The sequence below is a fragment of the Muntiacus reevesi genome, chromosome 15 (genome assembly GCF_963930625.1).
Source record: "Muntiacus reevesi chromosome 15, mMunRee1.1, whole genome shotgun sequence".
Lineage (NCBI taxonomy): Eukaryota > Metazoa > Chordata > Mammalia > Artiodactyla > Cervidae > Muntiacus > Muntiacus reevesi.
In genome coordinates this window covers 60,324,642-60,465,600 of record NC_089263.1, presented here as the reverse complement: position 1 = coordinate 60,465,600, position 140,959 = coordinate 60,324,642, and the positions used below count along the sequence as shown (strand labels likewise).

Genomic DNA, 140,959 nt, shown 5'->3' with positions numbered 1-140,959 from the left:
TTGTATCTGGTTTCATGAGATTCATCCTCTTGTTGCATATTTCAATGGTTCCTTTATCAATATTTGCTCATTGATCTGTCGTTTCTGTTGTATGACCATACTAAGATTTATTTATCCTTTCTGCCACTGATAGACGTTTGGGTTGTTTATCAGGGGGAAAGCGTTTACTCTTTCATCATGATGTATGATGTTGTTGTTGTTTAGTTCCTAAGTCATGCCTGATTCTTTTGTGACCCCATGGATTGTCGCCCATAGATTCTTTACCACTGAGCCACCAGGAAAGTCCAAGTATGATGTTAGCTATAGTTTTCTTTTTTTTTTTTTGTAGATACCCTTTTGCAGGATGAGGCAATTTCCTTCTATTTGCTGAGTTTTTAATCAAGAATGAGTGCTGAAATTTTTCAAATGCTTTCTGTGCATCAATTTAGATAATTATGTCAGTTTTTTCTTTATTCTATTAATATGGTAACTTACACTGATTGATTTTCAAATCTTAAATTGTTTCATTTCTAGAATAAACTCTAATTGGTTATGATGTATTATCATTTTTATATATTGCTAGAATTGATTGCTAATATTTATCAAGGATTTTGTGTATTTTTGTAAGGGATTTGGTTTAAAACTTCCTTTTCTTTTTTTAACAGTTTAGTTAGTTCATTTATTTTTGGCTGTGCTGGGTCTTCGTTGCTGCGAGGGGGCTTGCTCTAGAGAAAGAGAGGGGGCCGCGCTCTAGCTGTGGGGTGCCGGCTTCTCACGGCGGTGGTTTCTCTTGTTGCAGAACATCTGTTCTAGGGCAAGCGGGCTTCAAATGCCCTACATGTGGACTCACAGTGGCTCCTGGGCTCTAGAGCGCAGGCTCTAGAGTTGGGGCGCACGTGTATTAACAGTTGGGGTGCACGGGTTTAGTTGCTCCTTCCCTGATCAGGGATCGAACCCATGTCTCCTGCATTGGCAGGTGGATTCTTTGCTCCTGAGCCTCCAGCGGCGGCTTTCCTTTCTCTAGTCCTATCAGTTTTTGTTTTCTATTTTGAAGCCCCAATTTTGAACGCACACATGTTCATAATTTTTACATCTTTCTGCTTGATTGATTCTTTTATCATTATGAATTTCACTTCAGTACGGCTTCTTTTCGTAAGGCCTATTTTGTATAATAATAATAGAGCCACTCCAAATTTCTTGTGCTCACTATATGCATGGTACCTTTTACGCCATGACTTTACTTTCAAACTATCTTTGCACTTAAAGTACATATATTGCAGACAGCATTTAGCTGGATTTTGCATTTTGATCTAGTCTGACAATCTTTGACTTTTGATTTTAGTGTGTGACTCATTTTTAAAAAAAACTGATTACTGATTTGGTAGGGGTTAGGTCTATGATTTTGATATTTGTTTTCTGTGTATTTCTTCTTTGTTGTTGTTCTGTTTCTCTCTTTCTGTGTTAACCAAATTTTCTTATGTTTTATTTAAATTCATCTTTATAGCTATATATATTAACATTGTTTTTAATGGTTGTCCTAGAGATTACATTAGGCATCTTTATCTGCTTAGGATTTGTATTTCTATACAAATTTCAGGTAAAGTAGAAGAACCTTGGGACAATGGTTTCCTTTAATGCTATCACATATATTACATCTGTATTCATTATAAACTTAATAATACAGTGTTGTTGTCTTGCTTTAAGCAATTATATGCCTTTTAAAGACATTAAGACAAGAAATAAATGCATCCTAAAATTTACCCACATGATGGCTTTTTCTGGTGCATTTTATTCTTTATTTTTTCCTATAGATATAAATTATCATCTGGTGTCATTTCCCTTCAGGTTCCTTTAGCATTTCCCTTCAGGTTCATTTAGCATTAGTAATGTTGAACTCTTTCTTTCTCTTTTTTTGACTTCTTTGCTTTCATTAAAAAAATATACACATATATTTACATATGTTTTTGGTTACGTCAGGTCTTAGCTGCAGCATGCGAATCTTTAGTTGTAGCGGTGAACTCTTAGTTGCTACATGTGGGGTCTAGTTCCCCGACTGGGAATGGAACCCAGGCCCCCAGCATTGGCAGTGCGGAGTCTTAGCCCCTGGACCACCAGGGAAGTCCTTGCTTTCATTCTGAAAGAGCAGTTTTTTTTTTAGTTGGTAGTTTTATTTTTCTTTGTGTACTTTGAAAATGTAATTTTAATACATTCTGATCATCACTGCTTCTGATAAAAAGGCATTATTTAATCGTATTCTTTTTCCTTTCTATGTAAGTTATCATTTTTCTTGACAGCTTTCAATAATTTCTGTCTTGACTTTTAGCCTTTTCATTATGAGGTTCTTGGGTGTCATTTTCTTTGTATTTATCCTGCTTAGAGTTTGTTTAGCTTCTCTCTTTGTAACTTAACATTTTCCACCAAATATAGGAAATTTTAGACCATTCAGTTCAGCTCAGTTGCTCAGTCGTGTCAGACTCTTTGTGACCCCGTGAACCGCAGCACGCCAGGCCTCCCTGTCCATCACCAACTCCCGGAGTCCACCCAAACCCATGTCCATTGAGTCGATGACGCCATCCAACCATCTCATCCTCTGTCGTCCCCTTTTCCTCCTGCCCTCAATCTTTCCCAGCATCAGGGTCTTTTCAAATGAGTCAGCTCTTCGTGTCAGGTGGCCAAAGCATTGGAGTTTCAGCTTCAACATCAGTCCCTCCAGTGAACACCCAGGACTGATCCCTTTAGGATGGACTGGTTGGATCTCGTTGCAGTCCAAGGGACTTTCAAGAGTCTTCTCCAACACCACAGTTCAAAAGCATCAATTCTTCGGTGCTCAGCTTTCTTTATAGTCCAACTCTCACATCCATACATGACCACTGGAAAAACCATAGCCTTGACTAGACAGACCTTTGTTGACAAAGTAATGTTTCTGCTTTTTAATATGCTGTCTAGATTGGTCATAACTTTCCTTCCAAGGAGTAAGCGTATTTTAATTTCATGGCTACAATCACCATCTGCAGTAAATTTGGAGCCCCCCAAAATATAGTCAGCCACTGTTTCCACTGTTTCCCAGTCTATTTGCCATGAAGTGATGGGACCAGATGCCATGATCTTAGTTTTCTGAATGTTGAGCTTTAAACTAACTTTTTCACTCTCCTCTTTCATTTTCATCAAGAGGTGCTTTAGTTCCTCTTCACTTTCTGCCATAAGGGTGGTGTCATCTGCATATCTGAGGTTACTGATATTTCTCCCAGCAATCTTGATTCCAGCTTGTGCTTCATCCAGCCCAGCGTTTCTCATGATGTACTCTGCATACAAGTTAAGGTGAGTCTCACAGCCCTACAAATTAGAGAACAACTGTTTTAAAATAGGAGTGGAGGTTATAATGAGAAACTGACTAGGAATGCTAAAACACCAGGAATTACAAATTTTCTGGAAGGGAGGGGAGACAGAGAGAGGAGGGAGCAGGTATTTTTTTCTGTTACCTTAACTTTCTTGGTTCCCTTTGCATCTTCCCAAGTTGTTCCCCAAACTGTGCTAGAAATCAGGCATTCTTAGATCTTCCTTTGCCCTCCAGTCATGCCTACGAGGAGAAGCAGTGAGTACACTCGAGAGACTATTTGGGGAGGTTTGGCTCATAGTCCTGGGATTGTGATTGGATCTTGGTGAGTTCTGGGGGCTGCTTGAGAATTTATTTCCACTTCACCTTGGTAGCTAAGGAGAGCTAAGTCGCAGACATTTCTTCTGGGGCCAACAGTGCCCTCACTCCTCGTGGAGGTGGGAATAGACTCATCAAAGTCAGGTTTAGGCAGCAGCACTGGAGAGCAAGCTCCAGGGACAGGATGTGTGTGTGTGTGTGTGTGTGTGCGCGCGCGCGCGCGCGCGTGCTTGCTCAGTAGCTCAGTTGTGTCCGACTCTTTGCGACCCCATGGACTGTGGCCTGCCAGGCTCCACCGTCTGTGGGATTCTCCAGGCAAGAGTACTGGAGTGAGTTGCCATTTCCTCCTCCAGGGGGCTCTTCCCGACCCAGGGATTGAAACTGCATCTCTTGCACTGGCAGGAGGGTTCTTTACTGAGCCACCTGGGAAGTCCGGTGGAATGTGGAGGATGCTTCCATTAACGTTTGCATTCAGGTGTTAAACTTGAGGCCACATGAACGCTGTGCTCAAGCCCAACTTCACATTCATTTCCCCCCCACTAATTCACTCAACAAATATATGTTGAGCACCACTCTGGGCAAATGATTTATTTAAACGTTTATTGTTAAAATTCTGTGGCAACCCCTGTTCTAGTTGCTGGAGACACAGCAGAGAACAAAGCAGATCCCACTTCCTGCCCTTATGAGCTTATTTTCTGGCAGGTGAAGACAGACAACAAACAAAATTAGTAAAATACACTACACTGATATATGCTGATATCTGCTACAGAAGAAAATAAAGCACAGGAAGGAGATGGAAAGTGTCAAGAATGGTATTCAATTTACTACATTGAGTAATTATTTAACAAAATTTAAGATGTACGGTCCATGGGGTTGCTGAGTCGGACACGGCTGTGCAGTTGAATAACAACAACGAAGATGTACAGAAAGATTGTAAGAACAGTACAAGTAATTTTCAGATACTATTCATCCAAACTCCTCAAATGCTAATATTTTGCTACATTTACATTTCTCTGTCCCTCTCTTTCTCTCTCCTGAATTATTCAACAGTAAGATGTAGATATGATGGTTCTTTATCTCTAAATATTTCAGAGTCTGTACTTCCTAAAAATAAGAATTTCTCATACATACATATATATATATACAGATACATATCAATATATTTATATATCTATATCTATCTATCCATCTATACATATGTATATGTCTCCATGGTCCAGTCATCAAAATCAGGAAATGAATATTGGTGCAAAACTATTATCTAAATCTTTGTTTAGATTTCACCATTTCACAAATTGTCCCTATAATGTCCTTTATTCTAGAAGGAAACCCAAGGTCATCTACTGGACAAATTTATCATGCCTCTTCATTCAGTCTCCTGTTTTATGGCACTGATACTTTCAAAAAGCACAGGCCACTTATATTTTAAAATGGCTTTTATTCTATGCATTTATTCTACTGATAGAATGGGTTGTTATTATTATTACTACTACCAAATAGTGATTTTCTAATGATGTCATTCTTTCTACCTTTATTAGTTGACTTTCTGCTGTAAGGGATTCCTTCTTTTCATTTATTTATGAATCATATGGCCTCAGAGTCTTACTTTATTCTATAGGCTATAATCACTTGTTGTCATTATTTATTTGATGTTTGAATTGTCCCAGACTGGCCTAGTGGAAGCCCCTTTGGTCTGGTTCTTGTACTTTTGATATGCCTCCATCATGTTTTTGAACATTTTCTTACTTTTTTGCTATAAGTTGTTCATCTGTGCTTCTCCTGCACCAGTGGAATCAGCCAGTGATTCCTTTGAGTGGAGAATATTATTTATAAAACAAGATCTCATCTTTGTGTATGCTCGTTGCTACTCAGCTCTGTTATCAACAGATCTGGGAAATTTTTACACACACACACATACATACATGTCCACATGCCTTTATGCTTATTTCTGTATTTAGCTATCTACACATATATTAAAAACTATGAGTTCACACTAACGACTCCAATTTCCAACAGTATCTCATATTCATGTTCTTTCCCTCTTTGCATATTTGTATTTTTAAGATATTTATATTTTTAATTAATTTCTCTGTTTGACTTCACTGGGTCTTAGTTGCCACATGCAGGATTTTGATCTCTGTTGTGGCATGCAGGATCTTCAGCTGCAGCATGCAAACTCTTAGCTGTGGCCTGTGGGATCTAATTCCCTGACCTGGGATTAAACCTGAGCAGCCTGCTTAGGGAGCCCGGAGTCTTAGCCACTGGGCCACCAAGGAAGTTCCCCTCCCTCTTTCCGTATTTGTAACTCCCTTCTCAACAGTGGAAAGCCTGGCTCCTGTTATCAATAATCTACTCACTTATTTGTCCCATCCTAGAATGTGCAGAGAGTAGTTTCAAAATTGCTAACCCACCCTGAATTCTAACTAGTAAGCTTCCTTTCTGCAGAAGTGGTTGTTGTTGTTGTTCAGTTGCTAAGATGTGTCCGACTCTTTGTGACCCCACGGGCAGCTGCAGTCCACGGGGTCACAACGAGCTGGATACGACTCAGCAGCGGAACAACTGCAACCACCTCTGCAAAAAAAGGAGCTTGCTAATTAGAATTCCATATTTGCTTCAAATTCTTTTTTTTTTTTTATTGTCTGTGGGCATGTAATGCAAATACTGTGTCCAAAAGTTACTCAGTTCTCTCCATTCACTGTAGTTATTTGTTTTAAATACAGCTCTTGTTTTATTTCTATTCTAATTTAGGTCTCTCCCTCCATCCTCGTTGATTTTCTTCTTTTTTGAGAATGTGAAACATTAATATGGTCAGGATTATATAAAATACTATATTCAGAGAAGGGTTTCCCGGTAGCTCAGATGGTAAAGAATCTGCCTGCAATGTAGGAGACCCAGGTTCCATCCCTGGGTGGGGAAGGTCCCCTGGAGAAAGAAATGGATATCCAGCCCAGTATTCATGCCTGGAGAATTCCATGGGCAGAGGAGCCTGGTGGGCTACAGTCCCTGGATTTGCAAAGAGTCAGACATGACTGAGTGACTAACACACACACATACTCAGAAATGTCATTCTGCCATCTGCCATTCCCTCCATCCTTCCCACCCCATTCTAACCCAAGCCCTGTAGGTAACTGTTACAGACTGAACTGCAAAACTTACAAGTCCTATGTTAAAGTCCTAACCCTCAGTACCTCAGAATGTGGCTGTATTCAGAGATAGAGCCTTTAGAGACGTAACTACGCTAAAATGAGGTCAGATAGATGGGCCCCTAATCCAGTAGGACTAGTGCCCTTCTCAAAGAGGAGATTAAAGCACAGACGTACCTCCGAGGGAAGGTGGCCACCTACAAGGCAAGGAGAGAGGCTTCAGAAGAATCCAGCCCTGCTGACACCTTGATCTTGGACTGCATCCCCCAGATTGGTGAGGAAATCAATGTCAATAGTTTGAGCCCCTCAGTCTGTGGTACTTTGTGATGACAGTCCTAGAAAGCTAGTACAGTAATCAGTGTTACTGGTCCCTGGTTTATCTTTCCTGTTCCTTTTTGTGCAGAGGAGCAGATGAATGTATATTTTTTTATTTTTCACTTTCTTTTACGCCAAATGCAATATACTATGGATACTCTTTTACTCTGTCACCCTCTACTATATGCTGGAGATCATTCCACATCAGTACATCAACCGCTGAAGAAGAAGGCAAGTATACTTTACTAGAATAAATTCCACTTGGTCATGGTGTATTTTCCTTTGAATACATTGTGATATTAAGTTTTCTAGTAATTTGTTTAGGATTTTCACCTCTGTGTTCATGAGGGATAAATGACTGTCATTTTTTTCTTATAATATCTTCATCAGGTATAATTATGAGCATTATCTGTCCTATCACTTCTTGGCCTTTTGTCTAAGATCAAGTGTATCATTGTATTTGTCCTTATCAAATGAGTTAGGACATGTTCCCTCTTTCTCTGTTTCCTGGAAGAGTTTGTGTAAAATTGGTATCATTTTTTCCTTAAATGTTGGGGAAAATCCACCAGTGAATTCTTCTGGACCTAAAGGTTTGTTTTTGTTTTTGCTTGGGGTGGGGAGAGACAGGGGAAGAGGCAGGAGGGGAGGAAGGTTTTAAGGTACAGATTTAATCTTTAATAGACACAACTGCTGAGATTTTTCTGCTTGCTTTTATGTCAATTTCAGTTGCTGTGTTTTTAAAGAAATTAGTTCATTTCATCGAAGTTATCTGTGTTTTAATGTAAAAAGAGGCTGGGGGTGGGGAGGAGCAGGGCTCACGGAGCGGAGGCAGTACGTCATGCAGATATTGGGGAGGGGGGCGGGTACAGCAGAGAGAGGAAGCAGGAGGTGCAAAGGCCCTGAGGCCTGCGTGTCCCCGGTAAATTGAAAACAAAAGTGCAGGCCAGTGGAGAGCAAGAGAGATGAAGAGTGATGGAGGTGAGGTCAGAAAGTTAATGGAGTCCAGACCACCTGTGAGCATCCAGGCCATTGCAGGGTCTTTGGCTTTTACTCTGAGTGGCTGAGGGCTTTGAGCAGAATATAACTGAGATCTCACTTATGTTTCAAACAGTCAGACTGGCTATTGGGAGCAGACTCAAGGGTAGACAGGAAAGCCTCGATGGAAGGCTCTCGGTCCAGGGAGGTTACAGAGGAGGTGGTGATAACTGGTTGTGTCTGCAATGACTTTAAAGGTAGATCTGATAGGATGGACTGACGGAGTGGATGTCAGGTGTGGGAGAAAGGTCAGGATGGACTCTGGACTTTAGCCTGAGCTATAACCGTTTGCTCGGTGAGGGGACAGGTTTGGGGAGGACGTTCGGGACGTGGTTTTGGAGAGCTTAAGAGTCAGGTGCCTGTTAGGGACCCCGTGAGGAGATCAAGCAGGTGTTTGGGTAGATGGAGTCAGAGTGCACGGGATGGTGATATAAATTTGGGAGTCAGTGTCATGTAGCTTTGAAAGGACTTGTAAAGTTGATGTCACCAAATGGGTGAGTGTAAATTGAGAAGAGGTCCAAGACATGAACCCTGGGGTTGTTCTATGTCCAGAGGTGGAGAGATGGGGAGTGACCAGAAAAAAGATTGCTGACTAGTGCAAAGGGTTTAAAAAAACTTTGGCCCCGTGGCCTCCTGGAAGCCCACTGAAGAATGGGGAGTGGTTGGCTGAACTGTAGGCTGCTGAGGGGCCTGGTACCATGCGGACCGAGTGTGACCATTTGATTTAGCAGCATGGAGGGCAATGGTGACCTTGTCAAGAGCAGCTAGCTGGAGCTGACTGAGCCAAAGCTGATGGAATGGCTTCTGGAGGGGGTGGGAGGCAGCAATTCAACTGAGTAAGAGTAGATCACTTCTTTCAAGAATCTGCATTCCTTGGAGAAATGGGGTGGTCCCTTGGGAGAGGTGTGGGGAAATCACAGCATGTTTTAATTATAACCCCCAATATAGGAGCTGTTTACTCCACAACTAGGATGTATCATTCACATGCAACTCTGGGGACTCAGAGGTAAGGCGACACCATCTCTGACCCCCATACATTTTAGCAGCAGCGATGGACCTACAGAGATTTATACCCCAAGGCAGGTTGGAGTGTGAGGGAAGAAGCCCCAGGGGCTGGTGGAAGCCCTGTAGAGGGGCCTGACCCAGCTGAGTAGGCACAGAAGTCTTCCTGGAGGAAGTGGCACTGTGCTGAGTCTTGAAAGGGAGGCAAGGAGCCCCCACCTCCAGGAAGCCTTCCCTGATCTGCCTGGTCAGAGTTATCTTGCCTTTGTTTTTGCACAACATCCCACATCTTCATCGCCTTGGAACTTGCTTCATTCTGCTTGGTACTGGTTATTTATCTGGATCCCATTTATGTGTTCAGAACCTGCCGTATCCAGATGCTTAGTACTTTCACCTGTTTTAGCTCAGTGAGGCCGCAGGGGCTCTGAGGTCTGGTTAGGACTCCCACTTTACAGATGAGCAAAGTGAGATGCTGGAGCTGAAGCACCTTGTCCGAGGTCACCCTGCCAGGCCATATCAGGGCTCTGATTTGAATTCGTTTTGGTCCTATCTAGCAACCTTTGTACTTCACTTCAGAAGCCTTCATACATAGCAGGGGCTCAGGAAATGGCTTTTTTTTTTTTTTTTTTTTTTTGAGATGACACAAAAACGAAGCGAGGCTTTTTTTTTCAGAGGCCAGAGGAGGAGACTGTCTCCTGGACGCAGAGCTCGGAGGAGGTTTGCATCCCTGGTAACCCTTCACAGGACCTGCTGCCGGGAGCTGACTGCTTTATACCTGGTTGCCTGGGCCAAGAGGTGAGCCTTGGGGAAAACAATCTAACTCCAGGGGGCCCTGTGTGGCCTCTCCCTATCCCTCCCCTCTCCCCTCTCCTCCATCCCCTCCTTTCTTTTCTTAAAAAAAAATTGTTTATTTTTATTTGCCTGCACTGGGTCTTTGTTGCGGCACGCGTGATCTCTGGCCTTTGCTGTGGTCTGTAAGACCTCTACTTGCGGCATGCGAACTCTTAGTTGTGGCGCGTGGGATCTGGTTCCCTGACCAGGGGTTGAACCTGGGTCCCCTGCATTGGGAGCTTGGAGTCTTAGCCACTGGACCAGGGGAGAAGTTCCCTCCCTTCCTTCCTTCTTTCCTCTTTTTTCCCCTTCTTTCTGCCTTTAAATCTCGCTCTCCCTTTTTTCTTTTTCTTTCTTTTCCTTGTATTAAAAATGACCGAGAAGATTTCCTTTCGTTCGCCTCTTCTCCTTAGCTGCGATCGCGCGGGGTGTTGGGCGCTGTGTTTGGCGAGGGAGCCGACCGCCTCCTCCTCCTCCAGGCGGGCAGCCCCGCGCTGAGTCACTCCGGTCCGGCCCCGCATCCCGCCCCGGCCCCGCTGGCGTGTCGGAGCCCCGCGTCCTCGCCTCCACCTGCCGCCGCTCCCGTCGCGGCTCCCTTCATTAATCCCCGGGGCCTCCTTGGGAGGAAGGCTGGCCACACACAGGCGAGTGAGCCCTGGTCTCTGCCCGCAGTATTCAGGGCCGAGGGAAAATTCTTGAAGCCTGGGACGGGGTGGGAGTGGCAGCCCCCGGAGCAGGGCTAGGCGGTCTGGAGGCAGGAGGATGGAGCCAGACCCTGAGGAGGGGTGGTGAGGGGGACGGGCTTCCGGGGTGCAGCCTGTTATGTGGGCAGGAGCAGGGCCGGAGCCCCCTGCCTCCGCCCAGGGAGAGGGAAGGGGCGCTTGGTTTGCAGGGAGGGGTGGCCCGGCTGGGGATGCGGCTTCAGTGGGCCTCAGTTTCCCCATCTGTCACCAACTGGGGCTCAGCCACTCGTCCCGGGATTCCTTCAGCTCTCGGGTGTCCATTCCGACCCGTCAGGATGGCGAGTCCGGGGCAGGCTGGGGGTTCCGTTTCCCACTCGGAGGGATGCTGGGCCTCCTGACCCACAGGGTCGTGGCAGAGTGGTGAGGCTCGCCTCTGGGTGGCCTGCGTGCCAAGGCAAGACCCCTGCCCCGACCGGGATCTCAGCAGGGCTCGGTGCGGGCCGTGTGGCCTGGACGGTGCCCCACCCCACGCCCTTCTCCCTCCTGAGTCGGTTCTTGCTTCTTTAGGACCTGGTGGCCTCCCTGAAGGCAATGCCTTGCTCAGGTGAGGGCTGCCCGTCTGACCTCGGGCAGGGCATAAATGGCACCCAGGGGCGGATGCGGGGAGACGAGGAGCAGATGACGCGCGGGGAGGGAGGCCCTGTGTGGAGCTGCCCCTTCCTTCCCCTGACGATGGAAGGTTCCCATCACACCCGCCGTTCTCCTGTCACCCATTGTCATCCGAGGTGGCTGAGGTTTGTGAGCTTTTCTAAGCCGTTGTCAGGCTTATGGGAGGCACAGTCCTGTGGCTTCTTAACTGATCATTTCTCATGTGTTGGCTGACAGGTGGAAAGGGGACTTGGGGCCTCTGGGGCTGCGGCCACAGCCTGGGAGCCAGGGGCAGGGGGGCACCCCCCAGGGCTTGGGGTCTCCCTCTGGGGGTGAGCCCCTCCCCAGCCTCAGATTCCCTCTGAGGTAGGTGGACTGCATCATCTCTTGGCTCCTCCCAGTTGAAAAGTTCTCTGATCTAAATCCATCCATCAAACACTATTTTGAGGGTTTTGAAGTGAAGCCTGGGTGTTTTACATCAACCTACACACCTACCCTGAATATTCATCGGAAGGACTGATGCTGAAGCTGAAACTCCAATCCTTTGGCCACTTGATGCGAAGAACTGACTCATTGGAAAAGACCCTGGTGCTGGGAAAGATTGAAGGCAGGAGGAGAAGGGGGCGGCAGAGGACGAGGTGGTTAGATAACATCACCGACTCAGTGGACGTGAATCTGAACAAACTTTGGGAGGTACTGGAGGACAGAGGAGCCTGGCGTGCTGTGGTCCATGGGGCTGCAGAGTCTTACGTGACTTACAGACTGAACAGCGACAACAACACAGTTATGTCGCAGCTCCCAGAGTTTGAAAGTCTCTTCTGACAAGCATCTCAGGTGAACACATTTCCGGACCAGAGGGGCTCTGTCCCGTGAGCCTCTTTTTCTGAGGAGCTGACTACTCCCCTCTACATCCTGTAGGTTTGTTTGCTCCCTGTGGGAAGTTGCACAAAGATGAAGGTCTCTGTGTCACTCTGAAGGCCCTCATGTCTTCAGTGTGATGGGGGCAAGCTCAGTGAGAGATGGATTAAAAAAAAAAAAAAAAAACAGCACCATCAGTAAATATCAGAGGATGGGGCAGGGGGAAGAGCTCAGAATAAGAATCCTAAGTGCAGTTATGTAACAAATCAGGCATGCTATTATTCTCATGGAGCCATACTTCTGCTTCCCACATTGACTGGTGGAGGTATTTCCAGTTAAGGTCCATTTGCCCTTCTGTTCAAGCTCATGCTGTTTCTGGTTATGGTGACTGACAGGCACAGCCCTCCAGCATTCCAGATGCTGGTTCACGTTTCCCAGCCCCCTTTGAGGTTATGTTGGGTCGCATGACTAGCTCTGACCAATGGGCTGTGAGTAAAAGTGACATGTGTACCTTCCCGGTTGTGGCACGTAGGAGCCAAGGGGACTTTTTGATATCACTCTTCTCTTGGAGGCCACCAGTAGTGGCTTGGAGAGACAGGAGGGCCGCCGACGTGCAAAGTATAGAACATCAGGGAATCTGCCTTTCTTGTGTCAAACTCTCACCATTAGAGATTATTTTGTTTCTGCAGCACAGCCTGTCTGAGGCTGACTAATGTGAGGATGTAGAAGTGAATGGTACCCACATCACCGGACTGGGAGTTCTAACTCTGAAGCTCCTGCCTGGGAGCACTGGGCTGGCTGTGGGACTTGGTTTCCCCTCCGGGAAACTAACTGATATCCAACTGGTGAGGAGGGACGTTGGAAGGGTAGATGTCAACAGTCCAGCCCAGGCTTGGCGCGTAGTAGGGGCCCAGACTGTGTCTGTTCTGGTCTGGAATCCCATCCCCGTGTTTCCACTCCTTCGCAGCCTAACAGGAAGGCAGTCCTGTTACATCCACGTCATTCATGCCTGCGTTTGGTCAAAGCTGCAGACGCCTGTGTCTGGGCGTGGACCCAGCACTTCTCAGAAGTGTGAAGCCTCCAATCAGCTCCCCTACAGCTGCACACACAGGCTGGAGGGTGACAGAGCCATCCGGAGTCAGTCCTGCCCAGGCTTCAGCTTTCTTAAGAGGGGTCCATGGGAGGTGGGGTGGAGAGGAGGGGGTGAAGAAAAGAATTTTCTTTCCCATCTGGCACGTGTAGGAGCTGGGCTGGTTTTGTTGGCGTGGATGATTCACTAGTGTGAGGGGTGGTGGAGGAGGCGAGGCCAGTGGGTCTTCTGTTTCACCCCAAATACTTTTCAGGAAAACTCCAGAGACCCAACTCCTATCCAACCCCATATCCCTAGCCCTGAGTGGTCGTCAGCTACACTGCAAAGTGGTTAATTCTCTGTTGTCTCAGACTTTTTGAAATTCTTCGTTTATTAAACCCCAAAATGAAAATGAAACCTGACCACACGCCAAGCTAACACCTCAAGCGGCTGAAGGATTTCAGAGGCACAGGCTCGTGTTTTAGAGTCAGCCTTGTGGAGATGCTGGGTGTGAGTTTACTTGGGGGGAGGTGTGATCTGAGGGCTGATGGGAAGGCCCTTCTGTACCCTTAGAATTTCCCCCACTGACTTTCTGCTCTTCCCCAAGTTGTGCCTTTATAATAGGAGTCTGAAGTTCGTGCAAGTGCCAAGCGGGAACAAGAGGCCAGCAGAGGTGCACACTTGGAGGTCCAGGGTGGAAGGAGGAACCCAGCATCCATCACCTCAGCTTCTGCTTTCTTCTCTGTGCCTCGATCCCGGCTTGGCACATGACCGGAGCATGTACCAGCTTCCGAGGGCCACCGTGACAAAAGCATCACAGGCTGGGGGACTTACAACAGCAGATGTTTACTGTCTCACTGTTCTGGCGGGGGGGGGGGGGCAGAAGTCGGAAATCAAGATGTCAGCAGGGCCATACCCCTGCCGAAGGTCTAGAGGACGATGCTTCCTTGCCGCTCTCATTTCAGATGGCTGCTGGACTGATCTTTGTCTCCATGGACATCCTGCCTTCTTCTCTGTGTTTCTCTCTGTGCGTCTTCTCCTTTTCTTATAAGGACTCAAGTCATATTGGATTAAGGGTTCACCCTAATCCAGTGTAAGGTTGCCTTAACAAGTGATATCTATAAAGACTCTTCCCAAATAAGGTTACACACCCAGGTACAGGTGTTAGGATTTCAACCTATTTGGGGGTGGGGGGAGGACACAATTCAATCCATAACAGGGCACAGCCCATATTTACCAAGTGAATGATCAGACACCAGGGGAGCAGAGAGGGCTCTGGAAAATGAGGGGCAGCTAACTCTAGACGGGGGGGCTCTGCAACTAAGAATCTCAGATACGTCCAAACATCGAATGGGCTCGGATGCCTGAGAAAGGCTGGCCTTCACCCAGTTCACCACTTTGAGGCCCAGGATTCTTCCCTTCCGAGAGCCACTGGCGTCCTTTACTAGGCCTTTCTATTCATTAAGTGACTATAGAGAGACCAGACCCCAAGCCGAGTTTTGATGAGATGGAGAAGCAAAAGATACAGTTTCGACTCCCAAGGAGCTCCCAGCCAAGCAGGGAAGATGGCTGGGATGGTAGTTTTGATACCACAGGCTGTAGATGTAGGTCTCTAATTCGAAGTGGAATTGCGGGAAGATGTGGCAGAGCAGGGTTTTTTAAAAACTGTGGTTTAAAAATATTTTATTTTATCCAAGTCAGGCCCCCTTACCCTGATCTGAAGAATACTTGACCTCACAATCTCTGGGGAAAATCTGGGTGGCCTGACTAGGATCCGGATTTTCTCTGCAAATACCAGGGCGTGGGTACTGCTGACAGAAGCTCTTCTGAACGACGGCTCGGGGCTGGAAGCAAAAGCGTCTCAAACACTGGTTGTGAAGTTTCCAGGGGAGACTGTCCTCTGCAGGAGGACAAGAGCCACCCTGTAGCCTTCCCTGTTCCAGAAAGATCCGCAGTGAATACATAATTAGGCCCTCTGTAATTACCAGTTTGAATCTGCCTAGGACACTAGGGCTCCCACCCCCTAATTTACCTTATAAATTTATTCTGCTAAAAAAGTCGAAAATGTCAGTCTTCTGTGAAAGCTGCATAAATGAATTATCTCCCCGGATGACAGAAGGTGGGAAGGAGGGGGAAGCTTCGAGAGGACATTCTTTATTGTGTGCGTCTAAGAGTACCCCCCAACTTAGCACCAACCCTGCGCAGAGCCCAGCCAGGCAGCGGACGCCGATGGGAAGGGGACAACCGCAGCTTCTTAGCATCCCTGGCAGGTGGGGAGAAGCGCTTTTAACACCTGCCCCTTTGGACTTCAGAGAATCCGGCATGCAGCACCAGGCAACGGAGGCCCCCAAGCAGAAGGGAAAGAAGCGGGGAAAGGCAGCTTTTTAAAAAGGGTCCCACCAAGCCTCTTCCCTCAGTGGCCCCTGTCCCTCGGATGGTACCCCGCCAGGACAGTGTTCACTGCATCTCAAAGCCAGGTGCATCCCTGCCCCCCACACCACAGAGCTCTTCAGAGTCCAGCCACTGCTCCCCTGATTCTTTTAAGAAAAATGTAAGGTAGATCTTCTATGACATTTTAGAAGATTTGAAATAATAAGTTCTTAATAAAGCACTGCTGGTCACTCAGTAGTGTCCAAATCTTTGTGACCCTCATGGACTGTAGCCCACCAGGCTCCTCTGTCCAAGGAATTCTTCAGGTAAGAATACTGGAGTGGGTTGCTCTTCTCTTCTCCAGGGGATCTTCCCAACCCAGGGAATGAACCCAGGGTCCTGAATTGTAGGCTGATTCCTTACCTTCTGAGCTACTGGAAGTGAAGAGAAGTGAAGTGAAGTCACTCAGTCGTGTCCGACTCTTTGTGACCCCATGGACTGTAGCCTCTCAGGCTCCTCTGTCCCTGGGATTTTCTAGACAAGAGTACTGGAGGGGGTTGCCATTTCCTTCTCCATCTGAGCTACCAGGAAGCCCTTTTTAAAGCCCTGCTAACCCCATCATCCTAACACAATAAGTTGTTGTCATTTCTGTCTCTCTTTCCAGTCTTTTTCATAGGTGGTCAGGTTTTCTCCCCTCCTGCTCCCTAACACAAAGTATATAGGAGCTTCAACTTTAAATTTTTAATTTCTTGTGGCTGCTTATAAAAACGTAAATGTCGGCTATAGGGAATTTGGAGATTAACAGAAGGAAATGAACGGTGAGCCCCCATCTCCGAGATGATGCCTGCAAATTTCTCAGTCGTAGTTTTGTGCGCTTGGCTTTTTCAAGGTCCCCATGCAGGTGTATTTAGGTCTTATGTTGAGGTCTTGCTGCCTCGTTGATTCAAACCTACTATGTGTCTGTCACTGTCCCAGGAGAGAAGGTAGACCCTGCTGTCCGCTTTGAGGAGCTCAGAGCCCAGTGATTTGCTATATAGCCTGAATGCTGATAAAGACAGCACATAGCAGGTGTGTCACCAACATAAATGTGTTCAGGAATGAAGTCTAGGGAAAATTATTCTTTTCACTCCTGAAACTAAAGACTCAAGTGTATACCACAGGTTGGGTTGGATGTGAATTTCCTCTTGACATCAGCATAAGGCTCCATGATAATAATATCTCTAATTTGCTACATTTCTACTATGGGCCAGGTCCCATGCTCCAGGCTTTCAGACAGATTATCTGATGTAATCCTTGCTGAGAGTCTTGGGGGACTGGGATAGGAGGACCTGCGACTCTGGAAAGGGAAGCAGCTTGCTTGAGGTCTCCCAGCAAACAGCAGGGGCAGTGGGGACCTGACCCCTGTGCCTCTTGGAGGTGTGGATCAAGAAGCTTGTGCATCTTGCAAAGTTGTTGGAAGGACAAACCCAGGTCAGGGAAGGGACCGGGCTCTGCACTCTGTAACCATCTGTGCCAGGATTAGTGATTTGTCTGATCTAAACTTTAACCAGCAGACCCCCCATCCACCCCTGTTCTCTCGTCCTGCGCGTCAAGCCCCTTTCCTCTGCTGAGTCCTTTATGATAGTTGGCATCTCCAGACCTTCTTTATTTTTGCTCCTTCATCCCATTTCTAGATGATTTGGTTTCAGAGCTGTGGTCATGTTTTCTGAATTTTGCTGTTTCTCCAGGGTGTGTGTGTGGAGGATTCCTCTATTAACCTCATCTTTGGTTCTCTTTATATCTCCTCTTTTTCCCTGGGTCCCAGTCCTGCCTGCACTCACTTTCCTGTGCTGACTTAGTTCCATACCCAGTGGGGCCTCCAGGGGCCGCCTTGCAGGGTGGCTGGGAATCCAGTCTGGCTGGAGGCTGGTGGCATGTTTGTACCAGACACCAACCCAGCAGTGATTCTTGCTCTGCCTCTTCGAGACTGGCCTTGACTTCCTGGGGATGAAGGTCCCTCTCTTCCCAGGATCAGATAAGATAAACTTCTTGAGTTTCTGACTTAGCAGGCCTTGAGGGTCTGGGAAGAACTCTGTACTCGGTGTTTAGGATCCCCGCCTCCTCCCCTGGATTACTCCCATGGCACTGGGGAGGCACAGCCATGAGAACCTTCGGTGGTTTGTGACGCGGCCCCTGTGGTCCTATCCTCTGTCTGCTTCACCACACAGTCCTTGGAGCGGGGGTGGAGGGCAAATTCAGGTCTGTCTGGACGAGGAACCATACGACCGTCTTGGTGCCCCGTACATGCTTGGTGCATGGCGAACCCCCCATCCACCCCATCCATGTGTGATGTTGATGTGTGAGTCACAGCGATGCTGTGGGCTGACTGCTGGGTGCTAGCGACCGGGCCTGTGCTCACCTCTGCTCAGGCAGAGGTGCCCTGGAGCCCCATCAGACCAGCCCACAGGTGTTCTGGAGCCCCATCGGACCAGGGAGGTCACTGAGCTGGGAAGGAAGGTCCTCTCCCCTCTCTCTGGACCAGCTGGCCAGCGGGCGCCTGGCACACAACCCGAGACCCCAGGTCTGCGCCCCCAGCTGCACGCAGCGGCAGGATCATGCAGGACGGAGGGAGAAACTCGAGTTGGAGGTGGCAAACAGCTCTCCTGGGCACCGCCAAGAGTCTGGCCTTCTCTCCTGGCAGGCAGCGTTTAGGGGGCTGGTGACTCATCCAGAACCAGCCTCCATTTTTCGTGTGGAGGAAAGCCTTGATGGGCGCTGGAGGCTAATTGCACTGTGCTGGGAGTAATGCAGCTGCTGTAATCCCTGTCACCTCTAACGACGACGCAGTGGGAGCTTCCGGCGGATGACGCCGGGCGTTTGGGGGCTGTCTGCATTTTTGGTGAGTGTCACCGTCAGAGGTCAGGCAGGGCACCAGGGACAGCCAGGGAAGCGGCGCCTTCTGGCCACGTCTTTAATTAAAGGAGGCCCTCTCGTGACCACTGCTCAGCCTAATAAGTTGTCTTCAGTCGCAGAGAAAGTTGCTATTAGACCTGATAGGAAGCAGCAACTCAGAACAGCTTAGCTCGTCTCAGGACGAGACCGTGTTTCCTAACAGTTTCCGGGAATGACATCGCCACGTGGCCTGGATATTCCAGCTTTCAGGGTCGGGGGGTCTCCCTGTGGCCCTCTCCTGGGAACCTGGGGAATGGCCTGCATTCACCCCTTACTTGGGAAGTGTAACCCTTAGAGATGGGAAGAAACCTGGGAATAAGACAATTCAATAAAGTCACAATGAAACATCCAAAGCCTTTCATACTTTTTCACTTTCTTTAACTCAATTTATTTTTCATTTTGTGGACAGAGATTTAGTCTGGGTATTAGTTTATGATTCTTTTTTTTTGCTGAAGGAATTACTCAACACACACACATATAAAAAGGAAATATTATTTTTATCATTTATTTTGTGCCATGTATACCATAGGAGAAAAAAAATGGAGCGAAATCACTTCAGTACCGCTGTGTTTTTCATTACAAAGTTATTACATATAGAAATTACTCCAAATTATCTGAAATGAATGGAAATTATGAGGTTTAAATTCCCCAGGTTACAGCAGGCACAGCTCTGGAAATTTATTTTGTCATCTTGCTGAACATAATTGCTACAACAAAATTTCTTCCATTTTACAACTGCAGCATAACTTATTTATACCGGTGTAGCTGTAATTTTACATCAATAAGTTGCATGGGAAGGAATACACAGGTGGTAATTGAAAACAATAATTTGTGCTGAAGTCCAGGTGGAACGGTTGGCTGAGGAAAAGACTTCAGTTACCGTCGGCAACGGCGCCCATCACTGTGGCCTCCTCCCGCCGTGGGTCGGACACCCGTCAAACCGTCCAAACGCCCTCCGGCTTGTCCCCTGTGGCCGTGGCGGGGAGAGCCAGGGCTGGTCTGACTTGGCACCATGGCCCGTGCATCCTAGTCCTAAAACTGAGGCCACGGGACCCTGGGGGAAGTCAGGGAGACCCCGGTACCCCCCCACCCCCCCACACGGCTTCTGCCTTTGTCTCCTCCTGCTATCTGACTTATTTCTGGGTTGGGGGCCTTTAGGTGTGTGCGTGCTAGGTTGCTTCAGGCATGTCCGACTCTTTTTGACCCTATGGACCGTAGCCCACCTGCTTCCTCTGTCCATGGTATTCTGGAATTCCACGGCAAGAGTACTGGAGTGGGTTGCCATTTCCTCCTCAGGGGGATCTTCCCCACCCAGGGATCGAACCCACATCTCTTCCATCTCCTGCATTAGCAGGCAGATTCTTTACCACTAGCGCCACTGGAGCTAATTAAGGTGTTTGATAGATATCAGTTGGAGTATGAGTTCTTGCCAGAAACAACGACAATTCGATTCCCGGAACACGACGCAGAGCGTTAAATCCACTAATGCTTTCTACATTACTGTGTTCCTACCCAGCTGGAATGTGTGGTCTGGGTACAATACCGAAACGGTCCCCAAACAGGCGTCCTCACTCCTCAGTTCTCTAATTGTTCCTGTTAAGCAGATACAAATAATGAAACTGCAGATGCCTGTGCTAAATCCTAGCAGCTGATGAATCTACGCGTTGGAATCTGGAGGTTCAAATTCAGATGTGGCAAAAAATCGACCATAAATCTGCCGTGTGTAGATGGTAGACCATCGGAGACAGGTCAGAGATCGGTGTCTTTGCTCCCGTGCGGGGTTCCATTTCAGGACACGTGGGAGGGAGAGAGAGAGAGAGAAAGATGGGCAGAGGGAGAAGCAGAGTGGCTTTGTCGCAAGTTCAAATGGGAAACGTTACTGCCACATCCATATTTTAAAAGCCATTCTTGTTTCAATGATTCCAAAGGCTTAGAATCACACCGAAATCATTTTTTTTTTTTTTAAAGGACCCAGTTTAAACTAATACCAGAATGCACAGCAATCCAGCATCTGTTTTCCCTGGGCAGCATTAATTACCTTTTGTTGTTGCGAATTGTCTGCCTTGTAAATCGAGGCTTTGTAAATTGTGTGTCTTCAAGCAGAGGCAGTGTTTTAGAATGCACACAATGGAAGAACTTTGACAACTTCCACCTTCTGTAGACATATTATTCCATCTCCACTAATGCGCCTGCAGTTCTAACTTTGAGTTGCAGAGGCTTGTTTATTTGTCAACTTGCAACCTGCACCCTCCTCTAGTGGGTGGAGGGAATGGCCCTTAAATGTTTTCTAGGATACAAGCTACCTTTGTTGAATTCACTCGAAAGCATACATGGCTGTTTCTAAAACTATGAAACCTCAGATGAGGTCTCCCAGATCCCCCTGTCTTTTTCAGCTCTGGAAGGCAGAGCCGAAGAGAGGTGTCGGCCGGTTTTTAGTTTTATTTTTTGGTAAGCGCCCCCTTGCAGCATCCTCATTAGCAGTGCCTTTGCCTGACTCATGCCTCTCTCCTCTGTTCCTGCCTAAGCGAGTGCTTCCCCCTCACTTCCCTTTTTCACCACTTCCTTTGTAGAGCATCACAGCGCAGACAGGAGTGTTCAGAGCCTGCGTTCAGATTGGGGGGGGGGGGGAGCTCACAACTGACTCAGACGCGTCTACAACTCCAGCTTAGCATTTACTGAAACTTCCTCTTTCTCAAACTGCTTAAGGATACAAACTAATTAATCCTCACGGCCTCATAAAAGCCTTGTTAAGAAGGTGATCATTATTGCCTCCTTCGCCGCCCCTCCCCATTTCCTATCAGCAGACACCTCACTGTAGCTCCAGTTCCGACGACAGCCTCTGACAGCCAAAGCCGGGTCTGAAAATGCTCTTCTGAATCCCAGTTCTTTCCCCAAATGAGCCATTTTAACTCTCTTTCTCTTCCTTGTCTGTGCTCTAAAGAGGGGAGACTGATGGTCACTAAACCACTGACTTCAAGCTGGTGTCTGGGGCGGGGGGAGGGGGTGTGTGTGTGTGTTTTGCATTTTCAGATATGCAATTTGGAGAGTTGACGACAAGACAGAAAGCAGAGGACAGATCCTTTCTGTGCAACACACACACACACACACACACACACACACACACACACACACTCACACACTTGCCACAGCCATGCTGATCTCTGGACGTGGTGGGTTGACCATCCTTGTGAACAGTATTCCCACCAAAACGACCAACTGGGTGATGCCAATCCCGACCAAATTTGAATTGATGACTCAACTAAAGAATTAAAATTAGCAAGGCAAGAAAATTCCAAATGAGGTGAGAAAGCTGTAGAAATAGTTCCAGATCCCCTAGTACTGAGCCATTCAATATCATTTCTGATGACAGGGACAGAGCTAGGAACATTCGATGTGGGTGTAAGTCTTTTTCATATACGGAGAGCTGGGTAAGTATTTTTTTTAAGGAAAATAATACATGAATCAGGAACAGCGACTTCGGTTTAACCCCTCATAGGCTGCAGCTATGAAAACAGCAGGCAGGGAAGCCTCACAGATTTCCAAGAGCTTCCATCCTTTCGGAGTCAGAAATCTACCACTGTATCAAGCCCAGGTATTACTGCAGACATGAAGAAGGTGTGAATGATGTCATGCTTTAAGAAAAGCAATGCTGCTACATTCAGTGGATGGAAAGAATCAAACCAACACTTGTTGGAAGGCAAGTTTTGTGGTTCAGCTTCTGCAATAAGGTGACAATGCAAAAAAACCAAAAACAAAACAAAACTCCAAATCTAGCAAAGCTTTCATTGAAAGCTATTGGGTCCTAGAAATTTGCTGTAATATTCAGAAATGACATAAAGTAATTCTAGAAGATATGCCAGGAAGCTTAAGATGCCTTTTTTGTCTTTTGGAACTGAAAGCTCCTAGAGATTCGGGAACAGTGAGAACGGAGATAAGGACCATCTTGGGAGCCTTATTAATATGTACGTAAATATGATTTGCTTAGGACTTCCATTGCGGTTTCATAAAAAGTTTAAAACAAGTCAATCCACTGATCAGATGGATGCATTTTATTTATCCTCACCATCACAATCAATAGCATTTACAGATGCTGAGAAATAGAAATCACTAGACACAGTTTGCTTCTGAGTTTGCCCAACTGTGAATACGAAAGGATTTGCCTTCTCTTTGCCGGGATTTTTTGTTTGTTTGTTTTTTAAGCACCAGAAATAAAGCCCAGGATAATTTGATAAGACAGGTTTTTGAGTTTTTATGTTGCCTCAAGTTATCTGACTACATTTTAGAGGGTGGAGCCTTGTGTAAAAAAACAAATGAAACATCCATTTTCTTTCCGGAGAAATTTTGAGAATTCCCATTTTTACTGACACTACACATCTTGATTGGTTCCAGTTTTTGGTAAAGACGTAATACAAAATATAACAGCTCAGAAGGCAAAGACAACATTGCAGAATCTCAAATAGCGCTAAGAGTTAAGTACTGAGAATTGTTCAAAGAATTTTAAAAAAGCCTGGCTTGGGGGGAGGGTGCCCTGTGACAGTTTAATCTGCCCCCACTGCATGGCACACTGGGAACCAGAGCCCCACACAAGGTTAATAAAAATGTAGTTTAATTTGACAAAAGGATTTATCAATCTCGAACTATTCCTCAATAAAGAAATTTAAAGAGACTGAAAAGTATGAAGGATTATCTGCTGGAATGCACTGCGAAGCTAGAAATATTTGTGAGTTCAAAAAGCTTTCTGACACCTTCTTCATTTTTTAAAAGATAGTGCAGAAAATGTGGCATTTCTTTCCATCTGATTCCTGTCTGCGCAAAGACCCAGCTCTGGGCCCAGCACACAGTAGGTCTGCAGCAGGTTTTGGAGAACACAGCTGGAAGTATTGCGGCATTTAGCTCCATATTTGTACTTGCACTTTCCCCTTTCATATTTTCATATGTTAAGCACCTGCACCCCCCCTCCCCTCCATTCTGGGGAAGGGAGTGATTTTTATTCTAAACAAAGCCTCGGTAGATCAGAGTATGGTGTGTGTGTGTGTGTGTGATCAGAGTATGGTGTGTGTGTGTGCAAAGCCTTGGTAGATCAGAGTATGGTGTGTGTGTGTGTATGTGTGTGTGTGTGTGCAAAGCCTTGGTAGATCAGAGTATGGTGTGTGTGTGTGTGTGTGTGTGTGTGTGTGTGCGCGCGCGCGCGCGCAGTAACCTCAGAAGGGTCTTGGATCGTCGGCCTGCCAGGGGTCCTGGGGAGGGTAACAGGGCCGGGGCTGGGGCCCGGCTCCGCCACTCGCTCCGCCTGCTTGTTGTCTGGGCATCAAGCGAGTGGGGAAACATTAGCGCGGGCCAGCTGCCGGAGCCGGGCGGGGTCGAGGGAGAGGTCAAGGTCGGCGGAGAGGCGGCTATTGATCCGGCTTGGAACGCGAGACAGGGAGCCAGCAAGACTAAAGGGGGAGCTGTGAGACCAGACATTAACAGCTTTCAGCGCTAATGATGCCCGTGCCAGACGGGCAGAGGGAAAAAAAGGAGACTGGAGCGGCAGCTGGGATCGCTCGCTGCTTGCGCCCGGCCGCCTCTCCCGAGAGGAGGAGGAGGAGGAAGGCGAAGGGGCCAGCGCGGGGCCGGGCAGGGGCAGGGCAGCCTCTCCCCGGCCGCCGCGAGGTGGAGCGCGCCGGCGGGCGGCGGCGTGTCCAGCCCTGCGCCGGCCCGCCCGCGCGTCCTTCTTCCCGCCGTCGGGGCAGCGCGGGGCCAATGAGGAAGTGCTCCCCGGGTCAGTCGCGGCCCGCGCCGCCCCTCGCCCGCTACTTCCTGCTGCGGGTGGGGCGGGGTGCCCCCTCCCCAGACGCCGCCGCCCGAGCGCGCGCGACTTGGCAGCTGCCGCTGCGCGCCCTCCTCCCCAACCTCCGACCCGGGATGCCTCGCTCTATCCACGGGGGGTGGGGGTGGGGGGCTTTCTTGAAGGGGGGCTACCCAGTCCCACCCCCACTGCCCGCAGACCCGAGTCCCCATCCTAGTAATCAACCCCGGGAGAGCGAGGGTCAGCGTGCTGGGATTTCGGGGGCCGGGGAGCAGGCGGCGCGGAACCGCCGGCGATCTGAGTCCAGACCTGCCTGCGTGCGCTGTGTGACCTTGGGCCACGCGCTCACCCTCTCTGGACTTCACACCGCCAGTTCTCAGCAAAAAAAAAAAAAAAAAAAAAAGCTCTTCCAAGTTTAAGAATGTGGGCGAGTTGGGATGGCCGGTGTATGATATTCTTGAGAAGTTTATTAAAGGTGCGTGTCGGCATTTTTTTTTTTTTTTTCTTTTTACTTAGGCCACTTTCCTGGAAAGATTTTCGTGGTGGGGCTGGAGGAGAGCGAGGTGCTTCCAGAGTTTGGACCACGTGGAGGTGGGGTGTCGGTGGTGGGTGGTGGGCATGCAGTCCCGGGTGGGGAGGTCTTGCGGGGTCGTGCGGACTGGCTCTTCGCCCGCCCCCCTTCACCCCCCTCCGCCCAGTCTCTACCAGCTCGTTCCCCGACCCTGCAGCCCGGTCCACAAAACTGCCTGCTAGAACATATTTTATTATTTTTTAGTGGGGGGTGGCTTGGGCAGGGAGCTCTTTCTGTCCTCGCTAATGGACGCTGCGCTCTGGTAAGTTGTTGGTGCCGTCGCCCCACCCAAGACCTTGGGGGTGAACAACGCCCCCACCTCCGCCCCCGCCCCGTACCCCTCCAAGGAAAAGGCCCCGAGGGAGGCGGCGCGCCCGGAGGCGTCACGGCCCAGCCTTGCGCTCCCAGGAGGCCGCCAGAGCCCGGCCTGGGGGCGGGGTGGGGTGGGTGCAGCTGGGCTCGCCCGCGAAGCCCAGCCCCGAGCCAGGCCCCGACCCGCCCTGGCTGCCTCCCGGCGCAGACCCGAGAAACCCTGGAAGGGCGAGGGGGCCGGCCGCGTGGCGCGTCCAGCCGGGAGGTCAAGTCGCGAAACGGATGAAGTTGGCCGCAGCCGGAGGAGGGACGCGGAGGTTGCGGGGGGCGGGGTGTGGATGTCCACGCGGACCGCGTCCCGGCCTTGTCCCCGGGCCACGGACAAGCCCCCACACCTCCTCTCAGCCTCGCCGGCTGGAGATCAAACGGCTGACAAGGCAGCTGTGTCCTTCCTTTCCAGACTGACGGGCGATTTCAAGTCCTGCCCTGGGCGGAGGAGCCCTGGGGGTGGGGGGCGTTACTTCCAGGCTGCAGTAATTGTCAAGGGGTGGGAGGGGACTGGGGGACCCGAGGGGGTCACCCACGCGAGTGTGTCCAAAGATCCGGCCACACCTACTTCTGGGTCGGCAAGTATGAGACGCTCTCCCACGTGGAGCACCCCTGCCCCTCACCCCCATGCTTCCGAGAAACCTCGGCATTAGGAGTGGGCTCCGTGTTTGACCCCCAGACTGAATGGGTCACCGCTAGTGACCCCCAGGGAGCGCGAAGATTTCGGGTGGACATGCCTTCCGGAATGGGACTCCAACAAGGTCTCACGATTCCCCGTCCCCCAGTGTGCCCCGAATTCTCTCCTCTTAGTATCTTTTATTTTGTCCCCTTGGCTCTCCCACAGTTTGAAATATCAGGATTTATATGGAGACACTTTTTGGAAGTTTAACCCCGACCCCTCAGTAAGATCAAAGTGAAAACAACCAAGCTACTTTCCTAGGGAGACGGAGCAATTGACCATGTGCCCCCAGTTCCAGTGTCGACCCCAACATTCTTTCATAGCCGCCCCCCCCCCCCCCCGCCCAAGAGCTTTCGAATGAGTGGGTGGGGACTTGCGTTGCTTCAACTTACTTCCACGCACACCGCACTCCGCCCCCCTTCTCTGGGGGTCCAGTTCCCTAGAGGGGAGGAGGGATGGAGAGGATTTTCTTTTATTTAAAAATATCTTGCCCACGGCCCTCCCTCCCTCCCCCCATTTTGCGCTGCCAGTGCACGGGAAGGAGAGGAGCGCACACACACAAAAAACGCTGCACGTGTGGCCGGCCTGAACTGCGGGTGTGCGCACGGGCGAGTGTGTGTGTGTGCGCGCGCGCGCGCGAGTGTGCCTCTGTGTGTGTGCTTTCTTGTTCTCTTACAGGGTACAATGTTAAAAAGCCACCGCTAGTCGCCCCCAGTGCTCCGACTCTCTGGGTCTTTTTGTCTCTAGTGCAGATTAAACGTCACGTCCGCACTTGAACTTGAATTTTATCCCATTGTACAGAGGCAGCCCCAGCCATAGAGAGACCGAGAGCTCCCAGAGAACCCGGACTCCGCCATCTTCACGTTGCAATCTATAGCTCCCAGTCCGCGCCCGCACCGACCCAGGCGCACTGGGCGAGCCGCCCCGCAGCCCAGCTCCCCCCGGGCCAGCGGCTCCAGGGGAGCGCTGGGGAGCGCTCGCGGGGACCCGGCAGCCTCTCCGGCCGGCGCCAGCCTGCCAGGTGGACTGGGAAGGAGCCGCTCCTGGAGTCCCCCCAGAGCCTCGGAAGGGTCAGTCTCCGAGAAAAAAACAGGCAGCCCGCAGAAAACCCAGAAACCACCGAACCGGGGCAGTTTTTACATTGCTTTGGGTTTTTTGAGGGGGCGGGGTGAGGGGGTACGAGACAAGTCCTCAAGTTTTCTTGGCTGTTTTTTTTTCTTTTCTTTTTCTTCTTTTATTTTTTATTTGTTTGCATTTTCCCCCCTTCCCCCTCCCCCCCTCCTGGTAGAAGTGCGCTTTCCACCTACCAGACCCTGAAAGAAAGTGTCAGGAGCCGGTGCAAAATCCGATTTAAGTTCAAGGAGACATTTGGAAGTCCAGGAGGCCAAGCAGTTTGAAGAAGTGTATGCAATTTTTTTTTCCTTGAAAAGAATATATTTTTGAAGAAGCCAGCCAGTCCGCGGCAAGCAGCAGCAGATTTTTTTTTTTTAACCTTTCTCCTATTTTAGATCGAGAGGTTTTGCTTTTTCTTTTTCCTTCTTTTTCTTTTTGCAAACAAAAGAAAAAACAGCATAGAAGAAAGCGCAAAATAAAGAAGAAGAAGAGGAGGAAGAGAGGGCAAGAGAGGAAGGAAAAAAAAAAAAAAACAACCAAAACACCAACCCGGGCAGAGGAGGAGGCGCGGCGGCGGCAGCGGCGCGGCGGCAGCGGCGGCGGCTCGGACCCCCTCCCCCGGCTCCCCCCATCGGTCCAGCTCTCCGGGCGATGTCAGAATAGATGCCGGGGCAATGTCCCGCCGCAAACAGGGCAACCCGCAGCACTTGTCCCAGAGGGAGATCATCACCCGTAAGTGTCTGCGGCGTGCGCGCGAGGGGCCGGAGCGCGGGGCTCCGGGCGCCCAGGGCTGGGGACACCGAGCCGGGTGCAGCCGGGCCGGGTGCCCGGGCGGCCCGCGGGCTCGCACCGGGGCAGCGGCGTCGGCCCGGAGCCTGGTTGCGGGGGGCGGCGGGAGGGCCTTAGGAAAGTTTCTTTGCAGCCCGGGGAGTCCCGGCGCTGCGCAGTCCGATGCGCCCGGGGCTCGGGGGGCCTGCGGAGCGGGCTCCGGGGCCGGGGAGGGGGCGCGCAGGCTGGAGGAGGTGTGTGTGTGCGCGCGGAGCCCGGCTGGACGCTCGCCCCTCCGAGCGGCGTGTGTGGCGGCGGCGGCGCTGGTGGCGGGGTTTGGAGAGGCGGGGGGAGGGGGCTGGGGGAGCGGAGGGGGAGGGGGGAGCCGGGAAGTGGGGAAAAGTTGGCGAGCGCGTGGGTCCGCGCTGACGGCGCGGCCGGAGGGGAGCGGGGTGCGCTCGGGCCTGGGGGAGACGCGGGGCGAGGGGCGGCCGCCGGCTCCGAGTCCCCCAGTCGCGGCACCCGGCCGGGCAGGGCGCCGGCCACGCCGGTCCTCAGATTCCGCTGCCGCCTTTCTCCCCGCTCCTCGTGCTATTTGCAAAAGAATCCAGCTGCGCGGCTGTTTGCCGGGCTCCTGCACCCCCACCCCCATTTCCCCACCTCCGTCTGTCTCCTGGGATGTTCTTGTCTTCTTTCCCCCCACTCCAAAAAAAAAAAAAAAAGGTGGGGGACATCGGGGGCTGGTGAAAAATCCTCGCCACGGGGGGGCGGGTGGGGGGAAAGGGTTGTCAGCTCGGAGTGGGAAGAGAGGAACGTGCTTGTAAAATAGAGGGGAAAAAAAGAAAGAAAAGAGGAAAAAAAGGGAAAGAGACCTATTCATCTCTTACCCATCTGCCTATCTCAGATCTTTCATCTTCCCCTATCTAAATAAACAAGGCAGGGTCGCAGTGGAAATCCACCGGCTGAAATCGTGTGGATTTCAAGCAAGTGGCGGGGAAGGCAAAGTCAGGCAACGGGGCAGAGACGCAGCCGCTTCCAGCGCCCGGGTCGGGTTTATTTAGCGAAGGGAAGAAGCCTGCGGGAGCGGGCCAGGTACCGGGTTGGCAGGGGAGCTCGCCCGGGTGCCTCCACACTTGCACCGGGAAGGTCGGCTCGCCGCGCTCCCTGCCAGCCGCAGCCCGCGGGGCTGCTGCTCCGCCGTGCGCAAACCTTTCCCCGCGGTCCTTTCTCTTGCGGTGCCGGAGTCGCCGTTGCTTTTTTTTTTTTTTTAATTTTTCTTTTAAATTGCAATAGAAATAAAACATCCTCTGGGTGCCATCGAAACCGCGGGCAGGTTGTGTTCCTTGCCATCCTCCGATCACCTTGTCAGGCTGGGGCCCGGCTGCCGGCGCGGAGCTGGAGAGGGCTGTGCGCCCATCCGCCGCCGAGGACTGGCTGCGCGGCGGCCGAGAGCCGAATATTTATGTTATATTTTAACAAATTTAAATAAATAAATAAATATATAAAGGGGTTCTCCCCTCCCCTGAAAACCCAGCATAGGAGCCATCTGCTCGGAGCCTTCGCTGCTGCCATCTCTTCTTTGTTACAGCAGATACATTAGTAAGAATTTGTGGATTTATGATTATTTTTTGGGGAGGGGAATAGATATGAAAGTGGGCTTGCCTTGGGAGAGGGACGCCTTTCTGGAGGGAGGGAAGAGGGCTTCTCTGATATTTTTCACTATTGTAACATCAAAGAAGACTTGCTGGTTGCATTTAAAACAAAATGTTTTGCAACCAGATTTGAGCCTGGTTTGATCAAGGTCCTTTTCGCCCGTTGACATTTAGCCCTTTATCGAGCCTTTAGCAATTTCTTATTCTACACCCCCACTCCCCACTTTAGATGGTGGAGCGGCTGTTAGAATGTCTGTAGTTGCAGACACCTAATTTCTCCAGGAGGCAATTTGCCCCACAGAGCCTCTGTATAATTGCAAGGGTTGCTTTTGAGGAGGGGGAAGTTGGGGGGGGTGCTCTGGGAAGGGGGAGTTATGGGGGGGGTTGCATTGCCAAGCTGGCAGCAGCGGAGGAGCCAGGAGTGTTTGCACTTGTGTGTAAAGGGGGAAAGAAGCAGGTAGGTTTGCTTTGCTTTTGCCCTCTCCCCGTCTGGCATTCCTGGGACCTCGGGAACAAGCCCTGGCCGGGAGCACGGGTGGCGGCTGGGCGGCGTGGGGGGCCAGGGGTGCCTGGTGCGACATCCTTCCCTCCTTCGTTGGGTCCGTGGCTGTCTCAGCCTTGCTCAGAGCAGGGCTGGGGAGAGCCTGGCTGACACTGGGCCAGGGGCTGGGAAGGAGAGATGGGGAGGAGACCAGGGGGTGGGGGCCAAGGATATCCTGCCTGCTCTTCAGGGGCCCATGGAGCCCAGGGCTTGTGCAGAGGTTTAAGAAGGGAGAGTGGTCCAACCAGTTCTCAGACAAGGCCATTTATTATCCCCAAAGCAGCTGGCTTTTCTGTCTGTCCTGTGTCACCCTGGAGGTGGGACTGCAGGCAGGGGGAAAGGCAAGAACGGGATGCAGTTTAGGCTTAGGGCCTGTACAAATGTGTCTCCTCCTCAACGATGCAGGAGTCGTGGGTCTCAGGTGCTCTGGAGCCCTGGCCAGCCAAGTGGGTGCTGTCACAGCCCTGATCGGGGGCCCATGTTTTAGCTTTTAAATGTGAAAGAAACTATCTAAAGCATGGTGCGTCTTCAGTTGGGTGGCAGCCCGCTGGCTTCAGGTTCTTTTGAGATGATGCAACTTGGGATAACTGATGGTCTGAGACATAGGAGAGCACACAAACCGCATCGATAATCTTGGGGGTGGGGGTGGGGGCTGGCAAGGTGGAGAAGGACTCCATAATGCGCTGGTTAAATTTACAGACAGGGCCAGAGAGAAGAGGAGTGCGGGAGGAGAGTGTGGGAGACAGCTGGGGATGAAGACCTAGGCTTCTGGTTTGTTTCAGAGTGTTTGACCCAGATGGATGTGGCTTTCAAAGCGGGAGGACAGACACAGCTATTAATAAAAACAAACGCAAAACAGCCCAGTGACAACAGTGAAGAGGGGAGGATGAGGGACAGTGGACTGACCAGGCAGAGAGGGAAGGACTGTGAGCCGGCTGTGCCAGGCAGGGTGAATGGAGAGGCAAAGGAACCCCGGCCTGAGACTTCCCGGAGGAAATAGCAAGCCCGGGGTAGATAACTCAACTCCAGTGCAGGTGACTTTATTTTTCAACAACCCCCCCAACAGGTTTCCTTGGAAGATTAGTAATTTTCCGTACGAGTTCACGATTTTGCAAAACAACTAGAGAGACCCAAGATTTGATGCAGAAGTTAGGCTCACCGTGTTAATTCCATGGTTGCCTTTTAAATTAGGTTTTGTTGTAGCTGTATGTTTTGAAGGCCGCTGTGCTTACAATTATCTTAACTCCCCAGGGTAGAGTGTATCTCCAGGTGTCCACGTATCTTTCAAAATTGGGCCTCTGATAAATTTCATCAGATCTGGGCCCCTCTGTTTTTTTTGATAATTCTGGGAGGGGGGAGTGAAGTTTTTCCCCCTTCTGCACAGAAGGGAACCCCATATCATTAGAAGTGTGACATAAGTCAGCTGTTCTGATTCTAGGGGAGAGTAAAACTGTGTTCATCCAAGGTGTTATGCCAGGCTGATTTTATTCATTTGTAATTCACACCTGAGAGAAGACAGCCATGAGCATATTTTAACAACCCCTAGTATTTTTAAAGGGAAGTCTTTCTCCCCCTGAAAATTGTGTACAGTGGCATATTTCTTTCTTTCTTTCTTTTTTTTTTTGAGGGTGGGAGGTGGGGGGGGGGGGGTGCCCTCTGTCTGTGCTTTGGCCTTGGCGATTTTTGTCTGGCCTTCAAAATATGTCGTAACAGAAAAGCGAGTCATTTCTGAAACGCCGGAGTGAAGACAGTGGCTTTGGGGAAGCCGGCCTTAGGAACGTGGAGGGAGGCTGAGGTCAGATTGGGTGGGATGCTTTGATGGGCATTGTGCAGGGCTAACTGGGTCTTAGGGTTCCAAAGGGCAGGGCAGCTTTGGGTGCACTGGGCAGTAAGCAGCCTTCTGTCTCAGGGGAACTGGAAGCAGGCAGAGCAGTTGGGTTCCCACATACAGTTCCCCGCCGCAGAACACACCAGTTTCTAGCTCCTTATCAGAATCGAGCTCTTGGCGCTTGCCTTTGGGCTCAGAACACGGCTTGCCCTCACCTTCCCTTTTTCCTTTTCCCCTCCTTTCTCCGATCGCTTTGCATTCTCTGTTGCTTGTTGTGATAAAAGACTTTCCAAAATAAACTTTCAGTTGAATCGGCTTTTGGTGGATGGCAGGGCTGCAACGCCCAGCGGTGCCTGGCGCCACTTGGCAGCTAGGGGGAGCTCGGTGCCCGTGTCATGCGTGGAGCCGGCGCCGCGAGGGGCCGGGACCGGGCTTCCATCAGCCGCGAGAGCCGTTTACGTTGCTGCAAAATGTCTTAAGTGTGAAGTTGTAATATTGATTTTCCTGCAGAGAGTCGAGCAGGACAAAATGAGAATATAAGTTTGAGAAATCTATTTTCAAGCTATCGGCATTGATTTACAAGCCTTCGCTAGGCAGATGGGGGGACAGTTTTTCTTTTTAATTTTTTTTTTTGAAAACAATTGCAATGCTTAGTTTTGAACGAGTGTGTTTCCTCTGGTTCGTCTGTGGTCTTGACTTTCTGAATTCCATTGGGTCGCCGAGGCACACGGGATGGAGTGTGTGTGTGTGGGGGGGGGTTCTGGGAAACGTGAACCTCGTTTTGTCCGTTTCTGTGTTGTATGTCACAGACCCTGGGATCTGCCGCTGCCGTGGGGAGTCGTGTGTCTAAAACAGCTTGATGAATGGAAATCCTTTCAGCTCAGATTTTATAACACTCGGATTCTCAATTCCATTTATTAGGTAATGTTCCCACTGTACTAAGGGGAAAAGCATCAGTCCCCAAAGAGATAAAATGCCAACTCAAATAACATGTAAAACTTTGTTTGAGAGGAGTCTGTGCTTGCGAGACCCAGCTTTGCTAATGCCTTTCACCCCGAATGGTGCCCTTAATGGACGGCCTTTAATGAGACGATTTCTCCCCTAACCGTGTAATTTCGTGCTGGGGAATATGTGTGCTTTTGATCACAGGATTTCTGGATCTATAATGTCTTCTTCTCCAAGTTCAAGAAATCTGCAGACAGCACAGTTAACCCTGAGTCTCCTGTGTTGAGTTCAGTCCATGGGCAGAAGAGGTTATGTGGAGACAGGAGAGGAGTGCTTTATTCTAACCTGAAAGAGAAATAAATTAGGTCAGACAAAAGCCTAGCGCTGTCATCAGCCGGGGAAAGAGCCTTCACTCTGCAGTACAGAGGGCCAGCAATTTATCTGATGATTTCTCTACTTCATTTAATGTTTGAGTCAAGCCTGTTGTAAGCACATTGCGGCCGTGAGCTCATTTGACAACTCAGTGATAAAACGCCACTGTTGTCTTGAACCCTTGAGCTGGGGCCGTGGCCTCTGGCCTGTAGAAAACCGTTAAAAAAAAAAAAAGTCATTTCAGAAATCCCCAATCCTTTGCCTTGGAACTTGGGGGAGTTTCACAAGCTGTAACTAAATACAGACTACAGGTTCGACAGCGTGTGAAGAAAATAATTATACGAGGGAGGGTCAGGATGGAGTTCCTGACCTTTGGGGACCATCTCCTGCATCTCCTGTGGCTTAAGGAAGGACCCTCTGGCTGTCTGGTTAGGTCCTACCTTTAGCTAAAACTCTCCAAGGACTTTGGACTGGGTTTGATGCTGTTGTCACATTTGGGAGGACGAGGGAAAATAAATGCTCTTTGGGGACTGTGGCCACCGTCAAGTTGTTGATGCTGGCCGAGCATCCTTCTCTGAAGGTAGTGTTAGCTTTGGGCCTACTGGCATTTTTTTTTTTAAAGGGAGAGGGCACGGCAGAACACCAGGGATGGATGTCTGTGTCACCCGGGTGCTCTGAGTGTGGCTTTGTCACTTTCCAGCTCTCCGTTTAATCCCACGATGGGGCCTGGGGGCCCATGTGTTCTGTCCCCCGCCCCCTGTTCCTCATCCCACAGCCCTTCCTTCTCAGACAGCCAAACGTCAGTGAGATCTACCCGAGCTGTCGTCCCCTCCCCAAGAAAAGCCGTTTGCTGACCGGCTCCTTTGAGCACCGGTTTTCCCCAGGCATGTATAAAAAGTGCCGAGAGCAGGCTATTTGGAGAGGCATGAAAGCAGAGGGACACACTTTGAGCGTCTTCCGCACGAGCCGGTGAGGGGAGCAAGGGGAGAAGCATCGTTTTTTTACTGGCAAAAGTGACACCAGATCGCGGTTTGATTAATGGTGCTACATTCTCGGGGACTCTCGTCCGGCATTTTGACACATGCAAGTCTTTTGTGTAGTTGCTGAAATTCAAGAAATTCATTCTTTATTTCTTTTTTTCCGAGGCAGCTGATAATCTGCTTGGGTGTTGAATTAGCCAGCCCGAGCTCTGCTACGATAATGAAATCCCAGACCACACTGAATTAGGTAACTTCAAAGTAAAAAAAAAAAAAAAATTCCTCTGTTTTACACAACTTTTTTATGACCCCCTTCGACTGAACTGCTGAAATGCAAATACACTTGAGAATGTTCTAACGAGTTCTACACTAAAACAGCAAGGAAAAATGACTCAGGGAAGTTGAGTGCCAGCGTTATTGTGATGAACGTGAGCCTCAGAAATGGATGCACTGCTGAGAATTAAAAAGCGGGGGGAGTCAAGTTTAAATTTCTACCTTGGAAAACGAGATGCTGGAAGCAGTTTCCACTCTTGCTGTTTTGCTGTGAGCCTCAGAGCCTCGCCTCCAGTTAAAGGCTCTCAGTTCAGCATCCTGTGTGGACGGTCCCTTTCTTCTGTTTAGCACCTTTGAAAAGGCGCAGCATTAAATAAAACAAATCTCTTCATTGGGCCTCGAAGAATGCTTTTATATGTTTTATTACGAGCTCTGTCGTGTCTGAAAATTTAAGGTGTTTGCAGGTTTGTTGAATCTTCTGAATGTGTTTAGAAGGATTTCTATAGCAAAGCATTTTTCTTTAAAGATCTATCTGATTTCTCAAAACGTAGGTCACTGCATGCTTTGGTATCATGGGCTTGACTTTCTTCTCAGTCACCTTTTAGTAGTGGAGGGCTCTGTGAATACACCTGAGTGGTGTTTCCTTGTTCGTGGGGTCTTTTTCCTGCTTTTGGATGTGTGAGACCCGGCCTCTGGAGCTCAGTTTTGGGGGATCTGGAGAGGCGGGTACACTGGGGGAGGTGGGAAGTTTGGACTAAGTCTGTTGAGCAAGTTAGGGGAGTTTTCAGGGAGCCGATTTTAACATGCTTAAGTACCCTGAAACCAGGCTGGGGGCATAGAGGACAGTGTGTGTATGTGGGAGGGGGTGCTCCTCTTACCCTCAGAACCTCCCCCTTCCTGAAGAGTGCTGGCTGGGTTCTTCCTGCATCCCAAACATCTCAGATCAGGAGTCCCTACTTCTCTGAAATGCAGGTCAAGCCTGGGCCTTCTGGCGATAGGCCCGGTCAGCCAGACCCCGGGTCGTTTTCACGGACAGGGACATCCACTTTACAGATAAGGCTGTGCCCCAGCCTCCTTCTTTCTGTCCAGATGTCAGAAATACGGAAGATTTCACTTTGAGGCGGGTGCTGCGTTTGGCACGGAGCAGGCAGGGCCTGGTGGGGTTGGTGGCGGGCCCCGGCCTGTACCCTTCCTTCCAGTGTGAATGTGGCGCGGGGCCTGGTCCCCCAGTGATGTGACACCTGGAGTGGGCTGGAGTCCTCCTCCTGCGCTTCTCCCGGGAGGACGGCTGGTCCAGGAAGAGAGAGCTCAGACCTGTGGGATCTGCCTGGGACCAGCCCGGCTGCCCCCTCCCCGGGTCCAGCAGCAGCCCCAAGCCTTTCTTGGAGGCCAGCCGGGGCTGGGTCCTAACCCTTCGTGGCCCTTTGAGGACGTTCGAAACACGTGCCTGGCTGGGATGAGGCTCATCTCCGACTCCTCTGCCGGCCCCGCGTGATTCCCTCCGAGCGGAGAACTTCATAAACCTCTTGTCGAGCCTTTAGGCGTCCTCTAGTCATAGATTATTTTCTCTGCCAGGAATTGATTCCTTCTCTCTCCTGTCTCCACTGCCCACGCCTCCCCCCCTTCCCCAGCCCCCTTCCGCAACGGTTGTCATTTTCTCTTGGATCCAATAAATTAAACATTGATGGCGGCTCAGAAAGTGTGCTCCGTCGAGGGATGCATTTTGGTGGCGCTTAGGGCTCTTGGCCCCTCTCTGGATGTTCACGGGGAGGAGAGTGACAAAACCTTCCGCAGACTGTTGGTTTGGAGTTGGCTGGCAGAGGCTGTCTTCGTAGGAAGCAGGTGTAACGTGTCTTCCCGTCGGATGCGGCGCTCCGGCGCGTGGATGCTCAGCGTCTCTTGTAAACACGCGTACAAATAGGATGGCGGCGGTGACGTCGGTGGCACAGGATTTTGAGAGCCTGGCATCCCTCCCCCACCGCCTTCCCCTACCCACCCCACCCCCATCACCGAAACAGTATTTCTCCATGGGTTTCTCCTGGTCTGTGGCTTAGCCATTAAGGACAGAGATTTGGATTTGAATCGACGCAGGGTTAAGGGGACGCAGGCCTGTGTGCTGTGTGTGCTCTGGGCACAGCAGGAGGCCGGCCCCTTGGTTGCAATTCCCCGAAGGGCAGGTGCCGGGGCGACTAGAGGAGACCCCAGGGCGGGCAGGGCCCTTAGAGCCTTGGCTCCAAGGAGCGTGTGAGGTGGGCAGGGGTCCCTGGCCAGGTAAGGCCTGCTAAGCCTCTGCAGCTGCTGGAGGGGGGGGCGCCTGTGGGCCGCTTGGCCAGGTCGGTGTTAATGATGTCTCTCCATTTCTGTCTTCTGCCCAAATTCCTTCCCGGCCAGCCCTGAGGCATGGGGGAACTGGTCTGAGGATCAAGTGTTTCCCCGTCCACTTAACAGGAATGTCCATTAGTATCTGTGAACCCTGATTTCATTGCTTCTAAGTGCATTTATGAGCCGGGAGGAGGCCTCGCCTTGTAAATGAAATGTGGTTTTGTTGTAAAAGAAAATGACAACAAACGTGTAGCTGTGTGTGTGTAAATATATATTTGTCCATGTGCTTTAGGATGTCACGTTTCAGAACCCACCCCAGCCAGTACCTGTTGTTGGAACAAGTCATCAGCTGCCCTCACTCATCTTTCCTCCTGTTGAGTCAAACGTCTCAGCCATGCGTCGACTTTATTCGGCTCATGACAGTGAGGGCAGCAGGGTTTTCCAGAGCTGCTGACTCTTGGGGGAGCTTTGCGTGAAAGCGGAAATCCTCTCCGAGGAAAGGACCTCATCTTTGCCTTCTTTAATTTTTCAAAGGCTGGAGTTTGCGGGACAAGGCAGCCACAGGGGCTGGTTTGTAGGGCCTGGGAGTTTGAAAGGCTGTTTTGTGTATATGTGACTTCTCTTTCCTGGTGCTTTCTTGTCCCTGGGTGGCGGTTTGGGCGACTCTGCCTGTCACAGTGGGGGCCCGGTCCTCTGAGCCTGTGCGGGCAGTGGATCTCCATTCCGCCCCCACAGGACTGAGGAAGGAGGATTTGGGGGGGGGGTAGGCCCATCTCACTGTGCCCTTCTCTGAGCCCGGGCAAGTGGCTCTTTCTCCTTTTATTTCTTCTGTGAGCGATCGGCTTCTAAGAAGGGACACAGGCGCACACGCACACACATGCACCCCCACGCCCAGCTCGGTATCCGCCTGCCAGAGGAAATGAAACCACAGCCCGCCTTTGGGGGGTGTCTCCGAAGGCCTCAAGCATGAGATTCAGCAAGCTGTCTTGGTCCACCCGCTCTGACCTAAAAGTTTGACAGTTTGGGGGTTCGGGGTGACGTTGCTACCTTCCTGGGAAGTGCCTCCCGCAGCAGCCAGAGCCCAGGGCTCCATGCCCCGGTGGGGTGGGGGGGTGGGCAGAGGAAACCCCGATCCTTGAAGTTGGGCGAACACCCGCTGTCATCTTCAGGAGTTTTACTTTCAGCACCACACGTGGGAGGGGAAGGAGATGTTTTTGTTTCTTTTCCTCCTGGGCGCCTTTGGAGGAGGCAGAGGGCTGGATCCTGGGTCTGGGGACCCGAGTTCAGAGCTGTCTTCGGGCTGGGACTCCAGCGGGGCCTGGCTGCCCAGACTGGCTGGCTGCGAGAGGGCCGGAGGTGGACCTCAGCCCTGCAGCCCAGTCAACGGCCTCGGATACTTTCAAACTCAATTACTGGGGCTCACGAGGGCTTGCAGCAGGAAGAAAGTGAAAAGGCAAAGACTGCCAAATAAAGGAAGGAATACCAGATGTTACCAAAACAAAACAAAACAAAAAAAAAAAGAGGAAAAGGAAAAAGTGCTGGTACAGAGTCCCTTAGCAAAAGATGGAGAGGAGAAGGGTGAATACCTGTGAACAGGCCTGCGTGACCTTTGCTTAAATTAGTCTGTTTTTTTTGCAAGAGAAAAGAAGTTTGAGATTATGTAGCTTAAAATCCCCAGCAGAGAGGAACTATTCAGGCTTCTCAAAATTCCCACCGGGGCGAATGGACTGACGGACTCGGCTGAAAAATTTTAATGAAAAGCAAAACCAAGGCAAGGGAAGTCAAGATGAAATTAGACGACAGAAAACATCTCCCCATCCACAGAAAGGATGATCAGGTTGGGGTTCGGATGGATGAACTATTGTCTTTGTTTATTTTTTATCAAATGCCCTTATGGATGCTGCCGAGTGCCAGGTCTGCTCAGGAGGGCCCGGTACCTCCACTCTCCCTACCACAGAATTCACCCCTGTTTGATTTGAATTCTCGATTTCATTTTGTCCTTTTTTTCTTTTTTTTTTGCTTTTTCAGCTCATTTCCTTTGTGCCTCTCTTTCTTTCTCTCTCTCTCTCTTTTTTAACAAAACAATATTTTGACATCCTCCTCCCATTTATTAAGAGTTCCTTCTCTAGAAATGGTGCACAATACATCCTTATATTTCTAAAGAACTGTTTTCACAGCCCTCTCCTTTGGCTCTGAAATTATGTATATGTAATTGGTAATTAAAGGTGCGAGCTTTTCAATATAAACAGTATTGCTCAATGTTAGATCATTAAAGGGAAAAGAGGCACCGAATAATTACCTTTAACATTCTGACAAACCGTGAGCCGGAAACCCGGTCCCCCCTAGAAGCACTGTTCGGTGTGAGGGTTATGATTACATTTTAACCATAGCAAAGCATCTTTTCATAAAATAAATTGGTAAATTAATTATGTAGCATTGTCTTCCAACTCCTTTTTAAGTAAACTCTGATTTCTTTTTAAAGTGTAATTAATGGTTTCTGGGGCCGCCTTTGTGCACACCGTTTTCTCGTACCTTCTAGGTTCTTTCCTTTTTCTTTTTTTTTGTTAGAGGTATGCACACAAGAGATTTCGGATTTCTTCATCTGCGGGGTGTTTTGGGGCAGCCACATTTCCAGTGCATTTCTACATGTAATTCATCGAGGGCTCTGCTTTTCTAGCAGCACGGGCGGGATCTCAGATCGTCACTTCCCTTCTCCGCAACACCTGGGCGCCTACCCGCGTGTGCATAGTTCACGCGTGTTCCACGTCCTGTGCTGCCTGCTTGGTCTTAGGCACGGACTGTCACAGGCCCTGAAAAAGCGTGTGCTCAGAACACACAGAGCAGTGATTTATAATGTAGGATGGAAGATGCCACAGAATTTTTTCCTTAAATTATCTGTTCTTTGGCTCTGGCCCGTCAATAACTTCACTGCCACGGAATGTGTTTTCCTCCATTCCGTTTCTTCCCTCTCTTCTTCTGTGGTTTTCATTATCCTTTCTTAGATGCCATACAACTTAAAGCGTACCTGCTTCCTCGGGTTTCAGACCTCTGGCTGCCCCCTGGCTCCTCGGAAGACCCCACCACTGGTGCCGTCTACACAGCCATTGACATTTGCTCTTGATCAATTCCACCTCGAGTTTGCTCAGACCCTGAGCATGGATGCAACGTCGCTGTCCATTTGCCTTATTTATGACCTGTTGGTTGGCCGCATCTCCCAGGTTTCCCTGAGGGGGTTGCTGCTTTTTGAGGCGTTTACTAGCTTCAAAATATTTGGGTCCCTTGCCCCCTACAAAACAAAAATGAAAGGAGGTAGGTAGATCGGCTGCTAAAGAAATATGAAAACATACAGCCCGTTGCAAGTGTGGTTTGTCCTCTGCCAAGAAATGCTTTTGGAGTCTGAAGAGTTATTTTTTTTTTTTTCTTTTCTTTTTACTGGGAGTGAAATAAAAACCGACCAACAAAAAAGGACAGTAGGGAGTTGGTGAGAGTCGGCAAAATCTACAAAGCGATGGGAGTCTGACCAGGAGCAGAGGGTTTGGCAGGGAAGCCGGCTGCCTCGTTCAGCTGACTAGCTGCGTCTCTTCCCTGCATTTTGTTTGTTTTTTTCCCTTCCATATTTCTTTCTGAACCAATGCTCACGTGTTGCTTTCTGAGCCCGGGTCGTTTCTGTCTCTCGGAAGGACCAGCCCCGGGATGCCCGTCTGGGTTCCTGTTTTCCTCTGTGGTGTGGAGCCAAGTCTCAGGTAGAAGAATGCAGGCAGGGGCGCTCATGAATGGGGAGGACCTGAATGAAGGTGGGAGGGAAGAGGGGTGTGCGACTCCCGCCCCAGCAGGGAGAAGCAGCTCTGGCTCGCTGTTCTAAGCCTTGGTTGCCCGTCGGAATCACCTGAGAGCCTTTTAAAAAAAAAAAAAGAAGACAGCCTGAAGTTTGGTCTAGGGTACTGCCTGGGAGCCCGGGGTTTTCAAAGCTCCCAGGTGGTTCTGAGATGTTGCAGAGTTTTCGAGATGCCTCTCCATCACACATGCCACCAGATTGGGGATGGTCCAGCTCCCAGTGGAACCAGGATGTGTGTGGATGTGCAGGTGGTCATGTGCGTGTCCGTATGCTGAACTGAGGGGAAACTGGCAGGAAATAAACTAGAAAGCAGTAAGATCTGCACCGCTTAAGGGGCAACCTCTGGGAGCTGCAAGGGCTGCTCCCAGAGCCTCACTTTGCCCATCTGTGGCATGCAGGATGGCGAGCCCCTTATCTCCAGGAGTCTTGGGGGGGGGACCTGGTGAGCCCCTCGCATCCCGCAGTGGAGGGGCCTGCTTCTCGGTGGGGAAGGGTTGGAACGAACGATGGGTCTTGTGACTCCTTAAGCCCATCTTGTCTTCTCTGCCTCTCCCCTTGTGCTTTCTCTCTCCAGCAGAGCCTGAGCATGTGGAGGCCGCCATCCTCGAGGAAGACGAGGGTCTGGAGATAGAGGAGCCTGGCAGCCTGGGGCTGATGGTGGGTGGCCCCGACCCTGACCTGCTCACCTGTGGACAGTGTCAGATGAACTTCCCCCTGGGAGACATCCTGGTTTTTATAGAGCACAAGAAGAAGCAGTGTGGCGGCAGCCTGGGGGCCTGCTATGACAAAGGCCTAGACAAGGGCAGCCCTCCACCCTCCTCGCGCTCTGAGCTCAGGAAAGTGTCCGAGCCGGTGGAGATCGGGATCCAGGTGACCCCCGACGAGGATGACCACCTGCTGTCACCCACGAAAGGCGTCTGCCCCAAGCAGGAGAACCTCGCAGGTATGGAACATTGCCCTTGCCCGGCCGCTGCAGAAGCCCACTCACCCCTTGGGTCCCAGGCCCACCCTCGCCCCTCGCTGTGCCAGGGAGGGGGCTTGCCCTCTGTCTGAGGGTGTCAGTGCTGGGAGGGCCCGTGGGGCTACCAGGATGGGCTTGCCCTTGCTGAGGGGCCAGCATCCGGGTGACCCTCGGGAGGAGACAGGCCTGGGGCTCAGAGAGGCCCAGAGGGCTGAGGCTTGCTTTTGCTCTTGGCAACAGACTCCGGTGGTGGCGGCCTCGTCCACAGCTGGCCGGGAGAGCAGGACGGACCTTGGGAAGGCTAGCTGGCCCTGACTTTGCTGGTGTCCTTGGCTTAGTTTCTGGCTTTGGAGCCCGAACATCTTGGGTTGGAATCTCTTCTGCACAACTTGGATAAAATCAGTTTCCCCATCTGTGAAATGGAGCGAATGAGACCTATCTGTTGGAGGTCGTTGTGAGGCTTGATGAGATGTTGCGTGTGGGCAGGGCCTGCTGGGGGCCCTCGTTTTTCTCGTGCACTCTCTGGCTTCAGTTTCCCATCTGTCCAAAGAGGCCCCTTCTGATGTTGCCTGGTCCTCGGAGTGGGCCTGGGGAGGGGCTCATGGGAACCTGGCTGGAGCCGGTGCTTCTTGGGGGACGTTGGCCATCGCCTCTGGCATGCCCACCTGGTGGGCCACCTGGACAGCTGGCTTTGATCACCTGAAGGATACGTGCAGGGGCTGGCATCCTTGGGAAGGCCTAGGAAGTTGGCCTCAAGTTCTGTTCGGGTCAAGGCCACGGCACGCCAGGGCCTCCTTCAGGGAGCTCGTGCTCCATGCAGCCCAGAGCGGTGGCTTCCGGTTTGTCCTCCTGAGCTCAAGGCCCAGGTTGGCCCGTGTTTCCTAGAAGCAATGGGACGCTCTCGGAGTGCGTGCAGGGCTCGGATCCTGCCAGGAGACTTTGGACGAGCTCCTTCGGGGTCCGAGCCTCAGTTTCTCCCGGTGTCACCAGGAAGGACAGTCCTGGCGGGCCGGGTAGGTAGGTTCATAGAGCAGGAGCTCCATCAATGCTTTGCCAGTGGAGCTTTTCTCTTGGGGGTACCTTCTGGCACCGCAGCGAGCAAGCAAGTGGCTGGCCAGATGACTGTATCCGTCTCCACAGCGTCTGGGTCATGGAAGCCAGTGGAGATGCTGGCCGGACTGAGGCTTTGGGTGCTTCCTGGCCGGGGGGGGAGGGGGTTGGTGAACCAGGTGGAACCAGGGCACTCTGCTCCCATGGGTGGGACAGATGAACATGGCCAGGAGACCCCACCCCCGCATCCCACCATCACCCAGGAGGCAGTTAGTCAGGGTGATGCAGAAAGTCCAGCTGCTCTGGGGCAGCCACCGGGCAGCTCTGTGACCCTGAGCCTCCCTTTGCCCATCTGTACAATGGGGTTAATGAACTCTGTCTCTGGCCTGCAGTGGAGTGCCGAGTCCTGCAGGCATGGGCTGGGCCCTGGGGAGACCCCGTCCAACCAGACTGGCCTGTGGGGCTGGCCTTCTGGCGGGTGTCCTAGCGTGAAATCTCCCACACTCTTAACTTGCCCAGGGCGTTGAGAAAAGTGTCCGACGTGTTCAGGCCAAAGTCCCAGCAGCCCTGGTTTCTCAGAGCGCCGAGTAGGTCTGAGTGATCCTGCTTTCCTTAGGGCCGGAGCCCTGACGCGGAGGAAGGCGTTGGGCCCCTTCTGCCTGGGCCCTTCCTCTCTGCCTGACGCTGAGAGCTGGCCTTCGCCAGCGGCGCAGACACGGGGCGCCAGTGCACGCGGACCTGTCGGGAGTGGCTGCTGCCCGCGAGAGGGGCCCCATTCATGGCTCAACGGAAAGGCTTCCTGCTTTCGCCAGGGCCCATCCAAATCCTCATTTCACAGAGAAGGTATTTTCCAATGAGAGGCTGCAGATCGTTGTGGGTAGGTTTGTTTAAGAAAGCGACCTAATATGATTTCATAAAAGGTAAAGTTAATCTCCAAGGCGGCTTCGTCCTCACCCCCCACGCCCCCCCGCTGCCCTCTGTCCCCCCTCCCTTTCTCGGGGTTGTAATACTGTAGCGGCCTACAGTATTTTTATTCTGTGTGTGACGAAAGATATTCTTGGCCTTTTCTGTTCGGCAACAGGACGAATGGATTTCTTCATTCTTGAAAAAATATGTAAAATAATCCCTTAGAAGTCTAAGGAGATATGTTTGTTCAAAGCATTTAAAATGTTATTTTAATCAAAGGCACGAGACAGTCTCCATGCTGTGTCAGCTAGCGACGACCATTCCGTTTTAACAGCCCATCATGATTCTTCCTTCCCAGACTCCTTTTTTGCCTTTTCCCCTCCCTACTTTGACACCAACTTTTCCCTTCTTCTTTTTCTTTTTTTTAAAATTTAATAAAAAGGAAAGATTAAAGAATAAGAACTTCAGCAGCTCACATGTATAAAGTCATTTAATATGGTGGGAGCATTAATTATTTTAGCTTAATTGAATTCTGAGGACTTCAGTCGTTGCATTTTTGTAGACAAGCCCTGTTTATTATTTCTCTGTGTAGATTAACAGTAAAGGAAACACAGATAACTTTAGTTATTTATTGTAAAATAAATGTGTCAATTCATGTGTAAAGCAAGCTGCTGAAAGATAATTGAGTCTTTATATTTTAAGAGGGGGACTAGGAATTCCAGGCGCTTCTCCGCCCGGGCTTCCGGAAATCTACACAGCTGTTGCCCCAGCCCCGGGCAGGGCTGGCCTTGCCCAGGCCTTTTCTGTCCCTCCTTCCTGGCTGTGGCTGGGAAGGGATGCTCCAGCCTGTCCTTGCTCCCCTGTCATCCGTGGAGCTGGCCTTGGTCGGTAGCTGGTCTGGGTGGTGGGTGGCGCTGATTGCTAGGACTTGGCCTCTGACTTGGTGGTCTGAGGCAGGGTGCCCATGTGGCCGAGAGGGTCCTGCTTTTCCTGGAGCCCACAATATAAGCATGGTCCAGACAGGCAGGTCCCGTCTCTTCCTACCAGGTGCTTCTAGAGGCTGGGCTCCAGAGATGGGCTGGGCAGGGTTGGTCTGTAAATATGTGCAGGGGTCCCTTCCACTGTCAGGGGCTTCCCCAGGGGTTCAGTAGTTAAGAATCCACCTGCCAATGCAGGAGATGCAGGAGACATGGGTTCGATCCCTGGGTTGGAAAGGTCCCTTGTAGGAGGGGGCATGGCAACCCACTCCAGTATTCTTGCCTGGAGAATCCCATGGACAGAGGAGCTTGGAGGGCCGCGGTCTGTAGGGTCACAAAGAGTTGGACACGAAGTGACTGAGCATGCACTTCCATGTTAAGGACAGCCCCGGGCTGAGAACCCAGCTGGAATTCTGTGAGTCATTACCCCAGAGTGGCACTTGTTCCTTGGGATGCCATTCTGGAGATGGGTATAAAGAGATCAGTTAGCTACTTTTTTTTTTTTTTTTAATGACAGAGGATAGGAGAGTGGAAAGAGGATGTTTCTGAAGCTTTGTCTCCTAGGGCAGCGGTCCCCAACCTTTCTGGCCTCAGGGGCTGATTTCGTGGAAGACAGAGTTTTTCCACTGACCAGGGCAGGGTGGGGGGTGGTTTGGGGATGATTCAAGCACATTACATTTCTTGTGCACTTTACTGCTATTATTGTTACATCAGCTCCACCTCAGATCATCAGACATTAGAGCCTGGAGGCTGGGGACCCCTGTCCTATTGCATTCATTCATTCGTTCAACTAGTACCTACTGCCCTTTCCCCGCCCTGGACATCCCCACTGGAAAGGGCCCCCATGGGGCAGCAGGATGGTGGGAGAGTGGCCACGTGGGCACAGGGCCAGGGTGTGAACTGCCCTGCCCTTGATGCAAATGGTCGGGTTCTGGGGTGCTGCTTTTTGAAGATGTGCTGGGCCTGGAGGAGGTCCCTCGAGCGTCTGTCCAAGGCAACCCCCCAAGCAGACGGAGGGCTGGTGCTGGCCAGAGGTAGGGGCTTTGCCTGGAGATCTGACCCAAGGGCAGGCCTCTGATACACGTCTGTCTGTATTGGCGTTCTTCCTGTTTCTTAAGATCCCTTCCCGCCGCATCCTCCCTGCCTCTGAGGAGGGTTCTGATGGAGCTCGGGGACCCATCCATCGAGGGCAGCAGGAGTAGTGAGCCCTGGGAGGGGAGGTGAGCGGGGTCCAGGCTTTGCCAAGAGCATGAGTCTCTGAGCTCTTCTCTGGGATGGGCGTCCCGAGGAGGGGTGAGGCAAGGCGGGGTTAGGGGATCTGGGTTTGCCATTCACACTGGTGAGCCCAAGTCTGTGCCCCACTCTGCTTTCTGCTGGCCACTTGCAGTGTGACGTGCCCTTCTGAGCTGCAGGGTCCTCATCTACCTAATGATAATTGTGACATTTAGAAAGGATGTGTGCGTGGCGTGCATGCTGCGAATACGAGTGGGCCCCTCTCCTTCAGGGATGCTCTGCTGTCTCTCTCTGGCTCCATCATCTCCCGGTGTTAGAATAGTGACCATTGGTCTCCCTGGAGTCTGGGAGAAGTTTCCACTGGCTTCTGAGGCTGCCCGTCAGAAGCAACCTCAGGACTGGTCTGGTGTGTGGCCCCTTCTTTCCCATCTTCGGTCACATTACCGTCATCTGGTGACAACGTGAGGGCAGGTTGCCTGGGGGGAGGCGTCTGGAGGGTTGAAGGAGCGAGTTGCTCTGGTGCCCATCGGCCAGGGTGGGATTTCCAAGTCCCCCAAGGCAAGTCGCTTCATTTTTCTGGATCCCGGCTTCCTCGTCTGCACCTACTTTTTTGACTTCATGCTCAGAATTCAATGAGATGAGAGTGTTAAGCACCCACCTGGTACAGGGTCTGGTCTCAGGTAGACCCCTGAGCAATGGAAGCATCTGGAAAGCTTTGAAAAGAGCGTGGACCTTGCCGGGCGGTGTGAGATGCTTGCCTTTCAGAGTCAGTGTCCTGAAAACTTATCTTGGATGTCTCTCAGCCATTCCCTCCAGCTTGCGCCTTAGAATTCCCATTGTATAGCCCCTGATCACAGGTATTTCATTTTTGCGCGTTATCACCCCTACCACAACCAAATGAAGCTATCAGGGGAGGAATGAGCCATCAGCTGTCAGCCATAGGTTTGCCTTTTCTTTGCTCCTTCCCCCAAACGCCAAGTGTCAGATTTCTGGAGAAATGCAGGAGACAGGCGGCAGGTGACAGGAGGTGGCAGGCCCCCCTGGGCTTAAGGCGGCGGGCAGGTCCGTGCTGTGATGGCTCTGCCATCACCGCTTCTGGTTCCTTTATCAGGAACCAGGAAGGACTGGAGATGCACCTGGGGGTGGAGGGCAGGGTTCACGAGGCAGGCAGGGCACTCACCCCTGGCTTTGGTTTGGGGTCCCAGTGACAAATGCATTGCAGAAAAGGGCTTCTGCTCAGCCAGGGGATTTACACTGATGCTCAGAGAATGTTCGTCTCAGACTGTAAAAAATAAATAAAATAAGTGAGAAAAGAATATTAGCTTGGCCAATGGGAGAAACTAAATAACTTGCTCGTGCTGGAAACTGGAGATAAACCCCACTTGCAGGTTGTCTTAAAAAAAAAAAACTTGCATTTGATATATTTAGAGTTGTTATTTTCCCTTCAAATTAAGATTAGTTAAATCCATGTGTGTTGTGGCATGGATTATATTTTTTTTATTACTAAATCATGACAGCTAATTATTAGTTCTGTCTGCACCAACGGGTTGTGGACTGTTCTGTCTGAGGGACATGGCCCTAGGTTCTTGCTGGGGTGCTGGGCATTGCAGGACTGACCTCAGAGCTTGGGCAGGGCTGGTGGGTGGTGGGTAAGAGGGGGTCAACCTGGTCACCCACTGACATAGGTGCTTTTCTTGGGTTGAAATCTCACCTTGAAAGATGTCAGTCTTGAAACAGATACTGTTAACCCCACTCTGAAATAGATATTTCTCATCCCACTTTGAGTTGGGGCTCAGAGAGTTTAAGGACTTGCCTGAGGTCACACAGCAAAATGGAATCAGACTTGGGTCTGCCTGGCTTCTTCATATAGCACAGGGTATGGAGGCTTTTAGGGAGAGGGATCCTAATTTGCCTGGCCGGTGGAGCCATTGATGGCAGGCACTATCTCCAGACCCCATTCGAGGTGGTCTTTGAAGCCTGTCCCAGGTGTGACTCTTGGAAACACTGCCGGGAATCTTCAGGCCCCCAGGAACCTTGGTGCAGTCCCAGGCATGCTCATACAGTTGCCCCCACTTCCTGGTGAAGGTTTGGAGAGACAGATGGCAGAAGAGCAATAAAATAAAAGCAGGAATACATGAATTCAGATAGACCAAGGCTAGAACTGGTATTTTGCCAGTGACTTGTCATAGGACCTTCAGTAAAGTGTCCATCTCTCTAGATCTCAATTTCCTATAAAATGGAGTTAATCTTTCTTATCGGTCAGGCTTGTTCTAAGGTGTGGTTTAGACAATGTATGTGCATACTGGCTTCCAGGGGGCTCAGTGGTTACGAATCTACCTGCAGTGCAGGAGACGCAGGTTCGATCCCTGGGTCAGGAAGTTCCCCTGGAGAAGGAAATGGCAACCCACTCCAGTATTCCTGCTTGGAGAATCCCATGGACAGAGGAGCCTGGCAGGCTACAGTCTGTGGGTCTGCAAAGAGTCGGACACGACTGAGAACACACCCATACACACACACGCACACACACACGCCTGTTACTAGGTCCCTGTGCATTTGTAACTGTTAAATAGTAGTCGCCAGTGGAGTGCGCGGGGTTCCAGCCTGAGCCGGAAGGATCTCTGCCTTTGCCCATCCTTGCCTGTTAAGAGACTTGTCTAAGCTTGTTGTTGGCAGGGCTCTGGCCACACCAGGCTGCCCAGCCCTGCAGCTCAAGGCAAGCCGTTTCCTCTCTCGGAGCCCTGGTTTCCTCTCCTGTAAACGGGGATGGGCGGCCTCAGGGAGGCGGGAGACAGCAGGTAACCTTTGTAATCTGTTCACACCATGGCAAAGAGTGTCAGTAAGCTCCACAACACGACTGTAGCACTAAGTCGTCACTGGAGGTTGTATTGAACTAAGAAGGAGATGCAAAATACCGGTCAGTGAAAGGGTCAGTTCCTCCCCTCTTTCAGGTTAGGGACCTTACTATCTGATTTATATAAGAGGATCCATACTTCCAGCAGGAGTGCAGAAAAGGGGAAGGAAAGTAAAGGAAGAGAGAGAGAAAGGTTCTCAAGCGGAGAACTTAACCAACATTCAGCCTCAATTATTATTATTATTATTAGGGTTTTTATTTGACAGTAAATAGTTAGCAGTTGACTTAAGTTTTTTATTAGCCTTTTGACAGCTGTCCCCCTGCCATCCCCTAATCTTCATGGCTGACTAATGCATAACCAGCAGCTCCAGAATCTCAGGAGTGGGCTAAGACAGCTCCATAAATAAGGCAGCCTGGATGTCACCCCGTGCCCTTGGATTCCTCTTTCACCGAGGAGACAAAAAGATTTGAGTTTTCCGTATTTGGGTTTTTAATTTAACACATCCTTATTAGAGCTTACAACGTGCCAGTCACTGTTTGAAGGGCTTTACACATATTAACTGATGTAATCCTCCCAGCAGCCTCACGGTGCAGAAGAGGAGGCTGGAGCACAGAGACGTGAAGTCACTGGCCCAGGGTCACACAGCCAGTGAGCAGGGGCTCCGGCTAACTCCGGCAGTCACGTTCCTTCCTGTGGGAAGCGTGTGCTGCCCGTGGTCACATTTCATCCCGTGTTCCCATCCACCGTCTCCGCCCCACTAGGGCGGTAAATCAAATACTACTTTCATTTTGTAGATGAGGAGACCGAGTCACACGAGGGTAGGCGCCTCGCTCACCCAGCCTGCGCTGTGCTGAGTCGGAGGGCGAGGGACGATGCCAGCCTAGCCCGCCCGGTCCTGTGGGTTAGCGGCGTGGTCGTGTCTAGAAACCAGGCTCCTGACTTCCAGCCGGGAAGCGACCTTCACAGGGTGGTGTGAGGGGTCCTCAGCCGGCCATCTCCAGGGAGCCCAGGCACCCGGGGTTCCTGTGGGTCTTTGTGGCTGGCAGGGCCCCTTCTGCTCCCAATTTCCTAAGGGTGAAGCTCCATGACGGAACCTGGGGTGTAGTGTGGGGTGCACCCCATTGCCGTCCTACACATGTCTGTGGAATTTTTGTGCCTTCTATCGTCTGTACAAAAGTCATCTTATTAGGAGCTGACCCCCAGGGTCAGGACTGGGTTAGCAACAGGCCTGTGGGCTTATTGCATGAAGCCTGGGGAGAGGCAGGCCCCAAACCTGCGGCCTGCATGTTGTGTGACCTTGAGCAGACCCTCCCCCTCTCTGGGCCTGAGCCTCCTCAGTGGAAAAGGAGTGACCAGCGGTTTCTAACAGATGCGGGAGCCTGGCGGCAGGGTGAGGGGTGGACTCCAACTTTCCACCTAAATTCCCTCCCCCCGCCTTTTTTTAAAGAAGCCTAAAAGTTTAATTTTATTGAATAAAGAAAGTTTATCCCAGGACTTTCCTACATAGTGGGCTTAGGAAATAAGTTTTCTTTGAATATATTGGTCACTGAAAATGAAAAGTATCACGTTAAAGGATAAACGGGGTCTCTTTCTGCTCCAAGCTGTGACGATTCTTCCGGGAGGATTTGGTGCTGCCCTGTGGCAGGCATCCAGTTTAGACTCCGGGTCCCTCAAGTGACCAGGCCCCCTCTGGCACTGTCCCTCATGCTGTGGATGTGGGCTGCTGGTGTGGTTGTTAAGAGGACCTCTCCTTCCCCAACTGTATAGACCTCAGGCCCCACAAAATCTGGACCCACCTGGCCCAGGCACTGCTAGGCGGCAACCAGTGACCTAAGGGGGCAGGAGTGTCAGCTTTGCTGGAAGTGAGCCCAGGGAGGCGCTCCCGATGGCATGGTGGATCAAGACTCGGGGGTGGGGAAGGCCTTTTTGGAGAATGTAAGGCTTTATCTTGTTTGTTTGCGGCAGTGTGCAAGATCCTGGTTCTGGACCAGGGGTCTAACCTGCACCCCCTGCGTTGGAAGCACAGAGTCTTAACCGCCAGGGATGTCTCAAGGCTTTGCTTTATTTTGTTTTTAAGTGGGTTTCCTTAGGGTCCTCTTCCTCATCCACTGGTTTTGATCTGGAGGGGGAGGGGCGGCCCGCAGGAAGGAGGAGTCTGCGGGGAGGCCGGGTCATGTGGGAGGGGGAGGCCTGGAGCAGAGCGGTGGGACCCTGTGAATGAGAGACCCCTCCGGGAGAGGGGTTGCCCATTGCTGCTCAGACAGCATGGAAACTGGGACCCCAGGCTCCTTGGGGTGGAAAAATAGCAACAAAAGGGTCTTTGGTTGGAGGTGAGAAGTCAGAATCCTCCCTTCCTTGTGGAGAGGAGAAGGCAGTTCCTTGGATGTGCCTTCAAAAGCGGGTGGATCCCCCCAGCCTGCGACAGCCAGCTAGTTCTCTAAGTCAAGGCACTGTTTGATCGGGGCAGCTTCCATGGCCTTCACGTTGCCAGTGTGTACACAGCCTTAGGTGTAGGCAGGTGAGTCCGGACTCAAAGGTGTAAACAGGTCCTTGCCCACCCACGATGAACCTGCGTGTGCAGAGACCCGCAGCCTGTCAGCCCCAGTGCCTGGGCTGCAGTGGTGTGTGGGGGAGTACATCTGTCTAACCCAGCCGTGTCCAGAGAACATGCTTGTCCCCCGCCCCGACACCAGGTACCAAAGGGATCCAGGAAAGTAGCAGAGAAAGCACTGGCTTTATTTCAAACAATGAAGGGACCAGGGATCTGACCCTCATCCCTGCATTGGAAGCAGGTAGTCTGCCTGCTTTTTTGGTACCTGGTCCTCTGACTTTTTGGGGCCAGAGCTTGCTTGGCATCTGGAGAGTTTAGCGCCCCCCCCCCCAAGCAAGGTTTTAGGGGTCCTCCCCTGGGGCTGGGGGTCAGGGACTGCCTGTCCTGGGTTTAGTATGACCACAGTCGTCTAGGGGCCTTCCTTTCCCTAATGGAGAAGCAGGACAAACCTTTGATGGCCCCCTCCCACCCCAGCGACTGGCTGAAAAGGCTGAGGCTGGTAGACCCCACAAAACCAAGTTCTCCAAGGGAGCCAGTGGAGTCTTTCCCCCTCCCACCCCGAGTTCAAAGCCAGCCAATTAAGAAATCTAAACAGTGTGGTCTTCTCCCCGCTTCGTTGACATCACTGGCTTGTAAAACTTTCCCTGCAGAAGGAGGCGAGGCGTCTTGATTCCCCGGGGAGAAAGAAGTATGTAATTTTCCTGACCTGGCCTTTGCTTGGGATCGGGAAGCGGGGGAAGAGACACAAACGGGGCCTAAGACACAAACAAGGTCCACGCTCTGGCGTCGGGGTCGTGCCGCCCGCGGCCCCGCGGCCCCGCGGCCCCAGACGCGGAGGTCCCAGACGCGGAAAGCAGCCTGCCGTGTGCGGGCAATGCCTGGCTCCCCCCGGTCCGGCGAGCTGCCCCCGCGCTTTAGGGCCCGGGTCGCTTGTGGGGCCTGGGTCCTCGGCGCCTTAGCGGGGAGGGTGGGAAGATGGACATCTTAACTCCGCCCAGCTCTTGAGACTGAACCCCTTTCCCGCTCTCCTGAAGCCGGGCGCCACCTGCCCCACCACTGATGCAATCGTCGGTGAGTCCGGACGGTTGCACGTGTAAGACGCCTCTGGCCGCCCCCTTCCCCCGTCCCGCCAGGGTCTCCAGTAACTCCCCCACCCCCGGCCTGGTTCCTTCCCCTCCGCTCGACGGCGCCCACCACCTGCAAATCATCCCCTCCCGCGTGGGAGGGGGGCGGGGACAGCACTTGAGGCCCCGCCCCCTGGGGGCCCCTCCAAGGTGGGGGTCCCTCAGTCCCTCTTCCCAGCCTAGGCCGGGCACACAATAGCCTTTTCCGTGGCGGGTAACGCCGAGCTCAGGCGGGGGCGCAGGGCTCCACCCCGACCCCCTACGGGAAATGGGCGGACACTCTGGCAACTTCTTGATGGCTCCGGGGCCTCCCCTGCGGCCGGTGCCCCTCTCCAGGTCGGGCATGCCAAGGCTCCGCTCGAGGGTCGTTGGGCGCGTCTGGGTCCCGCTGGGGGCAGCCGGGCTGGCCGACTCTCCCGCGGCCACTCCGGCCTGCGCCCCTGGCGCGCGGGCTGTGCGGCCATCAGCCCTTCCTTCCTGCCCTCCAGCTCCCGGGCCGCCGCGGCGCACGTACGCCGTGTCTTCCAGGGGCGGGAGGGCCGAGGGGGGCTCAGGCCCATGCATAATTCGGGGGCTTAATGGACCAGCTGCCCGAGCTGGGCGGCGAGGGGCGGGCGGAGGAGGCGCAGCTGACCCTGCCCGCGTCTGGCCTCACCGGGAAGGCGCGCTCCTTTCTTCCTCCCGTGACAGCTCCCTTCCCCCCTCGGGGCCCGGGTCCGAGGAGGGCGGAGGGCGGGGGCCGGCCGACTCCTCGGGTCGGCCTAGGGGAAGGGGGCTTCCTTCGCCTTTCCAGACCACTGTTCCCTGGGGGCGGAGGCGTGCAGTGAATCCGAGACCCACCAGGACCCGGCGCCCGAAGGAACCGGGGGGAGTTGGAATGCAGGTTTCTTGGGAGCACTTGGCTGCCCCGGAGTCTTTCTTTCCGAGACCCTCCCCACCCCGCCTCCCAGTCCCCAGGCAGCCCTCTGCTCCGAAGCCGCCCAGCGAGCTCGCCCCTGGCCCTGGGCCAGCCCCTTTCCCTGGCGGCGCTGGAGATGGATGGAGGCGGAGACCCAAGGTCAAGGGCGGGAGGCCGCCGGCCGGGGGGCCCTTTGTGCTCTCTGGGCCGCCCCCTCCTCCCACCGCTGCCGCTGCCCCCTCCCCGGACCCCCGGTGGGCGCCCGCGCTGGTGACCTTCCCGGGGGCGTGGGGAATTGCATTTCAGGACCCATGAAAAGTCCTGCGAGCGGCCCCCCCTCCCCGAACCGCAGTGCACAGGAGGCGGGCCTCCTGGGCTGGGGTGGCGTTCCTTCGCGGGCTTTGGTCCCGGATCTTGGGGAGGGGCTGGTGGGGGGGTGTCCCCTCTCCTCCTGCTGCCTAAGCTCTGGAGGGTCGTGCCGCCCTCATCTTCCCGCCTTGGCCCGGCAGAGCCCGGCGGTTCCCTGGATCCAGGTGAGGCTCGGTTGGAAGGCGCCTTCCTCAAAGAGTCCCCTTGTGCATAATTTGTGTCCATCCGGAGCCAAAAAGCCCAGTCCAAAAGTGGTGTTCTTCGGAGCTTTTTTTTTTTTTTTGCGGGGGAGGAGAGGGAGCCTGCTTTTCTAGAGGGAAATCCTGGGGCTGGGATTTAAAACACTCAAGAACAAAAGTGTTTTCCCAATTGTGTGGGAATGCAACCCTCCACCAGAATGGGGCACAAAGCCTCCTGGAATTACAGGGAATTAATGTCAGTCCTTCCTCCAGGCCGACCTCTTACAATAACTCCCCCAAAGAGAATTTGAATGCAAATGGTCACCTTGCTAGGAGTCTCTCTTTATTTTTGCTTCCTAAAAATTGGCCTCCAATTGTTTAAAGCACTCCAACAGGCCCTTAAAGACCCAGAAAAGCATTGGTTGGACGCCCAATGTATTTACCACAAAGCTCTTAAGAGAATGTTCAAACATTTTCCCAAAGCTGTTGCTCTGGAAATAAAAATGTATGCTGTTTGCCTATAGAAGATTAAAAGTTTACCTTCACCATGACAGCTTTTCTAGCTAGAATTGGAACCATGTCTCTATTTTCCATTATTTCAGAAATAGGTCTATATCAAGCAGAATATATTTGCTGTAACGAGAGTCAAGATAATTTGAAAAAATATGTATATACATATATATTTATGATTTGGGCTGACCCAAATCATAACAGAATATTAATATGGCACTCTCTCTGCTCTCAGAGGCTAACGTTTTTTGTAAACAATGCCTTCGTGGCATTTTGAGTAAGAGTTGATCTTAAAAAAAAATCTCAGATTTAGCTTACCCGAACTTTTGAGCAGCTTGCTTTTTTTCTGCTGGAGGAATCTGACGGCATTTGTCAATTTTTTTTTGAAAGGCCTACGGAAAAGGTAACAAATTCAACACTTGGGAACTCAAAGCCGCTGCCAGTCCTGGACAGGAAGGTTTTCTTATGTGCCTGAACTTGCTCCTTGATTTCTCAGACGTCCATTTATAACAGTTCTAACAAGATAGAATCTGCCTTTGAATATCTGTAAATACGGGTAAAGATCACAATCCCGCACGCATAATGGTCCAAGACTGAAGAGGCAGATTCTCGTGTTTGATTAATATTTATGTTACCGGATTCCTTTACAGAAAGAAAGAAGAAACACTAATTATGGGTGTGTGTTCCAGGGGCCCCGTCCTGGGTCTGTGCAGTTCCTTTAGAGAGATGTCCATTTCAGGGTTTTTGGAGACAAGGTGTGTGTGTGTGGGGGGGGTGGGGGTGACTGTTCAGGTTTTGCTTGCTAGACAGGTAAATGTGCGATTGGTGATTTAATGACTGTCACAGGGAGGAGGAGGCCACCTTATTTCTGTTTTCTTTATTTTGACGACTCAACAGTGATGAAAATTATGAGTGATTTCTCCCTCTCGATTTCGGTTAAGGTTTGGGGCAGAGTGGTGGAAGGTTCTTGTTCAGAACCCTCAGAGAGAGCCCGCAGGCCCCCGAGTCCTCGTCCTCCTCTGGCGGACACACACCTTTCTGTGTCCGAGTGGCTGGTGGGCTGCCTTTGAGGCGTGTTGTTATGAGCCATGGGACAGGTCTGCAGGGCCCAAGTGGCTAGCCTTGTCACGTGTGGAAGCTTTGCTTGAGAATGAGGGATTTTGTGGGTTGGATCGTGTTGAAATACCCGTGGAATTGGTAGCCGGAGGGATCCCAGGGAGGCGTCCTCCAGAGGTACATTAAGCATCTTCAACATTATTACTTTGAGCAATCTAGATTTTCTTAGAGGGTTTTCTAGGAGCGTGGCCTCCAAGGCAGCATCTGACTCTGGGTTAAATTTGTCTCTGTCCTTGTGTAGGAGCACCCTTGATGTAGAGACAAAAACACCTACAGGGCTGAAATGGGTTTGTTCTTAAACAACCCAGGGCAGACCAGTTCATCTCTTCATTTCCTCATCTGTGAAGTGGGGCTATCCCATTGTTTACGCTCCTGCCACCGTCCAGATATGAAAACACACCATTCTGGAGGAGTGAAGTACAGTAATTGCTGATTGCAAAGACATCATGAAAGTGTCGACTGTTTTTGTTTAGTCCACGGGGGCAGGGTGACTAATTTGCAAAAGGGAAGGGAACCAAACAGCCACTTGTGCAGCCTGTCATTCTATATGAGGGGAAGGAATTAGGGGGTTGAGGAGGGGTGTGAGAGGCAGGACTCGAATTTCCATTTGAGGGGCCTGATACCAATAGGAGACCCCTTTCCTCATCCTGTTTCATTTTAGGGAGCTGCCCCCTCTCCCTCAGTTCCTGGTTATTGTTGGGGACTGCCATATGATTCAGAATCCTAGTACAGAGCTGTTGTCCTTGACCCGAACACCCCAGAAAAGGTGTCTTTCCTGATATGTGTTGTCTGTCCCCAGGAGAGGAGCATAAAGGGAGTGTAGATTTGGGAGGGGGAGGAATGCATACAGCAGGCAGCCTGTAAGTGCATAGTCTTGCTTGGTGCAGGTGAGGAAAGTCTCGGTTTGCGATACCACCGCATTGCAAAGCTAACAGAAATTGGCATTTATGCCCACTGAGCACACAGCTGGCTGCCCTGAAATGGTACCTTCACAGGGGAAATGGGAGGCCCACGTGTCCTGTTGGGGCTTCGTCTTACAGTTTTGTTGTTGTTTTTCTTTCGATGAGGCTTTGAGTCTTTTTTTCCAGCAAATCCTGAATGACCTGAATTCGATTTTTAATAGGAATTACCTCTGGCAAGGCCCCAAACCTCTGGCTTAAGTTTGCTCGTTGGAAAATACCAATGCTTTCTTTGTATATCTGGTTGGTTCCCTCCAGGAGGGCCAAGACCGCAGGCTTGAGGGTGGGAGTGGGGGAGTGTGGCACTCTGCCTTCTCCACGGGGGACGCGGTGGAGCCCTGGTTCCCTGGCATCGGCGTGGGAGCTGCAGTCGGGTGGCGGGGGCACGGCAGAGCCGCGTAGCCTGTGTTGGTGCAGGCTTGGAGCCAGAAGCTGGCTGGTGCTCCTTAATTGAATACAGATCTCAGTCTATTCCACGTGGGCATGCAAGGGTGGGCAGCGAAGGCAGTGATATTTCCCTTTGGACTTGGAAGTCCAGAACCCCTAACCTGGAGAGCTTCCTCCCTGGTCCCTGCACCCAGCTCACCTGGTTTTGCAAAAAGAGGAAGGCAAATCGGTGGCTGGGGGCGGGGGGCGCAGTGTACAGGATCTTGCTGCACCCGTGTAAATATTGTTTGTGTGAACTGTGTCTTCTATCTTTGTTCGTGGCAGCTCGTTAATTAACCAGCCGATTACTGCTGCCTTCTTTTGACACATGCATGTATTTTGGGGCAAAAAGATTCTTGTTCTCCTAAAACTCTGAACGGAACCATTCACAAAGTCCCCATCTATCCTGGGTTCCGGGCTGCCCCCCATCTTCTCTCTGTCCCCCACGGTCCCCCTCCCTTTCCCCCACCCCAAACACCGTCCCCTCCTCCCCACCCTTCCTTCAACCCAAGTGGGCTTGTAGTTGCGTGGAGGACAGACGCTAAACACAGCTAAATAAATCATGTTTACGCTTGGCGTTCTTGGTAGTGAAAAATCTGTTGGCTGTTTTTACTTCCTTATTTCTCAGCATTTGCTTCCTACCTGTTTTTGAGCACATGCCCAGAAATAGTAGTTTTGTCAAACGAGGGGATAATGCCAGCCAGCCTCTCTCTCTGCCAAGGAAGCTGCTGCATTTTGCAAAACAGAGTGACGTTTTTTAAGTGACACTAATTTTTTTTTTTTTTTCTTTCCCCAAAGAAATTAGGATGTACACTGAGGGTATTAAAATGCACTTAGGGAAGGGGGTGGGGGAAAACCCACCCAGTCACTCCCACCCCACAGCATGGGGACCTGCGGCTAGTAGGTTTAGAAAGGGTCTCACTTTTGTGTGCACTTGGCCGCTCCAGGGGCCAGAGGCAGCCGACGGATGAGAAGGGGCTGTCTCGACCCCGAGAGCTGAGTCAGGTTCATTTCAGCCCCAAGACTTAATTTTCTCTGCCATTTTGGATGATGTGGTACATGAGTTTTTTTTTTTCCCCGTGTTTTCCAGCTGGTTCTGTGTCTGTGTAGCTTCAGAGGCCTCCTGAGCAGTGCTGGCTGTGATTACCCTCAGGTTGTAGGCTCAAGTCTGGTCCAGGTTCAGAGAGGGGAGCTTGTTGGGATTCTATCTAGACTATCATTGTTTATATAGAAGAGCAGCCAGGGAGGCGTCCCTTCCTCTGGGTTTTTATCCACGATGCTGTTTGGGCGGTCTCTGAAAAGTCATTTTCACCATGTGAGGCTGTTTGCTGGGCAGAGAGTTACAGCCGAATATATTAACTACAGATTTAAAAAAATACAGTGTTTTTTTTTTTTTTTTAAACCGTTTCAAAATCAAAACAGTGGTACAGAAATGTTGGGTGTTCCTGCCAGGAGGCGAGGCTGGTCTTATCAAGGAGTCTTTGCAGTGAATTCAGTTTGAGTTCTGGACATCGGCTCTGCTTCAAAGAGAGCCGAGGGGGAAAAAAAAATGACAACAAAATCAAAGTCAGCGTGCTCTGATTTCCCCCCCAGTTTCTAATGGGAATACTCTGCAACAGAAATGATATTTCCATTGAGGATCGCACTACCCGTTTCTTTAATTACATTAAATAGCGGTATAAACCTCAGCTGAACATAAACCCCTGTTACAGCGGCGCTGGGAGTGAGGCTAGATTGAATCGCAAGGAGCAGTGTTACTGGTGTTAATGCGCTAACAATCTTTATTAAATTAATCCTGCGAAGTGTTAATTTTTACAAATTTTGTTGGGCACACACTGTACGTCACCGTTGGTGTGTTGGGAGAGGAAAATGATTTCGTGTCGAAAAGGAAGTAAGAAGGTGGCTGTCAGACGGCTCCCTTGGAAGGGAAATTTGTGATTTTCGCCGTCAAATGCTACCTGCGCTGAAAGGAAGGCTCACAATATGTATGTGAAATGCCATCTACATACAGAAAACTCAGTTAAAGGGAAATACTTTGTTGAAAGTAATTACAGCCCTGTTCACGTTTTAGTCAGTGACATTTCAGACTTGGCTTAGAAACATAAAGAGGCCATAGAAAGATTTTGTTCTTACGTGATGCAAAGCATTGAACCTCATATTCTATATGTCCATTAGCAAAAGGTAAAATAGAAGTGAAAGGAGAAAAAAATAGGCTCAGTCAACAACAAATGCAGGGGGGGAGCTGGGATTTTTATTATAGCAGTAGAGATCAATTGCATGTAACTCTAATAAATAGAACTAAAACCAGAAAAGGCATTTTTGCTATAGCAGGTTTTTTTTAAAAATACAATTAGATTTTTCTGGTTTTTTTTTCCTTTCCCTTACTTCTTCTCTTCCTCCCTTCCTTTATTATTTATTGTTTTTTAAGCATTCCACTAACTGAGTTAAATTTCTAGTCCTTATAAAACAAGGAACTCTGCTGGCCCTTGTGGTTGCCTATTCTCTTACTGCCCAGGTAGAGAATTTTATGGTCTGATCATGAAAAAAAAGGTCGATGATGCCTGTGTGTGCAAGCGTGTGCTGTCGTGTCTGACTCTTTTTGACCCCATAGACCGTAGCCCGCCAGGCTCCTCCGTCCATGGGATTCTCCAGGCAAGAATACTGGAGTGGGTTGGCCATTCCCTTCTTCAGGGGATCCTCTCGACTCAGGGATGGAAGCTGCATCTCCTGCGCTGGCAGGCGGATTCTTTGCTATTGAGCCAGCTGGGAGGTTCCTGACGCCTACCTTCTTCAAATCCACCACTCCGCCTGTACCTGCCGGCCCCTCCTGCCCGCTCCTCTCGGGCTGAGTGATTGTGGGAACTTCCTTGCTGGGCTCTGCGTTGACTTGAAGGTCTTCTCATTGGCTGTGCTGGCTTGTTTTCGTTCTTAATTCTCTGGGACTCTCACAGAGTCCTTGTGATTCCATCGTGCACTCTTCACATGGCAGAACCAGTGTTGGAGTTGGTGGGATCTGCAAACCACGACCACCTGTGAGCTCAGCAGTTTGTGAGCAAGTGTCAGGATTTGGTACTCCCAGGGTTCACTCACGTGCCAGGCCCAGTGGATGCTGACGCAAAAGATAAACATGCCCTTAGTTTAAAACCCACTGTCGGCACCCAATCTGAAGAATCACTTCCTGGCTTACCTCCCTTCATGTGACACGTGACTTCTGTCTTGGCTGTGGATTCCTCCCCACCCGTCCCCTCTGTCTGAAATGAATGGGGACGTGTCTAAGGCCTGCCTGGCCAAGCTGGTCATTGGACCCTGGCCATCAGGGAAAGAGTCACAGCGTCCTGACCCCAAGTCCCAGATTCTTCCTGCTTGAAATCCGAATGATCTGACCGGTTTCTGATTTCCACATGTAGACTGAGCTTTTCGGCCAGGGGTGCTTCTTGAAGATACATGTAGTCGACTGTTGGTGGCTCCTGATGCTGCCCAAGAGAAAATTACTGGAGGCTCTTGGGTGTGTCGTGCTTCAGGGCAGAAACGCTAAAGATGGAAGCCACTGCCCAGCTTCTGATCAGAAGGCCCAGATCAGGGGGAAGGGGACATTCCTCTGCTAGGTATTGGTCGGTTGTTTTTGCTGGCGAGACTCATAGAGTCTGTCAGCTCGGGTTTGTCCTTGGCCTCTGTAGTTTGCATGGAATGCATGCAGACATTTTACCATGTCCATGTTGCTGGTGTATGCGTGCGTGCGTGTATGCATATATGTATAATCTCTATAATAGATGTGCATGCATACATTTTTCTAGCTAGTGAGACACATGGCTTCACCTTCTGTTGTCCCCAGGCCTGCCCATTCCAGGATTGGGCGTCCTCCTTTGGCCGACCCTCCCTGCTGAGGTCACCCCAGATTCATACTTGTTTATCTGTGTGTGACCGGAAGCCATGGCACACAGGACTCCCCTCCCGGCTGGAGGTTGAGTGAGTATGTTTACTGGTGTGCCGGCAGTTCAGAGAGCTCCAGAGATTTCCGCAAAAGACAGCAAAAGGAGAGTCTGAGCTGTGCGCTCTCTCCTGCTGGTGCCTGCTAGGGGCTGGCATGGTCAGCCTCGAGTACTTGGTCAGCTGCCTCTGTCTTACCCTGAATGGTCCTCAGGATGTGGTTCATCCTGCCTCCCCAGCAGCGCCTGAAGTCTCCGCTGCTCCCTCTCTGAGCCCTTTGGAAGGGCCATCGAAGGTTCTGGAATTCGTGATCTAAGCTCACCAATCCTTGACGCAGGGCGTGGGAAGGGTTTTGCTGCCTGGTAGTATTTTAGCTGTTGGCATCTTGTGGAGATTGGGATTGGAGGCATTGGAACAGTTGCTTTTGGACCTGGCGGGGGCGGGGGGAGCCATGTGCCCACTTCTAATTGCAAGACGCAGCTGCTGGGGGGGGGGTGTTCCATTTTTGAGCCCTGGTGGAGGGAAGATAGTGAGTTTGGTGGCGGGCTTGGGGGGCACGGTTGTTCCCGTCCTTGCCCCTCCCTTCTCTGGGGTGTGGGGAGCAAAAATAGTTGAACTGGGTGATTCAGCGTGTCGGATCTCAGGAGCACACGGGGCGGGGATGGGGCCACGCACAGCGGAAGGCTGCCTGGCTTTCGGGTGTCAGGAGGGCTGTGCTTCTGACATCCTCTCAGAGGCTGGGTCTTCTTGAGAATGTGTGGGCAGGAAGATGCCTCGAGGTCACTGTGGGCTCCGAATGGTCTCTGGATGGTCCTTGGGGTTATGGCAGTGGATGGGGCCTTAAGCCCAGAGATGTTCTTGCAGGCTCCTCCCTCTCTGCTGCCTGGCATTGGGTACCCACGGTTGTTCCTCTCTAAGCCCAGCCCGGCCCAGGCTGCGATGAGGGATGCCAAGCAGCCCCTTCCACCTGCGTTGGGATTCCCACCTCCCAGCCAGGTAGAGGACGGCTGTTTGCAGCATGTGGCCCCAGTAAAGGCCAAAATGGATGGGAGCTATGTTTTTATGGCCCCCCCTGGAATGACCCTGAAGGAAGGCTTGAAACACAGCTGTGCAAACCCCTTGAGACTTCATTTCTCCTTTTCCTTGCTTCTTTTCAAGAGGATACTTACCCATGTATCCCCAAGCCCAAAGCCACAGTAGTCAGGCCTTCCTGACTGATGGGTGCTCAGACTCGTGTGACTAAATTTGATTCCAGTAGTGGGAACTGGGACTTGGGGAGTCCCAGCTCCCATAGAGGGTTTCACCTCTACGTGCACCAAACACTCTGGTGCAGTGACCCAGCCGTGCCTCACACCCACTCATCCAGGGTTGGGGACCTGACCTTGGGCTTGAAGGTTCTCATGGTGACTTACCGCGTCCACTTCCCTTTCTGCTTTGACTTATTGTTACATATTTTATAATGAAATGCAGAACAAGTTCTAGTTTTTCTGGTTCCCAGAACTTGGTTATTAAAAACTAAGAAAAAGACATGAAATAATACCTGTAGAGTGAAGGAATTTATCCCCCACCCCACTACTCCTCCCTGGGGACCCATATAGCTCTGAAACTGGGTAACAAAGAAGACTGCTTAGAATCTGTCTTGTCTCTTCCCCCTGTCTCAGCCACTCCCCCACTCCCTACCTCCTCCCTTGTTCCTCCCCAAAAAGGAAGAGAGAGAAAGAACACAGGATGGGAAAGCTAGGGCTTGTCGGGTTGCCTGTCTCATTTAAGGTAGCACTCTGCTTCTTTCAAATAGGAAATTGCCAAAATGGATGTCATCGGCTGCTAATTAGGTGTATTTTAACTGCAGGATTGTTTTACCAGCTAATACCCTTATTATGTGCTTCACTGTGAACCCATGGTGGAGCTGTTAAAATAGGAGCCTGTGGCCCTGGCAGAAGGCTCAGGGAGGCTGCGGGATCCACGGAGCCCTTTCCCTCTGTGGCCCCACAGGGGCCACACCAGACTCCGTGCTGGAGGCTGAATCCACTCGCCTCCGGGAGAGGTCCCCATCTTCCCCAGTGACTACCTGCCTTAGGTGATTTGACCAGGGCCTCAGTAGAGGAGGCCCTGAGTTCTCTGGGTTGAAGACCCCGAGAATCACACCGTCTCTTGTTCTAGACATCATGGTCCCCTGCTTTTGGCCTCGAAGCAACAAATGACCATGTGCTGTAGATAGACCTGGCAACTCACGAGATGCCCCAGACAGGCAGGCCAGAACCTCCAGCGCTGGGTTTTCAAGTCTAAGCTGGCCTCCCTCCGTCTTCCCTCTACCAAACCAGACCGGCGGCTTGCTCAATCGGGTCCAACTCCTTGCGACCCCACGGACTGTAGCCCACCAGGCTCCTCTATCCATGGGATTTTCCAGGCAAGACTACTGGAGTGGGTTGCCATTTCCTTCTCCACTACCGAACCGGAAGGAGTCCCGATTCCCCATCAGGGTTGAAGGGGGGCTGGGCTAGGACCAGAACCAGGATTCTTCAGTGAGAGCGCAGCATTTGACTTCTGTGATTTCTCTTTCTCTCTCCTCTCGACCCCCTCTGCCCTGCTTAATACATAGCTTTTTTTTTTTTTAATCATCCTTAAGACAAAGTAGCTGGCAAAATATTGAAGCGATCCGAAAGAAATGTTTTTATTTGCCTGGGTGCGAATTGGGTTATCTGCCTATCTTGTTTATGAAATTCGGGGCTGCCTTTCCTGCAGTCTGTTCGCCTCTCAAATCTTTCCTGGCTCCCATTTCCATATTTCTGCGTGCATGTTCTTTGTTAATCACTTGGCAAGTGCTTATTTGAATATTAAAAATTTCTTTAATCATCAAAGGCAGGAGCACAGTCTCATGAATATTCATATTTTCCCCCTCCTCAGACTGGTGTCTCGTTCATTACCCTGCAGTAAAAGCCAAACAGCCATCAATCGCCCTCATTATAGGCTCTGGCCGTTGTGATTGGCTGCTGCTGCCCAGAGCTTTTTTTTTTTTTTAATTTTTTTCCTCTTCTCCTATGAGCTGTCTTGTACCTGCCAGCAGCAGCCCCCTCCACCTCTAAAAAAAAACCAAAATCAACAATGCAAGAATAAATTTCTCTGGTTGAAAAACAACTCTGCAAACTTGTCAAACAGTCCTCGTGGTTTGCTGCCACTGAAGTGGCCACCAGCGCTACCTGCCCCCACCTGCAAAAAAAAAGCAAAACAAAACAAGAAAACCAAACCAAACAACCAGGAAAAAAAAAAGTGTGTGTTGTGGGGGGGGGTGAGAAATTAAATAAATAAATAAAAAGGAAGAAACTTGAGCCTCAGAGATGAATATTTGTCAAGAGAGTTGACGTAAGTCTCATTTGCATAATGACTTTGTACTTCTGCATTAATAAAATTTGCATATGAAGCCATGTTAATTACTCCTGATCATGCTTTTTGCATTCATGCATAGTAATTTTCTCCGACTTGTGAGAATTAATGTCTTGGCATGGGGGGAGGGGGCGCGGGGACCGTCAGGTTTGCTTGCCAGTGGTCCGCACTCACACACACTCGCTCCCTGTCTGTCTCCCCTCCTTGATCTATGACTCATTTTTGCACTATCGGTAGGAGTTCTTGGCTTAAAAAATGTATCAATTGAAAGGCAGCAGTAGGGAGAAAAATATACATCTCCTGTACCCGTGTATTCTAGAGCTCCTCTTTGCTAGCTAGGGATCTGTAACCCTCCCATGTGGGATGCAGCGATGGGAAAAAGGCGAGCCTTCGCCTGGAAACCAGGCTGGGGCTTTTCCAGGCGTTTTTTTTGTGTGTCTGCCTCGGTCGGTGTGGGCGTGTTTGCTGGGTACTGCGCATGTGTGCGGAGTGAGGGCGGAGGACCATCTGCAGGGCCCCCCCGCCAGAAGGGACATGGTCACAGACGCCCCCACCGGAGGGAGGCATTCGGAATCACCCGGATTTGGAGCTTCGGAAACCTTTTAGGGGTCTTGTTTCTGGACATTTTGTCCCTCCCTGTTTGCATGGAGCGAGGGTCCCGCCCCTCTGGGCTTGGTGGCCTCGGACATCCAGCCTCAGTTTTCCCTGTTCGTGGACCCGAGGCTCCCGATAGCCATCTGATGGGGAAGCTGTTGGGCTTCAACGGGATGACGTGTGCAGCCACTGCTGGCTTCTCTTTCCTGTAAGGAGAGTGAACTTCCACAAGGAGTGAGCCAGCAGAGGTCTTACTTCTAAGCCACCTCGGATCCCTCCTAAAGCCGAGATGGCGTCTGGGCGTCCCTCCGCCACATACCTCGGCGCACGTGGGTCCCTAACAGGTCCAGAGGGGAGCCGGCCTGGACCTCAGAAGAAAGCGTCTTTTTAAAAGGAGCGCCTTGCAGGGCTTTGTAGGGGGCCGTCGCTGCCGGGGAGTGGCAGGGGAGGCGGGGACCCATAGGGAGTTAGGGAAAGTTCCAGAACGGAAAATAAATGCATGATAGTGACGGTTATTGGGTGTTTACTGGCAGCCTGGCTCTGGCCAGGCGTGTCCTGACCTTCCTTAAAAGGCGAGGCTCTGAGACAGTGACTCAGCCCGGGTCACGCGGCCGGGAGATGGCAGAGCCGAAGCCGGACCCTGAGGCAGCGGGGCCTCCGCGCTCCGGGCTTCCTCGGCCTGTCTGTAGGTGTATAGTCTGGTCACAGGGCCTCCAGTGCTCTGTCCAGGGCATTCTGGATTCCCTGGCTGCACTTTGCGAGGCAGCCACTCCCAGGGCTGGGAGGTGGTCTGGGACAGATGCTGTGGCCAGTTCTTCATGTCGGGCTTAAAAAAAAAAAATTGAGAGAAGGTTCACATAATGTAAGATGCACCGGTTTAAGATGCGCAGTCGGTGGTTTTGAGTTTGTTCTCAAGGATGGTCGAGCAGCTCTCAGCACACTGAGGCCAGAGTGTCCCTGCTCTTTAGCCCTGACCGCCCGCCGCCCACCCCGTTCTGGGCCCCTGATAGCCACTCCTCTCCTTTTCCGGCGTCTCCCTGAATTGGCTCTTCTGGACACTTCCTGTCATCATACAATAGGTGGCTCCTCGTATCATCTTTGGCTTTTGCAGCTTCAGAAAGAGGCTGTTTTGGAGTTCTGCCTGTGGGCGGGGTTCTGGTTTAAGTTCCTCTGGGTGGGATAGGGGGACCTCCCCCAGGGCAGAGGGGTCTTATGCGAGCACCCTGAGAGGCCTCTGCGGGCTGCTTAGGATTGGAAGCCCCTGCGCCCTTGCTGCGCCCTGCTCTGCCTCCGTGGAGCGGCTCCTCGGAGCAGGTGGACTTCGAGGAGGCCAGCAGTCTAATGAGGTCACCCGGGAGCCCCTCCGGGGGCGGCCCGGCCTCCCACCCCTGTCCGAGTTGGAGGATGACTTTGACTGTACAGACTCTGGCCTCACGAAGCCCGACCTTTCCAGAAGGAGAAGGGTGTGGCTGGACCTGCCCTTTGGTCTTTCCTCCCGACCACGGACACACAGGCTCTGCTCCCTTCCAGCCTGGGACCGGGCGCTTGTTACCTGGGCGCTCCGGCTGGTTTTCTCAGCCGTGGGAAACGGTGGTGGCTGTGTGCTGTGGCCTCACCCAGAACCTGGGGGCCGGAAGTTGTTCTTTGCAACCTCCGGAGGCCCGACTCAGCCCAAGGACCCTCCGGCTTCCTCCCATGCCTCTTGGCCCTGCCTCTCAGGATCCTGGGGCGCCCTGGTCCCCCGCGTCCCTGCTGCAGCCCCCCCTCACCCCCCAGAGGAGGCAGGGTACTTCCACACTTGGGAGACACTCCGGGTTCAAGCCCAGACCCCCCCAAGCCTCAGTCCCCCTCACCCCCGCCCCCTGGATTGGAGGTGGCCTTCCCTCTGGAGCGGGGTGTTCATGGTGAAGTGAGTCCAGCTCCTTGTGACAGGGGCTCCGCACAAAGCCACTGCCTTCCGTGGACAAGGATGACCGTGCTGTCTCCAGCGCCGGGGAGTTTCGGGCAAGGGTCAGGCAGGGCAGGCTTCTGGGAGGAGGCCGGGGACACTGGTTTCAGATTAGCTGACCTTTCTTGAGGTTCCTGCATCAAATCTGGGGCACGGCCTTCCGCTCAGCATTTGTGGCTGGAACAGCACACAAGGTCTTGGCCACACCTTCCAGGGCTGTCTTGGGCTCAGAAATGGCTCGGCCCAGAGCCTAACCTAGCACACGGTCTTCACTGGCCTAGAAGGGCCAGGTGTTGGTATGGGTGTTAAGCTTTGACCTCTTGGCAGGACACATGCAGGTGGTCTTCACATGCTCTGATACTCCTGGTCCGAGATAATACCCGTTTTGGAGACCCAGGAGGTACCAAGTTCTGGAGCCCCAGTTCTGGAGCCAGGCAGCCAGCAGGGTTTTGGTGGGCCTGGCTGCTGGTGTCTGCAGTTTTCTGCGGTCATGTCATCAGTTTCCTGGTCTGTGCAATGGGCCTGCTGAGCCCTGCCCCCAGGGCATGCTGGGAAGCTCACTCCTGATGAAGATTGGCAGGCTGCTGGCTTGCAGAGAGCTTGCAGGGCTCTGTGGCTCCCTCGCGGTGGCTGTAGAGTGGGCACATCCCCACCCCCCCCAGACCTGTGCGGGGCCCCGAGCAGTCTGGGGTGGGGGGAGCGTCCCTGGCAGAGCCGGCCCCGGAGCCCAGCTGCCCGTCATCTTGTTGATGTTTTCCTTTTGTCTCTCTGATGCTTCCCTGCTCAATTATTTACCCAGGGAATTTGGGCTTCTTCACTTGTGGTTTTGGCAAGGGCTTCACACAAATGTTTTGCCCTGGTGGTCTCTTAGCCATTTAAGATAAACGGCCAAATCAAACGCAGGCCTTGCCGGGGAGCCCAGGCGAGCTGTGGGGCTGGGCGGAGACCGGCAGGCCCCTGGCCGGGCGTCGTGGCTGTCAGACACGGGGAGGTGTGAAGAGGGGGTGCTGAGCGGTGCCAGGGCTCTCTGGGGCGGCGGGGGGGGGCCGAGGTTCAAAGCCTTTGAAAAGGCCTTGGGGCTTGGGTGCTGCGTGTCGGTGTCAGTTGCTCTGGGTTGTAAAGGGCACCGGCTGGCCCTCCTCCAGGCGGGAGGCAGGGCAGTGCCCAGGCTGGGAGGGGACCACCTGGAGGCGTCCCAGGCTTGCACAGACGGCCCATCCTGACAGAGCGCACAGTGGCGGCCTGGGACTTCCTGGCTCTTCCGGGGGCGGGGGGTGGCCCAGATGTGGGAGGGAACAGATTCCCCAGTGGAGTCTGCTCCGGGACACACCAGAAGCCCCCACCTGGGGAGACCTTCGCGGGATCAGGGGTCCTGACTGCCCCTGGGTGCCCCAGCCCCGGGCGTTAGACCTCCCCGGGATGGGAGCCTGGTACCCACACGGCAGGCAGCTGCAGCCTCAGGACCCTGTCAGGCCCCGCCCACTTCCCTGGCCCCGCCCCCAGCCCTGGCTGCCCCCCACCCCACCCCGCCCCCACGCAGGCAGGGGCTGGCACCCTGCGCCCCCACCCCACAAGGGCGGCCTGCAGCCCTCTGCCCCGGGCCCCGTTCCTTCCACTCCCCGAAGCCCTCGCACAGTCCAGGGTCCGACTGACCAGCCTTTTCTATTGTTTTCTCTCCAGGGCCGTGCAGGCCTGCCCAGCTGCCAGCGATGGCCCCCATAGCTGCCTCCTCCTCCCACCCTCACCCATCCGCGATCACTTCGCCTCTGCGCGCCCTGGGCGCTCTGCCGCCCTGCGTCCCCCTGCCGTGCTGCAGCGCGCTCCCTGTGTCGGGGGACGGGACTCAGGGTGAGGGTCAGACGGAGGCTCCCTTTGGATGTCAGTGTCAGTTGTCAGGTAACCGACCGCCGCGGTGGAGTGGGGGGCGGGCTCCCGGGGGGTGCGGGGGTGCCCTGGGCAGGGCTGGCGGCTGCCTCTCTCGCAGGTGGGCTGGGGCAACGGTGTGGGGGCCCAGGGGAGAGGTGCCAAGGATGAGACACAACTCTACGCCGTGCCCCGGTCCCCATCGGTCAGGAGGTCCCCCCACCCCTGTGCCTCCGCCCCTTCCCAGATCTCACTCCCAGCCTCCAAATTTCATCTCTTCCGGCTGTTTAGCTAAAGTTTAATTGGATAACGCTTAACATCTGAGGTTTCCTTCTGCCCTCGCCACTGCTCTCCCCACCCCAGCCACTACCCTCCCCACCCCGCCAAGACACGGCCAGGAGATGATTCTTTGGTTGTCTGTGTACATCGCCGGAGCCCTCCAAAATGCTGAGTTTCTCTTTGCGAGAATATGTTGCCCATTAACTTTTAGAAAAAAAGTTTCTCTGGAGGAGCCTTTTAGCTTTGGCTCTGGGAGGGAGTGAAACATTTTGGGGTGTGCGGGGTCGGGGCGGGGCGGGGTGCGCAGGGCAGGGGTTGAGTGCCCAGCTCCGGGGTTGGCGTGGCCGCCCATTATACAGATGCGCAGACAGAACAGTGCGGCGACCTGACCTGTGCTGGTCCCTCCCTTCTCCGCCCTCAAACAAAACCCAAACTCCTGCTCCTGCCTGGGGTCCCTGGAGTGTGCAGGCCGGGACTCCTCATCCCAGCTTCTCCCGCTTAATATCTCGGCAGAGCCTGATGTAAGACACTGAGGCCGCAGGAGCCTTGATGCTGATACAGACATGGGTGGTGGCGGGTGCCCGGCAGGGACCAGGAAAGGACAGGGTGAGTGCCCTGCCAGGGCAGGCTCAGTGCGTCCCTGCTTTGGCACCAGGCGTGTTGCTGGCTTTCTCTTGACTTGGGCGGTGAAAGGGAGACTTGTGGTTTCTTTTGGAGGGGGGGCAGGTTTTACTTTTAGCTGAAGCTGTCCCAAGGGGTGGCCCCTGTTAGAGACGCCGCTCTGCAGAGGGCCGTGGGCAGCCCAGCTCCAGGCCTTCCTGCTGGTGGGCTGGTGGCCTGCAGCCTTTAGCGCCCCTTCCTGTGACAGATGGTGATGTCACAGGTACCGGGCTTGGGTCTTGAATGCACACAGCAGAGACTGAATCACCCAGGAAGGCGTCTGCACAGTTTGCAAAGAGGGCGGCTCCCTGTCCCGAGCTGCCCGGGTGCCCAGGGCCGTGGGGCGTCCTGTCCCGGCTCCGCGGGTCTGTGCTGCAACCCCTGCTTGCTGAGTGCAGGGCACCTGCTCCATCCGGGTGGCCGTGTGGCTCTCGAGACTTCCTGTAATTCATGCTGCAGCTGTTAGGTGGGGGAGGTCGTACTGTCGACGGTCAGCCTGAGTGTTCACGACTGGACTCGGTCAAGTTGGTGCAGGAACAGGCTCTCCCTGGCTGTGGAGTTGCCTGGGGCTTGGCTCAGCCTTCCACTGTGCTTAATCTCTGGCTCTGCTTAGAAGCTATGGCTGAGCGCGAGTTAATTAACCCGTTTTACAGATGGGAAAGCCAAGGCTCAGGGGTGGGGGGTGGCCAGTGGCTGGGCCCGGGCTGCAAACTGGGATTTGCCATCAGGACTTCTCCCAACAAGGCCACCCCGCTTCCTGCTGGGTCGTGCACCTCTGCCTACATCCTGGGGAACATTCTTACTCTGTCCCGCTTAGCCACAGTGCAGCCCGCTTTCCTTGTAGGGAACGTAAGTTGAAGGCCTACTGTGTGCTGCCTTGTGCTAGGCATGTGGTGTACCTTGAATTTAATCCTCACAGTCACCTTAGGAGGTAGCTTTCCTGTTCCCACTTTGTGGTTGAGAAGATGAGCCCCGGAGACGTGAGGTTATCAAGGCTCCCATCATGCATTCACTCATTCGTTCACTCATTCTTGTACAAACCGAGGTGCAGTTCCCAAGGTCCCAGCCCTCCGGTAGCTTGCAGTGTGATGGGTCAGGTGGTGGAATGGGAATAGGGACCAGAGGGAGCGGCCGGGAGGGCAGAGGTGGGCTTTGATCCTGGGCCGCCCATCCTGCACCCGCTTCCCCTTTGGCCTTGGCTCGCCTGGCTCAGAGGCCTTCCTGGACTTTAGAACTTGATGCCGTCAGGGCTGGGAGCTGTGAGCAGGCCTTGTGGTTGTTGGCAGTGCCGGGGAGGGGGGAAAAGGTGGGGCCGTGTCTGTTCCTTGGGTCCCTGGGCCTCTCCTCCTGACCTGCTCAGGGGCCAGCTCTCAGCTTCGGACACTCTGCCCTGATCCCCAGCCCTGATCTTTCCTCCTTGGGTCTGTGGTAATTAGCCTGTGTCAGTTTGCGCCATCATATTTTCAAATCAGTGTCAGTACCTGAAAAATATCCCATTCCAGTGGTTTTTGTCCCTTTGTGGCTTCTGTCCCTGGCACTGGGCTGTTTGCTAAAGTGTTTTTAGTGCCTGTTTAATTAGTAGTTTGAGTGGAGTCATTAAATTCCCAGTAACCCGTTAGGAAGAAGCAGTCCTCTGTAAAGGCGGAAAGGGGCTGCCGGCTTTAACTTTGTTTTGTCCCTTTTTGGATCAGGATGCACTGAACCTCTGTCTTCAACTTAATATGGAAAACCCCAGTGTAACCGTGTTCATCCAGGTTAATTGCATGCCTGTGAATGCATTCGAGGTTCTTTATAGAAGGATGTGATTTTATGGGGGAGAAAACTACACAAGTATGTGTGTTTGTGTACCTTTCCCTCTGGAAGCACCCTAAACAGCCCTGCCTCCCGGGACCCCAATCCCAGATCTTCTGGTTGTCACAGTAGGGAGAAGGGACTTGGGGTCCCCTTTGCTTTATGACTGTTGAGTTGGGGGTGTTCCTGGAAACTAAAATGTCTTCACTGGGAAATTCCACATACAAACTTCTCCAAGGTGCCTGGGGAGTCAAAGGTCTGGGGCTCTGGTCCGGGCCCTGACTCCACCTGGCTGGTGACCTTGAATAAGTCATTTCCCTTCTCTGGACCTCAGTTTCCCCTTCTGGCCTTGCCAGGTGGCGCCTGTGGTAAAGAACCCACCTGCCAATGTAGGAGATGTAAGAGACATGGGTTTGATCCCTGGTTCAGGGAGATGCTCTGGAGGAGGGCATGGCAACCCACTCCAGTATTCTTGCCTGGAGAATCCCATGGAAAAGGGAGCCTGGCAGAGTTGGATATTACTTAAGTGATTTAGCATATATACATCACACACACACACACACACACACACATATAGAGTACAGTGTTGTTGTTCAGTGGTTAAGTTGTGTCCGACTCTTTTGCGACCCCTGGACTGTAGCCCTCCAGGCACCTCTGTCCATGGGGGTTTCCAGACAAGAATACTGCAGTGGGTTTCCATTTCCTTCTCCAGGACACTTTCCCAGACCAGGGATGGAACCTGCGTCTCCTGCACTGGCCAGCAGATCCTTTAGCACTGAGCTACCAGGGAAGCCCATGTGGTACATATGTAGCGTTTAAAAACAAGGCTCCTCTCTCACACTGATCTTCAGAGCAGAACATACTGATCAGTTTCAGTTACTGAGATGCTGGGGTTGCCTGTGTGGGATTTGGCTGGGGTTCCCGAGGTGGGGGTGGGGTTTTCAGAGGACCATTGGGTTTTGGACTCCCAAATCTCTTCCCTGTTCTGAGGCTTCCATGATTGGGAGGCAGTCATTAGAGACAGTGTCAGACTGTGGAGTGAAGACTGCTCTGTCCTGTATTGGCTGTGTGACCTTGGACAAGTCATTTCTGCCCCTCTGCCTCAGTTTCCTCACCTGTAAAATGGGGTCATTGAAAGCGTGTTCTGAAGTTTGGATGAGGTCATGCACGCCAGGTGCTGAGAACAATGCCTCTTGCTGAGCGAGCCCTCCAGACATTCTGATTCATGCACGAGCAGGATGAGTCTCACATCATTATATCATTACCTGCCTGGCTCCATCTGGAATCTTACTTGAAGCTGGATCCCTAGTTTCCATTCTTAAAGGCATTTAGCCTCTTGGCTGGCTCAGGTGGTATACCAGCTTTGGGAGGTGGTGAAGGAACCGAGAAACTTCATTGCATATTTAAAAGCCGCAAATGGTCATCAGCCACAGTGATTAATACATGCGCTTGGTGAAGTTCAAGGTCTCCAGCAAGAACACACAGGATCCCGGCTCGGGGAAGTGAAGTGTTTGGATTTAATAGAAGGAGTCAGTTGCAGTCATTAGTATATGCTGAAATCACAGGGCAATCTTGTAAAGTTAAATTCAATTTACTTTTCTACTGAAATTGTGCTTGCTGTGTTATTTAACCAGTCTGGGGTTTCTTGGCATGGGTTAAAAGGACAATAAAGATAAAAGAATACCTGTAAGTAAATAGTAGGGTTTCACAGTAGAATCTATCGTTTTTCTCCTCCTTCAATTATATCCCAGTGTTCATTTTGTGTTGGTTTTTATAACTGGAGCCTTCCAATGGGACGCCGTGAAGGAGACCACCCTAGCTGTGGAAGCTTGATGCAATTAATACAGTCTGTCTGGAAAGTGGCCTTATTTCTGGAAGTTTTATGTTAATGATATGGTCTGCGCTTTGCACATTTCATACTAGAACGAGAAGCAAGCCGTAGTTTCATTTCGGACTGGGTTTGATTAACACCGAAGGATCAGTGGGCAGCCACAGGGCGACGTGGACCGAGATGGCAGTGCCCGCCTGGCCCCCCCCGGGGCACCGCCTCCAATCTGGGGCGGGGGGCGGGGTGCAGAGGTGCCCCCCCGGGGCGTGGGGGCCTCCATGGAGACCCTGGAGGGAGGGGTGAGTATGGGTGAGGAGGAGAGGCTGAGTGTGGGCGTGCGCGTGTGGACAGAAGCCCTCCGTCCGGGAAGGTCCCAGACACGCCCTTGCCTTTCTCCTGACTCTCTGCAAAGTCGCGTGCCTTATGGGTCTTTCTGGGCTCACCAGGCCCCAGGGGCCGTGGCAGGGGGTTGGCTCATTGTTGGAGGAAGGGCTCTCAGGGGAATTATTAAAAATGTAAAGAGTCATCTGTCCGCCCTGACTGACGTCTGCATCACTGGACGGGCCGGCGGTCCCACTTGCTGGTGGTGACTGGCGTCTGCTCCCATGTCCGTCTGCCGACTTCTGGGACACATGACTGTAGACGGAAAGCGGCATGGCTCCCCTGGTTGGAGAGAGCCGCCCCTCCAGCCTGGCGGAGGTGGCCGGAGGTGGCAGGGCTTGAGTGGACTCCAGGGAAGTCCCCTGTCCCCCGGAGCTGCAGACCCCAGGTCTTGTCCGGCACCACGAGGCATCAGAGGGGGCTTGGGGGCCAGGAGGGGCCCATGCTGCCTAGTGGGGGGCTGGGGCACCTACCCGTGTGACTGGCCTTAGATAAAAGGGGGGGTCCCAGCAACATCCCCGGTGGAGACCGCTGCACTGCCTCGCCAAGATTCCACTTGCCTCTCCGAGCCGGCCCTTCAGACGTTCTGAAGGCAGAGCTAAATCAAAGAATTCTGTTCAAAATCCGCACAAGATGTTGCTGTTTTTCTGCTCTGACAGGAGAGGCATTTGGAAGTGCAGTTTCTTTCTTTCTTTCTTTCCTTTTTTTTTTTTTTATAGCTGTCTTAAAAAGGAGTTTGGCTGTTTAGCACAGCTGGCGCTCATTACATTATGCAGTGGCAATAAAATAGCATGTGTAATTAATTTTTAATGCAGCGCTGGGTGCAGCGCTTTAAAGCTGTTAGCGGATGAGAAGGACCAGCACTGGCCACCGACATCACAGATCTCAGAGCAGGGCGGCCACGTTCTGCAGCTTGAAAGGAGATCCAAACGGGGCGGAGGAGGCTGGGCGCCCTCTGCTTGGATGGAGTGGCCCAGAAATGGGTCTGCCTCCAGTGACCCGAAGACTTGAGTTAATTTTTTAATGATCTAGGACCAGAGGTCCTGAGAGATTGTCTTACCCAACCCCTTCATCGTCCGGAGGGGGGACACCGAGGTGCAGGCTGGGGAAGAGGCCACAAGATGTGCTGTGCCTCTGCCCACTAGACGTTACTGCCCCTCTTGGGTTCATATTGGAAACTGGACAGGGAAGTTCGTCATCTAGCTGATGCCAAGTGATATGTGCAGCTATATTTGGCCACTGCTAGAATTTTTGTTTTGGGGAGCCCTGAACCTAGCCTCTTGGACCCCCAGTTTTGCCACCTGCAGTGGGGACCTGCGTCCATACGTCCCAGGTTTGAGACTTTCTGTCATTGTCCTTTGATTGCTGGCTGCTCCATCCCTTCTGTGGCTCATCTCTTCTGTGGCATGGATTTATGCTTGAAATTAAATGCCGTTGTGGACACACATTGGTGGAAGTGCTGCAGGCATTGTGGGAGGCTCCAGAGACAGGACCGTGCTCGCTCCTTGTTCTCAAGGTGGGCTGGTGTTAATGTGTGTCTCTGGGCTAGCCGCTGTCTTTCTCTAAGCCTCAGTTTACCCATCTGAGAAATGGGACTCCTAGAAGTACCCACTCGTCATCCCTGCCTTGGAGGGTCCCCTGATTGGCCTCCATCCTGAGGTGGTCACAGCTGATTGCCAGCATGTGGGGAAGCACAGGCAAAGGGAAGTCTGGGGGGCAGGAGGGAGAAGCCCGGCCTCGGGTGCTCCGTACCCTGGTTACTTGGTTGCCATCTCTTTGAAGGTCTGTCCTGGGAGGTTTTCTTAGCAGGAATGAAGGAGGAGGAAGGCCCAGTGCCATCACTGCCCCTGAGACGTGCCACTGTGTCTCAGGGGCCTGACAGGACCCAGCAGTGTTCTGGGCACCGTGCGTACCTCACTCAGGCACCCATCCTCGTAACACCTGGAAGGAAAGGCGGCCCCATCCTTTCTGTTTTGCAAATTTTTTTTTTCTTTAATGGCCACGTGATGTGACATGTGGGATCTTAGTTCCCCGACCAGGAGTCGAACTTGCAGCCCCCTGTAGTAGAAGTGTAGCGTCTTAACAGCTGGGCCACAGGGAAGTCCAGCCCTGTCCTTTTGCTCATGAGGATACTGGGGCTCAGAGAGGCTACGCAACGCACCAGGGCTCACACAGCTCACAAAGAGCCGAACTGAGATTGGAACTCGGGCCTGGCCTGCCTGAAGTCGTGTTCTTGGCTGTCCCTCCGGCTTCACGTCGGTGGGCCGCTTGGTGGCTCAGAGGCAGGCAGCAGAAAGGCAGGTCACCCATGGGAAACCAGGCTGCGTTCGGATACGATCCTGGGAGAGTCCCCTGTGTCTTCCTTCCTCCATAGGTCGTGCTGCTGCCTGATCTGGGCTGGACGTGGAGGTCCAGCGTCCTGGACCCCAGATGAGTGCCCGGGGGTCTCTGTCCTAGAGGACCTCGCAGTGGTGGTGGGGGTGGACAGACACTGGGAGGTACATACTCCTTAAGGCCTTTATCTGCTTAAAGGAAATAAGCAGCTGGGCTCGTGGGAGCTGGGAGGGTCTCGGAGGACCACCGGGGTTCTCCTTGTGGAGGTGAGGTGGGTGGGGGAAAAGACTTCTTCCCAGGCATGGCCGGATGACAGATGTGTGCGTGGGTATCCCATTGACCCCATGAGCCCCCCTGTGGCCTCAGCTGGCCCCCAAGGGGTCCGACTTGTTAGTGACTTATGAAAGCACAGAGTATCGGACCCTCAGACCTCCCAGGGGGAAGTTTTGACATTGAAGAAGAGGCCTGGAGTGTGGGGGAAGATTTTGTCATCAGATTGCCCTCGAGTTCCTTCACGTGCCGGGTTGACTTGGAGGCCCTTCTGTCTTCCCGGTGCTTGAGTCAGTCCAGCCGTCTGGAGGTGGTGGTCGCTGAAGACCCCGCAAAGGCGTGGTCATGTTCGCGAGAGCAAGCAGACCAAAGCACATGGGGAGTGCGATGCGCTCCTGTTTTTGCACATGGTTTCCTGGAAGCAGTTTCTCCTCCAGAAGAAACCAGCTTCGTCGTCCTTTATAGCTGGAGGTGTTCGTGGCTGCTTTTTTTTTTTTTTTTTGGTGGGGGGAACAAGATGTCCTTGACTTTTCAAACCCGAGGCCCGGGCGGGGCAGAGGAGGGACTGCGTGCTGTACATATTTCACAATCAAACCCAAATCGTCTAAACCATGAAATAAAGTTTATCCAAACATAATCAGGGCTGGCCAATTTAATCCAGAAAGCAGTGGGAAGGAGCCCTTGGCGGGCAGGGGTCCCTCTGTGGTGCTCTGCCACCCAGCGTCGTGCCGGCGGGGGTGGTGGGGTGGAATCGGTGGCCTGCCCGAGGCTCCCACCCCCTCCTTGGCGGCGTTACTGAATAATAATCTGAGAGCCCGGGGTGGGGGATGAGGTGTGACCATGTGTGTGGTCGGGGTGGGGGATGCGACCACGGTGAGTTCCTCTCCCATCAGGGTCCTTACATGCAGCAGGGGACCATCGGGTCACGGCCAGGTCATCATTTCTGTGTGTCCCCCTCCCCCCTACTTCCCAGCCTCAGGCTCTCTGCTGGGGGCCTTCCCGCACACTTAAGCACCTCTCTTAGGAAGGTAACCTATTCTGTAGGTCACTGGTGAGGGCGAGGCGACCTTGGCCAGAGAGGTGATGTGACTTGCCCGACATAGCAGAGCTGCTGGAGGGCAGAGGTGGGATTTGAACCCAGGACTCCTCGGGTGTAGGGGCCACACGCTGCTCTTCTCCTCGCTTTCTGGTTCCGGACTGCCACCCCCGCTGGCCTTCCACCTGGCAGGTGTGAGGGAGAGGGGCAAGGTAATGAATCAGGGGAGCCGCTCAGGACTGGCCCGAGCCTGGGCCAATTGGAGGACCTGTGTTTTTTGGTTTCAGCACAAGGGGTCAGAGGGCTCAGAACTTCTTCTCCAAGGAGGTCAATGCAATAATGGAGTCACTCCCTGCAGAGACAGGGGCAGTTGGAATCTTTTCATAAGTCCAGACATTTTTAATGATGGCCTTTTGTTCACGAGAGGCGAGGAAGGGCTGGTGAGACCAGGCCCTCGGCGCCCGAGTTGGCCTTGGAGCCGTGTGTAACAGTGCTTCCTGATGCAGGCGCCCCTTCATGAATTTCCTGCTGTTTTGTGAACCAGCATCTAGTTTTTTCTTGCTTCCCTGGTGGCTCAGTGGTAAAGAAGCCGCCTGCCGATGCAGGAGACGCGGGTTCGATCCCTGGGTCGGGAAGATCCCCTGGAGGAGGAAATGGCCACCCACTGCAGTATTCTTTGCCTGGAAAACTCCTTGGACAGAAGAGCCTGGAGGGCTACAGTCCATGGGGTTGCAAAAAGAGTCGGATGTGACTTAGCGAGGAGCCGGCATGCACAGTTATTTCTTGCCTTAACAGCAGGGAAACCACGGCCTGAGGGCCCACTGTGCGCACGGGCTGCATACTGTCGTCTCCACCGATTCTTTATCACAACAGTGTGAGGCTGTGTGTGTTGAAAACACATGAAATTTAGCATCTCAATCATTTTTAGTTAAGTGGCATTAAGTCCATTCACCTTCTGCTACCATCACTGCTACGCATCGCGGGCACTTTGTCACCCCAGATCGAAACTCCGTACCCGTTAAACGCTCACTGCCCATCCGCCCCGCTCCCAGCCCACAACCACTGTTTTACGTCTTCCTGTCTCTGTGGGCTTGACCGCTCTGGGGGCCTCCTGTGAGTGGAATCATGCAGCATTGGTCTTGTGGGTCATTCAGCACCGTGTCCTCAAGGTTCATTCACGTTACGGCATGTGTTCGGATCACCTTCCTTTTAATTTATCCTTTTAAGTTTTACTTTATTGAAGTATAGTTGATTTACAATGTTCTCTTGGCTGTGGGTGTCCCGCTAAGTGATTCAGTTGTATGTATGCCTGTACCCGTTCTTCTTCAGATTCTTTTCCCGTATACGTTATACCTTCCTGTTGAAGGCTGAGTCCTGTTCGTTGAGTGGATGGACCACAGCTGGGCCACTCGTCCTGTGATGGACACTGGTTTATTTCCACCTTTGGCTGCTGTGAATACCGCCGCTGGGAATGTGGGTGTGTGCGTCATGGTGGGAGACCCTGCTTTCAGGGTGGTGAGTACCCAGGGTGGAATTGCTAGATCACACGGTAGTTCTGCTCGTTGAGGAAACCCCCACCTCTTTCCCACGGCATCTGCATCTTTTCACTTTCCCGCCGGCAGGGCTCTAGGGGCCCAGTATTTCCACCTCCTCACCCGTCGCTGACCGTTGGGGTTTATAGTTGAGGACTCCAAGCCTCAGGGGTTGGACTCCAGCTGGCCCAGGTTACCTAGTTAGTAAGCCTGAGAGTCTGGGCTGGAACCGGCCTCCAGACTCAGCCTTGGAGCCTGTGGCTGTGGTCCTGGGCCACTGTCTTCAGCCCCTTTGAGGGTCTCTAACGTCACTTGTAAAGGCTTCCTCGCAATGGCCCCATCTCCCGGGGTACTGGTTTTCAGCCTTCAGCTAAGCATTTCGTTAGCTTGAGCCTTGCGGGGAAGTAGATTTTGCAAATGGACAGTTTTCACTGTCCTTTCTGCTGTGTCCTTAGGGCATTGATATGGGTTCAGTTCAGCAGGAAGAGTATTTATTTAGGGTGGGGACCCTTGGGGGCCAGGGAGAGCCGGCTGGTGTCTGATGGTCCTCGCGGCCCCTCTCTGAGCCTCTCCTGTCTGCAGGGGATCATCGTCATGCCAGTCTTGCTTGCCCCTGCTGGACTGGAAGGGGTTGGAGAACAGGCATCCTGAGTTGGACTCCCTGGGTCTGCAACTCCCCGGGTCTGCTCCTCTGATCAAGAGGCCTCGGGTCCTTGTTAAAGGGGAATAGTGTTAGCCTCTCGGTTGTGTCCGACTCTTTGTGACCCCATGGACTGTAGCCTGCCAGGCTCCTCTGTCCATGGGGATTCTCCAGGCAAGAATACTGGAGTGGGTTGCCATGCCCTTCTCCAGGGGATCTTCCCGACCCAGGAATCTCCTGCTTTGCAGGTGGATTCTTTTCCTTCTGAGCCACCAGGGAAGCCCTGGTGGGATAGAGCGGGGGTTATCACGCAGAGCTGTGATCTCTCTGTTGGCCCTAGGGTTGCTGTAGCAAATGACCACCGTCTGGGTGCCTTCGAACAGCAGGAGTTTGTTATCTCACAGTTCTGAACGCTGCCGGTCCACAGGCACGGTTTCAGTAGGGCCGTGCTCCCTCCAAAGGGGAGAATATTCCAGCTTCCGGGGGCTCCAGGAGTCCCTTGGCTTGCGGCCGCATCCTTCCTGTCTCCGCCCCTGTGGTCACATGGCCTCCTCCTTGGGGATCTGTCTTCTCTCTGGGATAATTAAAACGAAAAGGGCGACTGTCATTGGGTTTAGAGCCCACCCGGATAATCTGGGATGATGTCATCTCACATCCTGAGCTTAACTACGTCTGCAGTGACCCTTTTCCCAAATAAGGTCACATTCGCAGATTCTAAGGATTTGGTTCGAAACATCTAAGAACGCTTCATTTCAGGGGTGGCCATTCAGCCCACAGCACACCCCCTTCCCGCGTTGTGAGCCCGTCCAGGGCAGGAACCCCAGTTCGGTGCTCTCCGTGAACCCCCAATGCCTGGCACAGATTCAGGCACAGCAGGGCTCCCCCAAATGTGTGGTGGGTTGAACTTGGAGCTGACCTCCAGTGGAATGACCACGTGTTCCTTTCCCCAGGAAGGCGATTCTCCGACACGGTCCTCTCTGGACAGCACTCGGACCTGCATGGTTTATGGAAAGCTGTGCGCCCCCCACCCCTGTCCCCCCGCCATTTCTGGCCTTGTGCCAATTCAGAACACACATGTTAACAGAGAGGGGGGTGGCTTTTAAAACTAGTCTGCAATGATTATTAAGAGAAAGAAAATTAGTAGAGTTGAATAGACGCTAAAAATAGCTGGACACATACTTGCCTATAATCTTATTATTTTCTTTTAAAGAAAATATAATTACTTTTGTCAACCGGCTCTAAAAAGCCAGGAGTATTTTTAGTGTGCATCTTCTAAGATGTCCAGCATCTTTTTAGGAAGACGCACATGTGTGATGTTACCACGTCAGGCTGCAGGGGCCTCTGGAGCAAGGCGGGTATGCGGGTGAGTGAGAGCATCGGGAGCTCAGACCTGGCCGTGTGGCCGTGCGTGTCTTTGCTGGGAGGATAGTCCCTGCGTGGCCTGACTGTGCCCACACCTGGTCCACTGGGAGGACTGATGCTGGTTCAGCTCTGGGACCAAGATGGTCAGGGCTGTGATGATCTGGGTCTGAGTGGACCTGCAGGAATAACCAAGACTAGAGGGAAAACGTTCCGTGGCTTTTTCACTTGGAGCCAAACGTTGCCTCATGTAATTTTCTCCCTGGTTTTTCCCATTGCTTCTGCCAGGGTCCTGGGGCCTGGCACAGACTCCGTAATTGAAGGCCCTGAGTGTTTGTGCCTTGGTGTGTATCCGTGTGAATATGCATGTGTGTATGTGAATGTGTGTAGTTGTGTATTCATGGGGATGAGTGTATTTGTGTGTACACGTGAGTGTTGTTGTTTAGTGCTAAGTCGTGTCTGACTCTTTGAGACCTGTTGAACTGTAGCCCACCAGGCTCCTCTGTCCATGGGACTTCTGAGGCAAGAATACTGGAGAGGGTTGCCATTTCCTTCTCCAGGGCATCTTCCCGACCCAGGGATCAAACCTGTGTCTCCTGCATTGAAAGGCAGATTCTTTTCCATCTGAACCATGTGGGAAGCCCTGTATGTGAGGGTAGGTAAGTGTATACGTGTGTGTTTATATGTGAGTCCATGTGTCTGTACCTGCATTTGGGTGGACATATGTGTGTGTGTGTACATGTCTGTGCATATATGTGGAGAGGTGTGTGTGTGTGTGTGGTGGCGTGGAAGCACTGTCAGCATAGAACAGGGCCCTCCCCGGAGCCCCCGCTCCACCCAGGACCGGGTGTTTATGGTGGAGACACTTCTGATTATTTTCCCTCCCTGAACTTTGCAGTTCTTCCTGGATTGCGGTGTGTGTGATCAAGTTTCACCGCTGAGGCCCGCTGAAGCCTTTGAGGGCAAGTTTCTTCCTGGGGATGAAGTGCCCTTCTCTGGGTCTTCTGGAGGAGACTGCGTCCCCGGCCCCACCCCAGTCTCAGAGGGAGCCCAAAGTTCCCAGTCCTGGGAAACCTGGCCAGTCTGGAGAGTGCCCCGTCCCGGAGAGCATGCCAGGGTCAGGGGGATGCCCACCTTTGCCCTTGGACGACTGGGTTCAAAGTCCCGACTCTGTCAGGGGTGCTTTGCTAAACACTCACTGTGGGCTTCATCCTCAGTATCCCTCAGCCCAGCCCTGTGAGGAAGGCAGGCTGTTATCCCATTTTACAGACTTGGAAACCAAGGCAGGCCTGATTTCAGAGCCCTTAACCGCGTGAATAGACTTGAGAACCATCCCTGCTTTATCAACTATATACTGCCTTCAGCTGCCGATGGTATATGAAAGGGGGTGAACAGCAGCAGGTATTAGTCTACTACTTTTATTGTTGCTGTAACTATACTTATCATCCCAAGGCTTACCATTGCCGTTCCCGGGGTAGAGGGACTCCATCACCCACATGGCTTTCCCTCGGTGGCCGAGTCCTGCCTCCCGCTGTCTCTGTTTCCGGGAGGGGACCGTTTCCATCCTTCCAGTGCAATGGGCATCCTTCCCTTGCATCCGTCAGTCTCTCCCGCGCCTCCCCCTCCGTTTTCAGCCTGTGTGTATTTGAAGTCTGATAATCTTTCTCCTCTAATCGAGATAATGAACACAGTATTTCCAGAACCGCTGCACTAAAAGTCAAGTGCAAAGTGATGGTTTTCATTTCTTGTTCTCTCTCTTTCTCTCTCTCCTCATATGCATCTCTGAAAGGAGGGATTGGCTGAAAGCAAACAGCTAATAACCTATGGATTTATGGAGCCAGCGCGAGCCTGGCTTAATAAGCTTTTATACCTGGAACCAGCGTTCTGTCTCTTTAAGTTGAGACTCCAGCTTGCTTGGTATTTTACAGTGCCTGGTTTCATTTATGCTGGAGCCAGACTTACTATGTGAGAGCCGTCCGCATGCTGGAATTAGTCTTAAGCTTGCTTCTGTGGCGTTGCCAAATTCCATGTTTGTGTTTTATTTAGAATTCTTTTCACGGCCAGCCGATTCTGTTCCGGCGCACACAGGCGCTCTTGCGCCCCACGGAGAAAATAAGCAAGCTTGCGTTTTCCTTGGCAGAGGCCGTGGCCACAATAGACTGCGGTCTCCGAAACATTTTTTAAAAGCTATTTTAACCCATAACAGATGCATAAAGTCGGCACAGGCATGCCAGTTTTCTTAGTTTTAATTAAAAAATAATTACAGTCTAATGGGATGTAAGTGACACATTTGGATGAATGGTGGGTGACATTATCGGCAACTTATAAATGAGTGCCTCTCCCTTGGCCCGAGCAGAGGTGGGGAAGGGTTGGGGAGGGGATCTGGGTATCTGTTCTCCATTGCAAGGTCGGGGCAGGGGTGGCGGCCCCCTGTCCTGGTCCTGTGGAAACCTCGGTGAGTGGTGGGCAGCATAGAGAAGGAACCCTTGCTGCGACTGGCCGGGTGACAGAGCTGACAGGATGCGGCGGTGAGCATCTGAGGATCTGTGGTATCTTGCAGCATCCTGTGTCCAGTCATGCTTGATGGGAAATTCTCACCTGCGGGGCTCTTCCGCGGTGTGATGGTGGTACTCAAGGCCCTTCCCTGGTGTGATGGTGGTACTCAAGGCCCTTCCGCGGCGTGACGGTGGCACTCGGGGCCCTTCCGCGGTGTGACGGTGGCACTCGGGGCCCTTCCGCGGTGTGATGGTGGTACCCGGGGTCCTTCTGTGGTGTGATGGTGGTACTCAAGGCCCTTCCGCGGTGTGATGGTGGTACTCAAGGCCCTTCCCTGGTGTGATGGTGGTACTCAAGGCCCTTCTGCGGTGTGACGGTGGCACTCGGGGCCTTTCCTGGTGTGATGGTGGTACCCGGGGCCCTTCCGCGACATGACGGTGGTACTCAAGGCCCTTCCGCGGCGTGACGGTGGCACTCGGGGCCGTTCCGCGGTGTGATGGTGGTATTCGGGGCTCTCCCCTGGTGTGATGGTGGTACTCGGGGCCCTTCCGCGGTGGGATGGTGGCTCTTGGGGCCCTTCCCCGGTGTGATGGTGGTATTCAGGGCTCCTACCTGGTGTGATGATGATACTCAGGTGCTGTGGCCTCAAGCCAGCTCCCTTGATCTCTCCTCCCCTTCAGGAACCATCCCTCAGCTAGAAGTTGTGGACACTGGGACCTGTTGGGGGCCACGTAAATAAGAAAATACAGCTGGGATGGTAAAGAGGCAGGAAAACAGTGGCTTGGCAGGTACTGCTGCTTGTAGAAATCTGTACCCCAGATGCTCACCGTGGGTCCAGTTTTTCTGTAAAATTCGACACTCATTGGAATATGGAGCAGAGTTGGGCCGGTCTGGAAGGTCCCTGGGATGGAGGGACGTCGTGGGTGTGGGCACGGGGACTGAGCAGGGGGGAGGGGTCGGGTGTTTCTCCAGCTTCTCGTCATGGAGGTGGGGACTCCCACCTCCACTAACTAGCAGCTGGTGGGTGGTGACAAGTTACTCTGACTTCTGAGCCCGGGTCCCATCGGCCCCTGTTAGGCGTGAGGACCAGTGTCAGGCAGTGGGGGGATGGGGGGTTTGGGGCTCTGTCTCCTGAGAGCCGGTCCTGCTGGGAGGATGATGCCTGGGGCTCCAGGTGCTGAGCCCTTCCATCTGCCGGAGGCGCCAGGAGCTGCATCATCTGGAGCCTTCGGGGATCAGGAGGAAGATGCCCTTGTGCCCGTCGTGCTGGTGGGCAGCTTCACATCCTGCCCACACGGTGCTCTGGGCCAGGGCCCCTCCCTCTGCAGTGTTGCCAGGGGCCTCCGGGCGGGCCAGCCTGAGCAGTGCCTCCCAGACGGGAAGGGCTTGGTCCCCGGCCACCCCATCGAGTTAGGACCTGCCTGGTGGACCTCAGACCGCACCCTTTCCTCTGACACCCCGGCCTCTGCCCAGGCCCATGGAGGGTCCACCCGGTGGCTGACGGTGGATTCTGGGAGACGGGGAGGCGGGGGGGCACCAGCTGGGGAAATCTTTATTTTTACTCTCGAGGTGGCGGTACTTGTTGTCAGCGGAGCGAAAGGAGTGTTTCTTAGACAATGTTTCCCGGAGCCCAGATTCCTCAGAAGTGAAAATTAAGTTCCTCTATTAAATCATGAGTCATGCCAGCCCAGATGAGAGTCGCTTGGCGTTCCTCGAATTTTTGGAAGGGAAACCTCGCATTCACGTTAATCCTTTCAATTACACCTTATTGCTGAATAATCCGCCGGGCGTTCTGCATCGCAGCCCTCTGCCATCTGATTGCAGCCGGGGCTTTGCAGGCGGCACCTGAGTGGAGCAGACCCGGGGCCCCTTTGCCCTGGGTCCTGGCACACCTAGGTTGGCACGGTCCTGCGGTTCAGCGCGCCGGGGCCTCCTGCGTTCCTGGACTTACTGCACGCCCCCTGCAAGGTTCTGGGATCTCATTGCTGCCGGTGATTAATGTCCAGTTGAAAAGACTCCCTATCTTGTCTGCTCATGTGAATTGGAAGCAGATGGGCGTGGGGTGCAGTGGGCTCCCCGCCCCGTGCCTGGCCCCGGCACAGAATCTCAGGGTTTCTTCTCCCTTTTGTGTTTCCCGCTCAGGTGGTGGGTGCAGAAAACAGGCTAGGTGTTGTCCCCTCTAAGAAACTGGTCTCGGGAATTTCCTGGTGGTCCAGTGGTTAGGACTCTGCTCTTTTCATTGCTGGATCCTGAGTTTGAATCCTGATTGGGGAACTAAGGTCATGCAAGCTTCAAAGCTCAGGCTTAAATAAAAAAAAAGCAAACAAGAAACTGGTCTCTGGATTTGGGTATATCTTTCCCGGGAGCTTCCAGTGCCCAAGTCCTAAACCAAGGTGGAGAGGTGTCCTTAGAGGGAAGGGGTGGACCCAGAGACTTCCTGCCTGCACCCCGCTTTGGGGGAACAGAACCAAGGCGAGCGGGAAGGATGGAGAATGCAGTGAGGCTGGGGTTAGCCCCCCGCGCTGCGGTCTCCTGTGCTGCCCACCTGCTCACCCTCTCACCAGGGGCCCGGGCAACAGGCATGCTGGCCTCTAGCCCCACATGTAGCTTGCAGGGGCAGGGAGGGAGGGAGGCAGGGGCAGGGAGGGAGGGAGGCGGGATCCTCTGGGGAGTCTCGGTTGGGCCTGGGCTGGGGAAGCGGCAGCCTTGCACGTTGAAGAAACCTGAGATTTGAGCCCTGTAGGATGCAGCTGTCAGACCAACCTGGAGTTGCGTCTCTCTGGCTTGGGTGCACCACTTGATTTTTGTAAATTTAGTCTTTTTTGGGGGGGCAGAGATTGTTCCATTCTGCTTCTGCTTCTCTTTATTCTGCAAGGTGCTCCAGCCTGCCCACTGCTCAGGTGAACCCCCAGGTAGAAGGATGGTGCTTTGGGACACATCTGAGAAAGGGGACGGGGAGGATGGACCTGAGTCAGTGACCAGGATAGGGGAAGATTCTTGCTTTGGAATTGGATATGGAGTGTGGTTTCTTAAGTTTGGAATCATCACATCTTTGGGGGGATGTATGTGCTGGAGTCAGAGTGGGCACAGGTTCAAGCTCATTTACCTCTGTCAAGCTGAAGTTTTCTCTTTTTATGAGTAAGAAGAAATGTAGACCATGAGAAGCACAGGCTGGAAAAGCAGGTTGTTTATCCATTAAATTTCCTAGAAAATAAACGAGGGTTTAGAACGGAGGTACCCATGGTGGAAGACGGAACAGTGGGTTAGTGTTTGAAGAGAACCTCTGGGCAGGAGATGGGCCAGCATGTCAGAGCCTTCACAGCCAAAGCAACAGGTTCACTTATGTTAGGAAGGTCACCCTGGGGAGTAAGGGTTGTGGACTTGAATATCCAGAAGGAGGCATGTGTGTGTGCATGCATGTACAACATAGGCATATGTATACGTGTATCCACGTGTGTACATGTCAGTGTGTTTGCATGCATGGATGCATGTACACGTGTGTGCAGGAATGGTGCGTCCACGCTCCACCCTGAGGACCAGGATCCGTGGTCAGCTGCTCTGATGCTTTGCGAAGGATCAGGGAGCAGTGAGACATGCGCGGTACCAAGAGGGAGTGAGGTGCCCAGATGACGGCCTCGTGCGTGACCGCAGGCCCTCTTGGGGACCCTGACTCTTTCTTTCCTGGTGAATGCTGGCCACCCTGCTGGTGCTTTCAGGGGCAGAGCTGGGTGAGCAGAGAGACCTAGGGGGAGTCTCCAGGCGTGGGCCTGTCCTAGCTCTGCCCCTTGCTAACTGGGCGATGGTGGCCCTTCACCTCGGTCTTGCAGCCTGGGTTTCCTCACTTACTAAACGGAGGTGAGGGAGTTACCTAGGTTCCAGTGTGTGCGTGGCGCTTAGCACGGGGCCTGGCATTGAGGCCCAGGAAAGGCACCTTCTCCCATCCTCCTAGGACGATCATTGTCATTGTTGGTAGAGGGGAAGGTGTCTTCTCCATGGTGACCCGGGCTGGGGGTAGCTGGGCTGAGGGCGTGCTGATGAGGGCTGGGCCGCTGCCCTGGAATCCGCCCCCATACTGCGTGTGGAGATCCCAGGCTTTGGAGTACCCGTGTCCCCTGCTGGACCAGTGTGAGCTGCTCTGTGGGGCCCACCTGGACCTCCTCATGCCCCTTGGGAAGCTGTGCCCTCACTTCCCTGCTTGGGAGCCCCTGCCCTCTGCCAGCTTCCCAGTTTTGCTGCCCGTGTCTCTTCCCTTGAGAGGCCTTCTGCTCTTTGCCATGAACCCAGTTCTCCGGATGGCGGTTTCTTGATCCTTGGGTGCAAGCTGCTTAGGTTCCTCTGGGAGCCTGTTCCAGACCCGGAGCGAAGGGGCTGGAGCCAGGGAGGTGGCTAGCTGAGCAGAGAGATCTATTCTCGGTTATTTCTCCCTGGAGAAAACCTTCTCTGTAAACACCTCTGCAGGCAAGATGGACTAGAAAACCCGTGGCCTTGTGTTTATTGTTGGCTGGTAAAGTTCAGAATTGATGCTTTTGAACTGTGGTGTTGGAGAACACTCTTGAGAGTCCCTTGGACTGCAAGGAGATCCAACCAGTCCATCCTAAAGGAGATCAGTCCTGACTATTCATTGGAAGGACTGATGTTGAAGCTGAATCTCCAATACTTTGGCCACCTGATGCGAAGAGACTCTGATGCTGGGAAAGATTGAAGGCTGGAGAAGAAGGGGCTGACAGAGGATGAGATGGTTGGATGGCATCACCGACTCAATGGGCATGAGTTTGAACAAGCTCTGGGAGTTGGTGATGGACAGGGAAGCCTGGCGTGCTGCAGTCCATGGGGTCACAAAGAGTTGGACTTGACTGAGTGATTTAATCATAGTCGTTCAGAGATTTATGGAAATTCCAGGCAACTCTTCTTTCCCTCTCTGGTCTTGGCCATTCTTGTGGACCAATTGTCCCAGCTTTCCTATTTTCTATAATCCATGTTCTATCTATTTCTCCCTGAAGGAATGCTGTCGTCCAGAGCTGTGTTAGGACCAGGTGTGTATATAGCATTGCCCCTTGCTGTACCCGTGGCAGACATTACTAGTCAATCATAGCTCCTCTCTTCTTTGGGCCTGGGCCTGGAAAGGCAGTCGCTACTAGTCGACCACATCAGCCCAGAAGTTGAAATTTCATTTCCACCCTGGCCTGACTTTGCTGTGAGGGAATGCTAGGGGAGCAGATACACCTTGCCCCATTTCGTCATCGTTTGAGGGGAACCTCTGGGTCTTGTGGGTCTTTCTGGGTTCACTGGACACCTTGGGGGAGGTAGTTGAGAGGCCTTGGCTTAAATGTAGTTGTAAAGATGATGACTGCCCCGCTGTGGGCCGGTGTATGTTGGGGCCAGTCCGACCCTCTAGGGCAGTGATGTGGTCAACATGCAGAGAGGCAAAGGCCTGGCCTTTCCTCCCACCTCCCAGAGCTGCCCCTGGGCTCCATGCCTTGCACCAAGCCGCCTGTTGTAGCTTCGTTTGATAAAATATTCGAGTGTTCCGAAGTGCACCGCTGAGAGGTGGACAGGACGGTTGACCTGGCCAGTTCAATCCCAGGCCTGTCTCCTGAGCTACAGGTGAGCTCGTTGGGGTCCTGGCCCCACCTCGCCCTCCCGGGTCTTGCTCTAACTTGGCTGCTTGGAGTAGTGGGCTCTGGTCCACCCGAGGCCGAGGATTCCCCCCACCCAGCACCCGGGGACCTGTATTCGCGGGTCCCTGGTTGAGATCACTGTGAGCCCTAGAGGGCGGGTGCGGGAGTACGGCCGCCTGCTTCTCTCTGCTGCTCGTCACAGCCGCCACGCGCTGGGGGGCCCTCCCACTGACCTGGTCCTGGTTTGGGACTCGGCTTGTTCCATCACATGGCCTCCGTGGTCTCCAGAGTTTTCTACCCCAGAGCCGTGGCCTGCTCTTCAGTCCCCTGAGAATTCCCTGCTGATGTCAATGGAGGCTGTATGTTTTGATCAACAGAAAGAGTTTTGGGGTCCAGTAGGAATGTGAGCTGAGAGAGACGGGGGCCCCGTGGGGCCTGTCTTTCCAATCCTTTACCTCCCGAATCCTCATCATAGCTCCCTGAGATGGGGTGGCCACTCCCATCTTACAGATGTGGAAACTGAGGCTCAGATGTGTCAAGGATCTCCTATAGAACCACAAGGGTATGAAGAAGCAGCAGAGGGAGGCTCATCCCAGGTTTTCAGGGCCCCAGCCCTTCTTTCCCTCCTTCTAGACGTAGTAAAGATCCCACCTGCCAATGCAGGAGACACAGAGATGCCAGTTCGATTCCTGGGTCGGGAAGATCCCCTGGAGGAGGGCATGGCCACCCACTCCAATATTCTTGCCTGAGAATCCCATGGACAGAGGAGCCTGGTGGGCTACTGTCCATGGGGAAGCAAAGAGTCGGACATGATGAGACACGCACACACATGCTCTCACTCAGACGTGGCTTGAAGCCGCCTCTTCCCGTGCAGCTGTCTCTGCTCTCTGCCTGCAGGGAGCCGCTCCTTCCCTCCTCCTGGCTGTCCTGTCCTGGCTTCAGTGTAGATTCCTGCTTGTGTGTGCCGTCTCACCCCCGCCCCCGCCCCCCGCCCCAAGACTGAGGCAGGGACCACTCAGTCACTTCTGCCTCTCTGACGTGAGCATCCTGCCTGGCTCACTGAAGGGGCCTGCTGAGGTCTGGGGGACGAGTGGGTGGACAGGCAGAGTGATCCTCCCAGCGAACGCCCCTTCACACCACCCATGGTGCCCTGGGCCATGAGTGCCTCAAACAAGTCGGGCTGAATTCTGGGTGGAGGCTCTGCTCCCAGCCTCCCTGGATGGGATGGAGGCAGCTGGGCAGGTCACTTCCCAGGCGAGCGCTATTAACTAGAATTCCCAAGTTGAGCCAGAGGGAGCCCAAAAGCCCCTCTCGTTTAATGCAGCCCCGTGATAGGCTTTACTTGGGTTAGTCTCCCTGTCTGCGTTGCGAAGGAATAGCTCTTTTATTACCTCTGCACTTGGGGAGACCTTGAGAAAGCTAGGTGTAGATAGGAGAGCCTGCCAGCAACCAGTGGCAGCAACCGCTTAATAGACTCTGAGTGAGCAACGTGGTGATTGGTGGACGGGGCCCCTGGAGACGCTGGCCTCTCTGGGGGGCAGGTCCCCATCCACACCTGGGATCTGGAGCTCAGTGAAGTCCCAGGGCCTGTGGCCGACACCCTCGTGGCACCTTACGGGCTTTTCTGCAGGGGGAAGGGGTGGCAGCCTTGGCTGAGCTCAGGTTCAAATTGTATTGCTTAGGAGGTCAGGGGACTGGACCCTGGGCTTTTGCTTTTAAGCGTCTGGACCCTCGGGGGTGCCCGGGGGAAGTAAACGTCTCTGGAGCCTCTCTGGAGTCCACCTCCCTGAGCTGCCGCTGGGCTCCACCCCTCTAACCAGACCGCCTGTTGTAGCTTCGTTTGATGAAATACTTGAGTGTTCCGAAGGCTGCTGCTGTGACCTTGGTGTGAGGGCATTAGCTCTGGGTCACCCCGTCCACACACCTGATTTCCAGGTGGAGCTGTGAGACGCTGGAACTTGGCCAGAACCCCATCGTTCAGCCCTGTTGGTGGTTGGGGAGTGTCTGAGCTTGGCCTCCGGAGCTCCTTTGTGGGCCCTGGGTATCTCTGCCCTTTGGCCTGGCTGCACTCTGCCCGGCAAGCTCTGAGTCACTCTGGGCAGCCCGTTCACTCCCACAGAGACACATCTCTGGGAGGGGACCGGCTCTGCTAGGCGGCACTCCGTAGGCACCTCTGGACGGAGCCCTTCACCACGCGCCCTTGTGTGGAGGAGCGGGAGGCTCCCAGGGCGTGGACTGCGATTGTGTCTTGGTGTTTTGTGTTCCCATCTCCGGGTCTTATCCCCCAGACCCTGCCCGGGAGGGTCTGAGTGCGTGAGTGTCTTGCCCGTCAGAAGCTGGTAGGGCACTGGAAGAGGCCACAGTGAGTGCCTGGAGCTCACCCAGCTTCATGCCGGGATTCCTGGTCCAGAGGACTCAGCCGGAGGGAGTTGAGATTGAAAGGGAGGGAATGGGGTTCCCTTCCCTGGGTGAATTCCGAGAATGGGGTCTCTGCAAAGGCTTATCATGGTGCAGAGGGACCCCTGAGCTGCGGCATCTTCCTGTCCTCATGCTCTTTCTCTGTTTAATATTTATGCCATAGCTGCTTCCATAATGAAGGGATATGGAGTCTCTTCCTTTAAGCAAACCAGCAACAGAAGTGTTAGATCGATGGTGAAACAGCAGGAGTCCTGCCTTCAGGGGATGGGGAAGGTTGTTCCAGTAACCCATGCTGCAGTGGAGCACAGACTTTAGTTCTGAGCTTCCTGGCAGCCTTGGCGAAAAAGGGAGACGTGGTGAGTTCTGATTTGCTTATGAAGGGAGCATCATGGTTTAGGATAGAGAGATTTTTGCATCATCTTCAAGTCTGGGAGACTTGATCACAGGGCTTTTTTTTTTTTTTTTTTTTTTTTTCAGATAAGACAGGGCATTATCTGAGATAAAGGTCCAGATAGTAGTTATTTTAGGCTCTGTGGGCCCCAGCCATCTCTGCTGCAGCTACTCAGCTCTGCCATCTCAGGGCAAGAACATCCGTGGATGATGTGTACTGGATGAGGGTGGCTGTTTCAATAGAACTTTATTTGCAAAAACAGTAGCCAGTGCCTGACTTGTCGTTCGAGGATCCCCGAGATAAGGAACAGTGACTATCACAGGGACGGATCACAATGGCGTTTTAGCACACAGAAGTGGAGACAGGTTCTCAGACTGACGCCGGTAGAAGTTGAGATGAAGCATTATGCAAACACTAACCGGCACTGTCAGAGCTGTCTTGTTCTGGGAGGTCTGGTGCTTTTATTCCGCATCCCCAGACATCATTCTGCTTCTTTGTCCCTAGAGAGAGGATCCGGTCAAGGAGGCCACTGGCTCCAACTCCGGGCAGGTGAACCTCGCTAGCTCGTGTGCTCTCTTGACAGAGCTCCAGCCTCAGATGTTAAGGCAGGCCCGGTCCTACGGGCTCCCTTCCTGTAAAGGGCTCGCCTCGCGGGGCGACCTTGATGTTCCTTCAGCAACTTGTTCCACAAAGGAAAGGTGTTTGAAGGAAGACCCTGGGGCTGGTTTTATGGCTCCACAGCGATGAACAGGTAGTTGGGCTGGTATTTTATTTTATTTTTTTGATGGTTGGAGGCAACAGATTTCTGTGAATTCTGCTCATTACCACTTACGCTCAGTCTGCTTATTAGCTTATTCCTGACCTCATTCTACAAGGGCTGGGAGTGGGCAAGACTGCATAGATATACTCTGAGCTCCTTTTCCTTCTCTGGAAAGTAGAGGTTTGTAAAGCTCTTGGGGCGGGGCCTGGCGCACAGGAGGTGTGGGAATTGACTTCTCCCCTTTCCCTAGGTGTCCGCGTGGCCGACACCCTGCAGAGAGGCTGCTTTTCGCTAATTGTTGTCAGAAGTGGGTGGGTGGTGCAGGCTTTGGGACAAATCCTTGAATTTCCCCGGACTGTGTGCAACCTGGATGGGGCACCCGGAACGGATGGGAGCTCTCCGTGGGCCCAGCTGGCCCTGGTATCCGCGTTAGAGTTGTTCCCCGCTGCTCACTTTTGGGGTCTGGAGAACCACTGGCCACACCACCCTGAAGAGGAGTGTGAGAATAGAGCACAGTCACAGTTACCAGCCCCAGAATTCACGCTCACCTTCCCAAGGCAATCCCACTGTTCCTTTAAGGACCTGTTTTAATTCCCCCTTTCCACTGCTGTGAAAAATCACATGTCATTAAGCAACAACCATTTCATCCTCCCTTTAAAAGTAATTTGATGGAGGCGCATCTTCCGAACACCTGCCCACAGGTCTGGGGCCTGGCCCACCTGTCCTGTCCCTGGTACCCTTGATAAGAGAAGCTGTCACACCACGTGGGCTGGAGTTAGGCCCCAAACCAAGTGATTGTTGGACTTCTCTAGTGGCTCAGACAGAAAAGCATCTGCCTGCAATGCGGGAGACCTGGGTTCAATCCCTGGGTCCGGAAGATTCCCCTGGAGAAGGAAACGGCAACCCACTCCAGTGTTCTTGCTTGGAAAACCCCATGGACGGAGGAGCCTGGTGGGCTACAGTCCACAGGGTCGCAAAGAGTCGGACACGCCTGAGCGACTTCACTTCAAGTGACTGTGTTCATGTTGCCCATGTAGCCTTACTGGGGATGAGTTCGTGAGTTTACTAAGGTTTTTTGTTTGTTTGTTTGTCTAGCATTTTTGGCCTCTTTGAACAAGGAATGTACTTCATGCCCACCTTCAGGGGCCCAAGGGAGTAACTAGGATGTTAGCTCTCAGTTTAGTCCGAAACATTTCTTTCCCCACTTGGGCTCAAGCTCTCGCCCCGCCCGGGTTCTTGGGAGGAGGGCGGAGGAGTCACCTTTCAGGGAGAAGGGTCAAGACGCTTGGTTAGGCACGTGACCATGTCCGGCTCCCAGCTGCCCAGCCCTGGCCCCGCCACTGAGGATGCGCTGAGCGACCGTGGGGTGGGCAGCTCATGGGTCAGGTGGGCACTGGTGGGCGCACTGTCTGGGGGAAGGGGTCTCCGTGCAGCCGCTGCCCGTGTGCTGTTGGGGTGAAATGCCGGGGTGGGGGGAGCAAAGTCCTGGGTCCCCCACCTGCCTCCCTGCCCCCACGCCTCTGTGCCCGCCCTGCACTGTAGGGCGAGATGCCTTCTGTCACTGCCGACAGGAGGAGCTCGGGGTGCTCAGCTCGGGCCAGCTGGGGCTTCACTGCAGTCTCAGCCTCTGTCCCTGTCTGTGCCAGGGAGCATGCAGCCTTCACCCCCAGGCCCCCGGGAATGGCCAGGTCTCCAGCGTTCCCCAGGGGCCACCCCACAGCTGAAGTTTGGATCCTGTCTGCGGCAACCACCCTGGACCAAACTATCACCCCCTTCTTTATCTGCACACCCCACCGCCTTGCCCGATGCAGCCTTTTCCATTCCAAGGTTAGCTCGGACTGAGTGGGGTCCCAGAGGGCCCACGTTCTGAGGACTGGGCAGGGCCTGGAGGTCTGGGGCAGGGGCGGTGGCCTCAACCAGGGGGAAGAAGCCTTTCCATCTGCAGGGCCTTGGGAAGACTGGGTGGCCGCGTGGTACCCGGGACCTTTTGGCCATGTGCACTGGCCCAAAGATGGGGGTGAGAGGCGCTGGGGTGGGGGTGCTGCAGAAGGATTTATCAGGTCCCCAGGGGCAGAGGTGCTTCCCTCCTGCTGTGCTGCAATGATGCCTGCAGCTGCCTGTGTGTTGGGGGGGTGTCCCATTATAATTGCATGCCCCACCCAGCTCAGAGCCTGGGGATATCTGCACCGTTCACATACTGTTTACACCCATGATGTTGGGAAAGATTGAAGGCAGGAGGAGAAGGGGACGACAGAGGATGAGATGGTTGGATGGCATCACCGACTCGATGGACATGAGTTTGAGTGAACTCTGGGAGTTGGTGATGGACAGGGAGGCCTGGCATGCTGCAGTCCATGGGGTCACAAAGAGTCGGACATACTGAGCAACTGAACTGTCTAAGTAACTGACTACACCCATGATGGTGGGATGTGCGGGAGTGGACCCTCTGGTGGGTCCTTGCTTACGTGGCTGTCGAGGCCTGTTCTGTCTGCTGAGGCCTCAGGGATGAGAGCGGGGCTGCTGGGCAGTGGGGCAGCCGCTGCCTCCCCCTTGGTGGCTGGGAACCTTTTCCCCATCTCTCAGCTTCAGTTTCCTCCTCTGGGAAGTGGGGAGTTAATTGAGATGATGGGTGGAAGGGCCCAGCCTGGTGCCTGGGCGTGCTGGAGGCTTGGGGAAGGTAGCTGTCATCCGTCTGTCCAAGTGGCCCAGTGGTATTGGACGGTCGAGGACAGGGACCAGGGGTGCCCTCGTGATTCTCCCTGGACATAGCTTTGCAGTGGCCGCCCCTGCCCCAGAGCACTCTGGCTGTGGGGCCCTGGGTTCCCGGTGGAGGGTGGGGAGTTGTCTGCCTGGCTCCCTCCACAGCCAGAGACCCAGGCCCAGGGAGGCGAAGGATCTTACTCAGGCTCCTGTGTTCTGGCCAGTGGGATGCAGAGACAAGGGATGTGGTCCCTGGAGACAGCAGGTACAGGACCAAGAAACTGTGATGGGTCCAGGGGCCATCAAGGGAGGCCGAGAGCTCTGCAAGGGCGTCTGACCCGGGACATGAAGGCGACCACGCGTCCCTCCCCAGCCTGCACGGAGGATGGGAGGTCCCTGGAGGCAGATGGAATGAGTGATGGCTCATCGGGTGTGAGGGAGAAGGCTCTCCGACTGCGAGCAGCCGGCTTGACTCCGGGGCCTCGGCCAAGGTGCAGAGGGGGCGGAGCAGGCTGCTGGCAGCACATCAAGAGGTACCCAGGTGCCAGGCTTGGGGAGGGGCCTGCTGTTTCTCCAGGGGGCGTCTCTCCCCTGGGAGACAGAGGACTCCCAGCTGTGTGACCTTGGATAAGTCCCTGCCCCTCTCTGAATCTTAGGTTGTCTTAGGAAAACTGGAGGATAATGGTGATGATGGTGATGCGTCCTCAGATTGTTGCAAGGCTCGAATGAGGATCAAGGTGGGCTCCGGCCTAGTACACGGGAGGACTGCCGTGTCTCCATTGTCCTCCTCTGCCCCCGCAAAGCCCCAGTATTTCACGTGTTAATTATAGGTGACAACTTTTCAACTACTGATCTGCTTTAAGCAGTGAATGGTCAATTTGTTTTTTAGGCATTCTTTAAAATGAGTCTTGGTTTGGCTTCCAGGGTTAGAAACCCTGGCTGAAGTTACATTTTCCTCTGTAGAAATATTTGCCTGGGCCGCTGGCCACCTCTCCCGGGAAACTGGATGCTCTGTGGTGTTAATCCCATCCTTAGGAAAGTGCTGGGGGCCTGGAAAGTTGGGACGATGCGTGTCCATTCTCTGATCTGTCTCAGTGCCCAGGCCTCTCCTCACCACGCCGGGCCTGGCTGTGCCCACTTTCCTATGTCAGCAAAGCGTGGTGTGGGTGGAGAGCCTGCCCGAGGCAGCTGGCTGTGGGCAGGGAGGCCCGGCTCCCTCTGGCCAGCCCGTGGACAGCTGGGAGGCGGCTTCCCATTCAGTATGGGTCAGCAAATATTGACCGAGGGCCTCTCTGTGCCAGGCCTGGGGGAAGGCCCCAGAGGTGACCTGCATGCAGGTCCCGTCCTCGGGGAGCTCCCTGTCTGGACTCCCTGCTTCTGACTCTTTTCTGGGTTGACCTGGAAGCGGTCATGCCAGCCTCCTGCCGTGTCCCCTGGGGCATGTGGCCCCGGTGGGCTGAGGCCCAGGCATTTGCAGGGGAGACCAGAGTCCTGGCCACGATCCTGGGTGGCGGGGCGGGCCTCGTGGTGTGAACACAGATGCCCCCGCCCTGCCCCGACGCCAGCTCATGGGCAAGGTGTCTTCCTGGGGCCCTGGGCAGAGCTTCTTCCGTCTTTGGGGGAACAAAGTGCCCAGGCCTCCGGAGGACGCCTGTCGTGGTGGGAGGGCTTCCAGATGTGGGTTCTCGGGCCAAGTGCGAGGAGCAGACCCCTGGCCCCGGTAGCTGATGTGGGCGGGGTCTCAGTCGCCACCCACGCCCCTGGCCCGGGCAGTGCTTGGCACCTGCTCAGCTGTGGGCTTTCGGAACAGGGACAGGAAAGCTCCAAATGGGATTTCAGCCGGTCCCCCCATGCCCCCCACCCCTGCCCACCTGCCCACCCAGGTGGGATTGGTCCTCCCTCAGGTCTGATCATCCCTGGGCTTGGTGGGGGCGGGACCAGGGAAGTGGGTGGGCTTTCTTCTCTGTGACACGGACCCCCGAAGTGCCGCGGGTTTCTAAACACTCATGGGTGGGCCTAGCGGGCCTCCGAGCTCACCCATGCTGTGTATTAATAAGATTGTTAAAAAAAAAAAAAAGCAAAAAAACAAAAGCAAGCCCACTGAGACGAGAGTCCCTGTCCGTGGTGGAATGTCGTGCCTTCCGAAGCAGAGGGATGGAGAAGTAAGGGGGAGCTGTTTCACAAGAAATAGACACTCATGTCTTGGGATTTGGGGAAACGGAACTGGTGAGGGCTTTTTTTTTTTTCCCTTCCCAGGCACTCCGTATTATTAAGACACTCTGTCTTATAAGGGATGTTGGATAATTAATCCTGTGGCAAGACAATAGCAACAAGCGTTCGAATATATTTAAATAATGAGGAGGCTCTTTAATGTGGACCCGTAAAATCACTGTGGGCCAGTGGATGGGGAGGAGGGTCGGGATTTATTGAAATGTACTTTTCCCCTGTAGAAGATGGGGTTTTCTTTTGTGTACACACACATACACACAAGCTCGCGCACACACAGAACATTTAGCCAGAACCCTGCTTAGGTTTTTCCCTTTTCAGTCGAAAAGAATCAATTATGCCTTGTGGTCTCTTTCCAAAAACCACTTTTGATGGTGTGATTTTGTTTCAGTCTACAGCGCTCCCATCAGCCCCCTTGGAAACAACAGGGGGGGAAAAAAGCCCCTCTCACCAAATATCTGGGCATCCGCGCGGATTCTCAGCAATTGAGAATATTGACAGCAATCAGAATTCCATGGCTGTTGAAACTTCGCCTTTAATTGAACTGGGAAAGGTAAACCCAGATTCAGGGCTCTGCACGCTGTAATTGCAATAATTTAATTTAGCTATTTAACCTGTAATTCAGTGGTATTTATTAAGGAGCATGGGAGAAAATGAGGCCATTAGGAGCCAGAGATGAATACATTGAAATGAAAATGAACACTTCTAACTGCCAGTTGACCTTCGGTTTGTAGCAGTTTTTATTAGGCTGGTCACGGTAATTACCAAGACGTGAATCGGGGAGGAAAGTGAATAATTCCGTAATGAACATTTTTATTCATTATCTCGCATTTTCAGGAAGCGGACGAGTTATCTCGCAAAAGTATCAGGCCGACATGCTCTTTCTGTTTGTTTTTCGAAAAGTGATTGTTTGTGGACAATGGTGTCATTCTGTGGGGACGGAGGTGGCGTCCAGGGTGTCCAGAGAGGCACGCTGGTGGGTCATCGGGCTAGGTGTGCTTCCGGGGTGCCCTGGGGAATACAGCTGTCCTGCATGATGCTGGTGGTGGTGTTATTCAGTCACCAAGTCGTGTCCTCTGAGTCTTTGCAACCCCGCGGACTGCAGCACGCCAGACTTCCCTGTCCCTCACCATCTCCTGGAGTTTGCTGAAACTCATGTCCATTGAATCGGTGATGCCGTCCAGCCGCACCATAGGTGTTGTCAGACTGGCCAGGAGCATGCGTGCGTGTGTGCCTGCCAGCCCCGCTGGGGAAGTTTTCCCCCCAAATTTTCCATCAAGTGGAAAGCTTTCAGGGATTTCCTGGTGGCCCAGTGGTTAAGAGTTCGCCTTCCAGTGCAGGGGTTGCTGGTTCAGTCCCTGATCAGGGAACGAAGATCGCACATGCCTCGCAGCCATAAAGCAAAAAGACACTAAAAAATGGAAAGCTTTCTTGCCTTGAGAACATGCAGGTATTCCTGTGCCTTTAAGGGTGAGTTGTCAAGCAGGGCCGTATTTGGAGGGTCGGAGGCATAACTGGGAATAAGAAATGAGATCCCTTAAGGCCCTGGAACCAGGGATTCTGTTATTACTTCGGGGCCATCATCCTGAAGACTAGCCGGGGATGTGCCTGATAACGTGGACGTGCCCCAGCGGGGCCCTTGTGTGTGTGTGTGTGTGTGTGTGTGTGTGTGTGTGTCTGTGTGTGTGTGTGTGTGCTCAGTCGTGTCCAACTCTGAGACCCTGTGGACTGTAGCCCTCCAGGTTCCTCTGTCCATGGAATTTTCCAGACAAGAAAGACTGGAGTGCGTTTCCGGTTCCCTCTCCAGGGGATCTTCCCAACCCAGGGATTGAACTCGCGTCCCTTGTGTCTCCTGCTTTGGCAGGCGGATTCTTTACTACTTGCGCCACCCGGCCTGGTGGACAGTTTTGGAAGCAAGTTTGGATTCCAACAGGAGGAGGATAACTCCATGAGCGGCATCCCAGCCGTACACCAGGACATCACGGAGCAGTGATAAATGACGGTAGTACAGTGTTTCCAGCGATGTGGGGGAAATGCGTCCAACGTGATATCAAGAGAGAAAAGCACAGACCAGAAGTGTACACAGTCAGAGCTCAATCGGTAGATGTCTGTGTGTCTGAGTCTGCTGAAAACGACCTGTAGTGATAGCCAAGTTGTTAACGGCAGTTTACTTTGATGGTTTCTATTTTTCTTCTGTATCTGGTCTGTATTTGTAAAGTTTTCTGTTAATACAAGAAGAAAGTGTCCCTTTAAAAATCAGAAGATGCAGTGACAGTGACTTAAAGTTGTGCGGGCATTGGCTGATTGGAAAGAGAAGTTTTTAGCCGGGGCACCCTGCCTCGGGGTCTGCCAAGCTTGTGGTTTCATTAGCTCCTCCCGCTTCCCAGAAAACCATCCAGCCCTTAGATGCAACAGGGGGATATGAGCTGAAAACACTAGCGTCAGCCCCGTGGTGATGGATGGCTCACCAACACGGAAGGCTTGGAGGCCTGTGCGTTTTGGGAGGTATCTTCTTTTTATTGACATGATTTCCATTCCCTTCTTGTGGCCCCAAATGGGGAGTCAGAGGGCCTCCTCCTCTGGGGCTGCCTGGTCCAGAGGTGGGGGGGCGCATATGGCGAGGACATTTGTTGAGTTGATGGACCCAAGTCTCTGCTTGTCCTCTGCTCCAGTGTCTGCCCAGTCTTTGGCCTTGGTCATTTCCATTTCGATAGAGTTGTTAGAAAGAATCGCGTCTATTCATGCAGTTCAGAAGAGGGAGCGTGTGGGGCTGTGTGTGTATCTTAGCATCGTCGGAAGAGCCTTATTAGATACTTGGATCCTATCCACCCCCCAGACAGGGTCTTCATTTCCTCCCTGAGTGCCCCTTACCCTCTGATACCCACAGGAACCTCCTGCAGGCTTGCCTCCCGGAAAAAAATTATTCTCTTTCCAATTTTCAATTTTCTGACTTCACTCCTTTTCTTTATTAAGTGCACTATGGTTATTGGAGAGAAAGAAAGAAAATGACAGCTCTGCCCTGAATTCCAAGCATCTGGACCCTGCTTTGCATACAGACTTCAACTAGCTGGCAGGAAGGGGCTGAGGGTTCTTCAGACCCCGGGGCGGAGCTGATGGGCGCTGGGTTTTCTGTACACGTGCCCGTCTGCCTGTGGTCCTCTTCTCACTCATCTGCTCGGTGCCACCACCAGTAACCCTGCCCTAAAACAGTGCCCTGAAACAAGATGACTGGTGGCCAAAAGCTCTGTCCTGAACCGTGGGAAGGGCACCGGTGAGGAAGACAGGAAGCCACGCAGTTGCCTCCTGGTTGTGGATCTTGGGTCTCAGCATCGTCCCAGGCTGAGAATAAGGGTCACGAGGTTATGTATGCAAATCCCTCCAACCAGGTTTCTAGCAAGTTCCTAGCTTGTGGTACATGTTCCTTCTCCCCTCTCCAGCCCAGATCCTCGCTGTTAACACCATCAGTGTGATAACCACGATACCCACCTAACTCAAGGTGATGTGAGGACCAACATCACCTTGGATGTGAAGATAGCCGGTTTATGCCCAGCGAAAGCACTCTCAAGGTGTCTAACACAGCCTCGAAAGCACTTTGACTTGTCAGAGCAGATAGGCACACATGCGCCCTGCTCACAGAGCTTCTGTCTCATCGGTCTAGAACCCCGAGAGCCTTTTTCCATCTCCTGCTCCCACAAATCCTGGTGAAGGGAATGGCAGCCCACTCCAGTGTTCTTGCCTGGAGAATCCCATGGACAGAGGAGCCTGGTGGGCTACAGTCCATGGGTTCGCAAAGAGTTGGACAGGACTGAGTGACGAGGCACACATGCATGCGCACTCCCGTGAATACAGAGCGTTCTCTCTGTAGTGACATATTTGCCCAGAGTGCAGCTGACCGGCTTGAACCTCTGCGGCTCCCTGGAATCCTCGGGAGCATTTGTCAAGACAGCTGCAGGTGGCAAACACTCAAGGAGGACGGGCTTGCAGAGTAAGAGTCTCTTCTGGAAAGACTGTGGCCTGGGACCTTCTGGGACGGTCCGTCAGCAGCTCTGCGTGTCATTGGATGGGGGACACGGAAACCTGTCTCCCTGCAAAGCTGGCCTGGCTCAGGGGGCGAAGGAGGAAGTCAGAACGCTTAAGTTAGCTCGTGCACCCCTCTGCCCCCCATTTTTTAAAGTTCACAAGAGGGTGTCGCGGCCCTGCATCCCAGGAGCGCCCTCAGCGGAACGCAGCCGTCCGCGTCCCAGTGGAGGAACTCGGGACCCTTTCCTCCTCCTGGTTGCCTGGTTACAAGATCATCTGTCACGAGTTCCCGAGGAGGGGGCTTGGCTGGGGAGACACAGGAGGGGGAGTCGGGAGATAGTGTCTGCCGTTGGGACTGCTATGAGTACGTTCGATCATATCTAATTCCCATCTATATTACGCCGGACAGCCCCACTGCCCAGCTGCCCTCTCGAAGCCTCAGACTGCTGGGGTATTTTTGATGCATGAATGAAGACTGGGACGTGGGCCAGGACTTGGCTCCTGGGCTTCTCCATCATTTATTAGCTTCTAGTTTTAATTGTTTCCCGACTTCTTTCCAGATATTTATCTAGGAAGAATTGTCAGTTCTTGCTGCGCCGTGCAGACGTGCGGGGCAGGCGCCGGCTGCAGAATTTTAACAGCTTTTCTGGATGGCGGGCAGGATTTGGTCCAGCCGGTGTTGGAAGAGCACCTACTATGTGTCAGACGGTGCTGAGTGATGAAGGGATTCAGAAATGGATGGATCGAGGCTCCCACTCTGGAGAGACCTATTGTCCTTTAGGGGAGAGTTGGGGGTGCTGTTACTGAGAAACAGATTCACATTTGGTTTTAAGCGTCATCTGGGCTGTTGGCCCCTGGATGGGTTCCAGCTGTGTGACCTCAGGCAGGTTGCTTTACCTCTCTGAGCCTTGGAAGTCTCCATCTGAGCCCAAGGCAATGACCCTATTGGAGTTAGTGAAGAAGCATGAAGATAAATGCAGATCATAGTCTCGGGGGTCCCAGGGAAGAGTCTCAGTGTGTGTGGGGTGGGGTGGTGACAGGGTGCTGGGCTGGGAAGTGTAGGCTGTGGGCTTGCTGTGTGCCTTCTCCTCTCTTGTCTCACCTGTGAAATGCTGAGGGGAGCCCCACGGAAAAGGCGTGGGGAGCCTTTGGTGACCTCACCTCCTTTTCTTCGGAAGGAGCCCTGGGTCAGAGTGGACCAGCCTGCTGGTGCCTGGGGTGGGTTTGCCGAGGGATCTGGAAGGCCGGGTTAGGAACCAGGGCTTGACTCGCTGAACACACGTGTGACCCGGGAAGTCTTTCTTCCACTGGACAGCCTCAGTTTCCCCACCTGGTACCATGGGGAGGGCTGAGTGACCTTGCGGACGCCTGCCTTACTTGGACACTTCGGGTGCCCCCTGGGCAGACACAGGTAAACCCTCAGGGGCGAGCTCCTCACCCATGGGTCATAGTGAGAGCACAAACCTTGTGGGATGACCTGAGGCTCTGCTGACGCGGTGCCCGTGGGTGGCCCGTGCCCCCGAGGGTCCTGTCGGCTCCAGGGGGCTGCAGTTGGCCCCGTGGTTAAGAAGATAGGCTCTTGGGCCCTATCGTCCAGGCCTGGGTCTCTTCCTCACTTTCTACAGGACCTTGAGTCAAACACCTAAACCCTTTGACACTCTCTTTCCTTCTTGTAAGAGAAATTTGCTTCCTCTTGGGGTCATTTCACAGACAGGGAATGTCACTCCGGATGCTGGATCCAGAGGAGTTGAGCACCTCGCCCAGGGTCACCCAGCTAACCGCTGCCTTGTCAGTAGCAGAAGCCCTGGTGCCTCGTGCTTGGCTCAGGATACAGGGGGTGGCCCTGGATGGTGCCCAGAGGGCAGACGGCTACCTCCGTGGTGGGATGCGTGTCCAGAAGCCCCAGCCCCTTGGCCGGCCAGGTTGAGTGTGGGCTGTTCGCTGCCTGCCCGCCCTGCAGCTGGGGAGAGTCTGGGGCTGGGAGCGTTTGCTCTGTGCTCAGGCTCGAAGGAGGAAGGGCAGGCAACTGGTGCGATGGCCCTGCCACCAGCCGTGAGCTGTCCGATGTTGCTTCTTCTCCACCATTTTGGGAGAATTATGGTGAGAACCAGGTGTTTCATGTGTAGGGACATGCACATTTCTCAGACTGCTCAAGGAAATGGGAACTCCTTGAACTTCCAGTTTGCTGGGGCACCATTTTGGTTGGCAGAAACCATCAACATAGGAGCCCATCAGTCAGTCAGTTCGGTTGCTCAGTCGTGTCCGACTCTTTGCGACCCCATGGACTGCAGCACGCCAGGCCTCCCTGTCCATCACCAACTCCTGGAGCTTGCTCAAACTCATGTCCATCAAGTCGGTGATGCCATCCAATCATCTCACCCTCTGTGGTCCCCTTTTCCTTCTGCCTTCAATCTTTCCCAGCATCAGGGTGTTTTCCAATAGGGGCCCATAAATTGACATAAAGAATTTATTTGGGGTGGCTGCAGGAAAAGGAGGAGAAGACGAAATTCTTCGATTTGTCAGATTGCTTCTTGAATGTGAGGTTAAAAATCCATTTTAGATTTGGGTTTTTTTTTTTTTTAAGACAGATTCTTCTGAAACTTGGCCGAAATAATTGAAATAAAATGATCCCAGACGTGATTAAAAAATGGTGATGTCAAGCTCTCTTCAGGGTCTGGATCAGAACTTCTGTTAATGGTGGAGGTGGTAAATGTGTGTGTTTGGCTATTGTTTCTTCATTTCATTTCACTTATGTTAGATTTGGGTTTAATCATTTATCTTATATTTTAGAAGGGAAGCGTTTTTGCAGAAAAGGGTGGTGAGAAGATTTGGGGTGGGGGAGGTCAGCCCTCTGCAGCCGGAATCTGAGTTTTCTAGCATTTTGTGCCAAGTTGATGGTTATTATTCCCCCAGAAAATAATGACCTTTTTTTTTTTTTTAAACTTGCTTTTAACATTCTGCCCTTGGCATCTGTTCCAGGCATTGTGGACGAATGTAGACTGTGTTCTGACAATGGGTTAAAGCAAGCACTTATTGAAAAGCATTCTATACTTAATTACATTTCCTTCTTCTGGAAGCTATTTTAATTTTTTTTTTATAATCACATGTTAATTGTGTATTAGCGGGGCCTTTCTGATTAGTTGAAAACATAATGAAACCTTTGTAAACAACACAGAGAGAAAGAAAGAGGAATGTGTGAAGCAGAGACAGTGGTGATGAGCCAGTTTTAAGAGGCCAAAATAACTACATTTCTTGAAGCCAGGGCAGGGCGGAAATGGTACCTGGAAGTCCCTTTTTTGAGTGATAGCTCCCCTGGTGGGGAGGGCGGGACCCTGGCTCCTGATCAATGATGGAGCAGGGTGGGCTCGTGAGTGCTCCCTCTCCTCCTGCTCCTCCTCCTGGCCCCATCCTGCTGTCATTCATTCACTCACTCATTTATTCACTACCCACTCAATTCACTCACTCACCCAGTCATTTATTTATTCACTGGATTATTCATTCACTCATTCTCTTACCCATTCAGTTCACTCACTCACCTATTCATATTAATTCACCCACTCATTCATTTGTTTGCTCATTTGCTCATTCACTCATTCATTCAGTTACTCATTCATTCATTCACTTATTCACCCATTCATTCTTTCCCTCATAAATTCACTCGTTCGTCCATTCATTCATTCCCTGACTCCCTCATTCACATCATTACTCTTGAAGAGCTTCCTCTCTTGGGCACTGACCCGATGCGAAGATTCTTGACACGCCTGCTCTAGATCCTCAAGACAAGTATTAACCCCACTGATGGAGAAGGAAACCAGAGCTCAGCATTGAGTTCACGCTTTCAGGTTCAGCCAAGGCCACCGAGCAGGAGAACCAGATCTGTCAGGCCCCAGGACCCAGCCCCACTGTGGTTCTGCAGTGGCCGTGTCCCTTCCCATCCAAACTTCAGCAGATCCAGAGATAATCTGGTACCCGTGTGTGTGGGCAGCGGGAGGGAAGGAGAAACACTGGGGTTGGGTGGGGGTGTGTGTGTGTGTGTGGCAGGGGGTGAGGTGAAAGGTAGCCAGAACGCGCCGGCATTGTTTTCTTTTCCGCCTTTTAGTAGATTTGTTGAGAGCACCAGCCCCAGTTTACAGCCCCTGTTGTGGAGAGAGGGGCCCCGAAAGCCTTGCTCTGTTCCCGTGGAAAGGGCTGGGCTTGCAGGGGTTTTGCAGTTCCCAGGCTGTTATTAGGGAAGCGTGGCCCGGGCGCTTCAGATGAAAGTGCTACTGTGTGAGCGCCAGGTTCACCGTGCGCGCTCCAAGGAAACGCTGCCAAGGCGGCGTTGTGAACAGCCGCCAAGCAAAACACACACATTCTGTCCAGTGGAGCCAGCTCACTTCTGCAAATAGAGGAAAAATTGACTTTCTGATTTGGAGTGTTTCTACAACTAAGAAGAATCACTCTAGTGATTGTTCTAAAAATATTCCGGAGGCAGCACGTCCTCCAAGGCCTTGGGATTCTGAGTGGTCCTTAATTGTACTTCTTATTTAATCTCTCCAGATCGTACGTGTGTGTGTGTGTATGTGTGTGTGTGTGTGTTTAAATGGACTTAAGCTTGCGTGGTCATCCTCCCCGCTCCCCCTCCACACTCCCCACGTGTCAGGATTGCTGCTGGCGTTAAAGAGTGGTATACGCAGCAGAAATTGTATTTTTATCTCTTTGACTTCAGGAAGTATATTTGGGTTTTCATCTCCTGCAGCCGCTGTTGCAAGGCTCACTTCTGAGCAGCTGAATCTAGGGCAACCTCTGACGTCCTGGCATTGGTGGCCAGGCCCTGTTTTGGAGGGGAGGTGTCTGTTACACGAATGGATTTTTTTTTCTTTTTCAGTGGTGGGCCAAGGGGAGAGGTTGCTAACACATTGGCTGCTTGCTCTCCGTCTGCCTGTCCAGGGTGGCATTTCCCCTTTTCGAGGCACAGAGCTCCCTAGGAGCCCCGGATATTTGCATCTCCAGGCAGTTCTGGAATTCACATGATTTCTGTAATGATGAAATTGACTGGGATTCCACAAGCCTGCTTACTGCCAAAAGCCAGTGATGGGGGCCCCTCCTCTCTCTCCGATCTGGTCTCAGAGTTCTCTCCTCCCCTTCTCACTCTGCTCCACCCTGATTCCCACCTTCCTCTTGCAGTCAGCGTTGCTAGATGCAGCTGCAGTGCTCCTGGGAAGCTCCCTCCTGGAGCATCTAGCCCAGGACTGGCCACCCCAGCACTGCTGGCCTTTGGGGCTGGACCACTCTTTGCCATAGGATGTTTAGCAGCATCCTTGCCTCTGCCCATTAGATGTTGGTAGCACCCCAGCCTCCTAATCACGGCAGTCGAAAATATCTCCAGACATTGCCAAAATCCCAGAGAGGGGCAGAATAGTCCTCAGAACCACTGTTCTAGCTCTTTTTTTTCCCCCCCAAACTGGCAGTTGCTGCAGCCAGGAAGAGAACTGGGGAATATTAGTATCTATTTTTAGGTTCACGAATCACCAATAATAATAGGGTGGAATCAAAGGCCTTGGATTTCGAGAGTGAGTTCCCACTGTTGAATTTCCCCCCTGAAGCGTGTTCTATAAAGAAGTCACGGAATGATCCCACTCTGAGGGGTGGTGGACGGCGGGTGGTGAGCTGTGGTCACAGCGGTACCTGCAGGATTTGGAATAGCTGGAATCTGCACGTTCAAATCATCGAGCAGTTTTTCTCGAGGAAAATTTTCACTGACTGCGCTTACGGGGCAAATCTGCTAGAATTAGGTATCTGATCGCCTTATTGGTAAATGGACAGTTCTAAGGACTTTGCTAGCGTTTCTGGCATTACATGCTAGGACCGTCCCAGTTATATTGCCTCTCCTTTCCTCTGCCCCCCACTCCTTCCTCTCTGCTCGTCTCCCTGCTTCCCTGAGAAGCAGCCCCCCCCCCACCCCCATGCACGTGTCAGCAGTGGAGCCTCGCCTGCTCGCAGGCTGGAGTCTCGTGTGGACACATCTGCTCTAACCGTCTCCAGGAACCCTGTGCCATGCCTTTAAATGTTCACCCGTTCGTAGGGGCACCCAGTAGGGCCAGGTGCCAGGTGCTGGGTTTCCTTTCGCCCATCAGCAGCCCATCTTTGAGAAATCTCGCGTTGGGCCGGCAGCGGGTTTCGTGCTGGGCCTCTCTGCAGCGCCGTGTGGCCAAATCTGCGTGTGACAGCGTGTGAGCGATTTCCTGGGCTCAGCCAAAGCCCAGGCTTCCGCCGGCTTCTCCCCGCCAGCTGGCCGCCCGAGCCAGCCCTTGAGGTGCCGAGCCACTTGGAATCCACGGGGCTCCACCCCCCCCGGGGCCCGGGCTCCTCTGCTTCAGACTGTCCGGTGCAAAGCCCGCAGGACCTTCCTGGGGGCCTCGTGCCTGCAGGCGCACGGGCGGTTTGGGCGGCAGCCTCCTCGCCCCACTTGCCTGCCTCGCGCTCGCTCTCCCCACCTCCTTTGTCACCAGACAGCCTCCACTCGCCCCTGCGTACTTCCTCTCGCCCTTGGCCTTGCCGCTGTCTCCCTCTGCCCTCGTGGGGCTGGGGGGTGGGGGGTGCTGTGCCAGCCACGGGGCAGGAAGCACGTCTTGCCAGCCTCCTTGCTAGATCCTTGGTTGGGTTTAGCCACTGGGCCATCCAGCCTTGATGCTGGTGTTTGGAGAGTGGCCGAGGGGTGAGCCTGGTATAATTCTCTCCCCCACCTGAGTGTGTGTGTGTGTGTGTGTGTGTGTGTACACCTGCATTTTTGCATGGACCTGTGTGTAGCAGGTGTGGGGGTGCTGGCCTCCTCTTTCCCCTCACCTCCGGAGGTGTCTGGCACCTCTCTGAACCCTCTGACTTCCCGACCACGCCGGGCAGTTCTGCTCTGCGGAGGGCATCCGGAAACCTGGGCGCTGGGAGCCGCGCCTGGCGAGGATGACCATCTCCCCGCTGCCCGCGGGTTGGAGGGAGCTGGCACTGTGGCAGAGGCGAGGCGTCGCAGAAGTGCCGCAGGTTTTTCATATGGAAATGTGAAATAATGGGGTGATTAAATAGAGCTGTATATTAAAGTACATCTGACATTAGAATTACCATAATGTGCTGTAGCCTTAGGCTGAGTACTTTATTTGCCATCTGCGTCGGCCCAAAGTCCCCCGGGGAAGCGCTAAAATATTCTGAATAAACTCGGCTCGAGTTCTTATTGAGAGTAAAATACCATTTGTGGCACGACGTATTGATTCGTCTTAATTGTGGTGCAGAAAAGAACATTCACTTGCTGATGACTTTTGTGCTCGGTGACAAGCTGGCTGGAGTTCCTCTAACGCTGCAGTTAGTTAACCTGGTTGGGGCCAGCCGGGGACCTCGGTTCCAGCCCAGAAGCCAAGGTGCCATCCCTTAGGGCAGAACAGCTGGGGCTCCCAGCAGGGCCCCCTGCTCTCCTGCAGGGAGGGCGCTGGGGAGCAGGTGCCCACGTGGGGGTGGAGACCCCCCCACCTCTTCCTGGCCTCGGCTCCCGGCAACCCAGAGGCACTGATGCATCGGAAGTTGTCCTGGGGGGTCATGACCTCGGTCTCAGCTCTTGGTTGCCGGGGATGTACTAAGCATACTTAAGAAAACAGAACTAAAAAAAGAAAAGAACAAGAAAGGCATCTGCTCACCCAGGCAAAGCCCGGCTTGGTTGGTTACCGGTTAGTGGGGGTGAGGTCTGTGAACAGTCCCTCCAGCTCTTTGGCGGGGTGGGCGTGGGGGAGGGGGGAGGGGGGAGGGGGGAGGTTGGAAGTGCTTATGCATTAAATATAAATGAGTCGTTGGTTGGGAGAACACTTGGTGATCCAGATAGCGCTGCCCCATTCATAAAGTCCAGTTTTTACCCTGTAATTGCCCATCATTATACACAATTTAAATATTCAAACATTCTCCACAAACCTTGGGCTAGCGTGTTTTTATTACAGATTCAGAACAAGGGAATAACCTTTAACTTCAGAGACAAATGAGGCAAATTTACAAGTGCGCGTCTGCTGTTTTCTTGTGTTTTATCAATCCCCGTGGACCCGAGCACTTTTGCTGTAACGCCACTCAGAACAATATACATATATTACTGCTTGTTTGTGGTGTGTGGCTATGGGTCCCCTCTGCGTTAGCTAACCTACATAGCTCAGTGTCGAGGCTCTCCATAACGTCAATTATCTCCTCCGAGCTAAACGTACACTCCATTAAAACGAGATTTACTGCCTCTGTAATACTTCTTGGGGTGAAGTGGAGATTTTTGTGGATTTAAGGAAACGGAGGATGGAGGCCTGCTGCATGATGGAAGTTGTGAATTTCAGAGAGGGAAGACTTCCTGTGTCAGCCAGGACATGTGCATGAGATGTGCTTGGCGTGTGCACACGTGTGTACATGCCCGCATTCACGCATGCAAGCAGCTCACTGCATGATTGGTTTTGCCTCTTAATTTCTTAATTCGCTCTGTATTTTTCCATTAAGTGATAAGGATGATCTGCTCAATGCTTCATCTTCATGTTCTCTGCTAAATTCCTGTCCCTAGCATTCTAGAATCCTTTCGGAAAACCTTATATTGGGGTGGGGGGAAGAATATATTCATCTGTCAGCTCACCAGCACCCGCTGGGAAAGTGTAACTTCTTTGCAGTGAAGTCTTAGGAAGCAGATTTCAGGGGAGTCTGATGATGTATTCGTCTGTCTCAGGGAAGACATGTTATCCCCAATGCCTGTGAATGCCTCATGCAACGTGGGGGGCGGGTATTGTACAAAGATGGTCTGGAGGAATGGGCCGCAGGTTTCTGAGAATGCCATCAGTGAGTTGCCACATACAAAATGACTCCGTGTGTCCTGCCTCCGGCTCTTCCATCTGACTAGCAAACACCAGGGTTCTCACCCTGCCCCGAGATGTCCCCGCAGTGAGCAGTGTCGCTTTGTTCCGGGGCCGGCCGGCTGCTTCCTGAGCCTGAATGCACACCTGGTGTGACCACAGACTCGAGCAGTTGAAATCGAGACTGTTTGGGGGGAAATCTGGGGCGCATGGTGCTTGCAGCTGTGGTTGAGTTTTCACCCTTCCCTGTTCCACTGGGAGGCTGGACCGAGCCATTCCTGAAGGTGGCCCCACAGCGCTGGGTGCTCAGATAAGCGGCTGGCTGGAATAATAGAACTTACGCTGGGGAGGCTGATTTAGAAGCCTCCTCGCTTCCGAGGCTAGTGATCCTCATAGATGGCGTCTGAAGTTCTCTCTCTGTGTTTTCTCCCTCCCTCCCCCCCAGCTTCATGCCTCTATGACTTATGGCTTCATACTTTGGGCAGGTCTGGTCTGAAATCACACTCTCCCGGGGGTTCACCTCCATCCTTTCGTTGTCCTGAGATTTTGTTATACTGAACAGTTTGTGATTTGAGTAAGGCCTCTAGTGTGGGCTTGAAAATCTTTGTTAAAAAAAAAAATGGAAGTTTCATTGTGATGGAATTCGTAGCAGTGGAATGCGGTCTCTCTGCAGCTCAGTCTGCCTGTTTTCAGAGCCTCCGCAGACGGATCCCACGTCCGCTCTTCAGTTCCACATCCAGGTCCTCCCCTCCGTGAATCGAGGGTCCCACCTCCGTGCCTTCGGGCCTGCAGTTTCCTCTGCGGAGCACACCCTTTCTTTCCTTCCTCTGCAACGTGGACTCATGTTTCCTTCTGAGCTCAGCCCCAGGGTCTCCTCTAAGTCCTCCCAGCCTGTCACTCTCCCCTCCTCTGGGTCCCGGCACATGCTGTCTTAGTGACCTAGTGGTCTGAGCCTTAGTGGATGCTTGTGGAGTCAGTAGCCTCTTGCTCTGGACTGCAGGCTCCGTGCGGGCGCCCCTCTGCTCGGCGTGGGCCTCGCACACAGCACACACTGCCTGCCTGTGTGAAGGAAAGAGAGGAAGGAACAAAGGGATAGACATGTTGAGGAGAGCCTCCTGGCTTTTGCTTCATCGGTGTGCTTTCTGGGTAGAGATGGACTGTGACCTTGGGTGTTGTCCTGAAGGGCTCCTGGCTTTTTAGGAGGAGACTAAAAATACTGAAAGCTGGTCACCTTCCGCACACTGGCCGTTTAGCCCTGGCTTTGGATGGCGTGTGTGGCTGAGGGCGGACAGCCCTGTGCTGGGAACCTGCGCAGCCGGCGGGGGATGCCTCGGATGAAAACGCCTGCAGCAGTCTCCGCAGAGCTGGCCTTCCTCATCGCCTCTCCCTTCCTGCTCCCCCTCGCCTCCTTCTGCAGCCGCCAGAGCTGCTTTCTATTCGGTTCACCCGCAGGTGCGCGTGCAGGGCCCCCCACCCTGGATCTGGGCAGGTGCCGCTTTCCCGCTGTCTGTCTGGGACTCACCTCCACGCGGGGTTTCCTGCCTGCCTGCCCCCTGGATGCTCTGAGGTCACTCGGCAGGCCCTGGTGTGCCTCAGAATCCTTTGTGTCACAGCTTAGCCCCCTCCTGCTGCCCAGTCCCCACCCGTGGTCTCCTGGGGGTGGGGAGGGGTCGTGGCTGATCATTCCAAGTAGGTCCTGCTGTGGGTCCTAGCGCCCAGCACGTGGCGATCGGATGGATGAGCGAATGAATGAATGAATGAATGGGAAAGGCCTGTTCCCTAGACCATTTGGGACAAGACTAGATTGCCTTGAGTGTAGTAACTTCCCAAGATGCCGCTCTGGCTCCGCTGGTGTTTCTGTGCACCCGGGCCGTCTCGGGGGACGGCGGGGCCTCAGCGCGAGGCTGTGGTGGAGGCTGGAGGCCCAGTCCCCCCGGCCGAGGAAACTCCGGGCACCTGAAGCGCAGAGCTGACCCCTGCTCAGGACGCTCTCAGGGTGAGTGGACCAGTGGAGTGAGGTTTCTCACACGTCAGGCCCCTCTATTCTCAGCCAAGCTCCGCGTGGCATTTCCTGCACACAGCCTGCAGCTCGCGGCGCCGGCCAGCTCGCCGCGGTGCACGGAAGCCGGCGGAACGGTTTGCTGTGACGGGTTCAGGCCTCACCTCAAGGCCGGTTATGGCAGAGTCTGCAGGCCCAGCGGAGGGGCAGCCAGGTGTGTGTCGGATACAACCCAGGCCCGGGGCTCAGACCCAGGTGTGAATCTGGGCTCCGCGACCCAGCTGTCTGACCTGGGGCCCCTCACGTAACTGTGATGAGACCGAGTTTCTTTTTCATGCGGAACCTAGACTAGAACGCACTTTTCAGTCTCTGTGAGTGCCCTCCGGAGAGCCCAAGGCTCCACTGACTGTCTCATGCAGGCTGGATGTGAGTCAAGCCCGCCAAAGTCAAAGACAGATGATGACAGGCGGTGATGGGCAATCCCTCAAGGCTGTGGGGGTTTCCCAGGTGGCTCAGTGGTAAAGACTCCGCCTGCCAATGTAGGAGACACAGGAGACCCCGGTTCGATCCCTGGGTGGGGAAGATCTTCTGGAGGAGGAAATGTCAACCCACCCCAGTATTCTTGCTTGGGAAATCTTTATGGACAGAGGAGCCTGGCAGGCTACAGTCTGTAGGGTTGCACAGAGTCGGACACGACTGAGCAGCTAAACCTGCGAGGCTGTGGGGATACAGAGGGGCTGTGCTGGGGCTGGGTCTCAGAAGATGCTTGCAGGGTGAGAAGGAAAGGCGGGTGTTCCAGGCAGCAGGAACGGCAGGCTCACAGAGCTGTGACCCAGGAGGGTTGGGGGGGCCAGGGCACTGGGGGCAGTGAGTCCAGCTGGACGCTGAAGGCTGAGTGCCTGGCGCTTCCTCTGGGCAGCAGGCCGTCAAGGCTGTGACTCAGGAGGGTCGCTGGCCCGCCCGCCCACCCACTCTGCTGGGGCGGCTCAGAGGTGGATCGGGGCGGTGGAAGACTGTCTAGATTCTTTGGAATCACCTGGATCCCAGCGTGCTCCGGTGGGTGGAACACAGCAAGCAGGGAGGCGTGGGCGTGATGGGTGGGGCCCTGCCCGGCAAGCTGGGGGGGCGGGGTGTTGTTGAACGGCGAGCTGAGCCCTGCTCCCCAGGCGGCCTCACCCAGAGGGCCTTGCCCGGAGGGCAGGTCCACCCAGACCTGGGCAGATGCCCTTGTCCTACCTGTGATGACTCCAGGGATGCTGACTGCAGGGGAGCAAGCAGACAGAACCCAGCTAACGCAGGCATGCTTGACTCTGAAGCACGTGTGCATTATTGCACACGTGACTCTGAAGCACGTGTGCATTGCACACGTGACTCTGAAGCACGTGTGCGTTGCACGCGTGATTCTGAAGCATGTGTGCGTTCGTCACCCTGCATGTAGCCAGAATCCTGGCAGCGGACAGGGTCAGCTCGGTCCTCAGGGAGCCTGGACTCCTGTTCCGATGATAGATTTTAAATAAATAACCCAAGTCCAGTCGGGTTGCCTTGTACAACTTGCTTGCACTCCCTGAGCTGCCACTATAGCTCCTGTAAATGGTCATAGGCATAGAGTTAGCAGACTACATGGAGTGATGCAGGCTCTAAGCCTCCAAGTCAGCCAAGCCCTTGCATGCTTCCCTCTCTCAGCACCTTGAACTTGACCCTAGCACTCATATTTTTCATGAAACCATCAAGAGGGTCACCAGGTGCTCTCATCTCCTCTGGGATTCGAGAGCTGCGTCCCTGGAGACCAGCAGAATACCTGGTGGATCAGGGGTGGCCAGTTCCTGCTCGTTCAGTGAGTGAATGAAAGGCAGGTGTAGGACACAGCCTGCTACCTGTCCATTCAGCCCTGTCTGTCTGGTTCCCCACTTACTGGGCTTGTGTGAGCTGGGGTCCAGGGACAGTAGTAGCGGCTGTCCAGACCTCTGGGTTCAAGAGGATTCCGAGGCCAGCAGGGCAAGCGTGGGGGTGGACTGGTTGATGTCTGCCACGGCCGCTGGCAGAGGGGCCTTGGCTGTGTTGGCTGAGGCTGGCTCTGCACTTCAGCACCAGGGAGACCTCTTAGTAGCAACAGCGTTTCCCAGGTGGTGCTAGTGGTAGAGAACCTGCCTGCCAATGCAGGAGAGACAGGAGACTCAGGTTCCCTCCCTGGACCGGGAAGATCCCCCTGGAGAAGGGCATGGCAGCCCACTCCAGTATTCTTGCCCGGAGAATCCCATGGACAGAGGAGCCTGGTGGGCTGCTGTCTGTGGGGTCACAGAGAGTCGGACACGTCTGGGCGACTTGGTACACACACATTAGTAGTGTTACTGCCGTCACCACCACCAGCACCAATTCCCAACAGAGCACATCCGCTACTTTTCCACGAGATTGTCGGCAGGGTTTCACTGAGTTTTTGCAGTTCTCGCCAAAAACAACACGTCTCCACAGTTCCTAGCACGTGGCTGGGAGGAAAGGTAAGCAATCCCAAGGTGTACACGACAGTCCCGTCTCCTGCCCCGGGTCCCTTGACTTGGGAGGGGCCTAGGTCTGCACCCCTTCCTCTTTTGACCAGGCTTCATCCAGACCACAGCTGGCTGTGTGGCTCTGGGCTGATCACCCTCTCTCTTCCAGTCCTCAGTTTCCTCATCTGTGAAATGGTGCTGATGACCGTCCTTGACCTTGGGGGTTGTTGTGAAGACAGTCCGCCTTAGCTGTGTGTGGCTCATGGAAGGGTTTAGCGACGGTTGATTGTTACTGCTGCCATTATTCCCCCCAGTTCCACCCCCTCTCTTGGAGAGGCTGAGGTTTGTTTGGTAGCATGCGTTGGAAGGACTGATACTGAAGCTGCAACTCCAGTACTTTGGGCACCTGGTGCTAAAAACTGACTCATTGGAAAAGACCAGGATGCTAGGAAAGATTGAGGGCAGGAGGAGAAAGTTTCGATGGAGAATGAGATGGTTGGATGGCATCTTTGGCTCAATGGACATGAGTTTGAGCAAGCTCGGGGGGCTGGTGATGGACAGGGAAGCCTGGCGTGCTGTGATTCATGGGGTCGCCAAGAGTCAGACAGGACTGAGGAACTTGAACTGAACTGATTCAGAACAAGCAGGGGTGCTTGCAGATTTCATAGATGACTATGCTTAGAAATGATATGAATGTGAAACTTACAAAGGTCCCCCCCCACCAAGGAAACCAATTGACATTTTCTTTCTGGGATCATGAAAGGGGAGACAGTCTTTAATAAGGGGTCTACATATCTAGAGATAATGTCCTTAGTCGCTTCAATTGTGTCTGACTCTTTGCAACCCCATGGACTGTAGCCTGCCAGGCTCCTCTGTCCACGGGATCCTCCAGGCAAGAATACTAGAGTGGGTTGCCATGCCCTCTTCCAGGGGATCTGATAATAGTGATAATAATTATTATCATTTTGGGACTGAAGAGACGGCACTGTTAGCAAGCATAGATTCTGTTGGAGGACCAGGTGGTTGGCCAGCAAATCCAGCCCTCTCTTTGGATGCTGGGCATCCTAAAATCCAGAGAGGGAAAGAGGGTGTCGGGGGGACCCTGAATCTAGCAGCCTGCCCTTCGATCTGACTGCCTAGCATCTCATCACCCTTTCTGGTCCTGAGTGGCCTGTTGTCCCGGGGACTCACCCGCTCTTGTGAAATGTCTCCACTCCCGGGACAAGCCCGTGGTGGACCCCACTGGGTTTCATCAAAGGGTAATCGGTGTCCTTCACTGGGAGGACACACACAGTGTGGCAGGAGGACCTTTTCATTGTGAAACAGGCCCCGACAAGTGTGCAGAGAACAGTCCATCTCTCAGGGGGTGCTGGGGGGCAGCTGGGATAGAGCCGGTGGGTGGGGAAGCCTCAGCAGGGACGTGGCCCTCCCCTTGCTCTTGGGGGGGCAGCGGCTCTTGCTTCTCTCAGTTGCAGTATCCTCGTGTGCCGGCAGGGATGTGGACCTGGCCTGGCCCCCCTCAGAGGTCATATGTGAGCGAAATGCCTTGACGGCTGTGAAAATGCCAAATCAACTGTCACGTGCTTTGCAAGCCGTAGCAGGACATGTGAAGCCCAGACTCAGTTCGCTCTGCAGCATCCAGGCGCCAGGACTCTCACTTCTGCCTCCACCTTTGGGTGGAGGAAGGCCCCGGCTGGCCATCACTGCAGGCCCTGCTTGAGCTGGGCGGCGGTGTCTGCTTGTGGCTCTGGAGCAGCCCTGGACCACTAAATCCCCGCAGGCAGCAATACACTTCTATTTGGTATCACTTGGCCTTAGGAGAGCCCTTTTAAACTATTGCTCTCAATTATGGCCTTTTTATTGAATAATAACTCAATTAAAGGTGTGCTTTTTATTGAACATCCCTGATACCTTTATTGGGATTATTAGAGTAACCAGCATAATAGGGAGGAACAATTATTTCAGTGCTCATTAAAACACACACACACACCCCTGCTAGCAGAGGGAGAGCAGCATTTCATTGCAGGAGCCCAGTTGTGTGTTGGTTCCCAAGAGTCACAATAAAAAATGATGTTTCCTCAACGTTTGCAAGTTTCTATTTCCCTGGAACCTCTAATGCATTAGGCCGGCTGCATTAAAATTCCTTCAGGGTTTTATTACAGCCAGAGTTACACAGAAGGGCACCCCCTGAAACATCTACTGCCAGGTACAAGATGAATAATAAAACACGAAACATACAAAGCCCAACCATAACACGTGCATGCGTGGGGATGTATGAATTTTATAGGGATCGTGTGGGATCTCATTTGCTCCCCCAGCCCTCTTCGGAAGCTGGCATGTTATTCCCATTCTACTGATGAGGAAATGAAGCTCAGAGAGGTAAAGTGACTTGGTTGACATTGTTGTTGTTTAATTGTTAAGTATGTCCGACTCTTTTTTTTACGACCCCACGGACTATAGCCTGCCAGGCTCCTCTGTCCATGGGATTTCCCAGGCAAGAATACTGGAGTGGGTTGCCATTTCCTTCTCCTGACCCAGGGATTGAACCCGTGTGTCCTGCATTGTAGGCAGATTCTTTACAACTGAGCCCCCTGGGAAGCCCCTAGACTGACATCTTCCTGCGGGAATGGCAAGGCAGCGAGCTCATGCCGCTGTTCTTGTCGCAGTGATCTCAGGGAGGGTTCTGAATTAGAGAAAAACACAAGGGCCTCTCTTGAGAGCCAGTACAGCAAAGAAGATCTGGTGTGGGTTTCTGCCAGTGGATACCAAAAACATCTGAGGAAGGAGAAGGGAAGGAAGTAAACAAGGAAACACACTGGCCTTGTGTTCTAAGCCGCCAAGCCTGATGTCGCGACCCAGCACAGCTGACCTTTCTAGGTCTATAGGCCAGGCTTGACATTGCTGGGTAAGTTGCTTCAGGGCTTCCCTGGTGGCCCCGATGGTAAAGAATCTGCCTGCATTGCGGGAGACGTGGGTTCAATCCGTGGGTCGGAAGGATCCCCTGGAGAAGGGAATGGCAACCCACTCTAATATTCTTGCCTGGAGAATTCTATGGACAGAGGAGCCTGGCGGGCTACACCCCACGGGGTTGCAAAGAGTCCTCCACGACTGAGCAACTAACACTTTGCAACTTCCAAGTCACTTCAAAATAATCTAGGCGTTGACCTCTCGGTTGGAACCTCAGTGACAGTCAAGGTGGCAGTGTGTTGGGGCACGGCCCCTGTCTGGGCCATCAGCAAAGCTGGCACCAGCTGGGGCTTCCAACTCGCCTCTGGGCAAGTGGCCCTGAGCTCCAGGAGCAGGGACAGCCCTGCGTCCGAAGCAGCCCTCTCACCAAGGGACTTCTGCCACATTTAAAAATGAGCCGTCCGTGACTCTGTGCTGCCTTTTAAAATATTTAGTGAGTTTTTTGAATAGAAGAATGTTCTGAGTGGCTCTTCAAAGCCTTTCTGACATTGTTCAGTTTTCAAAAGTGAGCAGTCCCAGTGCTCAAGGCTACTTCTAGGCAACAGATAACCGTGAAGTGGAAGTATGGAAATGAACATTTTATTTAAAAAAGAAAAGTTACGGGGGAGAGTGGAAAGAGCATTGTCTAGGAAGGGCCTTTGAGGACTGGGAGATTTAAAAACATTGGAAGCTGTCAGATCCTGAGATAGACCGTCCCCTGCTGTGAATCTTGCTTTGGCGTGGAGGGAAGTGAGGGGACCAGATTGTTCAAAGGCAAGGAAAAGTGCTTACCCTGGCATGATCTGGAACCCTGGAGTCCGATTTGGTGGGTGCACAGAAATCTTCCCCACCTGATGATGAATTCCAAACAGGTTAACTTCCTCCTCCGGCTTTCCTGGTGGCTCAGTGGTAAAGAATCCGCCTGCCAATGCAGGAGACACAGGTTTGGTCCCTGGGTCGCGAAGAAACCCCTGGAGGAGGAAATAGCTATCCACCCCAGTATTTTTGCCTGGGAAATCTCATGGACAGAAGAGCCTGGCTGGCAACCGTCCATGGGGTCGTGAAAGAGTTGGACAGGACTGAAGGACGAAACTACAGCAAACGAAACTTCCTCCTTAGACTTCTCTAAGTTAGAGTCTTATAAATGTCTTTCACTCTTTTTGTTTTGTCTTTTTTTTTTTTTTAATAAGAAATGGAAACCTCTGAGTTCTTTAGAACGTGCAGCTACATGCTTCTCAGCAGCTGCTGCTTGAGTTTAAAAAAATATATTTTAATCAGCCATTTCATTCCTGGCCTGCCTGAGAATTTTGTACTGTCTTCTGATACCCGCATTCCTCAGGGGCGGTAGAACTTTCTAGAAAGTGTGTGGCCATCTGAACAAGGAACAGGAAGTGTTCCGGAGAGACCCAAGGAAATGAAGATGATGAAGAAAGAGGTTAGGGGAAGGGAGGCGGCCCAGCTTGAAAACACAAGGAACCGGAGCGACTGTGTGTGTGGAACTCGGTTCCCGAGAGAGGCTGGAGCCCAGGTGCAGAGTCCACAGTGCTCTTTTTTTTAAATTCATTTGTATTGAATTACAGCTGAAACCAGTGGATTTTTAGAATTGTTTATTGGCTGTGCCGGGCCCTTGTTTTTCTCGTTGCGGTGCTCCGACTTCTCATTGTGGTGGCTGCTCTCTGGTGGAGCACAGCTCTAGGGCGCGTGGGCTCGGGAGGTAGTCGTGGTTCCTGAGCTCCAGAGCACAGGCTTGATAGTTGAGGTGCCCGGGCTGGGTTGCTCTGAGGCACGTGGGCTCTTCCCGGATCAGGGATCGAACGCACGTCTCCTGCACTGGCAGGCGGCTTCATCACCGCCGAGCCGCCAGGGAAGTCCAGCGCTCTTTAACTGGAAGATCTATGGCCTCGTGGGAGGTGGTGCTTCATTTGTGTTATTAGCTCCTGGTGTCAGGGAGGGATGTTTTCTTTATCTTCTTTTTATTACTTATTTATTCTGCCTCGTTCCAGAAAAGGATTTGAGGAGGACTAAACACTATGGCGTCTGGCCAGCTCTCCCGTGAGACTGAGGTGAACCGTTGGGTCGTTCCCCACATATACCACCTAATAAGCCAGGACAGGAGATGGCGCCTCCAAGAAGGCTGTGCATCTCTGGGCTGTAGCATCGTCATGTGCCAGCAGGGACATGGTCCTGGCCTGGCCTCCCTCAGTGGTCATGCAATGATGAAATGCACAAAAGAAAAAAAATGGCCTTTTGTTGTGATAGCGAGGAGACACGCAGGAAGGGAAGGCTGAGGTGTTGGTGTGGCCTTACTGACCCCAGAGCGAGGAACACGGCTGCCCAGGGCCTTGGGAAGGCCTCCCTGCCCGTTTCTTGGGGGAAGATTCTCCTGAGGGGCTCCAGCATGGGGAACTGAATTAATGCAGATATGCTGGGAGAAGGAAGTTGCCCAGACACCCTGGGGAAAGAAAATGGCCTCAGAAGTTCTCCTGGAGCTGGGTTTAAAAACGAGGGGAAGCTGAGCTTTGGAATCCTTTTTCTCTTTCTGTCTGTTCCCCCATCACCCACCCACTGGTGGTGGGTGGAGACACATGTCCTGCTGGACACAAGTGTGCGGTGATGACCAGGCTTGGAAGGCACGTCTTGGTTCCCAGCGGTGGGTGATCTGGCCCCGTTGGGTCCGTGTTGCGGAGAATCTCCATGCTGACCCCTGACTCCTGGAGGACCCCACACACTGCATGGCTCAGGGAGGTCCAGGCCCCTTTAAAGCCGTCAAGTCTAACCCGTAAGGAGCTCGGGGCATTTGTTCTCAGAGTCCAGAGTTCATGCTGCTAAGGGTGAAGCCCCCAAGAAACATACTTCTCGGGTGGGAATCAGGAAACAAAAACTCCCTCTCGCTATGGGATTTCAGAAGTCCCTGCTCTTTCGAGGAGGGGCTGTTCTCCCCCTCCCCTTCCTGATCCTGGGTTTGGAAACTAACATGCACCTTTGGCTCCACTGGGGAGTTTGCAGCTACTGTACTTTATCAGTGTTAAAATCTTCCAGGTACAAGGAAGTCTGAAAAAACAAAAAGGGTTTTTTTTTTTTCCCAAGACCTCGGCTGTGACGCCACGTTCCCTTGCCCTTCCCCGGCCAGTGAGCGAGTCTGATGGGGGAGGGCAGGGCCTGCCCACGCCTGGCCCGTTTCACGTGGGGTGTTAGGAGAGCTTCAGGCTGGAGAAGCAGCTAGCTTCACCCGCAGGTTGAGAACGTCGGCCACGAAACAGGGGCTGGTTGGAAGGTCCAGGCTCCCGTTTTGTGACCGCCCCCGATGATGGACAAAGACAGGGACGTTTTGGCTCCACGCCACCAGCATCCACGGACACTGGCTCTCAATGCCAGAGCCAGCCTGTCACAGACTCACACTTGCCACTGTTCATCCTGACCGCCCTGTCAGATGTCACACTCATCCAGCCTCCTGACAAGGGACCTCATATAGTCCCCCCGCCCCGAGGGGTCTCAAGGCCAGAGTCCATGCTGTGGTTAGGTGTGTGTGTGTCTGTGTGAAGCCATTAGGTCAGTGATGGGGGGTGGGGAGCTGCCAGCCAGTAGTGATGTTCTTACGATGCTGAAGTCCTGTTCCTATGTGCATCCGTGTTTAACGTGGACGGTGCTTTCTGCACAGACACTGGTGTATGAAACCCTACGATTTCCTGTAGCTCAAGTCCCAAATGACGCAAAGGTTATCAGCCAGTTCTCTTAAAATGTTTGCGAGGTGATTCAGTTTGATTTGTGTTTCTTAGAACTTCCTTGGATGGAAGATTTGCCTAGTCATGACTGGGTGGGGAAGGGGGGAGTTGTTTTGTCCCCCAGAGAGGTTTGGCAATGCCTGGAGAGATTTTTGATTCTCATGACTGGGAGAGGAGGGAGTGAGACTGACTTCTAGTGGGTAAGCCTCCAAACATCCTACAAGGCACAGGGCAGTAACCACCCCCCCCCCCACTCCCTATCCCACCCTCAAAGAATTATCAGGGGCTGCATGATGGCTGAACTTTGCCTCGCTATCTTTAAGGCAGCCCAGCCTTTGTATACTTCCCATTGGTGGAATCAGGCATTCTCACATATAACATCTCCTTTGGCTTCTGAGATGATGGGTTTAAAGACATCATGTTATAAGGGCACAGAGCCAGGTCTACCAATTGGAGTAACTTGCTAAGTAAGGCTGCCACACAGAAGCTTCTCTAGCCAGGGGTCTGCCAGGGGGTCTGCCTGGGCGTCGCCGGCCTGGGCCTGCTCCGCAGCGGTCCACTGCCGCCCCTGAGAGCCGCGCCCCCGCCCGCATCTCATGTCTCTCTTGCCTCTTTCTGTCCGTGTGTCTCCCCAGGTAAAGATGAGCCTTCCAGCTACATTTGCACAACGTGCAAGCAGCCCTTCAACAGCGCGTGGTTCCTGCTGCAGCACGCGCAGAACACGCACGGCTTTCGAATCTACCTGGAGCCCGGGCCGGCCAGCAGCTCGCTCACGCCGCGGCTCACCATCCCGCCGCCGCTGGGGCCCGAGGCCGTGGCCCAGTCACCACTCATGAATTTCCTGGGCGACAGCAACCCCTTCAACCTGCTGCGCATGACGGGCCCCATCCTGCGGGACCACCCGGGCTTCGGCGAGGGCCGCCTGCCGGGCACGCCGCCGCTCTTCAGCCCGCCGCCGCGTCACCACCTGGACCCGCACCGCCTCAGCGCCGAGGAGATGGGGCTTGTCGCCCAGCACCCCAGTGCCTTCGACCGAGTCATGCGCCTGAACCCCATGGCCATCGACTCGCCCGCCATGGACTTCTCGCGGCGGCTGCGCGAGCTGGCGGGCAACAGCTCCACGCCGCCGCCCGTGTCCCCGGGCCGCGGCAACCCTATGCACCGGCTCCTGAACCCCTTCCAGCCCAGCCCCAAGTCCCCGTTCCTGAGCACGCCGCCGCTGCCGCCCATGCCCCCCGGCGGCACGCCGCCGCCACAGCCGCCGGCCAAGAGCAAGTCCTGCGAGTTCTGCGGCAAGACGTTCAAGTTCCAGAGCAATCTCATCGTGCACCGGCGCAGCCACACGGGCGAGAAGCCCTACAAGTGCCAGTTGTGCGACCACGCGTGCTCGCAGGCGAGCAAGCTCAAGCGCCACATGAAGACGCACATGCACAAGGCCGGCTCGCTGGCCGGCCGCTCCGACGACGGGCTCTCGGCCGCCAGCTCCCCGGAGCCCGGCACCAGCGAGCTGGCCGGCGAGGGCCTCAAGGCGGCCGACGGCGACTTCCGCCACCACGAGAGCGACCCGTCGCTGGGCCATGAGCCCGAGGAGGAGGACGAGGAGGAGGAGGAGGAGGAGGAGGAGCTGCTGCTGGAGAACGAGAGCCGGCCCGAGTCGAGCTTCAGCATGGACTCGGAGCTGAGCCGCAACCGGGAGAACGGCGGCGGCGGCGGCGGCGGCGGGGTGGCTGGCGTGCCGGGCGCGGGCGGCGGCGCCGCGGCCAAGGCGCTGGCCGACGAGAAGGCGCTGGTGCTGGGCAAGGTCATGGAGAACGTGGGCCTGGGTGCGCTGCCGCCCTACGGCGACCTGCTGGCCGACAAGCAGAAGCGCGGCGCCTTCCTGAAGCGCGCGGCCGGCGGCGGCGGGGGCGGCGGGGACCCGGGCGACGACGACGACGCCGGGGGCTGCGGCGACGCGGGCCCCGGGGGCGCGGTCAACGGGCGCGGCGGCGGCTTCGCGCCGGGCGCCGAGCCCTTCCCGGGCCTCTTCCCGCGCAAGCCGGCGCCGCTGCCCAGTCCCGGCCTCAACAGCGCGGCCAAGCGCATCAAGGTGGAGAAGGACCTAGAGCTGCCGCCGGCCGCGCTCATCCCGTCGGAGAACGTGTACTCGCAGTGGCTGGTGGGCTACGCGGCGTCGCGGCACTTCATGAAGGACCCCTTCCTGGGCTTCACGGACGCGCGCCAGTCGCCCTTCGCCACGTCGTCGGAGCACTCGTCCGAGAACGGCAGCCTGCGCTTCTCCACGCCGCCCGGGGACCTGCTGGACGGCGGGCTGTCGGGCCGCAGCGGCACGGCCAGCGGGGGCAGCACGCCGCACCTGGGCGGCCCGGGCCCCGGGCGGCCGAGCTCCAAGGAGGGCCGGCGCAGCGACACGTGCGAGTACTGCGGCAAGGTGTTCAAGAACTGCAGCAACCTGACGGTGCACCGGCGGAGCCACACCGGCGAGCGGCCTTACAAGTGCGAGCTGTGCAACTACGCCTGTGCGCAGAGCAGCAAGCTCACGCGCCACATGAAGACGCACGGGCAGATCGGCAAGGAGGTGTACCGCTGCGACATCTGCCAAATGCCCTTCAGCGTCTATAGCACCCTGGAGAAACACATGAAAAAGTGGCACGGCGAGCACTTGCTGACTAACGACGTCAAAATCGAGCAGGCGGAGAGGAGCTAAGCGCGTGTGCGCGTGTGTGCGCGCGCGCGGGGGCCCGGGCCCCACCCCGCGCACCTGTACAGTCGCCCCGTCGCCAAGCGAGAGAATGCTGACCTGACACTTGCCTCCGCGTCACCGCCGCTCGGCGCCCCCCGCGGGTCCCCGGCGCCCAGGGGAGGCGGCCCTCCAACCTAACCTGTGTCTGCGAAGTCCTATGGAAACCCGAGGGTTGATTAAGGCAGTAAAAGCAAACAGACAAACAAAAAAAATTGTGGAGCCTTTTAACTGTGCAATAATTTCTGTATTTATTGGGTTTTGTAATTGTTTTGGCATGTGCAGGTACTTTTTATTGTTATTCTTTCTGTTGAAATTCCTTTAAGAGATTTTGTTGGGTATCCATCCCTTCTTTAGTTGTTTTTTTTTTTCTTCTTCTTCTTTAACCCAGTAGTAGCCTGAGCGATGACTCCTGGGCTCTGTAGAGGGGAAGCTATCTTTTAAATTATAATTTGGGGGTGGGGGAGGGCGCTGCTTTTTTTGAAATCTAAGCTAAGCATGTGTAATTTCTTGTGAAGAAGCCAACACTTAAATGACTTTTAAAGTTGTTTACTTTTTTATTCCTTCTTTTTTTTTGTCCTGAAATAAAAAGTGGCATGCATTTTTGGGGGGAGGGGGGTGGATGTACAGCGGATAACAATCTTTAAAGTTGTAGCACTTTGTTTCAGAATTGGAATGGAGATGTAGCACTGATGATGTCCTGAGTAAGGGAGGCCTTTTCTGTGTTGACTTCAACTTTGCCATACATAAGGAAACCTTTGAATGGTGGGCTTTCCCTCCCCCCACCTCCCCAAATACTCAGCACTGCCAGAGAAACAGGAGTTTTTGAGGACTTTACCCCAGGAAATGGCCCAAGAGCGTTCTAGAATTGTGCATTCCCAGCAGATCCCATCCGTTTCTTGGAATGTCGATGTGCCCTGGAATGCCATCTCTGCTATTTGCCATAGATTAAACTAAATAAAATAGGCTGAGGGTACTTTGGGGGGTAGATAGATGGTGGTGGCCTGCAATAACACAGAAAGGAAAGAAACCAGCCGTGTTCTTTCAGGCTTCTTCTGGCTTGACCGTTTCTCTCTCTCTTTTTATCACCCTCACCGCAGAAATCCTAAGTCATCCGTTGCTACCAGGGACAACAGACCGTTTCTCAAGCAGACAAGTGTCCTGATGGTGACTTGAGGGAAGTTAGTATTCTCTCGTGCAATGCACACTGATGACATTATACGGATGGGGTGGGGAATCTTGCCAATTTCAGTTCCCTTTTACTGCAAAGCGGGAAGAGTTCCATCCGAAGGTGCCCAGCGCTACTTCCCAGTTTTTGGTTTTTTTTTTTTCTATCCCATTAGGTTGGAAGGTACTAAACATTGGACTGTTCAGATTAGACATTTGAATTCTGTTGACCCGCACTTTAAAGCTTTTGTTTGCATTTAAATTAAATGGCTTCTCAACAAGAAATTGCAGCATCTTCTTCTTTTTGGCCCAGAGGTGGGTTAAACTGTAAGGGATGGCTGAGATTGAGTGTCAGTATTGCTAAGCGTGGCATTCACAGTACTGGCACTATAAAGAACAAAATAAAATAATAATTTATTGGACAGTGTTTCTACTGCCATTCAATTTGATGTGAGTGCCTTGAAAACTGATCTTCCTATTTGAGTCTCTTGAGACAAATGCAAAACTTTTTTTTTTTTTCTTTTGCAATGAAAAAGACTTTTTTAAAAAAAGTAAAACAAGAAAAGTACATTTCTTTAGAAACAAAGCCACATTTACTTTAAATAAATTTTCAAAAATCCTGGTTGAAGACGTGAAAATGCCATAAGACCCAATCAAATGAAGAAATAAACCCAGCACAACCCTGGATATCCATTAGCTGAATTAACCTCAGCCCCTTTTGCCTGTGGGACAACGCTGCTTAGATGTGGAGTGGAGGTGACTTACTGCTGAATTAAAACTCAAGTGACACAAGGTACAAGTTGATATTGTTGAATGAAAAAACAATTCAGGAACAATGGCTAATTTTTTTCTAAAGTTAAATTTAGTGCACTCTGTCTTAAAAATACGTTTACAGTATTGGATACATACAAGGGTAAAAAAAAAATTGTGTGTATGTGTGTTGGAGCGATCGTTTTTTTCAAAGTTTGCTTAATAGGTTATTAAAAAAAATGCCACAGTGGCTGCGTGTATATTGTTTTCTTTTGGTGACGGGGTTTTAGTATATATTATATATATGAAAATTTCTTGATTACTGTAAAAGTGGACCAGTATTTGTAATAATCGAGAATGCCTGGGCATTTGACAAAACAAGAAAAAAAAAAAAAACCCTTTTCTTTTCCTTGAAAATGTTGCAGTAAAATTTAAATGGTGGGTCTATAATAATTTGTTCTTGTCACAGTAACTGTAAAGTCGGAGTTTTAGTAAATTTTTTTCTGCCTTGGGTGTTGAATTTTTATTTCAAAAAAATGTATAGAAACTTGTATTTGGGGATTAAAAGGGGATTGCTACACCATGTAGAAAAAGTATGTAGAAAAAAAAGTGCTTAATATTGTTATTGCTTTGCAGAAAAAAACCCCCCACATTTCTGATCTGTGCTTAATTCTCTCCTCCCACCTCCCTCTGGAATGGATATATTGGTTGGTTCATATGATGTAGGCACTTGCTGTATTTTTACTGGAGCTTGTAATTTTTTAACTGTAAGCTTGTCCTTTTAAAGGGATTTAATGTACCTTTTTGTTAGTGAATTTGGAAATAAAAAGAAAAAAAAAACAAAAACAAGCAGGCTGCCATAATATATTTTTTTAATTTGGCAGGATAAAATATTGCAAAAAAAAAAATTTGTATGTTAAGTCCTATTGTACAGGAGAAAAAAAAAAAGGGTTGTTTGACAACCTTCGAGGAAAAGAAACAAAAGGAAGTAGCTAAATGCTTTGGTTCACAAATCATTTTAGTTGTATATATTTTTGTCAGAATTGGCCTCTACCAAGGACTGTTTGAAATAGGGCTTCAATCTGAATGCCCTGAACCTTGCATCAAGGCTCCCTGGTGTGGCCACAGCAGACCGGATGGGAAATTCTTTATTCGCGTTGAGTGGAGAAATCAGTTTTTTTTTGTCGAGATGTCGGTACCATTTCACAGAGCCCTCCCTCCTGTACGAGGCATCTGTAAAGATGTCAGACTTGGGGGAGCGAGCGCATGCCTTCTCTTCACCGCCTCCAACACCACCTCTCCCACCCTTCAGAGCAGAAAGAAATGCAAACCGAGCTTTCTCTAGTCCTTGAGAGAACGTCAAGCAACCAAGCAACACAAGACAAAAAAATGTAATAAAGGGAGCTGGCGTGTCAACCAGGCGCAGGTGACGTGGTCTGCGGCTGGGACCAGGGCAAATTGAATTTCAGGAAGGACTCCCCATCACAGCCAGGACCTTTTAATCTGTGGAGAGTGGTGGCCTGCTGTCTTTCTTACCTGCTCCGCTGCTTTCTCTCCGGAACCTACATTCCGTCAGTTTCCAAATGCCTAGGGCCTGGGACGAATTCGGTGCCTTGCCACAGTTCTTTCTCTTTCCTTCCCGTGTGTTTCCTCTCCATCTTCCCACCTCTGTCAGCCCTTGATGTGCTCATTTTTATCTGATTTATTTCTCCCTCTCTGTCCCCCTCACCCCTCTTTTTTTTTTTTTTTTTTTTTGTAAAGCCAAGTAGCTTTAAGATAATAAAGTGGTGGTTTTTTGGATGAGGGAATAATACGTTTAAAAAAAAATACCTATATCAGGAAGCCATTTTTTATTTCAGGAACTCTAAGAAATCATTATATTTCAGGTTATGAAAGTATAAGCAAGCATCCTTTCGGGCAATTTCTTTACCAAATGCAGAAATATCTCTTCTGGGCGCTTTTCTGTTTAATACGCTTTTCCTCTTGCCACTTACCTTTGCAAAGTAAAAAGAATGGGGGGAAGAGGTGGAAGATCAAGCTGAGATGTTTGTCTCCTACCTGTTCGACCCGAAGACCCACGGGCTGCCCTTTTCTCCGGGTGCCCGGAGGAGGTCCTTGAGCAGCCTCCAAGGCGATCCTCCTGTAGTTACAAAAGCTAGCCAGCTCTCACCAGCTTCCGCAAAGTCACCACGATGCCAGAATCAAGCCATCCTAAAGCACAAAGATTGTGTCTCTGTCGACTGCAGAGAAATGAGCATTTTTGCTTCTCTTTTTTTGTGTTTAAAAAGCCAACACTGAAGCAGATGACCCAGTGAGAGAGGCCCCGGGCCCCAGGGGGACGCAGCCGACCCAAGGCTGGTTTTCCACACTGCCACAACTTGGTTCAAAGTTGCCCCAATTGGAACCTGCCACTTGCCATTTGAGGGTCTTTCATGGGGGAGGAGGAGGAGGCTGACTTCCTCTAAGCAGCAACGTGAAAAGTAGGGAAGTCAGCCATTCGTTCCGGTCCTAAGTGACGGTCAAGGATTTTTGTGGAACACAGGCAAACCCATGAATTTTGGTGCTCCTTGTATCAGCTCTGCGAAGCAAAGTTACATTGAGTTAAGTTGTTTGCATTTGTACTGGCAAGGCGAAATATTTTTATTACCTTTTCTATTACATATTGTATGAGCTTTTGTTGTTTACTTGGAGGTTCTGTCTTTTACTACAAGTTTGGAACTATTTATTATTGCTTGGTATTTGTGCTCTGTTTAAGAAACGGGCACTTTTTTTTTTTAATTATGGATAAAATGTTGAGATGACAGGAGGTCATTTCAATATGGCTTAGTAAAATATTTATTGTTCCTTTTATTCTCTGTACAAGATTTTGGGCCTCTTTTTTTTCCCTTAATGTCACAATGTTCAGTTCAGCATGTGTCTGCCATTTCATTTGTACGCTTGTTCAAAACCAAGTTTGTTCTGGTTTCAAGTTATAAAAATAAATTGGACATTTAACTTGATCTCCAAACCTTGTCCTTTTCTGTGTCTTTCAAGGGTAGGGGATGGACAGCTTATTTCCAAGGGTGAAATAAAGGTCTTTCTCCATTTTTCTCCTGACTCAAACCTGTTACTCTTGTCTCTGAGAGGACAGGAAATAATGGCACGAGAGACCAGCAGTGCTTTTTCTTTACTCCTGTGAAGCACTGTGATGTGGAACAGTGGTTCTCACTCCTGGTTACAAGTTGGAATCACGTGAGAGTTTTTCAAAATCCCCGTGTCCAGGCCCCACCCCAGACCATCTTCTATCAGACTCTTTCGAGGTGAGATCTAGGCATTGGTATTTTTGAAAATGACCCCGGTGACTCGCAAACAGCCAAGTTTGAGATCAAGTGGTTTAGAAGTAAAAGCCGTTGTCTGGGAATAACAAGACTCGGGTCTAGTTTAAATCAGCTAGCATTTCCTGAATTCCCAGGGAGAGCCACTGGGTGAGGCCTTGAGGGGTCAGGAATGAGTGGGACAGAGGTCTGTCTGCCCTGTGTCCTTGGCCTGGTACCCTCGGTTCCCCATCGTGAAGGGAGGCTGTCCGAGTAGAGAGCATCTCTACCCATCCGTGAGTTTGAATGGAATCACACAGGACCACCATCTTCTTCTTGTCCCCCGTGTGAGAGGTTGATAGATAGGAGCATGCTTTCCTTGGGGATAATATCACAGATCCGGAGGAGGAGGCATGGTCTTTAGGGAGGAAATAACCTTTCACCGGGCTTTTCCCAGTGCTGGGCTTGGAGCAGTCAGCAAGATGGAAGGGGAAGAGGACAGCTTCCCGTTGGGTTTCAGCCACTTAATTAACCGCTGCTTTCCTGCTACGAGTGAGAGGCAGAGCCCAGCCCTGAGGAAAAGAGATCAAAGACCCACTGAGTTCTCAACTACTCTTTTTTTTTCTGGTCACGTCCCAAGGCATGTGGGATCCTAGTTGCCCGACCAGGGATCGAACCTGTGCCCTCTGCAGTGAAAGCATGAAGTCTTAAACACTGGACTGTCAGGGAAGTCCCCCCTTGACCACTCTTCTTATGTTTCCTGCTCTTTAAAAAAATGTTTCACTCAAGTCACTTTTCTGCAAACTCACTGGGCACCATCCACAAACCAGGTAGGCAGCCTGGGAATCTTTGCAAGGAGACTTTGCAAGAAATGAAAACACTGAGCTATGTTTATGAAGATGTTGTGTGGGTTCTGCCCATAGAGGTGATAGCAGGAGTGAGGGTGATGTGTTCCTCTGTGTCCTGTCTCCAGAAAGTCACCATTCTCCCAACATATCTAAGCACTGGACACATACGGGTTTAAAGATACAGGTGCTGGATTTAAAGCCCAGCACCAAAAACGGAGTGGGTAACCATTCAGGAGAAGCCCTGCCCTGCTTTCTAGGCTGTTTTTGTTTGTTTGGTTTTTTGTCCAGTTGCTCAGTTGTGTCGGACTCTTTGTGACCCCATGGACCACAGCACACCAGGCTTCCCTGTCCTTCACCATCTGCTGGAGCTTGCTCAAACTCACGTTGGTGAGTTGGTGATGCCATCTAACCATCTTGTCTTCTGTCATCCCCTTCTCCTGCCTTCAGTCTTTCCCAGGATCAGGGTCTTTTCCAATGAGTCGGCTCTTCGCCTCAGGTGGCCAAAGTATTGGAGCTTCAGCCTCAGCATCAGTCCCTCCAATCAACAAAATTTCTAGGGTGTAGAGAATAAAAACTCCCTGCGAAGAATTACGTTCTTTTCTGTAGGTCCTGGGCTGCAAGTCTATCCCTCACTGGCTTTAGGATGCCCATGTCTGAACCATGTGATTTTTCCTGCCTAGAAAATTGAGCAAAAAGCAGAATTGAAATGCTCAGCTGCTTTCTGATTGGAGCACAAGGGAATGTGCTCATTTGGGGAAGAACCTCCATCTTAAGGTTGAGGAGCAAACACCTAAAGTGAACACTAAACGTGCTTGGGATGACGTGTCATTCACACTCAGCTGGTCCCTTCCGGCCCAGCCCTTCTAAGAAAGCCAAGTTTAGAGATCACCAGCAGGACAAAGGAAAAGTTCCCCTCAGTCCTCGTTATCTCACCAGTGGCTCTGTGACCTCAGGCCAATCCTTTCCCTGTTCTGGACCTCAGTTTCCCTATCTGTAAAATGGAGTGTTAAGGTCATCTGGAAGGACCAATTTAGCCTTCAGATCAGCGTGCTGTGTGCGCAGAGAGGAAAAAATTTGATGGGAACGTTAAAGTCAGAAATGTTCCCTATGTAGCTGGTGACAATCAGGGTGAGAATGGGTCCTCAAGAACAGAAAATCCCATGTTTTTGGTGGCTGTACCTCGGAGTCACCAGTCTCAGGGCACAGGGTCTCGCCTCCTCTTTGTCTAAGGGGTCCCGAGCATGGCTGGGCATCAGAGCAGGCTGCTAAACACCTCACTCTTGAGCTGTAAGTTCAGCAATTAAAACTGGAAAGCATCCTCTTCTACTTCGGAGGTAAAACGAAATGAATAGAGCTTTTATAAAAAAAAATGTTAATGTGATGAAACAGATAATGAAACTTGTAACTTTCATGCCAGGAAAGATGAAATTCTGACTTTCTTATGTGCTGGTAAAATCTTAGTCACTAATTGCCTGCTCTGCCTAACCTTCAAAACAATTTTCTAGGATTCTGGTTAAAGACCATTCAGGATGTGCTAAAGAAGTCAAGGCAGAGCGAGCTTAAAATTCTATTTAATTCCCAAAGCCAAGACTGAGCTGGAGGCCAGGCCTGGGCACACAGGGAGGTCAGGCCTGGTCTTTGCTCTTGGGAGCCTCCTTGTTTGATGAGAGAGGCTGCAGCATGGGGCAACGTGGGCAGTCAGAGGAGCCTGGAAGAGGCAGGCAGTAATTGGCTGTGGAGAGGGAGGATTCGGGAAATTGTGCTGCTCTTTGAAAGATGTGTGAGGGTTCACCAGGAAGATGAGGACAGGTGAGGAGAAACGGCCTGTCTTGCAGAGCGTATGGCGCAGGAAAATGCACGGTTGTTGGAAAAGCACAGTAAAGCCCATGGAGAAGCAAAATCATATAGTTAGTTGGACCCTGAAAAGCATCTAGCACAAATCCATCTAATAGAGGAATCTTCTCCCAGACCCTAAAGTATAGTACATCCATCTGTTCATTTATCCAGCCATCCATCTGTCTGTCTACCTGTCTGTCTACCCACCCATCTGTCTATCCATTCACCCATCTACCTGTCCATCCATCCATCCATCCATCTATCCTCTTATCCTTTTATCCATCCATCTACCTATCCATCCTTTCTATCCATCATCCATCCATTTATTTATCCATCCAGCCAACCATCTACAAGTTGTTCATTAATGAACGTTTATCAAAGATCTATGCTGTGTCAGAGATCCTGCTGGGAAGTTACAGATCAGGAAGACCCACTCATGCCTTCCTGGGGTTTACCTTTTAGTGGGCAGAATGGGACATCCATCCATCTATTCAGTTATCTATTTCCTTAATGATCCCAGTCTTCCTCCTGAGTGCCCCACACTCCTAGACCCTGAAGATGCAGTCCAGGGCTTGGATGACTCCCAGTTGGCTGGGGAGGCAGTGAGTGAACCGACAGTCAGAGCTCTGTCTTTTGGATGGGAGCACAGGGTCCAACAGGAGGCTGGAGGACACACGTCCTTCATTACAGATTAGGAAACCCAGTCCTTGTTCCGTTGTGTCCTGCCACCACCCAAACTGTCTCCCTGCACTTTGGTTTCCTTCTCACAGGCCATGATCAAAATACCTGTGTTCCTGTGGCCTTTTATAATCAAAGATGTAAAAAATAAGAAACGTCTAGTGTGAGACATATCCCAGGATGTGAACCCAGAGGTCCTGTCTAGAAGTGGGTGGTCACTCTCTCTGTCCAAGCCCCACGATGCTATAACGATCCCGACATGCTGCTCATGGGACAGGCCATGTGAAATGTCTTTGGCTCAAGATGCATTGCAGACTGAAATTTCCAAAGGGTAGGCAGGGTAGGCAGGTCGTGCAGGAAAGCCAGGAGCTACTGAGGATCAGAGATGGTGTCTCTCTCCCCCTTCTTTCTTCCTGGCTCTTCTTCCTTCCTTCCATTGACAAGATTAAAAGCATCTACTCCACGCCCCATGGTACAATGAGGATCTGGTAAGTGAAGGGGAGAAATTCAGAGGCAGACCACAGGTGACACTCCCAGACCTCCAACCTCATCTTTGACTCGCAGCCTGACTCAGTCTTCGGGCCTGCGTTTGGTGGTGTAATTGAGGGTTCCGTTTTGTTGCCTCTATCATGTTTCAACCACGTTCCCCTATCTTCTTTTGAAAGCTCTGGGGTAGTGTGTATTAAGAGCTAAGTGGTACTGTGGTTATTTGATCTGGTCGTGTTGTTCTCACAGCTGTACTAAGTATGTGCGGTGCTGTGCTTAGTCACTCAGTCGTGTCCGACTCTTTGTGACCCCGTGGACTGTACCCCTCCAGGCTCCTCTGTCCATGGGATTCTCCAGGCAAGAACACTGGAGTGGGTTGCCATGCCCTCCTCCAGGGGATCTTCCCAACCCAGGGATTGAAACCAGGTCTCCCCCATCACAGGTGGATTCTTTACCATCTGAGCCACCAGGGAAATCCCAATTTTATATATATATATATTTTTATTTATTTACAATATTGTTATAATTGTATTGTGTATATATATATATGCACAATATTATATATATATATAGCTAAATCACTATGCTATACACCAGAAACTAACACAATAAAATCAACTGTGATTTTTAAAAAACATTAAGTTGGATGTAACCTCCCTTCCCTTGTGGCTCAGTGGTAAATAATCCATCTTCCATGAAGGAGATTCAAGTTGGATCTCTGGGTCAGGAAGATCCCCTGGAGGAGGGTATGGCAACCGACTCCAGTATTCTTTCCTGGAGAATCCCATGGACAGAGGAGTCTGGCAGCCTACCGTCCATAGGGTCTCGAAACACTCGGACATGACTGAGCGACTAAACAACTACAATTAAAGGGGGGATCCTGGAAAGCAAAAGGAATCACAGCCAAAGCAGAGAGCAGACTCCATGGTGCGTGGGTTGCCAGTCCAGGAACAGAGCCTGAACTAAGGGACCAGAGCTCTGGCATCCGTCCTTGTGACCCTGGGCACCTAGAATGGATCCTTCTTCATAAAGCCTGGATTATGAAGCACTGCTCTGCCGAACAAGAAATGCTACACCCTCTGGAACACGAGGAAGAAGTGTGTGATCTCTCTGGACCTTGGGTAGAAGAAGTCACTGGGGCCAAGTGTATGTGGGATCAGGTTTATACTCCCTTTCCAGACAAATTGAAGATGCTGGGGCCCCAGAGAACAGCCATGAATGTGTTCTAAAGGAAGTTTTTATAGCGGAAATCATCAGATTCACCCAGAGGGGAACTCACAAAGATGAACTCACAATCAGAAACCATAATCACCATGGAGTCAGATCCACACCTGCACTTAGCTAGATCATTTGGAATCACAGCATATGAAGCATATCTCTTCTTCTAAAAGTTAACATCATCTCAACTGTTACCAAATTCTTCAATCCCCTCATTTCCAATGGAGATAAATATTTCATTTGAACAAACTCTTTTTCATTCATTCACTCCTTTTTTGTTGAATACAGAGGCTACTTCTAACATCTTGCTGTCATGTGTGTCATTCACTGGGATGCTTTCTCCTCATGAATAATAAACAATGTGTCTATGTTTCTTCTTTTCCCTTTAACTACCAAGAAATGTGGACTCAGATCTATGATTTAAGTGTAACAACATATAGCCTGCTTCTCCAGGCAGTATTTTTACATGGGTGTATATGCCTAGATCATCGTTTCATCTCTTATTTATTTATAACTCTGCTTCTTATTTATATTTTATTATACTTCCTATTGGCCTCCTCAGAAGTTTGTGAAACTGTTAAAAAGGAATTTAATGAAATGTCAAAGTGGCCATCTGTAGGCATATAACTCTTCTTCTCTCTAGGAATTGTTTGGTGACTCAGATGGTAAAGAATCTGCCTGTAATGTGGGAGACCTGGTTTCGATCCCTGGGTTGGGAAGATTCCCTGGAGGAAGGCATAACAACCCACTCCAGTGTTCTTACCTGGAGAATCCCATGGACAGAGGAGCCTGGCGGGCTACAGTTCACAGGGTCGCAAAGAATCAGACACAACAGAGCAACTAAGTGCAGCACAGATATATTCATTTCATATTCTTTTCTATTACTGTTTATTATGAAAGGATTCCCTTGCTTTTGAGTTTAGACACACACACACGCAGAGATGCATGCATATGCTATATATAACTATATACCATGTAACTATATACAGTATAACTCTACAACTACAGTTGTATATAAAACTATATAGGTCTATACGATCATATATATGAAACTATAAGCGTATATAGAGTTATATATACAGGTATATAACTACTCTATTGTTATATACACATATGTTTTATGTCTGTAGTTATACATATGTAAGTCTGTGTGTATAACAATATAACAGGAAAACCAGTGTTTGTGACATCTTATTCTTCTGGAACCCTTATCCCTGATTTCTAGCACTTAGCATTGGGAAATAAATCTCTCTTTTGATAAGTCCATGTAGTTCATCTTGTGATTGAATCATGTGACTTGTTGCATTTCCCTTCTTGCACAGGAAGCTCCATGTAAATTTAATGTTCAATCATAGAATCTGTATTAGTTTGAGATTAAAAAAATACTCCTCCTTTGATCCATGTGGTGATGTAAAAATATATCCTTCCTGCAATGTTATTTTTGAGTTTCTATTTTGACAGCCTCATTGGACATGCAGTGGCTTCCCAGGTGACTCAGGGATAAAGAATCAGAATGCCAATGCAGGGGACCCAGGTTCCGTCTCTGGGTCAGAAAGATCCCCCGGAGGAGGAAATGGCAACCCACGCCAGTATCCTTGCCTGGAGAATCCCGTGGACGGAGGAGCCTGGTGGGCTATAGTCCTTGGGGTCGCAAAGAGTCAGACAAGACTGAGTGCCTAAGCATGCGCAGTGGACATGGGATCTTATTGTAACCTCCTCAATACTTTTTAGAAGATGGTGAGATAGAGAATTGTAGATAAATAGATAACTCCCTCCACCCTTGGGGCTGTTGCAAGGCATTCTGCTGAAACCACTTTGCTTTCCCCAGACCCCTGAACCTCTCTGCAATGGTTGGTCCTGACGACCGTGCGATAGCCCCGTATTATCAATCGGAACTGTTTTCAAGGTCTCCAGTACTGTTCTTTGTCGTCTTGTGAACTTGGAAACGTGTGCTGCGGAAAGAATGTGGAATTTAGAACTGGATGCACTTGAAACTGAGCAGGAGTCTCGGCTCTGGGGTCTGTGATCTCTCGGCCTCAGTTTCATATCTGATTATGGGGACAAGGTCTGCTCGCTGCAGAACTGTGAGGGTCGAACAGCATGAGGTAGCCAAGGCCCCTGGTACCTGAAGGTGCCCAGTGAAATTCCACTTGCGGTCCCTTTCTTTTTCGGGTCGTGGTCCCAGCTTCCCAGCAAGCCCTCAACCATGCCCCCTGTCACCCCAGCCTCTTTGCCTCCTGCCGCCCAGCCCCCACACCCCTCAGTCTGCAGAGAATCCGCGGTCTCCCACCCTGGACTCCTGGGCCCCGGGAGGGTTCGCCCCCTCCTGCCCCATCCCCACCGTGTGTGTGTCTGGGGGCGCCTCGCCGGGCGTAGTCACGGAGACACCCACGTGGCCCAGTCCCGAGCGCCTGGCAGCTGGGCAGGGGGTGGCTGGCATGTAGGGTAGGGGCTGCGCTGTGGGCGGGGTACTGAGCCGCCTGGCCTGCCCTTGCTCGTGGGAGGGGCCGGGGCCCGGCAGATGGGAGCCATCATGTTGCACGGTCTCCCTCTGTCTTCCTGTCTCTCTCCTGCTCCCCCGCCTCCCTCGCCCTCCACTTTCTTGCTCTGCCTGTCATCGCTGAGTTGCCTCCATCTCTCCTTCTGTTCTTGCGTCTCTGCTCCTTTCCTCCCTCCCTTGCGCTGTGCTCCCAGAGTGCACACACTTCAGGGAGCATCCCTCTGGGCGAAGACGCTGCGCAATACCCATCTGGGTCATCCTGGGGGCTCTAAGGACAGGTGACCCTGTCCAGAATCCTGCTGCTCCCTGGAAAAAGCCCCGCAGGCTCCCTGAGGACATAGAGCCCCCTAACCTAACCCAGATGCCAGTTCTCACACTCTTTCTTGTAGGAGTGTGACCCATGGCGCTCAGTCGCTCAGTTGTGTCCAACTGTTTGTGACCCCAGGGACTGCAACCCGCCAGGCTCCTCGGTCCATGGGATTCTCTAGGCAAGAATACTGGGGTGGGTAGCCATTTCCTCCTCCAAGGCTCTTCCTGACCCAGCGATTGAACCTGTGGCTCTTGTGTCTCCTGGATAGTCAGGCAGTTTCTTTACCACTGTGCCACCTGGGAAGCCCCCCCACAAAACCCATGGAGCTGGCATTTAAAATACAGACTCCCAGCTCATGCTGCTTGGAGATTCTCAGTCAGCAGGTCTGGGACCTGGAATATGCATTTTAAATATACATCCTGAGAGATTCTGATGCAGGATATTTGGGGGAGTTCACAGCTGAGAAGCCCCGTGTGGGTCAAATGAGTGCTCATCTCCAGAGCTGACCTCTCCCCAGACCCTGCCCCCATCAGCTTGTGCCTCCTGGCTCATCATCCATGTTTTCTCCCAGGTTTTGCCCCAGCAGGTCCCGTCTCTTCTCAGCTTGTTTCCTTCTGTGCAAACTGGGTGGATGTGTGTCCCCTCCCCACACAGCATGGTTGAAGGATTGATGAACTGATGCTTGAGGAAAGGCTCTGAAGAATTTACATTTCTAGACGTATGGTAGGAAGTGATGGATATGATAAATGTGTGAGCTCAGCTGAGCCTGACTCTATGACCCCATGGACTATAGCCCACCAGGCTCCTCTGTCCATGGGATTCTCCAGGCAAGAATATTGGAGTGAGCTGCCATGCCCTCCTCTAGGAGATCCTCCCAACCCAGGGATCAAACCTACATCTCCTAGGACTCCTGCATTGGCAGGTGGATTCTTTAGCATTGAGCCACCGGGGAAGCCCAGATATATTAAATAAACAATCAAATAAATGATCACCACCCCAAGTCCTGGAGATCAACCCCCAATATTCACTGGAAGGACAGATGCTGACGCTCCAATACTTTGGCCACCTGATGTGAAGAGCTGACTCACTGGAAAAGACCCTGATGCTGGGAATGATTGAAGGCAGGAGGAGAAGGGGATGACAGAGGATGAGATGGTTGGATGGCATCACTGACTCAATGGACATGAGTTTGAGCAAGCTCTGGGAGATAGTGAAGGACAGGGAAGCCTGGTGTGCTGCAGTCCGTGGGGTCGCAAAGGGTCAGCCGTCACTTAGCAACTGAATGATAACCCCGAGTTCACCTCACTGGCCTCTGTGCATCCCTCAGAGGAAGCCTCCTGCCCTGGGAACACCGTAGGCTCTTCTCAGACATGCTGTCTTTCCCCACGATGTCCCTGCCTCCTCTTGTCCCCGCCTCTCTTCCATGTCCTGTGGGACACATGGCTCAAGGTCCCCTCCTGCCCCACCTCCTGGACCTCCTGCTTAGCAGACCACCTGATGCTTTCTCACCTATGGACACTTAAACCCTGGTGTAGTCCCCTGTGGCGTTTAGCATCCTGAGTCCTGAAGGCCTATGGGTTTGGGAAGGAGGAGGTGTCGCACTGTGCTCGGTGGAGGGACACCCACCTGTCAGAGGGGGAGTGCAAAATCCCAGCAATCAGCTGCCTGCCCCTCTGAGCCAGCAGCCAGGGAGGAGGTCAAAGCCAGGGGCGAGACCACCAGGTCCCTTGCACCTCCTTATGCCATGAGCCTTCTTCTCTGAGCCCCCTTAGATGATAGAACCGTATGGGGATCATCTCCACTGTAGCCACTGCCTTCTTCTGGGCCTCGACTAGAGCATCCCTCATGGATCCCTTGATGTTAGCTCTGAGGCTGGATGACTTGGGTGGGGATCCCAGTCAGCTTCTTTCTCTACCAGTGACCACCTGGGGCTTCAGTTTCCTCACCTGTAACACGTGGGTAATAATGCTACTGATGTCCTGCAGTTGTTGCTGTGAGCTGTGAGAGTCGGTCAGTCGTATCTGACTCTTTGCGACCCCATAGACTATACAGTCCATGGAATTCTCCAGGCCAGAACACTGGAGTGGGTAGCCTTTCCCTTCTCCAGGGGATCTTCCCAGCCGAGGGATTGAACCCAGGTCTCCCACATTGCAGGTGGATTCTTTACCAGCTGAGCCACAAGGGAAGCCCAAGAATGCTGGAGTGGGTAGCCTATCCCTTCACCAATGGATCTTCCTGATCCAGGAATTGAACCGGGGTCTCCTGCATTGAAGGCGGATTCTTCACCAGCTGAGCCACCAGGGAAAGCCCCATGGGTAAGTAAGATATGGCAGGCAGCGTGCTCAAACGGTGCACTGAGTCAACACTCAACAAGCCCCAGTGCATCAGTCAGGACCGTTCACCGCTGACACAATCTTAAAATCCCAGTGATTCATTCTATGATAATCAAGGTTGATTTCTTGTTAATGTCACAGTCCCATAAAGTGGCTGCTGGGTAGCTTCCTATGGAGAGATTCAGGGATTCCAGTCTGTTCTTTCTCATTTTGCTTGACATGTTCTTGAACAGGGGTAGTCACCGGCAGCTGTTTAAATCCAAATTAATTTTTAAAATCAATAAAATTAAAGACTCAGTTCCTCAGTTGCACTGGCCACCTTTCAAGGGCTCAGTAGCCACATGTGACCAGAGGCCTCAAATCGGGCAGCCTAGACAGGACAAGTCCACCGCTGCCATTAGAGTCTCCTTGGGGGTGTCTGCTGGATCCTCGGCGTTGAGCCATCAGCATTGGGAGATATGGAGAGTCACACGCAGGTGGTCCGCTGGGTCAGGGCTGGGGGTGGAGAGAATCACTTCTGTCCCCGTCCCCTCGACCAGGCCAAACGACATGGCCTCAACCTAACCTCAGAGGGCACCGCGGAGGCTTCACCCTGGCGTTCTCCGTCACAGCTGGGTTCCATGTACCTGCCGCATTCCACTCCCTTCCCGTTCATTTCTCAGCCTCACTTCACGTGGTCCCCAGGAGGGAGGGCACAGATTTCCCGGGGCTCTCTCAGAAGAGGAAGGAACCCTCTTTCCTAGAATTCCCCAGCCGCCTTTCCCTCCCCTCTCATTGGCCTGAGAGAGAAGGCAGAGCTATCCGTCCGTGTGGCTGTTCTTGAATCAGCTCCTGGGCCAGAAGAAAGTCAGGTGCTGGTTAATCCTGGTTTTCTCAATCAATCAGGATGGGAAGGTGCGGGGCGGGCTAGGGTGGGAATGGAGGGGGCCTGTTTCTACCCCACCCCAGACTATAGCTGCCACCCAATGAGGGAAGAGGAGAAGATGCTGGAGAGAGACCCCATAGCCCTGGTGTGTCCTGCTCCGTGCCGGGTCCTCTGCTGGGCACTGGGTTGGGGGGGGAGTCCTGACCTCAACATGGTCTCTGCCCCCAGCGACTTTGGATATTTGCAGGGAATGATGTTGGAGAACCCGGCCCAGATGAGGGTCAGCATGGGGACCCTTGGGAAGGGTCGAATGGCACAGAATCTCTAAGCACGTCCCCTGGGGCCTAAGGAATCTTGAGGCTTAATGTTTAGATGCTCTGACTTTTGTGCTTTTTTAGACAATTAGCCATCTCAGATTTTCCCCAGGGGCGATCATGTGTTAGCCTGACCGCGGCTCCTTCCTCTTTGCTTTTGGATTCCTTCCTCCTCCGCTTCGCCCAGACTAGCAACCTCATCCACTTCCCTCCCTCAGCTAGGTATTAGCATCCCAGGTAGTTTTTCATATTTTTCTCCCTAATGAATGCAGAGTGCTTTATTTATTTATTTATTTTGTCAGAAGGCGCCCAAGCATTTAGCAGTTACCAATGATCAACAGTACATTTTGCAAACAAGTCATAAATTTTAACAGCAATTTGTCTACGAATTGTGACCTTTTGATGATGTATTTGATTTTTCCCGAGAAGTTGAACTTCTTTGTCATCCAAGTTTGATTCATATTTTAATTTTTTTAAAAGCAAATGGTCTGTATAACACATTGCCACATTGAGCTGATTGCAAATGCTATTTGGGTT

General features: G+C 52.4%; 1 protein-coding gene and 1 non-coding gene across 4 annotated transcripts; one reads left to right on the top strand and one right to left on the bottom strand.

Moving 5' to 3' along the window:
• Positions 1-2,024: 2,024 nt before the first annotated feature.
• On the bottom strand, positions 2,025-2,097 carry TRNAG-GCC (transfer RNA glycine (anticodon GCC)). Its single transcript has one exon. It is a non-coding gene; the product is annotated as a tRNA-Gly (tRNA).
• Positions 2,098-27,480: 25,383 nt separating this feature from the next.
• On the top strand, positions 27,481-124,255 carry BCL11B (BCL11 transcription factor B). Of its 3 annotated transcripts, none has more exons than XM_065906342.1 (3): positions 27,481-27,759; positions 41,118-41,483; positions 121,720-124,255. In XM_065906342.1, exons 1-3 carry the CDS (start codon positions 27,702-27,704, stop codon positions 123,789-123,791), a joined length of 2,496 nt encoding a protein of 831 aa, XP_065762414.1. In that variant the 5' UTR covers positions 27,481-27,701; the 3' UTR covers positions 123,792-124,255. The 3 variants fall into 3 exon arrangements, with proteins under 3 accessions (XP_065762414.1, XP_065762413.1, XP_065762415.1); XM_065906341.1 differs by having other exon boundaries at positions 41,115-41,483; XM_065906343.1 differs by lacking the exon at positions 27,481-27,759 and adding an exon at positions 40,380-40,448 and having other exon boundaries at positions 41,115-41,483.
• The last annotated feature ends 16,704 nt before the right edge of the window (positions 124,256-140,959 follow it).

Bases quoted from the DNA above. Each gene is read 5' to 3' on its own strand.
- BCL11B (XM_065906341.1), top strand. From the start codon at position 27,702: ATGTCCCGCCGCAAACAGGGCAACCCGCAGCACTTGTCCCAGAGGGAG. The intron at 27,760-41,114 runs GTAAGTGTCTGC...TTCTCTCTCCAG, and splicing joins CCAGAGGGAGATCATCACCC to CAGAGCCTGAGCATGTGGAG. The intron at 41,484-121,719 runs GTATGGAACATT...GTGTCTCCCCAG, and splicing joins CAAGCAGGAGAACCTCGCAG to GTAAAGATGAGCCTTCCAGC.